Here is a 144,179-nt window from a genome sequence, read left to right on the forward strand (position 1 = left end):
CATTTGCACAACCGACATTGTTTTGGACATACTTGGCAAATAAAGATGATTCTGATTCTGATTAGTCAGGTGGAGCATTGACGCCTGGATGAAGCACAGCTGAGTGCTATGACCCATCTTTACCATTATGCAGGAACGAGGCGATGGAGAATTATTAGGAGCAGTGCTTGCCATTTTCAATGGGGACTCTACACACGGAATCCGACGTCCGCCGTGGAAACTGAAGCAAGGCATATACACCCGGCATCGGAGCGGAACGAGGGAATCGTCAAGCATCTGCCGATGAGAATCACTGACCACATCTATGATTCTACATCTAGCGTGACCTCTTTGTCCACGACCAGCCATCCTGCATTTCCCTGACCCGCTGGGAGTGGGTCAGGGAAACCCTAACTTTCACAGGTTAAATATACTTTTGACTTTATTAAAATGCTATGTTTTGATAGCACACGCTTTGGCGTTGACGAAAAAAAGTCAGCCTCATGAAAATTGGTTGAGAAATGATCAAGTTGCGATTTATTTTCAATGTCCCGTGTATTGCGTTTGATGGGAAGGTTGCCCTCACCAACATGGCCGACAAATAGGCATGTCAGTTAGCCGGGCTACATATCTACTCTTTACGTATCTGTTGTTCGGTGACGGAGGCTGGCGTTTCGAAATGCAGACATAATGTTTGGGGTTTCGGCGTCCCCCCCCCCTCGTTCTTCGACTGAGCCATTCCCCCCAGCCCGGAAGAGAATCGCGGTAGTCGCCGGCTTAACGTCGTCGAACACGGTAAGTGCCCCTGAAACAGTGACATTTGTTCAGTGAGTTCTTCGACATTTCTCGGCGAAACACTTCGCAAGGCAACCCGAGTCGGAATCAGTTGACACAAGCGCGTTTCAGGTGTGTGTGTGTGTGTGTGTCATTTCAAAGATATTCGAGAACAGCGTTATCGCATGCTGACGATGAATGACGATTCCAGTGATTAGAACTACAGCAAGAATCGTAAAACAGAAGAATAAAGTCCGGGTCGAGATTTGAGTCGTGACCTTTTTTGTTGTTGTTGTTGAAGTTGAGTCAGAGTTTCCAACTTGAGGGCCAAGAACCACCACCGCCACAAAACACACAACCAAGCATTTGGTAAACGCACACAAAAAGGGCAAGTGCTCAAACAGAATCCCATTGGAAAAAGACCTTTTGCCACTGTCGCCGAAACGAGGAGTGGCGGTCCGGCGTCTCACAATGTTGCAGCGTGGAGGTAAACCATAAACATGCAATTATCAAAGAACATAACAAGTTATTTCCATACTATGATACGGCAGTAGTGTGGTTATTTACATTGAGCTATTGCAGATTTGATTTTTTTTTTTTTTATTTGAACAATTGAAAATATGTAGATATATATATATATATATATATATATATATATTAGGGTTTACACGATCAGGATTTTGGAGGGCCGACCACAAAGTTAAAAAAAACCCCCCAAAACCGATCACCGATCCGATCACACGATGGAGGAATGTGTCTATTTCAATGACCTGTTCGTTTACTGTATATCAGGGGTGTCCAACTCATTTTTGTCGCGGGCCACACTGGAGTGAGAGGGGCCGTTATGACTGGGAAGCCATTAAAAAATCTTTCACCGCCTCATCAATTATTATTATTATTATTTTTTGTTGTTGTTGTTGTTGTCCTGTTCGGCTACAGCAGCCGAATCGCCTCATCATATTATGACACCCGAAATTTCGAAAGTTAGTTTTGGAGGTACAGATTTGAACAAGAATCACTTGCCTCTGCGGGCCACATAAAATCACGTGGCAGGGCCGGATCTGCCCCCCCGGGCCTTGAGTTTGACACCCGTGCTGTATATACTTGTGCACTTAATTGCCCCCAAAAAAAGGATATTTACAATAAATAATGTGTCATTGTTCCTCGATTTATGCCAGCGAGGCATAGTGACAGACAGAACAAATGAATGCTCTTCTATTAGATGGCAGGAAGTAAATACCGTAAATGAATGTATCCACTTTTTGTGACATTTTTCTTTGTTGGTGTGCCGTGACATTTATCAATGGTCAAATATGTGCCTTGGCTCCATCAAGGTTGGAAATCACTGCTCTCGTCAGTCAGGTCAAACCAACATTACAACGCGGCAGAAATAATGGGTGCTAACTTACTGTCATGAAATGACTTCACCCACACCGAAACGTTCGAGCATACTCGACAGAACGGCGGCACGTTTCCGTCCAACCGCTCATGATGCCGCTAGCTTGCTAGGCTACATCACGTTTTGTTGACCTGCTTGCGAGTCGTATCGTATGAAAAGTCCGGGAACATACATCAAGCAAGCCTTAAACGAACGTCCTCTCCTGAGCACCGGTGACCACCAACACACGTTCCCCCCCCACCACCCCCATTTTGCCCTTACAAACACACGGCGGGATCCATTGTTGTTGCTGTCGCCATGGTAACGAGAGTATCCGGTCGCGTTGGAGTTGACAAGATGAAGCCCAGCGATCGCAAAAAAACGGGATGCGGTTGCGCGGAATACGTGATTTTTATTGCAGTATTCTGACAGTACAATCAGGAAAGATTGTCTTGTAGTCTGATCCGGCCGGGCATTACGTGTTGTCTGACTCAGGCGTGTTGTCTGTTCCACACCGCCGTCATTTTATTCGTTTTTTTGAATAACTTTATTGGCCGTCAGATATTTACAGGACTACGCCAAAAGACGCGCGACAAGGCTAAAAATAAACGAGCTTTTGGCTTCAAATATACTGTGCACGATGGCGACGCAGAGTCAATCTCTTTTGCGGAGGATCGGCGAATTATGACATTAAAGCCGTTCAGCATAAAGTGCTAATTATCGGCCGATAAAATCTGTGTGTATACATGTGTGTGTGTGTGTGTATATATATATATATATATATATATATATATGTCTATATATATATTGTTTTGCATACTCTTGTAGTGGTTGTATTTTTTGCTAGACATTGTTTTCCTGTCGCAGGACATTCATCTGTTCTTTTGTGATCGCCTCCACACATGCCACAGGCCTTCCCTCGGCTTTGCTGCGTGCGAAATGGCTCGCTCGCACTTTTATTGATGTCTCGTCTTCCATCTCGCGTTACAGTGCACGTATTTGACCATCCTTAGTCGTAGTTGTGAACGTGCTAAATGTCTTGCTTTTTCCGGTTAGATCTGTTCCCCCCGGCTAAGCAACTTTTCACGAACTCGAGGTGAGTTGGTGGCCAACACAACGCGTTCTCTAACCATTTTTGTCACTATTTGTACAGCCACAGTCTTTCACGAGCAACTTCAAGTCGGTCAAGAATTGTTTAAATGACTCACCACTTGTATTTCCTTATGGAATTTATTCATTGATTCATTCATTTTCCGTACCACTTATTCTCACAAGGGTCGTGGGCGTGCTGCTTGCCTCCGGGCAATTTAGTCTTCAGTGAACCTACAAAGCCTGTTTTTTGGGATGTGGGAGGAAACTGGAGTACCCGGAGAAAGCCCACGCAGGCACGGGGGCAACATGCAAACTCCACACAGGCGAGGCCGGCATTTGAACCGGGGTCCTCAGAACTGTGAGTCGGATATGCTAACCGGTCGTTCACCGTGCCGCCTTCATTGAATTTATACCTGGCAAATAGGGGGTTTGCTTTCGGGGTGAGGTCTTCTGTGAATCTGTCAACATCTTCATCTGTTCGACAGCTAGCCCCCAGGTGTTGCTAATGTTACGTCCTTTGTGTCCAATCCACCGTAAAAGAAAAGCTGCATTTTTCCCTCTTCTGACTTGACATGAGCTCTGCATGTTGGAGGAATCTCCACCATTCATCTGGGCAATTTGATGAGTCCCATTCCATTTTTGGAGTAGGAACATCAAAAGCCTCCATTTTCCTTTGCGTTTTTTTTTTTTTTTCTGGCTCGAAGCGTACACCCCAACTTCTGGATACTCTGGTTGTCTTACAGGCGGGTTCGTAGTGTAACTATTACTCGGACACCATATTGTGATTTAAAATACACGCTATGTACTGTATTCAATCCAAAGTAACCACATGCTTGACTGACTTTCGCTCACTCAGAGTCGCCTCCTTATTCCTCAAGTTGCCGCATGTAACTCCTTCCACCGCATCTGTTCTTCCGGCGATTTTACAAAATAAGAGCATAAAGTGCTCGTTTTTCCCGACCTACTCACATCACTGGATGTATTTGAAGTAGATATGGATATGTTAAAAGATTTTGGCGCATATCCGCATAGGCCTTTTTTGTAATCCGGCGGCCGATAATTTAATACTGATTTATGTTTGCTCTGATGCAGCTGGAGCGAGGCTCTCTGTCTGTGACTTCTCTCTCCAGCATTGTCCCGCCCGCAGGAGCACCTGATTGGTTACCCTTGCACAGATAAAAAAAAGGAAAATTACTAAACATTATTTACATCGTAACTACCTAAAAGTTAACACTAAGTCATCGAAACATTAAAAGTTAATCAAAATAATATAACAGTATAGTATGTATGAACAAAAATAATTAATCAATAAAACAGATTAAAAAAGTTAATTAACAAAACAACCCGAGAGTCTTCCAGAAATTCACAACTCCGGTTTAAGAAAATCCTTCTTCAGCGCGGGTTCTAAGTTAGTCATACAACCAAGTTAGACTGAGGAGCATGAATCACGGTCATCGTTTAAGTCGTCATTGTCATCCAGCCGGTCGAATTGAGGGAAACGGTCAGGAAAACGTTCCATCAGAGACTGAATTGTGAAATTGTGAATAGTGGCTATGACACCTGTATCACCAGCGTTGTCAGGAACGCATGTGCAACAGGTTTGGTTCAAGAGAGTGCAAACACCGCCCTGAGAAGCTAATTGTCGATCGAATGTCACGCAATCCCGCAAGGCCTGGCGGTGTAGGAGGGAGGCGGCAGCTCTTGTCGTGACACTGCAGCATGCTGAGTGAGAAGAGGGTGGGCACCGCAGAAGTGCTGTGTGTGCAGTGCCCATCCTGTGGGTCGCATGAGGCGGTTGTGTTGTTGGCCTTCTTCCAGATTGCGTTCTTCTTATCTTTGTCATCGGGTGATTGACTTGTGGAGGCCACTGTGGAACCCACCTCACGACCACAGCCTGACATCCTCCCATTGACCAACACAGTTATCAGTAACATGCCCTAAACATAGTTTTGTCCAAAAACTTCTGTCCCTGTTCGCATCGAAACCTAACAGTCAACCACACATCCAGACATTTGACAGTTTTATCTCAAAGTTCCAAATCCTTGACTAATTCTTTGTTTCTCAAGCAACTTTCTTTTTTTTTTTTTTTGTATTTTACTTTTAGTTTTACACTGTTGCTGGGAAACCACATTCATTCATCCATATCTCCACACATTCCACAGACCTCTCCATATTCTTCTCTCATACGAGACATACTAGGTGACGTGTACACTGGTAATTCAGCCGTCCTCTTTTTAAAAAAAAAAATATTTATTTATTATTTTATTTTATTTTTTACTAAGTATTTTGCTCTCCCCACTTTTCCATTTTTCAGTACTCATTAGAAGCACTTTTCTTTTTCACCATATTCGAACGTCTTCAAAATTGTTTGGGACCTAACCCCTGATTATCGGACTCGAACCTGACACTGACCTGAAACCCGAACCGAACTCCGGGAAACTGTAACCTAGACTTTAACCCGAACGTAAGGACTCGGACCCTACCAGTGGAATGTGGGGAGAGCAATTACTAATAACACTTATTACAAAGGTAAGATTGTTTCAAATACAGTACACCATAAGAAATGTTCTGATTTTCAAGGAATGAAAATTTTCTTTACCATATTTTTTTGTTTGGAGGACAACAGGTCCGTTTGGATCCTGAGGTGACAGCCGACATCCAGAGCCCCGGCAGCCCACCCGTCCTTAATTCTTTGGGTGGAGCCAGGACTCGTGCATTGGTCCTGGATGATCAATCACTCCCGGGGTCCCCTGGATCGGCGATCAACCCTAGGATCACACCAACTGTTTTGTCAAATCTTTTTCTGACAGAATAAGTAAGGAAGCAATCTTGTCTTTGTCAGAATCAGAATCATCTTTATCTGCCAAGTATGTCCAAAAACACACACAAGGAATTTGTCTCCGGTAGTTGGAACCGCTCTAGTACGATAACCGACAGTCAATTGACAGAGAACTCTTTGGAGACATAAAGACACTGAGAAAATTATTATAATTTTTGAAATTTTATATATATATATATATATATATATATTTGTTTTTTTTTTATTACAATTTTTTTTTTTAAAGTATTTGCAAAGAGGGGGGAAAAGGTACAAGTCTTACGAGTTGTCACCCCTTACTGAAGTCCAAGCAAAACAATCACCTCAGTTATACTTAGAAGTGAGAGACACAAGAGAAGGAAAGCAAAACAAATATCTTTGTCCAGTTGCACTCAACTTACCTTTATCGGAAAACGGCTAGTAGTCACAACAAGGCTGGGAAGAACCAGGATGCACAAAACGGCTGGAAAACAGCCAGCAGTCACAACATGGAACAATAAAGCATGTGAAGGTTGTATAAAACTAATAGAAGTCATATTTGGTATATATAAAACATACATTTTCCAACTCACGTGTTAGCGTCTTTTTCTCTTCATCCTGGCAGCTTCTTTCTTTATCTGAATTCTCTGGTTGTTTTCTATTCTTTGCTCTGGTGGTTTCTCTGTTCATGTTTAACGTTTTAGTGTTCCCACCTTATTTCGATATGAGTTTTAACAAGAGTTTTTCAAGCTGGCTCGAGGGAGCTCACAATTCATGCATGCATGTCGCCGATTCACCGAACTGGAAGTCCCTATTTGTTGTTAATTATTATTATTAGTCGTAGTAGTAGTTGTCGTATTATGTAAAACATTAACATTTCAATTCTATATTCACATTTTGGAAAACTTTATTTACTGGAGAAAACTTTAGGGAGCTGTTTATTTGATAGTTTTCATTTAACTTTGTAAGACATACTGCTGAGCTCCCTGCACGTTTTGTTACAATTTGAAAACAAAGATGCCTGTTTTCTAAGACAAAAAAAAAAAACAAAACAAAAAGTTCAACATTTGAAAAGCTATTTAATAAATGTGCTCAAACGCATTTAAATGAAGTCAAGTGTTATAGTTTTTATTTCAGATTTTGACACCAATATATTCCTTTTTTACCGCAAAACTAATATCGGCTCCAATTATGTTAACGGCCTCCTTGGACTACTAATAATCGGTATTGGTATCGGCCCTGAAAAACCATATCGGTCTATCAGTTGCAAAAATACCACAGTGTCACGGTATTTAAATTACAGCACTAAAATGTATAATTTCGAAAAATGTAGGTAAATCGAAATTTATATTCCCATTGAACACAATCTATTTGCAAACAAAATATAGAATATTTGGTACATTATTAAACATGTTCCATATTAAGTTTAAATGAATAAATAACACTTTGTAAATCACAATTTCAGTGAGCTATTTTAAAACTGACCCGCGGGCTACTCATGTGGTCCTTGGGGGCTATCTGGTACTTGCGGGCACCAAGTTGGTAATCCCTGCTTTTCCATAGTGCTACAAAAAAATCCATCCATCCATTAATTTTCCGTCCCGCTTATCCTGACTCGGTTCTTGGGTGTGCTGGCCCTTATCGCATCTGACTTCGGACGTAAGACTGAGAACACTCTGAACTGGTCGCCAGCCAATCGCAGGGCACATATCGCTAAGCAATCATTCACACTCACATTCACACTAATTTTAGTCTTCAATTAACCTACCATGCATGTTTTGGGAATGTGGGAGGAAAGCAGAGTACCTGGAGGAAACCCAGGCAGGGAGAACATGCCTATCTCCACACAGGGAGGCCGGATTTGAACCAGAATCCTCAGAACTGTGTGGCAGATTTGCTTACCAGTCTGGCTCCGTGCCGCCCGCTACAAAAAAATAAAATACAAAAACAAATATAAGTATTTACAATTAAACTTTTAACTATTTTAGGCTTCTTTTTTTCTACAAAACAAGTTTAAAGTGAAAAAACAGAATCACTACAAAACACAAAATATTAATACAATTATGTTCAACCAAAAGAAAAAAAAATCGTATCCAGATAACTGGCATTGAGATACACCAAATGCCTCAAGCATTAAGGAGCTGATCTGGTTTCTTCTGTCTGTCTGGAAACTATCTGCCCTGTTTTGGAGAATATTCCCTCAGAAGGGACTGAAGTTGCTGCACTGCACAGTCATTGCATGAGCAACAAGTTAGGACTGGACTGTGATGTCGACATTGAAGACAACAGGGGTGGATGATCACAAGACTGATGACCGCTGTGTAGAACTGCCTCAACAGCTCCTGTCGCAGACCATGCTTCCTCAGAAGCCGCAGGAAGTACATCCTCTGCTGGGCCTTTTTGAGGATGGAGTTGATGTCGGTCTCCTACTTCAGGTCCTGAGAGACTGCAATTCCCAGGAACTTGAAGGTCTCGACGGTTGACACAGGGTAGTTGAACAGCGTGAGGGGCAGCTGTGACGAAGGATGTTTCCTGAAGTTCACGATCATCTCTACACAGTCTTGAGCGTATTCAGCTCCAGGTTGTGTCGGCCGCACTACAGCTCCAGCTGCTCCACTTCCTGTCGATATGCAGACCCGTCAACGTCTTTTCTTCATCTGTGTCACGTATATTGGTTTGGATAAAAGCGTGATTAATTTGGAAAGGGGATCGGAGAGTAAACGCCTGCGTTTCCCTCTGAGGTTATTCAAGCGATTGTTAGAATGCTACAATCAAAGCTATCTTTGTTTCATATAGGGCATCATGTCTCTATAGTTTTTAGGGAACGTGATGAAAAACCTCTTGTCAATCTCTATTCTCTAGAAGGCTCGCTACATTCACTTGGATGATAGTTCTCAATTTCAGTGGTCAAATGTTGTAGTCAGACAGTACACAAGAGGAGGTTTAATTTCAAGAAAATGGAGTGAAAACTGCAGGACAATTCAGGGAACAGATGCAGAGGGACTTGACGACGAAAATCACAAGTAAACACTTAAAAGAACAAGATATCGGCTGAACTCGTGACGTGAAATTAATTTATGCGTGTTGAGCGATGATAACGCTGGGAATCTCTGTGATAGTTTAATCCTGAATTGTTGTGCACTAATTTGTACTTGGTGAACCGTAAGGTGTATTCACGTTGGGCATATCAAGCTCGTCAAGCGGGTCTTCCAATGTCTCGGCAGGATGCCGACAGGTTGATTTGAAGAAAAAGATGAAAAAAAACGAAAAACACCAGGGGACTATAACACAAAAAGAAACTTGCGCACGAAAATCCTTCCTGCCTGGGCAAACTCGCTGGCAGCTCAAACTCTTATGCTAGGAGAAGCGTAGTTGAGGAGTTTTGCAGCGTAATCTCTTTGGCTTGGTGAGTGTTGAATCGGCTGGGAAGTTGTTTTGCCGGGCCGAACCCATGTGGCTCGGGGGGTTGGAGGGGGGGGGTGAGTTTGGCCATAGACAAGGTTTTGGAGCGTAGCAGGAAACGAGTGAGATGAGGAGAAGGGTTGCGGCTTTTGTACCTTGAGGGAGGGGCAAAAGTACAGAGCGGGAGAATAGACCACACCTCTACTATTGAATTTCAGTTTTGTCTGTGGGCTAAAACCCAGTACATCTTAAATACAAATAATTCCCAGCTTTTGCATTGTCTCACACATAATGGTTAACCTATGGAATGATTGTTGCAACCTTTGATTGGTGGAGAAGACCACTTAATATCAATTATGTAACCTTTCGTATCGTCTAGGATAAAACACAATCATATTATTCTCTTCAAACAGACTTGGCAGCAGACCTGTATAAGAATCAGCCATTTATGACATTGATATCACGATATACACTGAGAACATTCACGCAGGGTTTGTGTGTTCGAAAGTAGGAATTTAAACACACTAATTTTGCAGTCACTGGGATTCAGCTTACATGGCCCCTTCAGCACCATCAGGCTTTGCTCATGTTCCACTAATGATACCAGATAGTCCGATGAGTTGCAGATGCCCTACTGGAGGTTAAAATGTCGACACAGGGCCTCTTCTAATTCTCCATCGAGTTTATGGAGAGGCCAGTTTAACTAATAAATCCATTGTTATTAGGTCATGAGGTTCTCAGATTTCCGGTCATTTAGGTTTCCACACTGCAAGGTCTTTGCTACTGAGAAGTCCCAGGATGTCAGTAAAGGGGTCTATATCTAATTTTAAGGAGGGTCCACTTGAATTAAAGCAGATGTCCGGTGGTTTGTAGGCCTGGTTATCAGTTCTTGGTGTGATATTTCTTATACAAGCCCAATTCCAATGAAGTTGGGACGTTGTGTTAAACAAATAAAAACAGAATACAATGATTTGCAAATCATCTTCAACCTATATTTAATTGAATGCACTAAAAAGACAAGATATTTAATGTTCAAACTGATAAACTTTATTGTTTTTTGCAAATAATCATTAACTTAGAATTTTATGGCTGCAACACGTTCCAAATAAGTTGGGAGAGGTGGCAAAAAAGACTGAGAAAGTTGAGGAATGCTCATCCATTTTCTGTACCACAAATCTCACGGCACACCAACAAACAAAAATGTCACAGAAAAAGTAGCGATACAGTAATTACTGTATATACTTCCTGACATCTAATAGAAGAGCATTTATGTATTGTCTGTCACTATGCCCCACTGGCATAAATAGAGGAACAAAGATACGTTATTTATTGTAAATATTTTTTTGAGCAGTGAAGTAAAATTTGATAATTTCCCACAGGACACCTGAAGATTGCGCATGGCAGACTAATGTGCCACGGTACACTGGTTGGGAATCACTGGACGAGAGAAGATACTCAGTATACAGTACACAGCTATATACAGTAAGTGATAAAGTCATTTAAATAGACATTGCTCCATCTTGTGATCGGTTATAAATTTTTGGTGGTCGGTGATCGGCCCCAAAAATCATGATTGTGTTAAGCCTTGTGTGTGTGTGTGTGTATGTATATATGTATGTATGTGTGTATATATATATATATATATATATATATATATGTAATTGATGAGAACATGTATCAATAATATAGTTTGCCATTTCAACCCCATTTATATTTGGTGGTGAAAATCGTCACTTGATTCACTCTCACATTGTTTATTTTTCGGTGTAAAGTCTAAAAAGAATATTATTGAGGGAGTTTCCACCCTACGACACTTGTTGACAGACAATAGCCTGCCTCTGCTAGGCATCCTACCTTTTGCATTCCAAAAGAAAGATGCCATCTGTGGTTTTGGAGTGTGCCGCCAACTTAGAGCATAGTTTTTCCACACCAACTCAGGCTAGTCTGTCCTCATTAATCCTTGTTGCATGAACTCATGAAGCCTGCTTGGGTGAGAGGCAAAATGTCTTCAAAGACAACCAGAACAGTCCAGTTGTGATCGATTCAATGCCCTGAGAACAAGACAGCCAAGGTTTTGTAAAACTTTTTTTTCTACTCACCTGCTTAATGTATTGCTTGATTTATTTCTATGACTTTTACAGGGTGAAAGTATATTATGATGGAGGTTTTAGGCACCAGATGTGACTCTGGGATTTTACCACTCGTGGTGTTGGTCCTCTCCCCAGACACTAAGGAGGAAACTGTTGCATGGCTACTGAGAAGGATAAGAGAGAAACAGCAGAATGGAGGTATGTAAGTTGTCTGAAGTCGACATGCTATACTACCTATATTCAGAATTTGATACGACCAAAAAACTGTAGCGAAAACTTTGCAGCAGCTGAAACCGTCAACGAGCTGTCTTGACTCAATAGCATCTGACTTTTTCAAAGCTATAGCGAAGTCTGTGCTAGCTGATTTGCAGCAAATAATCCATTGCTCACTTCAGTCAGGTGAGTTTCCTGAAGCTCTTAAAGTAGATGCCATTAAGCCTCTGCTAAAGATTGTTGAGAAAGTTATTTTTAATCAATTTAGCAATCTCTTGAATTTAAATGGACTTTTTGACAAATTTCAATCAGGGTTCCGAACTCATCACAGTACAGAATCTGCTCTTATCAAAGGGCTAAATTATATAAGGTTGAATACTGACTCGGGAAAGGTGTTAATTCTTGTCTTGTTGGACCACAGTGCGGCTTTTGATACGGTAGATCATGATATACTGCTGAACAGGTTGGAAACGTGGGTAGGACTAAATGCAACAGTCCTTAAATGGTTCAGGTCCTATCTGTAGGAAAGGAGTTATTTTGTAACCATTGGAAGTGTTCAATCTCATCGAATGGCAATGACCTATGGGGTCCCGCAAGGGTCAGTTCTTGTATATGCTACCCTTGGGTTAAATTCTTCAGAACTTTAATTTTGACTATCATAGCTATGTAAATGACACACAGTTATATCTTATCAGTGTCTCCAAATGACTACAGTTCAATTGAGGTGTTGTGTCACTGTCTAAAACCGAAAAATAACTGGATGAGCCAAAATTTTCTTCAATTAAACCACAACAAAACTGAGATAATTGTTGTTGGCAATAAAGAAAACAGGATTTCTGTTAGTAAATACCTGGAGTCACTCTCTTTCAAAACCAAAGACCAAGTCCGAAACCTTGGTGTTTTGATAGATTCCGACCTGACTTTCAACAGTCATATCAAATCAATTACTAAAACTGCCCTCTACCATCTCAAGAACATATCCAGAGTGAAGGCTTGCATGTGTCAAGCAGACCAGGAGAAGCTCATCCATGCTTTTATGTCAAGTAGACTTGGCTATTGTAATGGTCTTCTGACAGGACTCCCTAAAAAGAGCATTAAACAGCTGCAGCTCATTCAGAATGCTGCAGCTTGGGTTCTGACCAGAACAGAGGTCAGAGCATATTACTCCAATTCGGAAGTCTTTACACTGGCTTCCAGTCAACTTTAGAATATATTTTAAAGTTCTGCTACTGGTCTATATATCACTAAACGGTTTAGGTCCTAAATACATAAATGCTAATGGAATATAAACCCAGTAGGGCTCTGAGATTGACAGATTCAGGTCAAATAGTGGAGCACAGAGTCCAAAGCAAACATGGTGAAGCAGCATTTAGATATTATGCTGCATACAAATGGAATAAGTTGCCAACAGAAGTGACGTCAGCCCCAAGTGTGCATGTTTTTAAGTCCAGGTTAAAAACTCTTTCCAGCATTTCCACAATTAAATGATATTTCTTGTACTGTATGCTGTTTTATTGGATTTTTATTTTTTCTCTCTGTTTTAAATGTTTATAAACTGTTTACTTTTCTTTGTTTTGTTTTTTAAAAGTCTTTTAATCATGTAAAGCACATTGAGTTACCTTGTGTATGAAGTGCGCTATATAAATAAATTTGCTTTGCTTGGCTTCATTAAGCGCAGACAAATTTCCAAAAATCCGGAAGATGGCACAGAGGATGCTTGTGTTGTTTGGCTCTACATGAGTGTGAACAGACCTTTAGTGTGATGAACACCCACAAAACATCCTACAGATGCCAGCTGAGTGATGAACACCTCACATGTGTTCTGAGAATTGCCACAACAAAACTAACACCCCTCCTTGTGCTGTCACCTTGTCGTGGTGGAGTGGTTTGTGTGTCCCAGTGATCCTAGTAGCTAAGTTGTCTGGGGCTTTATGCCCCTGGCAGGGTCACCCATGACAAACAGGTCCGAGGTGAGGGACCAGACAAAGCACAGCTCAAAGACCCCTAATGATGACGACAAACAATGGACTTCGTTTTCGCGGGTCACCGGGGCCCCTCACTGGAGCCAGGGCTGGTGGTGGGGCTCGAAGGCGAGCGCCTGGTGGCCGGGCACAGCCCGAAAGGGTAACGTGGGTCCCCCTTCCCATGGGCTCACCACCTGTGGGAGGGGCCATAGGGGTGTGAGCTGGGCGGTGGCCGAAGGCGGGGACCTTGGCGATCCGATCCCCGGCTACAGAAGCTGGCTCTGGGGACGTGGAATGTCACCTCTCTGGCAGGGAAGGAGCCCGAGCTGGTGTGTGAGGTCGAGAAGTTCCGACAAGATATAGTCGGACTCGCCTCTACACACAGCTGGGGCTCTGGTACCAGTCCTCTCGAGAGGGGTTGGACTCTCTTCCACTCTGGAGTTGCCCACGGTGAGAGGCACAGAGCAGGTGTGGGTATACTTATTGCCCCCCGGCTCGGCCCCTGTACGTTGGGGTTCACCCCGGTGGACGAGAGGGTAGCCTCCCTCCGCCTTCGGGTCGGGGAATGGGTCCTGACTGTTGTTTGTGCCTATGCACCAAACAGCAGTTCAAGTACCCACCCTTTTTGGAGTCCTTGGAGGGGGTGCTGGAGAGTGCTCCCGCTGGGGACTCCATTGTTCTGTTGGGGGACTTCAATGCTCACGTGGGCAATGACAGTGAGACCTGGAAGGGCGTGATTGGGAGGAACGGCCCCCCCGATCAGAACCCGAGCGGTGTTCTGTTATTGGACTTCTGTGCTCGTCACGGATTCTCCATAACGAACACCATGTTCAAGTATAAGGGTGTCCACACGTGCACTTGGCACCAGGACACCCTAGGTCGCAGTTCGATGATCGACTTTGTGGTCGTGTCATCGGACTTGCGGCCGCATGTCTTGGACACTCGGGTAAAGAGAGGGGCGGAGCTGTCAACTGATCACCACCTGGTGGTGAGTTGGCTCCGATGGTGGGGGAAGATGCCGGTCCGACGTGGCAGGCCCAAACGTATTGTGAGGGTCTGCTGGGAACGTCTGGCAGAATCCCCTGTCAGAAGGAGTTTCAAGTCCCACCTCCGACAGAACTTTGCTCATGTTCCGGGGGAGGCGGGGGACATCGAGTCCGAGTGGACCATGTTCCACGCCTCCATTGCTGAGGCGGCCGACCGGAGCTGTGGCCGTAAAGTGGTCGGTGCCTGTCGTGGCGGCAATCCCCGAACCCGTTGGTGAACACCAACGGTGAGGGATGACGTCAAGCTGAAGAAGGAATCCTATTGGGCCTTTTTGGCCTGTGGGACTCCTGAGGCAGCTGATGGGTGGCCAAGCGGAATGCAGCTCTGGTGGTCGCTGAAGCAAAAACTCTGGTATGGGAGTAGTTCAGTGAGGCCATGGAGAAAGACCTCCGGACGGCTTCGAGGAAATTCTGGTCCACCATCCGACGTCTCAGGAGAGGAAAGCAGTGCACCACCAAAACTGTGTATAGTGGGGATGGGGCGCTGCTGACCTCGACTCGGGACGTTGTGAGTCGGTGGGGAGAATACTTCGAAGACCTCCTCAATTCCACCGACACGCCTTCCCATGAGGAAGCAGAGTGTGGGTTCTCTGTGACGGGCTCTCCTATCTCTGGGTTTGAGGTCACCGAGGTCGTTAAAAAGCTCCTCAGTGGCAGGGCCCCGGGGGTGGATGAGATTCGCCCGGAGTTCCTAAAGGCTCTGGATGTTGTGGGGCTGTCCTGGTTGACACGCCTCTGCAACATCGCGTGGACATCGGGGACAGTGCCTCTGGATTGACAGACTGGGGTGGTGGTCCCCCTTTTTAAGAAGGGGGACCGGAGGGTGTGTTCCAACTACAGGGGGATCACACTGCTCAGCCTCCCTGGTAAGGTCAATTCAGGGGTGCTGGAGAGGAGGGTTCGTCGGGAAGTCGAATCTCAGATTCAGGAGGAGCCGTGTGGTTTTCGTCCTGGCCGTGGAACAGTGGACCAGCTCTACACCCTCGGCAGGGTCCTCGATTGTGCATGGGAGTTTGCCCAACCAGTCTACATGTGTTTTGTGGACTTGGAAAAGGCGTTCGACCGTGTCCCTCGGGGAGTCCTGTGCAGGGTGCTTCAGGAGTATGGGGTACCAAACCCCCTGATATGGGCTGTTCAGTCCCTGTACGACCGGAGTCAGAGTTTGGTCCGCATATCCGGCAGTAAGTCGGACTCGTTCCCGGTGAGGGTTGGACTCCGCCAAGGCTGCCCTTTGTCGCCGATTCTGTTCATAACTTTTATGGACAGAATTTCTAGGCGCAGCCAAGGCGTAGAGGGGGTCCGGTTTGGTGGCCTCAGTATTGCATCTCTGCTTTTTGCTGATGATGTGGTTCTGTTGGCTTCATCAAACCGTGAGCTCCAACTCTCACTGGAGCAGTTGCCAGCCGAATGTGAAGCGGCTGGGATGAGTTATTAGGTCATGAGGTTCTCAGCTACTGCCCCCACGACCCGACCCGGATAAGCGGTAGAAAATGGATGGATGGATGGAAAACTAACACCAGACTTTGATGCACTGGCAAACAAAGGTGATCAACAAGACAACACTGTTCCCATTAAAAGTATTAACACTACAATGCCTTTTTTTGTTTGTTTATTTTTTTATATGTAAGCGTCTGGTTCTGGCTTGGCCCGCCTGTCAAATTTTAAAAGTCAATGTGGCAACTGAGCCAAAAAGTTTGCCCACTCCTGGTCTAAACCACCAGGCAACATCAGGTGTTTTAGAGACCACATATATAGTCATAAATGCTGTTACTGACAAAAATGTGCAGTAAAGAAGGGAGAAACAAATCCATGTCATATTTTGTGCTAAATATTAATTAAATAATAAAATCATTTAATGTATTATTTCTTTTCAGTACTGTTTTCTGTACAATTGCCTATATAACAAGCCAACAGACACCGCAAAGACTTTCTGTACGGCGTGTTATAAAGCTACTCAAGCGAGGGGCGCACAATAAATAGGAATACTGCATACTATGTAAAAGCTTGTGCCGTGTCACTGAAACATATATGAATATATAATACGTATAGTCGTGCTAATAAATATTGGCACCCCTGGGGTGCCATCATTTCTAGCCATCACTGTATAATTAGACATGCTTTTGACATACCGTCACATCGACCCAGTGGCCACTCTTTTTCTATTGTACAGCTGCTACTTGGCTGCTTGTTGTCGTCACTGTCAGGTTCCGACCTCCTAAAACGGTTCCGACCTCCTAAAACCGGTCAAACATGAACGGTTTGATGATGCCAAGTTCAGTTGGGTACTCCTGTACATCAAAATCCTCCCTTATATACCAACACGTTGCTCGGCATTGCGTGTAGAGTGTAGCGCGTTGTGTTTGTCATTTGCAATGTCACTTCCGGCCGCCCTTGCGGTGGATGGAGTAACCACACCCCGTCTTAAGCTTCGGGTATGTTCGGGGAGTGATCAATACGTGGAATAAAAACCTAATTTTTAGCTTAACTATAGTTGTCAACTGGCTGGAAGTGACGTGCATTTATTACATAACATAAACAATGCAAATATTAATTTTAACTGACCCCATAACATCTTTGGCCTGACCTTGAAGCAACTTCGCCAGGCTCAAGAGGACGCATATCGAAGTGGGGATAGAGCCCTGTATAATTGCACTGGTAACCAGCTGATTAAAGAATACATCACAAATATAAATTATGCAGTAAAGTTAAAACAATTTTTTACCGCTAATGACTCTAGATTTGTCTGTAATGCATTACAATCACTAACCAATTAAAAGCGACCATCGCCCCAAGCTGAAATCAATAAAGGACTGGCCGACGACCTGAACACCTTCTATTGCAGATTTGAAAAGGACATCTCCCCACACGCCCAGCTGCACTAACAACCACCATCACACCTCTGACTCCCCCTCCTTCGTTCACCATCCACAAACAGGAGGTGAGACGCATCTTCAAACTACAAAAAATCAACAAAGCAGTAAGGCCAGACCTTGTCTCCCCATCCTGCCTCAAAGTCTGCATGGACCAGCTACCTCCAATCTTCACACAGCTCTTCAATAAATCTCTGGAACTGTGTGAAGTACCAGCCTGTTTCGAATGCTTCACCATCATCCCATTCCCCAAGAAACCTGCAATCTCTGGTCTGAATGACAGCAGGCCTGTTGCCCTGACATACGTGGTCATGAAGTCCTTTGAACGCCTTGTGCTGGACCACCTCAAGAGTGTCACAGGTCCCCTGCTGGACCCCCTACAGTTTACCAACCGAGCAAACAGGTGTGCGGATGGCGCAGTCAACATGGGACTGCACTTCATCCTGAACACCTCGATGGGGCGGGGACCTACTCGAGGAGCCTGTTCGTGGACTTCAGCTTGGCATTCAACACCATCATCCCCAAACTCCTCTCCTGTGGTGCGGCCGACACAACCTGGAGCTGAACACGCTCAAGACTGTAGAGATGATCATGGACTTCAGGAGGCATGCTTCGCCACAGGTGCTCCTCACGCTGTCCAACTGCCCTGTTTCAGCCATTGAGACCTTCAAGTTCCTGGGAATTAGTCTTTTCCCCAATTCTTGGTCATTAAATCAGTTTGCAGAAAAAGGTCTTTGTTGGAGAAACCATTCAGAATGGCTGGGGGAGGACTGTTAATTAGTTTATAGCTCAGGTGACAAAAAACAGATTTCCTTTTGATTTTCTTGTGGAAACCGACTGGCTTGTTGAGGGTCAAAAGGCAGGAATGCAAGGTTATCACTTCGTGGGGGTTGCCGTTGACAATGGGTTCCATTGGGGGTATTCGCTCCAATACTTACTCGCCCAATAATTCTGCACACAGTGTATATGGTATGTTATAGTATATTTAGTAATATACTATGTCAAAGCTTGTGCTGTTCTGCAAATAGGATACCAACCATAACTGGGGATACCCATAAACAACTCTGAATGTACAACCCCAATTGCAATGAAGTTGGGACGTTGTATTAAACATAAATAAAAAGAGAATACAATGATTTGCAAATCATCCATCCATCCATCCATTTTCTACCGCTTATCTGAGGTTGGGTCACGGGGGCAGTAGCTTTAGCAGGGACGCCCAGACTTCCCTCTCCCCAGCCACTTCATCCAGCTCTTCCGGGAGGATCCCTAGGCATTTCCAGGCCAGCCCAAGCATATAGTCTCTCCAGCGTGTCCTGGGTCGTCCCCGGGGTCTCCTCCCCGTGGGACGTGCCCGGAACACCTCACCAGGGAGGCGTCCGGGAGGCATCCGAATCAGATGGTTCAACCACCTCATCTGGGTCCTCTCGATGTGGAGGAGCAGCGGCTCTACTCTGAGATCCTCCCGGATGACCGAGTTTCTCTCTAAGGGAGAGGCCGCACACCCAGCGGAGGAAACACATTTCGGCCGCTTGTATCCGGGATCTTGTTCTTTCGGTCACGACCCACAACTCGTGACCATAGGTGAGGGTAGGAACATTGATCGACCGGTAAATTGAGAGCTTTGCCTTTCGGCTTAGCTTCTTCTTTGCCACAACGGATCGATACAAAGTCCGCATCACTGAAGACGCTGAACCGATCCGCCTGTCGATCTCCCGTTCCATTCTCTCTCACTCGTGAACAAGAACCCAAGATACACTTGGGGCAGGATCTCATCCCCAACCTGGAGAGGGCACGCCACCCTTTTCCGACTGAGCACCATGGTCTCAGATTTGGAGGTGCTGATTCTCATTCCAGCCGCTTCACACTCGAACTGCTCCAGTGAGAGTTGGAGGTCAGGGCGTGATGAAGCCAACAGAACCACATCATCTGCAAAAAGCAGAGATGCAATACTCAGGCCACCAAACCGGACCCCCTCTACGCCTTGGTTGTGCCTAGAAATTCTGTCCATAAAAGTTATGAACAGAATTGGTGGCAAAGGGCAGCCTTGGTGGAGTCCAACCCTCACCGGAAACGAGTCCGACTTCAAATCATGCAAATCATGGTCAACCTATAGTTAATTGAATACACGACAAAGATAATATATTTAATGTTCAAACTGATAAACTTGATTGTTTTTCGCAAATAATCATTAATTTATAATTTTATGGCTGCAACACGTTCCAAAAAAGCTGGGACAGGGTCATGTTTACCACTGTGTTACATCACCTTTTCTTTTAACAACATTCAATAAACGTTTGGGAACTCAGGACACGAATTGTTGAAGCTTTGGAGGTGGAATTCTTTCCCATTCTTGCTTGATGTACAGCTTCAGCTGTTTAACAGTCCAGGGTCTCTGTTGTCGTATTTTACGCTTCACAAAGCACCACACATTTTCAATGGAAGACAGTTCTGGACTGCAGGCAGCCCAGTCTAGTACCCGCACTCTTTTACTACGAAGCCACGCTGTTGTAGCACGTCCAGAATGTGGTTTGGCATTGTCTTGCTGAAAGAAACAGGGCCGTCCATGAAAAAGACGTTACTTGGATGGCAGCATATGTTTCTCCAAAACCTGTATGTACCTTTCAGCATTAATGGTGCCTTCACTGATGTGCAAGTTACCCATGCCATTGGCACTAACACAGCCCTATACAATCACAGATGCTGGCTTTTGAACTTTGCGTCCATAACAGTCCGGATGGTTCTTTTCCTCTTTGGCCCGGAGGACACGACGTCCACAATTTCCAAAAACACTTTGAAATGTGGACTCGCCGGACCACAGAACACTTTTCCACTTTGCATCAGTCCATCTTAGATGAGCTCGGGCCCAGAGAAGCCGGCGGCGTTTCTGGGTGTTGTTGATAAATGGCTTTTGCTTTGCATGGTAGAGTTTCAAGTTGCACTTCACGGATGTAGCGCCGAACTGTATTTAGCGACATTGGTTTTCTGAAGTGTTCCTGAGCCCATGTGGTGATATCCTTTACACATTGATGTCGGTTTTTGATGCAGTGACGCCTGAGGGATCGAAGGTCACAGGCATTCAATGTTGGTTTTTGGCCTTGCCGCTTACATTAAGTGATTTCTCCAGATTCTCTGAACCTTTTGATGATTTTATGGACTGTAGATGATGAAATCCCTAAATTCCTTGCAATTGTACGTTGAGGAACGTTGTCCTTTAACTGTTCGATTATTTTCTCCCGCACTTGTTCATGAAGAGGTGAACCTCGCCCCATCTTTGCTTGTGAATGACTGAGCAATTCAGGGAAGCTCCTTTTCTACCCAATCATGGTACCCACCTGTTCCCAATTAGCCTGTTCACCTGTGGGATGTTCCAAACAGGTGTTTAATGAGCATTCCTCAACTTTCTCAGTCTTTTTTGCCACCTGTCCCAGCTTTTTTGGAACATGTTGCAGCCATAAAATTCTAAGTTAATGATTATTTGCTAAAAACAATAAAGTTTATCAGTTTGAACATTAAATATCTGGTCTTTGTAGTGTATTCAATTAAATATAGGTTGAACATGATTTGCAAATCAATGTATTCTGTTTTTATTTAACACAACGTCCCAACTTCATTGGAATTGGGGTTGTATATATATGTATAGTTATATAGTTATATATGTATACATTTATATATTTATATAAAAAAAATATATACAGGAAGTCCTCGAGTTACGACGTACTCGACCTACGACGTTTCGACTTTACGACGCCCGTGCCTCGTCCGCCATTTTGTCCCGAGGACCATCGTGTTTCTGCTTAGCTAGTGCATAGTGCTTGTCTGTGTTTGTGCGCCGGGTGTATCTTTGCCCTTTTCAACCTCCTTTTTTCACACACTCCGCAGTAATGGTAAGTACAGCATCTTATTTTTTTATTTTAATGTATTTTAGTTTCTTTACACGAAGTGTTAACCTTTGCTGCTACGGTCACCTGACCGGGGTCCGGAGACACAGGGGTTAACTCCCTTCTCTCGTTGCACAGCTGAGCTGGGTGGCGGCAACAATAAATGCACGAAGCAACGATTTGCTGCTTTAATGGCTTTAGTAGCTCCTCTGCACATTCAACGTCAACGGGTCCTCCGCTAATCGCTACTCTTCCCCGGTCGGCGACACTACACTTGCCACTGTACACACTCGCACCGGCGCGCACTCCTTCCTCCTTCGCAATCCCTTCTCACTCACACATCGACGCACACGGCCACACACACTGAGCGTGCTGTCACAATCACGTGGGACAATACCCGTAACAGAAGAATTTCGCCGTAACTTACGACTTGAACGGTGAAATCCGACTTACGCGGAGGTTCGTGTTACGTCGCCAGCGTAGGAAGGGAACTGGTTCGTAAATCGATGACTTCCTGTAGTAGAATATTCAAAACTATTCAAACTTTCGACTGATGTTGGTTCAGTGTTTGAACAGGTTGAGTTATCCCTTATATTTATTTCCCCTCAGTGTAATCTATTAATATTCTGGTTTTATTTTTTTGTTTGTTGCTGCATTAGGTGCTGAACTGCTTGTGGATCAGCTGTGCTCTGAAGTTGTGGATGAAGAGAAAGAGAACCCCAACATTTTTCTTGTGGCAGCTTCCTGGCAGAGACTACTGTCTGGTGCTGAAGATTTGGGTCTCTTCAAGGAGTTCAATGACGGATCAATGAGGAGTTTTACGTGTATCAACAGCCACAGCTTTAAAGAATTTCATGGTAACATACAGGATGATTGCGTAAATGGTGATTTATTTATTTTTTCTTGTGATCCATTACCCAAAGGAGGTTTTTAATGTTATTGGTTTTAAGTTGGTTTTTTGTTGTTGTTTTTTTTCAAAAGTAAGCTATTGAAAATAGATTTCAAATAGATTGAAGGTGAATATGACTTCATATTTAGAAAATCCTTTGCCTGCAATAGCATCACAAAATGCATCATCAGTCATAATCATAAATCTGATGATTGACCTGGCTCGTCTAAAACCCACTTCGCCAGATACAAGTACGTCCTTACCTGTACCGTGTCGGAAGATCACAAGTACATAGCATTCATGTACTGTATGTGCCACTGATCAGAAGCCAAATGCTGTTAGCTAGCGCTAATCTGTGCATCCAAAAAAGACTAGGTGCACCTCTTACGTTTTTAGCTGTGACAAGATAGTGTTTCAGGCAGTCTCATCTGGCTGTGGCCTGTCGCCGCTCAGTGCTCATTGTCCCTTGGTAATTGTACGGCTGGTGGCTGCATCGCTCAGTGCTTCATTGTGTGCCTTTCTGGTGTTTTCGCTTTTATATTGTGGTTGCTCCATATGGGTCCAACAAAAGCAACGGACAAGCGTGGCAAGAGAGAGGGAACTGTGGACTTAAAAAAAAGTATTTGGGAGGAACAAACAGGGCTCTACACTAACTTTTATACTAGTAGCACTGGTGTGACCAACTTTTTCAGTAGGTCGCACCATCACATTGTTTGGTTGCACCGTTTTTTTGAGGAGGTAAAGCATTACCATGGCATACCATACAGTGCTGTGAAAAAGTATTGGCCCGCTTCTCAAATTTAGTTTTTTTAAGCCATTCAAAATTTGACTTGCTGTTGTGTTTTGGCTCATTATACTGCTTCAGAACCCAAAGTACGCTTCAGCTTGAGGTCACAAACTTGTAGCAGACATGCCACGCAAAAGATGCCAACCGACACCCCTACCACTGCTCCCCGACGAGGTAGACATTAACTCCAGAGTCACACGCAGACTCTAAACGGATCAATACCATAAACTATCTTCAACAAGACACAGACATTTGCTTTGCCATGCCGATGCTAAGTGAATCACGGCTGCCTGGCCCTTCAAAGTGGAGACTCAAGGATGCCGAGTTCGCCCCCAGAGGCTAAGTTAATTAACTCCCTGCAAATCGAAGGATTGCACCCACAAAGGCGCCTCCAACCTATTGACAACTGGCACTTGGGAGTTGGAACAGGCAACGGCGACACCCACGGGCGACGGAACGACACTACAGACATGGGTTCATAAGACAGTCTGTGACTCGACTGGGAGTTAATATTTTAAGAACTTTTCATGAACGCCACTCGTGACTGTATTGCTGCAAACTTTAATGTCTAACGTCGAATATGTTGTTAACTGAACCAGATGTTATGTTCTCCACACCACACAACATTTGAAACACTCATTACAGGTATAAGAGAGGATGAGCGTGGAACAATGCAGCCTGAGGAAATGGTCTCGTTATCTTAAATCCAATAATTAATATTTTATTCCACTGGTTTTAAACCACAAAATAATCCTAAAATAGAAAATAATGCCAAAAGGCAGTCTAGCCCCTCGGTGTTCGCGAAGGTGGTAGAAAAGGAGGGAGGTAAACCCCCCCCCCTTTTTGACCCGCTCCGGACGTAAAAGTTGCTGGGATCAGGAAAAAAAAGAAGCTTTTGGGAGTTTTGGTGGAGAAGTCTTCCTTTGGTCTCACCCCGACGAACTCGCTGACGACCGGGCCAGGCAGGACGCCCACCTCACCCGAGGTGGAAGGACACATCGGACGATCCCCGGCTGCAGCGCTACCTGCAAGCGCTCCGAGCCACCCTGCTTGGGGCCCCGAACTCAGTCTGAGGGAACGGAGGCGGACGCAATGCACACGCTCCGACCGTCTGGCAAACAGAGACACCCGAGAGACGTCCTGCCTGGGAACTCGTTGGCCTCCTGCTTTTCCTCCTTTTTTCCTTCCTCCCTTCCATCGAATCCACCTGTTCCCGGTGCGGACCGGGCCGGCCGAACACTCGGGAGCCTGACTCGCCTGCCTCTAACGTGTTCCAGACACGTAAGTCCATAATTGCGGTCTACTAAAAGTACAGATTAGTGCATATTTGGGTTTATATTCTATTTGCTATAAAATTCACCACTTGCATTGATTATGTGTGTGTTTGGGTTCGGAACGAAACCTCTAGAAAGTCAAGAACTCCAACTTTCTGAAATGTAGCCACCTTCCGATAAGAGTGATTAAAAAAGGTTTGTCGTCATTTCGCCTCAAGTTAAACTTGTAAAAATATAACGTGGTGCCCCTGATATATATCAAATATCTTGATTTATAACGCTGTAATTTAAAAGTACCATCACCCGGAAGTGACGCAGGTGTCGTTTCATTCTAAATTAAGGACAATTCTTACCAATCCCATAAACGCCACAAACTGATGGCTGAACATTCTCCTTCAGAATTTTCTATGAAAGAGCAGAATTCATGGTTCCATTAATCACAGCAAGTTGTCCAGGTCTTGAAGGAGCAAAGCAGCCCAAGACCACCACACTACCACTGCCATGTTTCACTGTTGACAGGATGTTCTTTTTCTGAAATGCTATGCTCCGTTTACGCCAGATTTAACGAAACACACACCTTCCAAAAAGCCCAACTTTCATCTCGCCATATAATATTCTCCCAAAAGTCTTGGGAATCATTCAGATGTGTTTTTTTTTTTTTTTTTGCAAAAGTTAAACAAGGTTTTATGTTCTTTTTGGTCAGCAGTGGTTTTAGCCTTGGAACTCTGCTATGGATGCCATTTTTGCCAATTTGACTCTTCCTTACTGTTGTGTTATGAACACTGACCTTAACTGAGGCAAGGGAGGCCTGCAGTTCTTTAGAAGGTGTCCTGAGTTCCTTCGTGCCCTCCTGGATGGTCACTGCTGTTACCTCAGGTTAGTCTTTGTAGGCCGGCCACTCCTGGGAAGGTCACCACTGTTCCATATTTTCTCCATGTGAGGATAATGGCTCTCCCTATGGTTCGCTGGAATCCTAAAGCTTTAGTAATGGCTTTGTAACCCTTTCCAGACTGATAGATGTCAATTACTTTCTTTCTTGACTGCTCTTTGAATTTGGATCGTGTCATTTTGTTGCAGCTTTTTTAGATCTTTTGTCCGACTTGATTTTGTCAGAAAATTTCTGTGTAAGTGATTTCTTGATTGAACATGTCTGGAGGTAATCAGGCTTGGGTGTGATCAGTGAAAATTAACCAAAAGTTGTGATTAGCTAAAATTAATTCATGATTTAACAAGGGGGGTGATTACTTTTTCACACAGGGCCAGGTAACTGAATGTTGTTTTTTCCTTAATGAATGAAATTGCAATTTAAGAAGAGCATTTAAGTTAACTTGGTTGTATTGGTCTGACATATGCTGTGCATTTTGAGTCAAGTCTCACTTACCCCAGGCTCCCCTGCTCCTTGGAACTAAGGGAGTCCTGCCCGGTCTCCGTTTAAAGGGTAAGAGCTCCTCATTGTCCCTGCGTATTACACAGTGGACCAAAACCAGCGATGGGAGCTTGCTTAAGCCAATGTCGAGAGAGATTTGCCGAGGTTCTCATAGCCGATTGTGAAGCGTCGGCCCCACTTCAGTTAGGCCTCACCTTAACAGAGTAACCTCAGCACAATTCTTTAATGCTGCTCTGCCCCTTTTGACCTGTTAAACTTGGAATGACCCAGGAAAATTTGACGGTCTTGGACCTGTTTTTGTTTAAATTATAGCCGATATAACCTTTCAAAAATAAAATTAAAATAATCAATGGCTATGTTGATAATATGTTATTAGGTCTGCTAACATGGATACCACTGCACTCATTAATCTTAAATGAAAAGGGACATTTTTCCATGCTCAAAAAAAGGTACTTAAATAAACAGGATTTAGCAAGGGCACAAGCTTCAAATAATAAAAATGAAAATAATAAAATTCACAAAAAGCAACTGTGTGTGAAACATCTCACTCACAAATGAGATGGAATGTTCCAAGCCAACCCTATGAAAAGAAAACCATAACAGTCCAAAAACATCAATTCAAGGATAGCATCTGGTTACATTCAAAGTTTCAATAGATGGTAAATAAAACCAGTCCAAAGTGTGAAAATCCAAAGTATAATAAAAATGAAAATACATTTAAATTCAAATGAAAAAAATAATATTCGATTGATCAGGTCGAACATCCCTCAAACCTTGTAATTTGAGTTGAGAATCGGCGTGGGATCAGAAGAAAAAGATCGGGGGCTCAGTCCCTGTCGTCCTTGATAAATTGTCTCTTCTTAAGCTACCTCGCTAATCATCCTGCATCTTAAAGATATCAGATTAAGCTATTGACCTCAGTAGCTAAGCGACGGGAGAGCAAGAGCACAAAAATTGTCAGTTTTGAACTTAAAGCGGCTGAAATAGGTATTTAATACGTTACCATTTTTCTCACTAAATATATTTCCAAAGGTGCTATTGACATGAAAATCTCACCAGATGTTGGGAACAACCCAAGTAATTTTTGTCAAGAATGTCTCGGTACATTTGCTCATTCATCCTTACTTCGATAATGTGAAGTTTACCAGTACCATTTTTTTGCAAAGCAGCCCCACACCATCATGTTGCCACCTCCGAGTTTCACCGTTGGTATGCTGTTTTTAGGGTGATGTGCCAGTGCCATTTCTCCTCCAAACAGTTCAATCATCTGACCAGACAATATTCTCCCAGTATTTAATTGGCTTGTCCAAATGTTGTTCAGCAAACTTTCAATGAGGAGCTTTGACGTGTTTTTTTCAGCAATGGGGTCTTGGGTGGTGAGCGTGCATACTGGCTATGGCGGCGGAGTACATTACTCACTGTTTACATTTTGACAGCAGTACCTGCTAATTCCAGGTCTTTGAGAAGCTCTCTACAGGTGGTCCTTGGCTCTTGGACAACTCTCCTGATTATTCTTTGCACTCCTCTGTCACAAATCTTGCGAGGGGCACCTGATTGAGGCAAATTTATGGTAGTATGATTAGCTTTCCACTGACCCCCAACTGTGCTAACTGGAATGTTCAGAGCTTACCAATGCCATTGTGATATTTTGGAACAATCAATTTGCGATGTTCTTGTGACAGCTCTCTGCTCTTACCCATCATGAGATGTGTCTTGACTCACACCTTGGCAATGAGACCTTTTTGTAGGCCATCAATTAGGACTGAACCAGCTGATATTCATTTGCACTCACAAGGGTCTGGGTTGCTGTTTGATTACACTGGGGAACAATTTGAAAAAAAGATTCTGTTACGTTAGAGTTTTATGCTGATTAAAAGTAAAATTGGCATGCTGATTGTAGTCGTTTTTTTCCTAGTAGGAATTAAGAGCATTTGTACCTTTTGTAAAACATAATGGTGTTAAATAAACATTGTGGTCATGCCTGTTTCTTTTATATTTTGGTTGGTTGTCAATATTTGAGAAGTTTTATAAAACAAGCACGTATCTGTTCAGTCCAGTATTTTTCAAATATTTTTTTAAGAAAACTGGGATCTATTGTTTAAAAACTTGACGTGATAGAGAAAAACCGAGATCCGTTTTGGATTCCGCACCCAAAAATTTGTTAAAAACAGCTGTCAGACCAAACTCAACAAAAAATGTGTTCCCCAGTGTTATTGATAGATTTTAGGTGTTGTCTTGGGTTTCCATGTGTTTTTTCTTCTTCGTTCATTTGTTCAATACGTTTTCCCAGTGTCATTTCACATTTTTACACACTACTTAATTTCTGAGCTTATTTGTTTGAATTTCTTTTTTATTTATGGATTACTTGGGTTGTTCCCAACATCTGGTGAAATCTTCAGGTCAATAGCACTTTTGGAAGTATATTTAGTGAGAAAAATTGTGACGTGTTAAGTACCTATTTCAGCCGGTGTATATACTAAAGGTGGGCCTTGCGTCACCCTGATCTGGCTTTTAGGCCAATGAGAGCCCAACACTTCATCAACAGTATCTCACATATCACAGCGTGGGCATAGATTGTGGGCTTCTAACACTTAGTTACCAAAAATATATGTAATAAGCTGTTACAGGTTATACTCTTAATTTATAGTGTATTTTTATCCCCCAAAAATTGTCACAAGTCAACAGTGCGCATTGTACATAGGTATAGGGGAAAATGAAAGAAACTTTCACATTTCTATAAATGTATGTCACCATCTAGAGGTTATGAAAAAGCTGTACATTTTCATTCCAATGTGCCACCGTCACCTTGAGGTTATGAAAAAGGTGTAGCCTACACTTTCATTCCAATATGACGTGTACATATAACTGCATATATGTACAGTTGTGCTCATAAAGTTACATACCATGGCAGAATTTGTGAAATATTTTATTTTTATTTTTTTAAATACGACTGTGTCTGATACTACTCATCATTGAACAACATGTTCGAAGAAGATTGAAAGAAGAAATATAGAGGCCATGCCACAAGATGGAAACCATTCATCAGCAAAAAGAATCAAGAGGCCAGATTGGATTTTGCAAAGAGGGCCAGAGATGAAGCACAAAGGTTTTCTGGAGTGATGAGACCGAGATTAACCTCTACCAAAGTGATGGAAAGGCCAAAGTATGGAGAAAGAGAGGATCTGCTTATGATCCAAAACACACAAGCTCATCTGTGAAGCATGGTGGAGGTAATGTCAGGGTTTGGGCTTGCATGGTTGCTTCTGGAATGGGCTCACTAGTCTTTACTCATGATGTAACTCATGATGGTAGCAGCAGAATGAATTCTGAAGTCTACAAAATCATTTTGTCTGGCACTTTACAGAAAGATGCATTCAAGACAATGACCCAAAACACACTGCCAACACAACAAAGGACTTAATCACGGGGGGAAAGTGGAAGGTCTTAGACTGGCCAAGTCAATCAGCGGACCTTAACCAAACAGAGCATACATTTTACCTCCTGAAGAGGAGACTGAAGGGCAGAAGCCCCCAGAAACAAACAAGAACTGCAAGAGGCTGCAGTAAAGGCCTGGAAAAGCATTTCAAATGAATGCAACACTCTGGTGAAGTCAGTGGGTCGCAGGCTTTATGTAGTTATTGCAAGTAAGGGTTATGCCACCAATTTAAGTTATTCAATTTAAGTTAATTTAATAATGTCTGTTCCAATGCTTTTGCTCACTTGAAAAGTGGATGATTTCAAACAAAAGCTGCCGTGTCCTGAGTTTTTAACACATCTAGATGTAAATACCATGAAATGAAAGCTGGAATTCTGAACTTTTGTCACATATTCATCTTTTGATCTGAAACCCAAAAGTCTTCAGTATACAAGAAAAACAAATGAATTGACCTTGCCATTCCAATACTTTTGGACGGGATTACATTATGTCATGAATCTATGGGGCCCGTACAGGTTCTGACAGGGCCACAGGACAACAATTTCCCCGCCTTCGCTCCTTGATCATAATAGGCCCGTTTCAACCATAAAAGATTTTTGGCTACCGTATGTTCACGTCCGCCTTCCTCTTTATAAGCAGCGTGTCGGCAGGAAATGCTCCCAGTCAATCAAGCGAAACGCTCATTAGTCACACAATAACATTTATAGATTTTGGAACTCGGTGCACACATAAGGCGCGCCGCATTATAAGGCGCCCCATCCATTTTGGAGAAAATGTAAGACTTAAGTGTGCCTTATGGTCATGAAAATACGGTACTCTATCAGCTGACAGTTTATTGAACTCAGCTCGAAGGGGCAGCAGATCTTTTTCTTGAGCAGGATCATAATTTGCATTAAGGTTAATTTCTAATTCCTTAATTTGTTTTTCTAACTTGTCCATGACTATTCTCCTCTGCCTTTATTTAGAACTTGTATAGCTGATGATTTCTCCTGATATATGCTTTAAATGCATCCCATCGTATACCGGCAGATGTTTCATTGTTATTCAATTCAAAATAGCTATCGATCTTATCACCTACATAAATGACAAATTCCGAATTTTGCAGCCAAATCACCTGAAGACGCCAGTTAGGTGGATTATGAAAAAAAAATATCTGTGCATAATTAGTGAGATAGCAGCATGATCTGTGAAGACAATACTATCATACCAGCAATCGTTAATGTTGGATAAAAGTCCCCGGGATACAACAAAGTAATCAATGCGAGAGCGAGCGTTAAATGCGCCCGAATGACATGAATATTATTTCTTTCTTGGATTTCGTTCCCTCTATATCTTAACAAAGTTTAAATCGGTTATGTACTGTTTGATTAATTTCCTAGTCTGAGTTTTAATGGTGTCAAGGCCTGTGGAACAATACATTCTCGGGTCCAATGTACAGTTAAAGTCTTCCTCGACAATAAACTTCTGTTCAATGTTGACAAAGTCAAGAAAAATTCAAAGAATTTAGAGTTGTCCTCGTTAGATCCATATGAGCTTGCTAAATTCTATTTAAGTGAAAGTATATTACCTTGCAGCCCTATGGGGGCACAAGCCAGTGCAAACTGTTGGCCGGTCCCAAGCCCGGATAAATGCGTCAAGAAGGGCATCCGGCTTAAAAATTTGCCAAACAAATATGAGCGTTCATCCAGAGAATTCCATACCGTGGCCCAGGTTAACAACGTTCGCCAACGGCGCCGTCAACCTGCAGGGCGCCGGTGGAAATTCAGGTGGAAAGCGGGTTCTTCGGCAGAAAGAGAAGAGGAAAAAAACAGAGCCTAGAACTGAATGTGGGGACTTTGAATGTTGGGCCTATGACAGGAAAATCTCGGGAGTTGGTTGACATGATGATTAGGAGAAAGGTTGATATATTGTGTCCAGGAAAGCAGGTGGAAAGGCAGTAAGGCTAGACGTTTAGGGGCAGGGTTTAAATTATTTTACCATGGTGTAGATGGGAAAAGAAATTGAGTCGGGGTTATTTTAAAAGAAGAGTTGGATAAGAATGTCTTGGAGGTGACAAGAATATCAGATCGAGTCATGAGATTGAAACTTGAACCTGAGGGTGTTATGTATAATGTGATTAGTGGCTATGCCCCACAGGTAGGATGTGACCGAGAGGTGAAAGAGAAATTCTGGAAGGAGCTAGACGAAGTAGTTCTGAGCATCCCAGACAGAGAGAGAATCGTGATTTGTGCAGATTGTAATGGATATGTTGGTGAAGGAAACAGGGGTGATGAAGAAATTATGGTATGGCTGTAGTTTTCCAGAAGAGGCACGAACATCGGGTGACCTACAAGAGCGGAGGTAAAAGCACGCAGGTGGATTACATCTTGTGCAGACGATGTAATCTGAAGGAGGTTACTCACTGTAAGGTAGTGGTAGGGGAGAGTGTGACTAGACAGCATAGGATGGTGGTGTGTAAGATGACTCTGGTGGTTGAGAGGACGATTAGGAAGACAAAGGCAGAACAGAGAACCATGTGGTGGAAGCTGAGACAGGACGAGTGTTGTACAGCTTTTCGTGAAGAGGCTCTCAGTAGACAGGAGGAGCTTCCAGTAGACTGGACCACTACAGCCAAGGTGATCAGAGAGGCAGGCAGGAGAGTACTTGGTGTATCTTCTGCCAGGAAAGGAGAGAAGGAGACTTGGTGGTGGAACCACACAGTACAGGAAATCATACAAGGAAAAAGGGCGAAGAAGCTAAGCTAAGAGCTAAGAAGTGGGACACTGAGAGGACAGAGGAGAGGCGAAAGGAATACATTGAGATGCGACACAGAGCAAAGGTAGAGGTGGCAAAGGCCAAACAAGAGGCATATGATGACGTATGCCAGGTTGGACACTAAAGAAGGAAAAATGTATCTTTCCAGGCTGGCCAGACAGAGGGATAGAGATGGGAAGGATGTGCAGCATGTTAGGGTGATTAAGGATAGAGATGTAAATATTTGGACTGGTGCCAGTAGTGTGCTAGATAGATGGAAAGAATACTTTGAGGAGTTGATGAATGAGGAAAATGAGAGAAAAGGAAGAGTAGAAGAGGCAAGTGTGGTGGACCAGGAAGTAACGATGATTAGTAAAGGGGAATTTAGAAAGGTATTAAAGAGGATGAAAAATGGAAAGGCAGTTGGTCCTGATGACATTCCTGTCGAGGTATGGAAGCATCTAGGAGAGGTGGCTGTGGAGTTGTTGACCAGTTTGTTCAATAGAATTCTAGCGGGTGAGAAGATGCCTAAGGAATGGAGGAAAAGTGTGATGGTGCCCATTTTTAAGAACAAGGGTGATGGGCAGAGCTGTGGGAACTACAGAGGAATAAAGTCGATGAGCCACACAATGAAGTTATGGGAAAGAGTAGTGGAGGCTCGACTCAGGACAGAAGTGAGTATTTGCGAGCAACAGTATGGTTTCATGCCTAGAAAGAGTACCACAGATGCATTATTTGCCTTGAGGGTGTTGATGGAGAAGTCCAGAGAAGGTCAGAAGGAGCTACATTATGTCTTTGTAGATCTAGAGAAAGCACAGTACCCAGAGAGGAACTGCGGTACTGCATGCGGAAGTCTGGAGTGGCAATGAAGTATGTTAGACTAATACAGGACATGTACGAGGGCAGCAGAACAGTGGCTTAGCTCCTCCACTTGGGGAAGGATCTCATCCCCGACCTGGAGAGGCCACTCCACGCTTTTCCAACTGAGGACCATGGTCTCAGATTTAGAGGTGCTGATTCTCATCCCAGCCGCTTCACACACGCTGCGAACCGCTCCAGTGAGAGTTGGAGATCATCTGCAAAAAGCAAAGCAATACTGAGGCCACCAAACTGGACCCCCTCAACGACTCGGCTGTGCCTAGAAATTCTGTCCATTAAAGTTATGAACAGGATCGGTGAAAAAGGGCAGCCTTGGCGGAGTCCAACCCTCACCGGAAACGAGTCAGAATTACTGCCGGCAATGTGGACCAAACTCTTGACACCGGTCGTACAGCCCGTATCAGGGGGTTCGGTACCGCATATTCCCAAAGCACCCTCACAGGACTCCACGAGGGACACGGTCGAACACCTTCTCCAAGTCCACAAAACACATGTAGACTGGTTGGGCGAACTTCCATGCACCCTTGAGGACCTTGATGAGGTTGCAGAGCTGGTCCACTGTTCCACGGCCAGGACGAAAACCACACTGCTCCTCCTGAATCTGAGATTCGACTTCCCGACGGACCATCCTCTCCAGCACCCCTGAATAGACCTTACCAGAGAGGCTGAGAAGTGTGATCCCCTGTAGTTGGAATACACCCTCCGGTCCCCCTTCTTAAAAAGGGGGACCACCACCCAAGTCTGCCAATCCAGAGACACTGTCCCTGATGTCCATGCGATGTTGCAGAGGCGTGTCAACCAGGACAGTCCTACAAAATCCAGAGCCTTTAGGAACTCAGAGTGAAACTCATCCACCCTGGGGCCTTGACAGCAAGGAGCTTTTTAACCACCTCGGTGACCTCAACCCCAGAGATAGGAGGGCCCGCCTCAGAGACCCCAGACTCTGCTTCCTTATGGGAAGGCGTGTCGGTGGAATTGAGGCCAAGTACTCTCCCCACCAACTCACAACATCCCGAGTCAAGGTCAGCACCGCCCCATCCCCACTATACACAGTGTTGATAGTGCACTGCTTCCCCCTCCTGAGACGCTGGATGGTGGACCAGAATTACCTCAAAGCTGTCCGGAACACGTTCTCCATGGCCTCACCGAACATCCTCCCATGCCAGAGTTTGCCTCAGCGACCACCAAAGCTGCATTCGCTTGGCCAGCCGGTACCCATCAGCTGCCTCGGGAGTCCCACAGGCCAAAAAGGCCCAATAGGAGTCCCTTCTTCAGCTTAACGGCATCCCTCACTGCTGGTGTCCACCAACGGGTTTGGGGATTGCCACCACGACAGGCACCGACTACCTTATGGCCACAGCTTTGGTTGGCCACCTCGGCAATAGAGGCCGTGAAACAGCACTTGTAAACTTTTTCAAATTATAATATGTATCATATTTAAACTATGTATCTATCAGAACAAATCCACTTTGCTGCACCTTTTATACTAAACTGTCTCTCACCACGATGTTATAATTAAGCAGAACAAGCGTTCTCATAATGGAAATCCTCTGTTGCTTTCGGCTACGAGAATAGGTACATTTTCCCTTTGTGGAGGGCACTCATCTTGCAGGGGTTGTATGTGAAAACTTTTGGTTTCTGGAGACCGCATTTTCTGGTGAAAATATTGCAATCTTTGACTGGGTTTGTTTTGGATATATTTCGCTGTGGTGGAAATGTGTGGAAATATTTCGCTGTGGTGGAAATGTATATATTGGGTTATAGCATCGTTTTCGTGCAGGGTTGTTCAGAGAGACAAAACTAGACAGCCATCTTGAATCACGGCTCCACAGCACCCCGGACATCCCCTTCTTAAGCAGTAGGGTTTAATAGGATATTGGTCCACATTTTACAGCTATAACAGCTTTCAAGTCTTTCGAAAAGGCTTTCCACAAGCTTCAGGAGTGTGTGTTGGGAATTTCCGACCATTCCTCCAGAAGGGCATTGATGAGGTCACACATGTGATGTTGGACGAGAAGGCCTTGCTCTCAGTCTGCACTCTAATTCATCCCAAAGGTGTTCTGTCAAGTTGGTGTCAGGACTCTTTGCAGGCCAGTCAAGTTCATCTACACCAAACTCTCTCATCCATGTCTTTATGGACCTTGCTTTGTACATTGACGCACACTCATATTGGAACAGGAAGGGGCCATCCATGCTCCCAACTTTGTGGGAACAATTCTTCCATTTCTAACATGGCTGTGCACCAGTGCCCAAAGCAAGGTCCATAAAGACAGGAATGAGAGAGTTTGGTGTGACTTGTGACTTGACTGGCCAGCACAGAGTCCTGACCTAAACTCAATACAACACCTTTGGGATGAATAAGAGCAGAGACTGAGAGCAAGGCTTTCTCGTCCAACATCAGTGTGTGACTTCACAAAAGTGTTTCTGGAAAAGTGGTGAAAAATTCCCATAAACACACTCCTAAACCTTGTGGACAGCCTTCCCAGGAGAGTTGAAGCAAATTTTCACATGATCTCGAAATGTGACTCATCACTGTTACATGCAAGCACTTGAGAGGTCTTTAGAACACAAATGACAGCTTTAAAATTGTGAGACTTGGTAACTTTATGTGCAGTAACATTCTGCTTCTCATCTTGCCAGTTGTTTGCAATTTTTCTGGCATATCCCTTAATTTGAAGTATACCCCTGTAACATCTTTATTAGGCTATCTGGCCCTTCCCCTCACAGCTACGTATTAACATCCAACTGTTTGGACAGCGATACACGTTCAACTGTATGCATGTACAAAAAGGAGGGGAAGAGCTAAGGTTTCGGGCGATTTGGGATTGGGCCGTATGATAATTAATTGCTGATTGATGCAATGATTGTCCTGTTTTAAGTAGAAGTGTTTATATAAAAAAACGTATCCACCAATGCTGGTTACACTGGTGAACAACAAATTAATGTGTAACATTTGTTTTAGCTGATTTTGGATAATTTTTATGTGCTGACTCCAAATATCACATTGGTTTTGCTCAATCAGGTCAACTTTTTGAACTATGGCCATGTTTTTGTTTACATATACAGGTATTTTCACTTTAGAGGTTCAAATAAACGGAGGTTCATGCACTGAAATTTGAACAAGGATGATGTAACATCCAATTTACAGGTACTAACTTTTAATAAGTCTACTATTCAATTTATAGTAAACAATTTTTTTTTAAATATTTTTTTGATAAACTTAACAACTTGGCATAAAAATCTAACCTGAACAAAATAAATGTATATAATTTTTGGATTCAGCGATACAAAATTGCCTGAAATAGTTGAGAAAAAAAAAAGGACAACTTTAAATTATTTTTTAAATCAAGTGTTACATTTACAGCATTTTATTTCTTTTTTTCCCTGCATCTTTGTTGTGAATTTTATGATCTTCCCTCTGACCACTGCTGTATTTCTAGGGGATGGTGATGGCTTCCTCAGCATGGCGGAGTGCCAGCACATAATTAAACATGAGTTGGAAACCTTACGAGCTCAAGACGAGACTCATGTTCCAGGATACACACAAGCTAAGCTGTACCCAGGGAAATCTATCAGTAAGTCTGTTTGCCTGCTTACTTGCCTGTCTGTCTGTCTCCCTATGTACCTACCTACCAATCTACCCTTTGATTAACCTTTGGCACTCATTTTCAGTTCACTTAACCTTTGGTTCTCTTTTTCAATTTTTATGTTGATGAACGACAGGCTATATGAAATTGCTCCCTTCCTAGACAATTTTACAATAGATAAGTCTCCCACATTTGGGACCCCTCGGTTTAATGGAAGTTATTTGGTCTACGGCCCTGACAGGCCCCACTAATCCGGTCCACCTCGGGTTTTTCCTTACAATCTCCACAGCTCTGCATGTCAATCCTGAGTTCCGAGGAAAAGCCGCTCACTCAATAAGCGATGCTCTCAAAGATGCCACTTGGGATATTGAGGATTTCACTGGGTACAACCTGCCTTCCGCCAGTTACGACAGCCACATTGTGATTTCTAACTTTTTCAAACAGCACAATTTTGGATCTGACCACTAAAGACTTGAACAAATTAAATTTGACTGAACTCAGGCAATTGACATGACCAATGCTAAGACGCCAGAGCCCCTTTTTGCACCTTCCTGCTCTGCTACAGACCTTAACTTAGTGGCCCTAACAATCTTCGACCACTACATGATTTTCAGCATAGCCTCCCTGCTTGGCCAGAAGACCCAGGAGCACTGCTCAGAACAGCACTCCAATGCTTGCCTGGGGTCTTCCGGTGGGAAGGAATGGCTGTGCTCGAAAATGACCCAGCTCAAACCGTGCAGGAGACCCCCCCCCCCGACCGAACTGTTTCCCGGACCTCCTCGCATCCTCTTTTCTTTCCTTTGTCCAGACGAGAACCCCTCCCTTTCACCTCTTCTTTTGGGTTGCTACTTGAATAGGTTTCACACCTAATCAGAATCAGAATCATCTTTATTTTCCAAGTATGTCCAAGTTTGCATTGATCGGTAGCGCCAACCTGATAGTAGAATTCCCTATGTTTCGCGAGGAAGGAGCTGGGCTGAATTGTTTTTTTTCCCTTTTTCCTTCTCGCTTTTTTTGTTCTTCTCCTATTTCTAGAGAACGCTACAAAGATTCTTCATTAACGCTCGCATTAGCTTTTTCCCTTTTTCTTTCTACTGTGCAATCGCTTGACCTCACCACATAGATACACCCACATTGACATCTATATTCAAATATAGACACACACTTTGATTAACAAGTGTCATGGGAAATATTCCAAATGTATGCCTTGATGTCTGTGTCAGTGTGTCAACTTTACAAGCGCAATTGCGAGATTTTGAGAATTGTTTGTCTTGATTTGACTCCAAGCAGCATGAAATGTGATTTGAATCATAAGCAGTTGATTTGCCAAGACTAAAGTATAAACAGTCACACATATATAAACACATGCTTGACCTCTGAGTAAAGAGAGTACCAAGTTGAGGTTATTTTATTTTAATATATGATTTTAATCCCATTCTATGGGCCAAAATTGTTGACAAGCTGCGAACTGTGTGTTATGAGTTTAAGTAAGCGTCTGTCATCTAGAACTCAAAATTTCATAAAATGTAGCAACCTTCAGATTACGAGACTGATAAAAAGGTTTCTCGTCACTTTCCCTAAATCTTATGCGTATAAAAAGTGACGCGGTGCCCCTTACGAGACAGATTAGTTTTATTTTAACGATTAAATTTAAAATTACGCTAAACCGGAAGTAATGCAGGTGTCGCTTCCGGCTTATTCTTTTCTCCTAAATTAATTATGTTTCCATTTCAACCCATGTATGCTACACCGCCCTACTCTTCCTCTGATTGGCTAGCACCAAGACAGTGGATAATGATTCGTTTAAGCACTTTAGCAACACACACAAACGCGCGCGCGTAAGCAATGCTGTGTCTGTGGACGCTGATTCACCATGCTTGATTCACTGATAATTTTTGTGCGTCACAGACATGGGACACACATCAAACGAGATCCCTGTGTAGACACTGCATAGTTAGTATGGACAAAGTTAAAAAAAAAGTAAAGTAATGTATAAAGTGGCAGTATTAACTAATATTTTATATATTGTAGCTGTTGGGTAGAATCCCCTCACCTCCAAAAACTAAACTTTTCAGGAAAAAAAAATGTAAAACAAAAGAGAGCTCGGTTGAGTTTCCAAACACGCTTTGGTGAAGTTGGTATTATATTGTATCAGAATCAGAATCATCTTTATTTGCCAAGTATGTCCAAAACACAAGGAATTTGTCTCCGCTAGTTGGAGCCGCTCTAGTACAACAGACGGTCAATTTACAGAACACTTTGGAGACATAAAGACATTGACAAAAAACAATTGTGCAAAAAGATGCAGAGTCCTCTAGCACTTATAGCAGTTCGAACGACTAATATTGCAATAGTCTGGTGCAGTGACAATTGTGCAAAGGGCGTCGAGACTTCAAGGAGTGTATGCGGTTTAAAGTGACGAGTAGTGCGATCATCTGGGACAATGTCGGTTGTGCAAATGTTACAGATACTCCTCAATCAGTGTGCAAATGGAGCAGATGCTACTCTGGCATGAGTGGCCAGAATATGCAAATAGTGCAGCATGGCGAGACAACGACAGTGAGTGCACGAGTAATACGTAATTGGCCCCACAGAAATGTGACAACGAACTCAAGTCAAAAAAATTCCATCTTATTGTAATGGAATTATACCTTATATTGGTGTCATATATCGTTGCACTCTCACATGAACAACAGCTATAACACCCCAAAATTATGTTCATTCATCCATTCATCCATTTTCTGTACCGCTTATCCTCACTATGGTTGCCGGCGTGCTGGAGCCTATCCCAGCTATCTTGGGGCGAGAGGCGGGGTACACCCTGAACTGGTCGTCAGCCAATCGAAGGGTTCAATCACTAATTTAATATGCTGAAAGATTGCTAATTTACACACGTGGACAAAATTGTTGGTACCTCGCCATTAATGAAAGAAACCCCCACATTGGTCACAGAAATAAATAATAAAAGTAATCATTACAAAAAAAACAATGAATATTAACCAATGAAAATCAGACATTGCTTTTCAATTGTGGTTCAACAGAATTATTGTTTTTAAAAAAAGTCATGAAACAGGCCTTGACAACAATGATGGCACCCTTAATATTTTGTTGCACAACCTTTTGAGGTAGTCACTACAATAAAATGATTTCAATCAGACTTCTGGACCTCTCAGCAGGTATTTTGGCCCGCTTTTCAAGAGCAAACTGCTTTTGTTGTCTTAGGTTTGAAGGGTTCTTTCTTCAGACAGCATGTTTCAGCTCCTTTCACAGATGTTCAGTAGGATTTCGACCAGGGCTCATAGAAGGCCACTTCAGAATAGTCCAATGTTTTGCTCTTAGCCATTCCTTTGGGTTATTGTCCTGTTGCAAGACCCATGACCTGCGACTGAGACCGAGCTTTCTGACACTGGGCAGCACCTTTCTCTTTAGAATAATATGCTGTGGTTTTTAAATTTTTCAAGTTTATCTCATGTTGATTTTTTTTTTTTTTTTTTTTTTCTGTATACAAAGCTGCTAAATGTTACAAAACGTCCGTATTTTGTTCTGGAAATAACTGAATGTTGACTCGTTACTGCTATAACACTTGATTGTTCTGGATATTATATAAAAAAAATAAAAATAAATAATAATCCAGCGACTGGCATTACCAGCGTGTCCACATTAAACAGCTGCTTCATACATGCTATTTTATTACACCCTCTGGGTGCCAAGCCGCGCAGGCAAAAGTTCTCTTTCCCCCCGGTGTCAGTGCATTGTAAGTTCATCATTGCCTCCATGGCAGCGAATAAGCTACACTTCTTACCAGGCGTCTTACATGTCTCATTTTCGTCATCACGAGGAGGGCGAGGAGTGGGGAGGAAAAGATGGAAAAGCATGATGCTAATTGCTAAGCTATCATTATGCAGTTGCAAATACCGCCATAGGTGATTTGGAGAAACAACAAACTTGTCACATCGGTCTGGCTGGAGCCCCATTTTCATGGCGAGTAACCAACTTTGAACAACAAAATAACAGGCCAATTAATAATGTTAGGAGATATTAATATACAATAATACACGTACACACAGGACGCCACATCTGAACCCAAAATGAATTAGTATGTCACTGCACACGTCACTTCAGAACGTGGGCAGGTTAAAAGTATATTATTATTATTATTAATAAATATTTGTAATATAAAATAAACTTTATTAGTCCCACAATGGGGAAATTTGAATCATTTCAGCAATTGTGGATAGAGGAAATATAAATATGTAATATAAATAGCATGCAAGACGTAATTACATTTCTTCTTCTTACATGTACTACTTGTACGTGAACAAGAAGTATATTGCACAAAATAGAAACCAAAACTATTGTCCATACATAAATGTCCAATTTAGTCTTATCAGCAGTTATCGGTTTGTTTGCAAAATAGTGTGCTGCGCTTTAATCTTGACATTTGCGATCTGTTTATTGTTACAAGGGTTGTAAACTGAATTGGCAAAGGTGAATTAATCCAGAGACTGATATTTTGGATGATGGAATGTCGAAATCTCATATACTGGTTCTTTGATTCAGGCTGCAACTGCGTCGCTCATTACAAGGTGGATGCAATAAGAACAATAAAATCACAAATATTGAAACCATAATTTATTAAGGATTATGATAATGTCTGTCGCATGAAAATGTTTTTGACAAAATTCCTCAATTCCATTTTCCAATGTTTGTTCCTGTTTTTTCTTATATGAAGAATATGATATGATTCGACCTCTCAAAACAGCTTTCCCGGTTTCCCACAACAGAGATGGAGATAACAAGTTAAAACAGGTGCCATTAATACCGGTCATGAGTGGAGGACAGGGAGCCTCTTAAAAGAAGAAGTTACAGGTCTGTGAGACCCAGAAATCTTGCTTGTTTGTAGGTGACCAAATACTTATTTTACCGAGGTGTTTACCAATGAATTCATTCCAAATCAGACAGTGATTTTCTGGATTTGTTTTTTATTTTTTATTTTTTTTTCCTCATTTTGTCTCATAGGTGAGGTATACCTATGATGAAACTTACAGGCTTCTCTCATCTTTTTAAGTGGGAGAACTTGCGCAATAGGTGGCTGACTCAATACTTTTTTGCCCCACTGTACATACAGTAGGCTGTGGATTAACAAGCAAGTGGGGTATTTTTAAAATTTTATAATATGGTCTTTACCAGTTTTATATGCAGAGTATCATATGGTTTTTAACACTTTTAATATAGGAACAGCTTGCTACTAACACAATCATCCTGTGAGAACTGAAGAGATGTTGCGTGCATAGAATATCGTGGCAATATTTCTATAACATCACAATGTAGCAATTAATTGATCTGAAGAAACTTGACATCAAATGTTACTAAAGTCTAAATATGACGAGAAAAAGTACACACATACTTTTAAAAGTCATCAAGTAATTTTTTTTTTTTTTTATAACACCTGTAACAATAATTCAGAGAATCAGATTGTATGTTGTAAATATGTCTATTGATTTGAGTTGAAAGCGATGGACTATGAACTACCTCTGTTTTTTTTATGTAATATCGTACTGTAATAAGAAGTGGTTTAAATACAGCAGTTGTACTGTATATGCAGTAAATTGTGTAGAAATATGTTTAAACTGTCGAACATGAAAATGTTTAAATATTGTAATATCCTACTATAGTAAAGTGAATGGGTTAAATGCTGCAGCAGTAAAGTAACTCACACTTCAGTCATCTATGTTTACATAATGTACTGTAATATCATACTGTGGTAAACTGGGTGAAATAATTTCATCAGTAATAAAGTATACTGTATAAAGTAAATTTTGTACAAATACATAGTAACAAAAGCATCACCCGTAATGTGTTAATGAACATGAAAATATGATTAAATACTGTGACAGCAGTGCGTTAGGTCAAAGCAAAGCAAATTATGTAGGGCATTTCATACACAAGGTAACTCAATGTGCTTTACATTATTAAAATCATTGAAAAACAAATAAAAGCAGCTTATAAACATTTAAAACAAAGAGGGGAAAAAATAAAAATACAATTAAAACAGCGTACAGTCCAAGAAATATTTAAAAGTGGCTCTAAAAAGCATGGGGGAAAATGAAGGGTTTTTAAACACATGCACACTTGGGGCTGATGTCACTTCAGTTGGCAACTTATTCCATTTGTGTTGAAGGAACCTGTGTTTAAAATCTCCTTTTACTCTCGTGGTTCCCAGCGTGGTCGTTTTCGTGAAAGAACTCCGTTCATAACAATGTATTAAAAACCAACCAATTTATTCCTGACAGAGGAGTCTATACATTTTGCAGAGCTCTGGGTTCGTAACGATCGCTATCATATCCTTAGCAGATAGAGTAGTCGAACAAAACACTATCATATTCTACCCCAGACTTATACAATGTTTCAAAACGAGAGAGTATGGAATCGCTGTCGTCTGATTGGTCCATGGTCTGATCTGACGTCATCGTTGCTCTGCAGAATGATGACCATTTGCCGCTGGCTCCAGGTGTCGCCTCCAGACGCCGTCCCACATTCCTGAATTCATTGCCGATAGTGGCTCCCCGCAGTCCTTTGTTCGGCAGTATATTATGATCTACCCTATCTAAAATCGCAATGAGGTCCAACAAGACCTCCAGAATTGAAACCAGTCAGTATTCAACCTTATATCATTTAGCCCTTTGATAAGAGCAGATTCTGTACTGTGATGAGTTCGGAACCCTGATTGAAATTTGTCAAAAAGTCAATTTAAGTTCAAGAGATTGCTAAATTGATTAAAACTAACTTTCTCAACAATCTTGGCTATTAAAAGGAGATTTGAGATGGGTCTGTAGCTTGCTAACATGGAAGCGTACAGCGTTAAAAAATTTTTAGCAGAGGCTTAATGGCAGCTACTTTTAGAGCTCTCGGAAACTCGCCTGACTGAAGTGAGCAATTGATTATTTGCTGCAAATCAGCCAGCACAGACTTCGCAATAGCTTTGAAAAAGTCAGATGGTATTGAGTCAAGACAGCTCGTTGGTGGTTTCAGCTGCTGTACCGTTTTCTCTACAGTTTTTTTGGTCAACTGTATCATATTCCCACATGGTAATAGAGTTTTTCCTGGGTGGCTTCAGATGGAGTATCATTTTATCATTTTGCTGATTTGTGCTAATATTTAACCTGATGAATTGTATTTTTCACTAAAATAAAAAGCAAATTCATTGCATTTATCCGCTTTTAGGAGTTCTGGAGCTATCTGATTCGGGGGAGCTTGTCAACCACCGCAAAATTGTTGAAGTTCTTACTGATGATTTCAGAAAAGTGTTGCTGTATAGCCCTGACTAACTCTTGGTTAAAATTACAAAGACTTTGTTGAGGTCATAGTCACCTTTGAGTTTAGTTTTTCTCCACTTACGCTCTCCTTTCCTACACTTTAATTAGTCTTTACCATCATTGTGCTCCACCACGGTGTTCTAGGTCGCCTCAAGATTGTCTTAGTTTTAATAGGAGCGACAGCATTCTTGACATTTGAGATTTTACAGGTCAAGGACTGAGTATACGCTGAAACGCCTTAGAGGGCGGTCCTCTAAAAAAATTAAGATGTATTTGCTACGGTTTATAAGACCACAGAGTACAAGAGTAAATGATGACTTCCCGTAAACAAAGAGAGGAATCCCCTGTGGATTGTAACACTCAGTTTTCCATGCTCAAATCGGCCTGGGAAGAAGCCACATACAACCTTATGTATGCTAATTGGAATTGTGACAAACATGCTCCTCGCGGAAGAACTGTAGAGGTGCAGGTGTGTACTCTGTTTGCATGTTGCTAAATGAATAAACGATGACATCACTGTGATGGGAACATGCCAAGACATGGCTTTGGGGAAGTTGATGTGATAATTTATGATTGTTTATAAGAACATATATGTTTGTCTGTTTATTGACAAAGAGAGACCACCCAGGTGGCATGGGAACAAGAGGTTTTCTTACTTTTTTTTTTGTCCTTTTCGACTGTTAGGTCAAGCAGAATGGAGGATCGCTATCCCTTTTATGCCGGAATAGTTTTAATGTGTCACAGTGGAATTGTTAAGCTGCCGCTGTGGTTTCTTCGTATTATAATGTATTTTTATATATTTATTGGGAATCAGTCGAACAGAACAAAGTTTCTAGAGGGGAGTGAGAAAAGAAGACAAAAGACAAAGCACTAATTGTAAACAAGATGAGAAAAGTAAATCATTATATATCTAGAACAATGAAACATTAGATATCAGTGTTGTATGGGGCAGTAATGCTACACGCTGTGAGGGAAAGACAGGACAAGCATGCAGGACAAGGGTCGTGAATCCGGCTGTACAACTCAAGTGTGGTGGGAGTGACAATGTAAATTATAAGTCTATAGGACCAGAGTGTGAGTGAGGGGATACTCAAGCAATTTGAATATTCATGAGTTATTTGTCGCAATAAGTGGGTGGCCCCACACCCAGCTAACAGGTCCCAGGGGCGTGTGCCTGCGGACACATGCAAGTGAATTGACACCGTTTCGCATCATCTATACTTGGCAAATAAAGATGATTCTGATTCTGATTCTGATGCACAATGACTGACAGAAGTGTCCCGTAATTGCCTCGCCTGCACCGCAGTGGTTGAGGACCCCACCCAATCAATCAAGAGGCGGGATCGGGCCCAGGAGACCACCCGCGAGCAGCCCGGCGGATGGGGCCAGGGACCCCCGCCAACAAATATTGAAGCCATAATTTATTAATGATTACAATTATAGAGTAGTGACTATGTTGTGCAATTGAACAGTATGCAGAATTTGCACACTGAAAATTAATCACAGACATTTTAGGAAAAGCCATGGATAATAACGGCAATGTTTCCCACTGGACTGGAATCAATTTTTGGTGGGGGTTAAAGTTAAGCAAACATTTATCGACTATATTATAATAAACCCAAATATTTCAATTAAAAATACAGTGTCTTCCATAAATAATTTTTTTTTTTTCAATCAAACACTTACAGGGCCCGACACTAACCTTTCCATTGGTAGCACTGGACCATGCATGATGTGTGTGTGGTCTAGTGTAATTGGCGTACCGTAGCTTTGTATCTAATAAACATTCACAGTGACTTGAGTTATATCTGCAAAATATTTTACTGTGAATATGAAGTTTGTCTGCAATGAGCAGTGGCTGACAAAACGGGTCATTTCTTTTGTATCATTTTAAAATACATCATGGAATAATGTTCAGATAAAAGCAAAGCGTAACAAAAGTCGTGCATGTGTTTATATGTATTCTATGTATTCTGTTTGTTGTATCCTTTGCATAAATGCTGTACTTAAATTAATTAACATTTATTCACACACACGCAAACCAATTTTTACGGAAACTTTAGAGCATAATTGACAGAACGTTCCCATGTTTACATACAAATGTTAGTTCTGGCACTAGCTAGCTGTCTATCTAGCTACATAATGTTATGCTGCCTGCTTGAATACGTGAACATTACCTGACGCTCTCCTTGAAAGACGGGACAGCCCAAAACGTCCTCATCGTATCACCCGTTGACGACATCACGTTTTTGCCCCCTTCTGTTTGTTATTTTCACCCAACGCAATGCATAGCTACAATCATTGTGATTGTGTCGCCATGGTAACAGTTGTATCCAATAGCTGCTCGGGCATGCCGACGGTGGGCTCAAATTGAAGAGACATTTCTGGGAAGGAAATAGCGGGGGTCGACACTCATAGGTGAACATGAAGGGTGACGTCCCACTGGCAGAGGAGGTCAAGGAGTTATGGGAGTCTTCAACCCAGTGGCGGTGCTGGCTCCAAGATGCAGGAAAACTGTCAGACACACAACGGAGCGCTGACTCTAAATCCTGATTAGCTCTCTCAGATTAGCCGATAGGCTGTGGATGGTAGCAGAGGAGAGGCTGGAAGAGGCCCCGCGGGTCGTACAGAAGGCCTGCCAAACTGGTGTTGAACTGGGGGCTTCGGTCAGAGACAATGTCAACTGGGATACCATGGATCTTGAAGATGTGGTTAACGAGATCAGCCGTCTCCAAAGCTGAAGGAAGCTTGGAAATGGGAAAGAAGTGGGCCATTTTGGAGAAACGGTCCAATACTTTTAGGATAACAATGTTTCCATTGAGAGGCCGCAGGCCCGTATTGAAATCAGTGGCTACTGTGTATATGAGCACGGGTGCCCGGGAACAGGAAGAGGCTGCAATAGACCCATAGGCTGACGAAGCAGATGGAACAGGAGGCAATAAACTCCAATACATCCTGAGTCATCCGAGGACAGCAAAACCAGAGTCAGGTTAACCCCAGGATGACAAGACAACTTGGAAGAGTGCCCTCATTGGACGACCTGGGAGCAAAACGGCTCTGGGACGAAGAGGCTGCCTCTGGGGCATCAACCATGGTCAGTTGTTGGTCTTGTGCCTGCAGAACCACCCGCTCGATGCAGAAGAGATATTTTATGTTGTTTTGTCAGCTAAGAGCTGCTCGGAAGGTAAAGTTATCAATGTCCTTTCAGCAGCGTTCCTGTCCTAATGTTTTGCATGTTTTTGTTTGCACATTAAGGACAATAGACCTATTTTTGTTTTGATTCATCAAAAAAAAAAAAAAAAAAAAGACCAAGCAAGAAGTTTTTCCCTCATGTTTTTGATATTGTAGGGTGAAAACTGCAACTGGCTACTAGTGTGGACTGAATGGGTGGCAACCATGCGGGTAATAACACGTCAGCAACATATTGAGAGGAAAAAAAAAGAAATAACTATGAACTTGTTTATTTTTGGAGCGGTGAGGTTGGTTCAAATTTTTAACTTATAAGTGATGAATGGTCACGAGCTGTGGGTCGTGACCGAAAGAACAAAATCCCGGATACAAGCGGCCGAAATGAGTTTCCTCCGCAGGGTGTCCGGACTCTCCCTTAGAGATAGGGTGAGAAGCTCGGTCATCCGGGAGGATCTCAGAGTAGAGCCGCTGCTCCTCCGCATTGAGAGGAGCCAGATGAGGTGGCTGGGGCATCTGATTCGGATGCCTCCTGGACGCCTCCCTGGTGAGGTGTTCCGGGCACGTCCCACCGGGAGGAGACCCCGGGGACGACCCAGGACACGCTGGAGAGACTACGTCCTTCGGCTGGCCTGGGAACGCCTCGGGATCACCCCAGAAGAGCTGGATGAATTGGCTGGGGAGAGGGAAGTCTGGGCGTCCCTGCTAAAGCTACTGCCCCCGCGACCCGACTCGGATAAGCGGTAGAAAATGGATGGATGGATGGAAGTAATGAAATGAACTAGTTTAATTTTTAGAACTGTGAACTGACAATGACGTTACTTACATATAGGGTGCTAAAATGTTTTGCTCGGTCGAGTCACTGTGTGACATACGGCCAGTATACTACCATCTGATCTGTAAACTGGTACACATTGTCATGTAGGTGAAAAACGTGGCAAATATGGTCAGAGATGAATAACGGGTAGAATGGATTATGTACCCAAACAGAAGAGGGTTTCAGAGCATACTCGAGTACTAAAATATTCCATAGCTGCAGTCCTACACTCAATTCCCCCATTATATTGTCATCTTTTTATTGTTTAATAAAACCCCTGCTTCAGGTCTCTGTGTGATAAACCTTCAAAAAATCGCTGCTCAAAATTAGAAAGTTGCTGCTCCAATGAGAAATAAGAAATTATTTGCGAAACTGCTCCTCAAAGAAAAAAAAGAATATTTCGAGCCTTGCAGTGATTCTGGATATCAAAATGTCATCAAGGTAGACTTAAATGAAGTGGTTAAGCATATCTCTGAGGACATCATTTATCAAGGCCTGAAAGACAGCTAGGACATTGGTGAGGCCAAAAGGCATGACGAGTTACTCAAAATGCCCTACGGCGGTCTTAAAGGCAGTCTTCCATTCGAGGTCCTCACTGATGCCCACCAAATGATAGGCATTACGTAAATGAAGATGTTTTGTGAATATAGTTGCTTGTTTCAGAGTTTCAAAGGAGGGGCTAATCAGCAGCAGCAACTGACTATTTTTAATTGTGTTTCGTCCCTTAAAGTCAATGCACGGCCTAACCATCTTGTCTTTTTTCGTCACGAAAAATAATCCTGCCTAAGAGGGCATTGAGCCACTGATGTATTTTTACATGGCCTCCCTCTCGGGGTGTGAAAGATTATACAATCACAAAATTGTGCTCTTGGTGATTCCCTGAGATAGTGAGAGAAAGTGGGACAGTCTGGTGGGTTATGGTCTCAAGGGGGCTGCCGTTGATAGCGCTTACAGTTCGGGGAGAGTCCAGGCTAGCAGATATGGCGAAATCTCTATCAATAAAGTTACCATCTGCCCCTCAATCTACCAAAACCTGAACTGAAACTGAACAGTCAATAGAAGAGACAGTGGCAGGCATATTAAGGACGGGAGCAGGAAGATGTAGTCTCACTCACCATGGAGCTGGTCGCTGATGCTGAATGAAGGGCGTTGGTGGATGAAGTGTCCAGATTGTCCACAGTCGATGCCGAGGCCCAGAGAGATCCTGATGGTGCGCTACTCCTGAGTGTGGCGAGTCCTGCCGAGCTACATGGGCTGATCCTCCAGAACCTGGGGTGTTTCATTTGTTGTCATCACAGGGTTGACGAGTTGTCTGGTCTTTGTTCCACAAGGGATGGAAGGGCCAGCAGGTCTATGTGATCAAAGTCTTTCTATTAGGTGGTTGTCTATCCTGATAGCTAAGCTAATAAGATGGTCAAGCAAATGAGGTTCGTCTCAAGTGGAGAGTTGATCTTGGAGATCCTCTGATAGCCCGGCCACAAAAACAGTCTTAAGACTAGCCTGATTCCAACCACTCTCAGAAGATAAGATTGTGGCGTAGTAGGAGACGAATTGCTGTGGTTCAGCTGTGAGCGAGGAGAACAATATCAATACCGGGAATGTAATGAGAGGTTCTCGCGAGGTGTGGAAGACAGACCAGAGGTTAAATACTGAAGGTGAGGAGTAATGAGAGACAGCTACACTAGCAGCTCAGCACACCTGACGATGCCCAGCCCCTTAATCAGAATCATCTTTATTTGCCAAGTATGTCCAAAACACACAAGGAATTTGTCTCCGGTAGTTGGAGCCGCTCTAGTACAACAGACAGTCAATTTACAGAACACTTTGGAGACATAAAGACATTGACAAAAAACAATTGTGCAAAAAGATGCAGCACTTAGAGCAGTTCGAATGACTAATATTGCAATAGTCCGGTGCAATGACCATTGTGCAAAGGGCGCTGAGACTTCAAGGAGTGTATGCGGTTTAAAGTAACGAGTAGTACGATAATCTGGGACAATGTTGGTTGTGCAAATGTTACAGATACTCCTCAATCAGTGTGCAAATGGAGCAGATGCTACTTTGGCATGAGTGGCCAGTACATGCAAATAGTGCAGCATGGCGAGACAACTACAGTGAGTGCACGAGTAATACATAATTGGCCCCACAGAAATGTGACAACAAATTCAAGTCAAAACATTGTCAGCTTGTTGTAATGGAATTATAGGTTAGGTGTTCAAGAAGTTGATCGCAAGAGGGAAGAAGCTCTTGGAATGTCTACTAGTTCTAGTTTGCATTGATCGGTAGCGCCTACCTGAGGGAAGGAGCTGGAAGAGCTGGTGACCGGGGCGCGGAAGGTCCGAGAGGATTTTGCACGCCCTTGACTTAGTTCTGGCAGCGTGCAAGTCCTCAAGGGTGGGTAGTGGGGTACCGACAATCCTTTCAGCAGTTTTGATTGTCCGTTGCAGTCGGAGTTTGTCCTTTTTTGTAGCAGCACCAAACCAGACTGTGATGGAAGAACACAGGACTGATTCGATGACCGCTGTGTAGAACTGTCACAGCAGCTCCGGTGGCAGTCCGTGCTTTCTCAGAAGCCGCAGGAAGTACATCCTCTGCTGGGCCTTTTTGAGGACGGAGTTGATGTTGGTCGCCCACTTCAGGTCCTGAGAGATTGTAATTCCCAGGAACTTGAAGGTCTCGACGGTTGACACAAGGCAGCTGGACAACGTGAGGGGCAGCTGTGGCGAAGGATGCCTCCTGAAGTCCACGATCATCTCTACAGTCTTGAGCGTGTTCAGCTCCAGGTTGTGTCGGCCGCACCACAGCTCCAGCCGCTCCGCTTCCTGTCGATATGCAGACTCGTCACCGTCCTTGATGAGGCCGATGACAGTGGTGTCATCTGCAAAGTTCAGGAGTTTGACAGTCGGGTTCGCTGAGGTGCAGTCGTTCATGTAGAGAGAGAAGAGCAGCAGAGAGAGGACACAACCTTGGGGCGCCCCGGTGCTGATGCTGCGTGTGGATGAGGTGGCCTCCCCCAGCCTGACCTGCTGTGTCCTGCCTGTCAGAAAGCTGTAAATCCACTGGCAGATGGCAGGTGAGACGCTGAGCTGGAGAAGCTTGATTGAAAGGAGTTCAGGGATGATGGTGTTGAACGCTGAGCTGAAGTCCACGAACAGGATCCTCACGTAGGTCCCTGCACTGTCGAGGTGTTTTAGGATGAAGTGCAGTCCCATGTTGACTGCATTATCCGCAGACCTGTTGGCTTGGTAGGCAAACTGCAGGGGGTCCAGCAGGGGACCTGTGACACTCTTGAGGTGGTCCAGCACGAGACGTTCAAAGGACTTCATGACCACAGATGTCAAAGCGACAGGCCTGTAGTCATTCAGACCAGAGATTGCAGGTTTCTTGGGGACTGGAATGATGGTGGAGCGTTTGAAACAGGATGGAAATTCACACATTTCCAAAGATCTATTGAAGATCTGAGTGAAAACTGGAGCGAGCTGGTCCGCGCAGACTTTGAGGCAGGATGGGGACACATGGTCCGGGCCTGACGCTTTGTTAATCTTCTGTTGTTTGAAGATGCGTCTCACATCCTGTTCATGGATGGTTAACGCAGAAGTCAGAGGTGTGGTTGTGGTCGCGGGTGCGGCCGGGTGGGTGTGTGGTGTGAAAGTGTCCTTTTCAAATCTGCAGTAGAAGGTATCCAAGTCGTTGGCTAGTGTGCTATTGTTCTCCGCTTGGGGGGATCGTCGCTTGTAATTAGTCAGCGATTGGTATGCTTGCCAGACTGATTTTGAGTCGTTTGCGCTAAACTGTTTTTCCAACTTTGCTGCATAGATCCTCTTTGCAATGTTAATTTCTTTAGTCAGCTGGTTTCTAGCTCGATTATACAGGGCCCTGTCCACGCTCTGATATGCGTCCTCCTTAGCTTGGCGAAGCTGCTTATGTTTAGCAGTGAACCACGGCTTGTTGTTGTTGAATGTGCGAAATGATTTTGTTGGTACACAAACCTCTTCACATAAACTGATATAGGATGTGACAGTGTCCGTATATTCATCCAGGCTGCCAGCTGAATTTTAAAAGACACTCCAGTCTGTGCAGTCTAAACAGCTTTGAAGTTCCATCTTGGCTTCATTAGTCCACTTTTTGACTGTTTTCACTGTAGGCTTAGCACATTTAAGTTCTTGCCTGTACGTCGGTATTGAGTGAATTAAGCAGTGATCAGACGAGCCCAGGGCTGCACGAGGTATAGCACGGTATGCATTTTTTACCGTAGTGTAGCAGTGGTCTAAAGTATTATTTTCCCTGGTAGGACAGTCGATGTGCTGCTTGTATTTAGGGAGTTCGTGGTTGAGTTTAGCTTTGTTAAAGTCCCCGAGAATAATGAGGGGTGAGTCCGGGTGTTTTCTTTTTCTATTTCCTTGACTTGTTCGGCGAGCGTTAGCAATGCGGCGTTCGTGTTAGCTTGAGGCGTAATATAGACTCCAGCGAGTATGAACGATGCGAACTCACGTGGCGAGTGGAATGGTTTACAGTTCAAAAACAGCGACTCCAAATGCGGGCTGCAGTGTGTGCTGAGCACCGTGACGTCCGTACACCATTTTTCATTGATATGGAGGTATATCCCGCCGCCCTTCGTTTTCCCCGATGATTCCATGTCGCGGTCCGCTCGATGAATGTTGAAGCCGGGAAGCGTGACGGCGCCATCGGGTACAGCGTCGCAAAGCCGGGTCTCCGTGAAGCACATGGCCGCGGAACGTCCGAAGTCTTTACTGGTCTTTAACAGAAGATGAAGCTCGTCCATTTTGTTGGGTAGGGAGCGTACATTCGCGAGGTGGATCGACGGGAACGCCAATCTGTGTCCTCTCTTGCGGAGTTTCACCTGAATGCCGGCTCGCTTCCCTCTGCTTCCCTCTCGCTTCCCCTTGTAATAAAACAAATACAGAGGCAACACGTGAAACAGTATGGCAGCGATTTCAAAATAAAACCGAACCTAAAATGACTCACAACACTTGGTCCTCCATACCTGTAAGCTAGATAAGAGTATTCATTAAAAAGGAGGATGGCAACAAAGCTGTTGATGTTTAGAATATGGCAATTGAAAATTTAGATGAATTATTTTTTTTCTCTTCTCATTTCAGTTCGTAGACTGCTATCCAAAAGAATACTGATCCAAATGTTTCCCCTTCATGACAAAGAGGAACTCAAAAGACTTTCTTTTAAGTGGTACAGAAAGGTCAAGACATCCCTTCAGCCTCTTGGTAAGTAAGAGAAGGAAATAAAAACAAACCGTTCCTCCCAATCACAGTTTTCCAGGTCTCATTGTCATTGCCCACGTGACCATTGAAGTCCCCCAAGCAGGACGATGGAGTCCCCAGTGGGAATGCACTCCAGCACCCCCTCCAAGGACTCCAAAATGGGTGGGTACTCTGAACTGCTGGTTAGTGCATCGTGGACCCAAAGGCGGAGGGAGGCTGAACCCCCAATGTACAGGCGCCGAGCCGGGGAGCAATAATTATACCCACAACTGCTCGGCGTCTCTCACTGTGGGCAACTCCAGAGTGGAAGAGACTCCAACCCCTCTCGAGAGGACTGGTACCAGACCCCTAGCTGTGTGTGGAGGCAAGCTCGACTATGTTTAGTCAGAACTTTTCGACCTCAAACACCAGCTTGGGCTCCTTCCCTGCCAGAGAGGTGAGGTTCCACGTCCCTAGAGCCAGCTTCTGTAGCCGTGGATCTGACCGCCAAGGTCCCTGCCTTTAGCCACCGCCCAGTTCACAGTGCAACTGACCCCTATGTCCCCTCACACAGGTGGTGAGCCCATGTGAAGGGGGACCCACGTTTCCCTTTTGGGCTGTGCCCAGCCCCATGGGTGCAGACCCGGCCACCAGGCGCTCGCCTTTGAGCCCCTCCTCCAAGCCTGGCTCTAGTATCTGTTTGCCATGGGTGACCCTGTCAGGGGCATAATGCCCCAGACAACTTAGCTCCTAGGATCACTAGGACCCCTCCACCACGATAAGGTGACCCACGATATGGTGACACCTCAAGGAGTGTTGCTGCAGTGTTATCAAAATTTCGCATTAACGGTGTTACCAGCACTAGCTTGTGTGTGTATATGGGTGTGTGTGTGTGTGGTGTGTCTATTTGACAGCTCAGTGTTAACAGATGCCAAAGTGAAGCATCTAAAGAACAAAAATAAAATATGGCTTCAAACACATTTATACTTATTTTTACATAACACTGTATGCTCCGGGCTACAAATGGAAATGAACTGTTCAAAGTGTTCAAATGTTATTTATTTATTTATTTTGTTAATATATTTATTTATTTATTTGAACTTATCATGGAACATGTTTATTAATGGACCAAGTAGTCTATATTTTGTTTAAAAATAAATTATATTGTGTTCAACAGAAAACAAAAGTTGTTTTTAGTTACCCACATTTTTCAAAATCATAGATTTTAGATACCATGATACTACTGTATTTTTGCTCAAGGTTATCATACCTTCAGAATCTGATACTGTCCCATGCCTATTTCCAACCAATACGGATTTTATGTCGGTATCATGTTGAAATTGAAACTGGCATTTTCTATAACACACAATACAAACTCGTGGCCCGGGGGTCAGAGTCGGCCTGCCACATCATTTTATCTGGCCCGCGAAAGCAAATCAGGTGCATCGACTTTATGTTTCTTGCTAAAACACCCAAATTGCAAATTGTCTTCACTTTTAATAACGTTGAGAGCATTTTTTGTTCCCATTCCCCCTTTCAAAATGAACTGAAAAATAGTTTAACTTTTTGCTGGCTTCTGATTTTAAAAGTACTTACCCATTGCATTTTCGTATATATGTAATTTTATGAGGCAATCATACATTTATATGGGTTCACAGTCATAGCGGCGCTCCGAAGGAAACCATAACTTCGATGTAGCCTGTGACAAAAATGATGATGCTCAATTAGACTAAATGTTACTGTATTTGTACAAAGTACAAGTACTGAGACAGTGAAATGTTGTTTAGCATGTACACAAAAGTGCAAAATGTGTGTATATGAATGGCAGTATAAGATAAAAGAGATGCCTACTGTGTATGCTAGGGAAGTCCAAATCACATTTCTTTGCGTCCGAGTCTTTGATTTTAAGCATCGGCCGTTACAGTCTCATACCTACTGTGTACATACACAGTGGAACCTCAGGTTACAAGCGACCCGGTTCACGAACAATTTGGGTTACTTCCACAATTTTCGTAGAAGCATTAGCTCTAGTTACGTATTATTTTTGCTGTGCGAACGGTCTTGGTATGGGCGAACAAAAGGATCTATGTTGTCCTTCTAGTCGCGCTGCGTGACTATCATTGTTTCCATGCATAACGCATTGATGTAAGCTAAAAGGTAGTTGTCTGTTCCGTGACATAAGGCGGAAGTCTGTTACGCTTGCCTTGTAGGCGGAGGTTCCTGCCTTTGCATCCTCGATCATCCAGTTAGAAATTTAATAGCGTTTGTGATTGACGTGGTAGAAGTCTGGAAATAATTTTATTTTCATTTAAAAAATACTGTTTACAGTATGTTTATTGATTTAATTGTAACATCTCTAATTAAGACGAATGGTTAATGTTGGTGTCATCACGTAAAAATAACTCTCCACGCAGGCGTTCACGAAGCAGAAGTTCCGCCCACGCACATTCAGCCAATTTACTGAAAAAGTAAACAAAAGGCTTAATACTCAGAAATTAGAATATCAAATGTTGACATGGAAAAAGAATAATTCTGGTCTCCTGATTTATGGTCAGATTAAACAAAAAAATATTTGTTTGGCTACAGTCATGTGTCCTTTATTTTGTGTTTAAAAAAAAAAAAAAAAAAAAAAAAAAAAAAAGGCACACCTTCAACCCGAAAAACACCATCCCCACTGTCACAAATAGTGGTGGGAACCTAATGCTTTGGATGTTTTTTTAGCCAATGGACAAGGGAATCTAATCACAGAAAACGGCACCATGAAAAAGGAGCAATACATGAAGATTCTCAACAACATCATCGGCCAGTCTGCAGAGAAACAGTTGACATTTCAGAACAAGAACAACCCAAAACACATTGCAAAATTGGTGAAGAAATGGTTGGCGTAAAAAAAATATAGAGAGAGGTTTTCCAGTGCCGCAGCAAGAGTCCTGATTTGAATCCAATTGAGAATTTGTGGAGGTAGCTAAAGATCAAGGTGATGGCTAGGAGAGACACTCCAATCTGAATGTGTTGGAGCTCATTGCTAAAGATGAATGGGCAAAAATACCAGTGAAGACATGCAAAAAGTCAGCAATTATAGGAAGCGTGTGATTGCTGTAATAACCGATAAAAGTTTTTCTGTTGATTTTTAGAGAAGGGTATGAATAATTTTGGACATGCCTCGTTTTGTTCAAATGTATATAAAAGCTGATAAATACTTTTTTCCACGATGATTCATGTACATTGTCTTACAACCCCAATTCCAATGAAGTTGGGATGTTGTGTTAAACACAAATAAAAACAGTATACAATGATTTGCAACTCATGTTCTTTAATTGAATACACTACAAAGACAATGTATTTAATGTTCAAACTGATAAACTTGATTGTTTTTAGCAAATAATCATTACCTTAGAATTTTATGGCTGCAACATGTTCCAAAAAAGCTGGGACAGTTCGCAGAAAAGAAATTTGAGGAATGCTCATCAAGCACCCGTTTGGAACATCCCACAGGTGAAGAGGCTAATTGGGAACAGGTGGGTGCACTGATTGGATATAAAGGGAGCTTCCCTGAATAGCTCAGTCATTCACAAGCAAAGAATGGGCGAGCTTCACCTCTTTGTGAACAAGTGCGTGAGAAAATAGTCGAACAGTTTAAGGACAATGTTCCTCAACGTACAATTGCAAGGAATTTAGGGATTTCATTATCTACGGTCCATAATATCATCAACAGGTTCAGAGAATCTAGAGAAATCACTGCAATGAAAGCGGCAAGGCCGAAAACCAACATTGACTGCCTGTGACCTTTGATCCCTTAGGCAACACTGCATCAAAAACCGGCATCAATGTGTAAAGGATATCACCACATGGGCTCAGGAACAATTCAGAAAACCGATGTCAGTAAATATGGTTCGGCCCTACATCCATTAGTGCAACTTGAAACTCTACTATGCAAAGCAAAAGCCTTTTATCAACAACACCCAGAAACGTCGCCGGCTTCTCTGGGCCCGAGCTCATCTGAGATGGACTGAAGCAAAGTGAAAAGTGTTCTGTGGTCCGACGAGTCCACATTTCAATTTGTTTTTGGAAATTGTGGACGTTATGTCCTTCGGGCCAAAAAGGAAAAGAACCATCCGGACTGTTATGGACGCAAAGTTCAAATGCCAGCATCTGTGATGGTATGGGGCTGTTAGTGCCAATGGCCTGGGTAACTTACACATCGGTGAAGGCACCATTAATGCTGAAAGGTACATACAGGTTTTGGAGAAACATATTCTGCCATCCAAGCAACGTCTTTTTCATGGACGCGCCTGCTTATTTCAGCAAGACAATGCCAAACCACATTCTGCACATGTGAGCTTCGTGGCTTCGTAGTAAAAGAGTGTGGGTACTAGACTGGCCTGCCTGCAGTCCAGACCTGTCTCCCATTGAAAATGTGTGGCGCATTATGAAGCGTGAAATACGACAACGGAGACCCCGGACTGTTGCGTAAGTAAGTCAAAATTTGCCATGGGCTTAATTGTTGAGGTTCTCTCTTGGCGTGACCAGGTTGGATAAAATTAGAAATGAACTCATCAGATGGAAGGCCAAGGTAAATGTTTTGGAGACAAAGGTAGAGAGAGCAAACTTCGATGGTTTGGACACATCCAGTGGAAAGAGACAGTGAGTATATTGGTAGAAGGATGATGAGGATGGAGCTGCCAGGCAAGAGAGCTAAAGGGAGACGAAAGAGAAGGTTGATAGATGTAGTGAGAGAAGACATGAGGGCAGTTGGTGTTCGAGAGGAGGATGCGGGAGATAGGCTTACATGGAAGAGGATGGCACACTGTGTGTGTAACCCCTAATGGAACAAGCCGAAAGGAAAAGACGAAGACTGTATATGATGTTATAAGTCAAAGGGCGTGTGGAAAGGATGCTGGTGTGCTGTATGTTTGCTGCTTTACCCACAATTTGATTTTATTTGATTTTATCGTTTTATGCCCTTTTATTTATTTGTTTATTTATTTATTTAGTAGTCCAAGTCCTTGTCTCGCTGTTTTATCGCGGTGCTTTGTCTTTCAATTTTTTTTCTGGACCTCATATCCTATAATATCTACTGGCGGGGGACCTTAATCCTTACCTGCTATGGGCAACCCCCAGCAACTACCGGCGCCCTAGAGCCAACTATCAAATCATCTTGAATTGCCAACATTTGTCTGTCTGCTTCTGTTTTTGGGACCCCTGCCAAGACTTGCTGGCAACACTTGCCCACAAATGCTCGTTTGGCTAGCGGGTAGTGAGGCTTGGATACATCCTTCCTCCTTGGTATGCATAACAGTCATCTATTCCATCCAGCATCTCCGCTGTCTAAACTCAGCAATTAATCCTGGACCTAACCTCCCCATCCTCAAGGAGCAGGGACTTCTGCATCGCCCTTGTTAGGTAAACTGAAGTACTCGGAAATAGGTTGTCTATCACCAGCAGCCTGACTAGTGCATCCCATCCATGTGAACTTCCATCACACAACGTACGTGTCATTAGAGTACTGCTGCCCCTGGGCTATTTCACACCAAGCTGAACGGAAGACGTGGAGTGAATCACATCCTCCTCTGGCCTTTAGAAAGAGTCACAACCACCAACTATTCACCAACAGTCAAAATTTGACTTTTAAGGCACACGGTGTGCCAGTGGAGTTAAGGAGGTCTTTGAAATATTTGGCCCACCAATTCACAGCATCCCAAGTTGAGGTCAGCAGTGCCCCAACCCCACTACACACAGTGTTGATGGTGCACTGCTTCCCCGCCTTGAGACACTGGATGGTGGATCAAAATTTCCTCGAAGCCGTCCGGCAATTGTTCTCCATGGCCACACCGAACTCCTACCACAACCCGAGTTTTTGCCTCAGCAACCACCAAAGCTCCTGAGACGTCACATTCCTGACCAGAATTTCCTCGAAGCCATCCAGAAGTTGTTCTCAATGGCCTCACAAGAATCCTCCCCCGCCGGAGTTTTTGCCTCAGCGACCACCAAAGCTGCGTTCACTTTGCCAGCCGGTAACCATCGGCTGCCTCTGGCGTTCCACAGGCCAAAACGGCCTGATAGGGCTCCTTCTTTAGCTTTATGGCATCCCTAACAATGGTGTCCACCAACAGGTTCATGGATTGCCGCCACGAGTCACCGACAATCTTACGGCCACAGCTCCGGTCGGCCGCCTCGGCAAAAGAGGCGCGGAACATGGTCCACTCGGACTCAATGTCCCCCGAGACATGGGTGAAGTTCTGCCGGAGGTGGCAGTTGAAACTCCTTCTGACAGGGGATTCTGCCAGACGTCCCCAGCAGACCCTCACAATAGGTTTGGGCCTGCACAACCTTCAATAATAAAATATTAAATCATTATAAAAAATAGTCATCTTAAGTGCTATTTACCTACACAATACCAGTTAAATCCAACACACACTACATTACATTACATCATTCTGTTGAGAGTCTTGATGGACATAGGGATACAAGAGTGTTTGTTAGCTGTTCAACCTGCTCCAAGGATCTCTAAACCTCCTACCAGAGGGTAGCAGCTGGAACTGCTAGAAAATGTGTTGGGTCAGAGACATATTTTCTTCGCCTGTGTGATAATAGACTGTTCATAGTGGTGGGTTATCTTTAAGACCCATGATTGTAATTACTTGAAAAAACAGATGGCCAGTCTATGCCTTGAGCTGCACCGAGTGATTACCATATCACGCTAAAATTCCATATTGAATTATACTCTCAATCAAGGCATGATAAAACAACAGGATTAACTTCTGCTCAACACCAAAGACCCTCAGTCTGTGCAAAAAAAATATAGTCTCTGTTGCAATCTAGAGCAGAAACTGTCCACATGGGCCCTCCACCTAAGTGCATTAGGGGTGCATCAGGGTGGACTCTTTTACAGTCGTTTGTATATACTGTGAAAAGCACTCTTTATAGGGGTGTGTAGACTTATATCCAGTTTGATCAATCTAATTCCTGTCTTTCTTTCAGATGACATCAGGCACTACTTTGGAGAGGGTCTGGCTCTCTACTTTGGCTTCCTGGAGTACTTCACAATGGCCCTGGTCCCACTGGCCCTTATCGGGATGCTCTACTGTCAGTTTGACTGGGAGAATTATGACAAATATGTTTTCTTTGCCGTTTTCAATCTTATCTGGTGCACTGTTATCCTTGAGGTAGGAAAGCATTTTCAACTTGCCTGTCTATAGTTGAAATATATTACATTTGGATTATATTACAAGTTGAATTAACTACTGTGATTTAGTGTGCATAATTAAAATGACAAATAAGTGTAATGTGAAAGCATATATTATTACATGATCATGTGATGATGATAATGATGAATTACTGAATGATTATTTGAACCTTCCCTCTCCTAGTTATGGAAGCGGTGCAGTGCCTCTCTAGCCTATCACTGGGGCACACTGAGCAGAAAGAAGGTATTTGAAGAACCACGGCCTGGTTTCCATGGCATTCTTGGGTTTAACCCAGTGACAGGGCGAGAAGAGCCTCTGTACCCCAAGGCCAAGCGGCAGCTCCGTATCTACCTTGTGTCCCTCCCCTTTGTCCTGCTCTGTCTCTACCTTTCCCTCTATGTCATGATGATCTACTTTCAGATGGAAGGATGGGCTCTGATGCTCCATGATAGGGACCCTACTTTCTGGACCGAAATACTATTGTTCATTCCTGGGATTATCTATGCTGTGGTCATAGAGGTTATGAATCTCATCTACAGATATGTTGCAGAGTTCCTCACAGAGTGGGGTAAGTTATTATTGGCAAATTATTTATGCATTATAAAGACCATTTGTATTTTCAATTACAGAAAGTTTATAGAGATGCTATTGCATGCCATTTAAACAAGAATACGTTTACACAAAATCTATACTAATTTAACAGTGGAACTAGTAGAATGCAGCCGTTTCTAATTTCCAATTTAAATCATGCCATATTCCTTCCACAGTTGGCATTTGTGTTTTTACATTTTAGAGCGAAACTTAAAATGTTTCTTTAAAAGTTCCTGTGGAGTTTATAAAAGTTTTAATTAGGGATGTCCCGATCCGATCACGAGATCGAAAATCAGGGTCGTTCGTGTGATTTTCAATTGATTATCGGGTGAAAAAGATCGGTTTTGTCCATTTTCTGAAATTTTAAGGGTTACAAAGTGACAAAATTACCCAGAGGTACAAAGATCTTGCCAAATGGAACAGTAATAGCTTTGTTTTATATTACAACCCCAATTCCAATGAAGTTGGTACGTTGTGTTAAACAAGAATAAAAACAGGATACAATGATTTGCAAATCATGTTCAACCTATATTTAATCGAATACACTACAAAGACAAGATATTTAATGTTCAAAATGATAAACGTGATCATTTTTAGCAAATAATCATTAATTTAGAATTTTATGTCTGCAACACGTCCAAAAAAAGATGGGACAGGTGGGAAAAAAGATTTGAGGAATGCTCATCAAACACCTGTTTGGAACATCCCACAGGTGATCAGGCTAATTGGGAACAGGTGGGTGCACTGATTGGGTATAAAGGGAGCTTCCCTGAATTGCTCATCCATTCACAAGCAAAGAATGGGCGAGGTTCACCTCTTTGTGAACAAGTGCGTGAGAAAATAGGCGAACAGTTTAAGGATAATGTTCCTCAACATACAATTGCGAGGAATTTATGGATTTCATCATCTACGGTCCATGATATCATCAAAAGGTTCAGAGAAACTGCAGAAATCACTGCATGTAAGCGGCAAGGCCGAAAACCAACATTGAATGCCCGTGACCTTTGATCCCTCAGGCGGCACTGCATCAAAAACCGACATCAATGTGTAAAGGATATGACCGCACTTCAGAAAACCAATGTCAGTAAATATAGTTCGGCGCAACATCCGTAAGTGCAACTTGAAACTACTATGCAAAGCAAAAGCCATTTATCAACGCCGCCGGCTTCTCTGGGCACGAGTGTGTTCTGTGGTCCGACGAGTCCACATTTCAAATTGTTTTTGGAAATTGTGGACGTCGTGTCCTCCGGGCCAAAGAGGAAAAGAAACATCCGAACTGTTATGGATGCAAAGTTCAAAAGCCAGCATCTGTGATGGTATGGGCCTGTGTTAGTGCCAATGGCATGGGTAACTTACACATCTGTAAAGGCATCATTAAAAGTACATACAGCTTTTGGAGAAACATATGCTGCCATCCAAGCAGCGTCTTTTTCATGGACGCCCCTGTTTATTTCAGCAAGACAATAACACATTCTGCACGTGTTACAACAGTGTGGCTTCGTAGTAAAAGAGTGCGGGTAGTAGACTGGCATCCCATTGAAAATGTGTGGTGCATGATGAAGTATAAAATACGACAACGCAGAACCCGGACTGTTGAACAGCTGAAGCTGTACATCAAGCAAGAATGGGAAAGAATTCCACCTACAAAGCTTCAACAATTAGTGTCCTCAGTTCCCAAACGTTTATTGAATGTTTTTAAAAGAAAAGGTGATGTAACACAGTGGTAAACATGACCCTGTCCCAGCTTTTTGGGAACGTGTTGCGGCCATAAAATTCAAAGTTAATGATTATTTGCTAAAAACAATAAAGTTTATCAGTTTGAAAATTAAATATCTTGTCTTTATAGTGTATTCAACTAAATATAGGTCGAACATGATTTGCAAATCATTGTATTCTGTTCTTATTTGTTTAATGCAACGTCCCAACTTCATTGGAATTGGGGTTGTACACAATGTACATTTTCTGTTTGTTTTGGTACCAGTATTTACTGTAATTACTAACATACTGTAACTACTTCCCATTGGCTCACCACCTGTGGGAGGGGCCATAGGGGTCGGGTGCAGTGCGAGCTGGGCGGTGGGCGAAGGCAGGTACATTGGCAATCTGATCCCCGGCTACAGAAGCTGACTCTAGGGACGTGGAATGTCACCTCTCTGGCAGGGAAGGAGCCCGAGCTGGTGTGTGAGGTCAAGAAGTTCTGAATAGATCCAGTCGAACTCGCCTCCACACACAAGTTTGGGCTCTGGTACCAGTCCGCTCAAGATGGGTTGGACTCTCTTCCACTCTGGAGTTGCCCATGGTGAGAGGCACCAAGTAGGTGTGGGTATACTTATTGCCCCCCGACTCGGCGCCTGTACGTTGGGGTTCACCCCGGTGGACGAGAGGGTAGCCTCCCTCCGCCTTTGGGTGGGGGGGACGGGTCCTGACTGTTGTTTGTGCCTATGCACCAAACAGCTGTTCAGAGTACCCACCTTTTTTGGAGTCCTTGGAAGGGGTGTGAGAGAGCGCTCCCACTGTGGACTCCATCGTTCTGCTGGGGGACTTCAATGGTCACGTGGGCAATGACAGTGAGACCTGGAATGGCGTGATTGGGAGGAACGGCCGTCCCGATCAGAACCCAACCGGTGTTCTGTTATTGGACTTCTGTGCTCATCACCGATTGTCCATAACGAACACCATGTTCAAGCATAAGGGTGTCCACACGTGCACTTGGCACCAGGACACCCTAGGAAGATGCCGGTCCGACCTGGCAGGCCCAAACGTATTGTGAGGGTCTGCTTGGAACGTCTGGCAGAATCCCCTGTCAGAAGGAGTTTCAACTGCCACTTCCGGCAGAACTTCACCCATGTCTTGGGGGACATTGAGTCCGAGTGGACCATGTTGCGCGCCTCTTTTGCCGAGGCGGCTGACCGGAGCTGTGGCCATAAGGTTGTCGTGCCTGTCGTGGCGGCAATCCCACCAACGGTGAGGGATGCCGTCAAGCTGAAGAAGGAAAACTATCGGCCTTTTTGGCCTGTGGGACTCCTGAGGCAGGTGATGGGTACCGGCTGGCCAAGCGGAATACAGCTTTGGTGGTCGCTGAAGCAAAAACCCGGGCATGGGAGGAGTTCGGTGAGGCCATGGAAAAAGACTTTCGGAGGGCTTCGAAAAAATTCTGGTCCAGCATTCAGCGTATCAGGAGGGGAAAGCAGTGCACCACCAACACTGTGTATAGTGGGGATGGGGCGCTGTTGACCTCGACTCGGGACGTTGTGAGTCGGTGGGGAGAATACTTCGAAGACCTCCTCAACTCCACCGACACGTCTCCCCATGACGAAGCAGAGTCTGGGATCTCTGAGGCAGGCTCTCCTCTCTTTGGGGTTGAGGTCACCGAGGTGGTTAAAAACCTCCTCGGTGACAAGGCCCCGGGGGTGGATGAGATTCGCCTGGAATTCTTAAAGGCCCTGGATGTTGTGTGGCTGTCCTGGTTGACACGCCTCTGCAACATCGCGTGGACTGTAGAGAGGTTCAAAAAGACCCAAAATTACTGTTGAATTACTGTTGGCACAAGGAAAACAGTGAGTTATGTACTCTGCCGTCATGGCCTGTATGCATGACCCCATTGCTGGAAAAAAAAAAAGCATGTCAGACCTGTTTAAAGTTTGAAGAACAACATTTGGACAAGCCAGTTAAATACTGGGAGAATATAGTTTGGTTGGATGATTGAACTTTTTGGATGCCATAATGCACACCACGTTTGGAGGAGAAATGGCACTGCACATCACCCTAAAAACACCATACCAATAGTGAAGTTCGGAGGTGGAAACATCATGGTGTGTGGGGCTGCTTTTTAGCAAACGGCACTGGTAAACCTCACATTATTGAAGGATGAATGGGCAAATGTACCGAGACATTCTTGACAAAAATCTGCTGCCATCTATGAGGATGATGAAAATGAAACAAGGGTGGACATTTCAGCAGGATAATGATCCAAAACATACTGCCAAGAAAACTCTCAATTGGTTTCAAAGAAAAACAATAAAGCAGCTAGAACGGCCCAGCTCATCACTTGACTTGAATCCAATTGAAAATCTGGAAAGAACTGAAACTCAAGGTCCATAAAAGAAGCCCACGGAACCTTCAAGATTTGAAGACTGATTGTGTGGAGGAATGGGCCAAAATAACCCCAGAGCAATGCATGCGACTATTTTCTCCATGCAGGAGGTGTCTTGAAGCTGTCATTGCAAACAATTAAATACCAGTTGGCGTGTTCAATATCCATCCATTTTCTGAGCCGCTTCTCCTCACTCGGGTCGTGAACGAACAGATGAGGTCGACCTGAACAGATTTAGTTTGACCTTCAAGGTTTCACTGTATCCTGTATGTTTTGTGCACTGTGGGTTGGGATACCCAGAGAAGCATAGGGAGATCATGCAATTGGCACACAGATCAGCCAGAGCTGATGTTCTTGTCATGATCCTGTGTTCTGTTGCTGACACTCTGTTTTCTTCCAGGCTATGGGCCTGCTGACACTCAGTATCTTTCCATTCCCTGGCCATGGTGAATGGGCAGAGCCTCTGCCGCAGACCTGCCTGGCATCATGATTAGTTAGGTTGTTAAGTGCCAGAGAGATGGGAGCTAGTTGTCGGAATATTGTTGCTCCTAGTCATTATCTGTTCGATCGTGTGTTTTATGTCCGGGTTTCGTCTCGCACTTGTTTCCCCTCGTAACTATTTTGGGTTTTTCTTAGTCCTAGTATTACAGTATCGTTTCTTGTCTAGATTAGACTTTGCTATCTCGTTTCTGCCCAGTTCTCTGGACTTGTGTAAGCCAGGAACTGCACCCTTAATTGTTTTGTTACTCCTTTGTTTTATCGGCAACTATCTTCATCTTGCTCCTCCGATCCAGCTCTGGTGTGTTTTTGTTTATTGTAATTCACATCAGCCATTTGCTGCTTAGTTTTCATTATTGTATTGTCCTTGCTCACGTTGTTCGTGCACCCTTGGTTGAATAACTAAATTGTTTATTTCCTCTTATTTTTGTGTTTGCTCTACTTTGGCGTTCAAAATTCTGTACAGGCGATAGTGAGAGAATATTCCGGCCATCAGCATGGACCCCGCAGAAGCTAAGCAATTACGCAAGGAAATGAAATTACCAATTAAGGGAAGTTGGTAGGAGAGAATGAGCAACCAATAAAGGAGTTTGTAGTGGCGATAAGTTCTCTTACTAGCTCCTTAGGATCTTTCGATCGAGCAGATTTGTGCTCAATTGACCATGACAAGGGTTACTTTCGACATGTCTGCCACGCCATCCACCACCTCCGTGACACCGGTACTCAACACGTCTACCACTCGGGAACCCAACATCTGGCATCTGAACCGCTACAGGGGGGAACCTGGCGGTTGTCGGCAGTTCCTTCCTCCTTAGAAAAATAAAGTGGTGGATATTATGAGCTTGTCCATCGACAAGGCTGCTGATTGGGCCGTGAGTATTGGTAACTAATAAACTGGAGTTGCGTTAATTTTTTTTTTTTGTCCTTCCTCGCCGATATGGAGAGTTTTTGACTACGGGTTGTTACGGGTAAAGAGGCAGGAAGTAGAATTTTGGACTGCACACAAGGGGTTCAAACCTTTGCTGATTTTTCTATATCATTCTGTATTTTTGCCTTTGGAGAGTGGCTGTGATGAAAGAGATCTCTGCAGCATTTTTCGACAGGGTTTCAGCCCTTTGAGTGAAGGATGAGTTGGCAGCGTGTAATGAGACCTCTGGGTTGAAGGAACTCATCAACCTTGCTGTCTGGCTGGACAGCCGGCTATGAGAGCGTGAGAGGGAGTGTGTGGTTGAAGGAGGTGACCAACCTGCTGTTGACCCCTTGTCACAGAGTTCAACAGACCAAGAGTCAGTACTGTCGGTCATCAGGTTCCGGGTTCCTCACTGCATTTGTGACCACATTTGCCGCTGAGGAAGGCTAGGAGGCACGTCGTCTCTCAGCCACAAAACGTAGCCGACGGATGTGGCTACGCATGTGCCGCGACTGTGGCCTCCTGGGACATCAAGCTGCTGGCTGTCTATAGAGGCCTTGTCCGAACTCGAGCAGTTCTAGAAAACATCAGGCTAATGCCCAACATTGCTGTACAGTGACTCGTCAGCCCTGCGATCCCTCCCGTCCTTCTGCTGGATCCTGTGAGTATCCCTTGAAGGATGACACACTAAAGAGAACTCTCGTCACACAAAAAAATAGACTAAAACTTAATGGGGTCGTTTCCTTTGGTGGGCTTAGTGTCAAGGCCACCGCTTTGGTTGACTCTTGAGCCGATGACTATTTTCTGGACATTTCGGTGGTACAGTTTCTTAATTGTTCGGTTAACAAACTTGAGGTTCGTAAGAGTGTAAATTATGTTGATGGGTGTCTCCTGGTGATTGTGACTCATAAGACCAAGACTCTTTCATTGCCAAGTACTCTGTAATCATCGTGAGTCTATTAGTTTTTTCGTCATGCCGTCTCAGTCAGCGCCAGCAGTTTTAGGCATGACTTGGCTCAAATTACACAATCCGCAATACACCGCAGATTACAAATTGGAGTCCATTTTGCCATTCGCATTGACTTTTGTCCGCTAAGTCTTCCGCCCTATCCTCAGTTGAGGAGGTAGAAGAAATCAATTTGACCAATGTTCCTTCTCACTCACTCATCAGTTTGGCTACTGGAATATCGCCATTTAAGACTGTGTACAGATACCAAGCCCCTGTGTTTCCCTAGCACGTGAGTGAGGCATCCATTCCCTCGGTCCACTTTCATCTTCGGCGAGCTCGTCGTCTCTGACGGGATGCACGTGCTGCCCTGTCCCGTACTCGCCATCGTTGGCTTGCGGACCGGCATCAGATCCCTTCCCCTGATTACTGTCCTGGGCAGGAGGTGTGTATTTCGACACAAGACATGTACCTGGCTGGGATTTCGCGTAAGATGGGTCCCGCGTTCATTGACCCGTTCAAGGTTGTGTTCGTCGTCAGTCCTACGGCTGTCAAGCGCTTACTGCTGCCATCTCTCAAGAGCCACCCGGTGTTCCACATGCCGCTGCTCAAATCTGGCAGCTCCATTCCACTGTGCCCTCCGTCGGTGCCTCCTCCTCCATGCGTGGTCGATGGTGAGATCTATTTTGGACTCCAGAAGGAGGAGCAGGGGGGTGCAGAACTTGGTCAACTGGGAGTGTTATAGTCCTGAGGAGCGGTCCTGGATCCCTCGCTCCTGGATCTGTCCCTCGTTCTGGACTTCCACTCTCTCCATCCTTCAAAACCGAGGAAGCCGCCAGAGGGCGTCCGTTGACGTGGGGGTACTATCATGAGCCTGTGTTATGTTGCTGACACTGTATTTTTCCACGCTATGGGCCTGCTGACACTCAATATTTTTCCATTCCCTGTCCATGGTGGATGAGCGGAGCCTCCAGTACACACCTGCCTGGCATCATAATGAGTTAGGTTCAGTGTCAAGTCTCTCTTAGCCCAGGCTCCCATGTACCTTTAGGCACTGTGAGAGTCCTGACCAGCTCTCCGTTTAAAGGGTTAAAGCGCCCCGTTGTCCCTGCGTATTACACATTGGACCGTAAACGGCGACGGGAGCTTGCTTAAGCCGGTGTCTGGAATGTTTCGCCTCGGTTCTCACCGCAATCAATGAAGCGTCGGTCCCGCTTATGTTTGGCGTCACCGTCACAGAGTAACCTTAGTAGACGTTGGGTGAAACGCTAACCACGCTCCTTTGAAGCTGCTCCCTTCCTATTGACTTCTTGCACTTTGAATGACCTAGGATATTTAGACGGTCTTGGTTCGACAGTCAGGACCCCTTGTTGTTTAAATTATAGCCGAAACAACCTTTCAAGAATAGGGGTAAAATATTTATGAGCTGTGGATAAAGTGTTGTTATTTCTGCTAACATTAATTACAATGTGCTCATTACTCTTAAAATAAAATAGATTCTCTGAGATAAAAACCAAAGCAGCAGTTTAAGGCAACAGTAACATTCAGTCTCTTTTGTTGGTAAATGAAAACAGTCCAAAATATTAAAATTTAAAACATGAAAATAATAATGAAAAAGTAAATGAGTATTTGACTTGGCCAGAAACATCAAATAATAAAAAAAACAATGAATTTCACAGGACCTATAAATGAAACCTATAAATGAAAATATTCCAGGCCGATTCTTTGAGATGAAAACCAAATCAGTCCAAAATGTGAAAATTCAAAACATGAAAATAATGATGAAAATAAAAATACTCAATGAGTACTTGACTCGGCCAGAAACATCAACTAATCAAAATTAATGAAAATCACAGAAATTAACTGTAAATTAAACATCTACTCACTCATAAATGAGATACAATGTTCCAGGCCAATTCTCTGAGATGAAAACCAGAACAATCCAAAAACATCAGGGCAAAAGTTGGTAACATTTAGAGTCTCTTATGTTGGTAAATGAAAACAGGCCAAAACGAGAAAATTCAATATCCTTAAATATACAACATGACACAAAATACTTAATTTGCAACATTTTCTTGTCAATTCCCACTTGTACACTGAAAGGTCCTACAACTTCATCATCTTTTCTCACAAATACCTGTGTGGGCACAGATAATTGTGGGTCCCTAACTTTTAGTTACCAGAAATATTTGTAATAAGCTGTTACAGGTTAAATATGTTTGCTAATATGCATTAAGCAAGCAAATGAGTATAAGACTGTATCGGCATGTCTGTTTAAAACACGTCATGACCTGTTAGATCTTCACTTTGGCAGCATCCGGTGGACATTTTCGGTACATCTGGTTTATCATAAAAATGTTTTCATGGACTTGTACCCAATCTTTAATTTTAGACATTCGTACGATCAATTATACTAATTAAGGCATAATTTATACTATCATTTATACTAATATTTTCCCTTAGTTTATGCCACCACTCAACAGTTCTTAACAGCCAGAGAGATGTCAGGCTGTTGCCGGAATATTGTTGGTCGTAGTAGTCATTGCCTGTTCGAACGTTGGTTTTACGTCCACGTTTCGTCTCAAACTTTTTTCCCCTCCTATTTCCGGTTTTCCTTAGTCCTAGTATTGGGTCTTTTTCTTGTGTAGATGAGACTTTGCTATCTTGTTTCTGACCAGTTCTCTGGGCTTGTGTAATCCAGGAACTGCACCCTTAATTATTTGATTATTCCTTTGTTTTATCGGTGAATAGCTTCCATCGCGCTCTTTGGTGTGTTTTTGTATATTATAGTTCCCGTCAGCCTTTTGCTACTTTGTTCGTGTACCCTTGGTTGAATAAAGAAATTGCTCTCATTTCTGTGTTGGCTCTGCTTTGGGGTTCAAAATTCTGTACACGCGATCGTGACAGTTCTAACCCAAATGCTTCTTTCTGTGAAACAACCATGCTGACCACTCAAGCGCTGTGCTTCCAGTTGTTGTTGGGGTTTTTTCACACTGAGGTCCAAAAGTGTTTGGACAAGGGTTTTCTTGATGACTTTGCCTTTATACACCACAATTCTTCTACATATCCCAGCTTAAGCAGGGAAGGCCAGACTACCCTCTCCCCAGCCACTTCGTCCAGCTCTTCCGGAGGGATCCTGAGGCTCTCCCAGGGCAGTCGAGAGAAGTAGTCTCTCCAGTGTGTCCTGTTTTGTCCCTGGGGCCTCCTACTGGCAGGACATGTTCTGAACACATCACCAGGGGATGGATCCATGGGGTAACCAAACAAGATGTCCGGGCCTCTTCATCTGGTTCCTCTCAATGCGGAGGAGCAGCAGCTCTACTCTGAGCCCCTCCCAGATGACCATGCTTCTCACCCTGTTTCTATGAGAGAGCCCGGACACCCTGCGGAGGAAAGTCATTTCGGCCGCTTGTATAGCGTGATCTTGTTCTTTCGGTCACGACCCACAGCTCATCACCATAGGAGAGGGAAGGAACGCAGATGGATCGGTAAATTTAGAGCTTCTCCCTTTAGCTCAGCTACTTCACCACGACATACCGCTACTGAGTCTGCATTACTACAAATGCTGCACCAATCTGCCTGTCCATCTCCCGGTCCATTCTCCCCTCACTCGTGAACAAGACCCCGAGATACTTGACTCCTCCACAATGGATTTTAAATGAATCAGGATGTGTCATTAACCAGTGTACTTATATTTGGCCTACCAGTATATAGCGCGTGAACTGCTGACACTACAAATCCCAGAATGCTTTGCTAGTGTGTCGGCACTTCCGTCGAGACGAGCAAGCACCCCCACCTTTTTTGTTGTAGTCATTAGAAGCCACCCTTCCAGTCTCCTCGGACAAATTTACACCTCCCATTCCCAAAAGTGGCCAAACGAAAGATGGAAGCAAGACAAATGGGAGGCGAATACTGTTCACGAAAGTAAAGGACAGATCTGTTTGAGTGCGGAGCCAATGTGGCTGTAATGAAATAAAATATAAAATAAGAAGACGGAGAAATGAAACACCATGACAAGTACAAGGGCCTGGACATGAAGCAGAAGCGCCAGAAGGTAGAGCAGATATTTGGTTTCACCGGCAGACTATGTTAACAAAGACAATATCAACAAGTGAGGCTGCCGCAAAGGCTAGTTTTATTGCGGTAGCAGTGATTGCACAACCACCCCGTCACTTTGAGGAAGCGTTTGTCAAAAAGTGCATGGTCAAAGTTTGTGACCTCGTGTGCCAAAGCATTTCTAAATGTGAGCCTGAGTAGAAACATCTTTCTCATGTGTCTGTAGTATTCATGTTGGCTTGTTCCAGACTGTGTGTTTTTGCAAAATAGTTTTGTTTTCATGTGAAAAGGTTCAATCTTACATGTCTGGAGAGAAGGGAAAACTTGCACAATTGATATCAATTTTTCAATAAATATTGAGTTTAACCCGTGGCTGTCCCGGTTTTAATTTTGGCCCACTGTGAATTTGAGTTTGACAGCCCTGAGCTAAAGTGTTTTTAATATCACATTTATCTTGCTGATAACATCTCAAATATGACATGTCTAAACACTGAAGTGTACTCTTGATGTGATATTAGGGAATGTGATTGGAACAGGATGAAGTGATACAGTTTGTCAGTTTGAGTTATTGAAGTCTCTTTGTGTTTTTAGAAAACCACAGGCTTGAGTCTTCATATCAGAATCACTTGGTCCTCAAAGTATTAGTTGTAGGTATAAAATAACTTCATGACATTGTCACGTACATTTAAAATTCTAAATGAACTCTTCTGTTTTCTTAGTTCAACTTCCTAAACTGTTTTGCCTCGCTGTTTTACATTGCCTTCGTTCTGCAAGACCTGGTGCTGCTCAGACAGGTTGGTCCATTTTTATTCAACACAGAGACCTCCACACACAAATGTACAGTACATCTGGATAGTATGCATTGTTTCACTTTTTCCACATTTTGTTGTGCAACAGCCATATTCCAAAATGGAAGAGAAAACAATTTCCCTCAAAATTCGACGCACAAGACTGTCACATTGATAGTTTGGCTCCATTGTTTTAACTGTGCTCCCAGTGATTTTCCATTCACCCCTCCACTCTTCCATAGTGATGGGCTCGGCAGTTCTTTTGAGTGTACTGAATCACTAGAATCAGTTCGCTGAAAAAGATTTGTTCACTGAATCGTTCATTTTTCTTTTTTTTTTTTTGCAGACTCATGTGAGTGCTTCCTCATTCAGTTCATGATTCAGCCCTGAGGTTTCCATTCACTCAACACATTTACCAAAGGGCTCTGTGTTGTTTTTGTCATGCATTTTAAACAAGGAAATGCGGGTAGATTTAAAAAAAAAAAAAAAGTTAGTATAGTGTGCTCTATTTCTGATATAGTATATAGTAACCACAACAAGACGTCTTCAGGGTTCTGGTCGCACTTAAGAGACCATGCAGGTTGCAGTGAGATAGGCTCGGTTTCTAAATGGTTTATTTTTCATATACCAACCGAAACAGGGCGGCACGGTGGAAAACTGGTCTGCCTCACAGTTCTGGGGACCGGGGTTCAAATCCCAGCCACGCCTGTGTGGAGTTTGCATGTTCTCCCCGTGCCTGCGTGGGTTTTACTCCATTTTCCTCCTACATCCCAAAAACATGCGTAGTACGTTGATTGGGGACTCTAAATTGCCCGTAGGTGTGAATGTGAGTCCGAATGGTTGTTTGTTTACAGTGGGTACGGAAAGTATTAAGTCCCTTAAATTCTTCTCTCTTTATGTTGCAGTCCATTGGTAAAATCATTTTTTTTCCTCACTAATGTACACACAGCACCCCATATTTACAGAAAAAAACGGAATTGTTGAATTGTTTTGCAGATTTATTAAAAAAGAAAAACTGAAATATCACAAAGCCGTAAGTATTCAGACCCTTGGCTGTGACACTCCATTTCTTTTGATCATCTTCGAGATGATTCTACACCTTCATTGGACACAGCTGCAAACACAGCTGGCCTCCAATGAAGTTTCCATCCATGGATTCTATTAGTTTCTTGATTTGTAGTCAATCAGGTTTTTGTGCAGCAGAAACGAAAGCCTCCCAGACATTGTTCCGAGAGGTGTACTCTTTTCCTGAACTATTTATCTCCCGTTTAAGAACTGCCCACAAGTTGTCAGCTGGGTTCAGGTCAGGTGAGGTAGGGGGCCATGTCATCAGTTTTTTGTCTTTAAAGCCTTAACTGGTCAGCCATGCAGAGCAGCACTTGAATGCATGTGATGGACCTTTGTCCTGCACAAAAATCATTTTAATTTTGAAAGATGCCGATTTCTTCCAGTACCAATACCTGAAGAAAGTGTCTTCTAAAAACAGACTAAATGTTTTGGAGTTCATTTTGAGCTGATGTTCAACCTCAAAAGGTCCAACCAGCTCATCTTCAATAATACCAAGCCCATGCCAGTATCCCTCCTCCACTTTGCTGGCGTCCGAGGTGAAGTGGAGTTCTGTACCATGCACCATGTTTCACTGTATTTGTATGTAAAAATCGCTGAACGACTTTTTTACATTGCCATTATGTGGTGGTGTGTGTAAACATTTGGAGATAAAAATTAATCCATTTGGAAATAAGTCACAATAACAGAAGATAGAAAAAGTGAATTACGGTTAATACTTTCCAGAGACATTAAGGTACTTTTCCCACATCACAAACTAAAAGAAATCTTTTCATATCCTGTGTTTGTGTCACAAAACCTTTTATACAAAATATTTTTACTATGCACGTGCACAAAATGGTTGCTACCTCTCTGTTAATGAAGGAAAAGCACAGAAATAACTTGAATCTGAAAAAAATCACAATAAATAAAAGTTTATGAAAACCTACCAATGAAAATCAAACATTGCTTTTGAAATGTGGTTCAACAGAATTATTTTTAAAATACAACCTCATGAAACAACCCCGGACAAAAATTATGGTATCCCTAGAAAAGTGAAAATAATTTGACCATAGGGACATGTTCAAACAAGCTGTGTCCTCTAATTAGCATTACAAGTGTCTTCAAACTTGTAATCGGTCAATTGCCCTATTTAAAAGGTGGCAAGTAATCACTGTACTGTTTGGTGACATGGTGTGTACCACCCTAAATATGGACCAGAGGAAGTGAAGGAGAGAGTTGTCTCAGGAGATGAAAAAATATTATAGACATGTTAAAGGTAAAGGCTATACAACCATCTCCAAGAAGCTAGATGTTCCTGTGACTACAGTTGCACATATTGTTCAGAAATTTAATATCGATGGGACAGTAGCCAAACTACCCGGACGTGGCTGCAGGAGAACATTGATGACAAAACTGAAGAGACTGATAATACGAATGGTAACAAAAGAGCCCAGAACAACCTCCCAAGAAATGAAAGATAAACGCCAAGGTCAAGGTACATCAGTGTCAGATTGCACCATTCTTCGTTGTTTGAGCCAAAGTGGACTTCATGGAAGACGACCAAGGAGGGCACCACTGTTGAAAATAAATCACAAAAAAGGTTACACTGGAATTTGCCAAACTGGATGTTGACGAGCCACACAGCTTGTGGGAGAATGACAAAATTGGAACTTTTTGGCAAGACACATCAGCTCATGTTCACAGATGATGCAAAAATGAAGAACACCAAGACAAGAACATTGTCCCTACTGAGAAACATGAAGGAGGCTCTGTTATATTTTGGGCTGCTTTGTTACATCAGGAACAGGGTGTCTTGAGTCTGTGCAGGGTACAATGAAATCTCAAGACTATCAAAGTATTCTAGAGAGAAAACACCCAGGAATGGCTCAGAGCAAAACATTGGACTATTATGAAGTAGAATTCTATGAGCCCTAATCCAAATCCTATTGAACACCTGTGGAAGGGGCTGAAACATGCTTTCTGGAGAAAGCACCCGTCAAACCTGAGACAACTGGAGCAGTTTGCTCATGAAGAGTCAGCCAAAATACCTGCTGAGATGCAGAAGTCTCATTGAAAGTTACAAAAATAATTAGTTTCCAGTGATTGCCTCAAAAGTTTGGGAAACAAAATATTAAGGGTAGCATCTTTTCTGTTCAGTCCTGTTTCATGAGGTTTTTTTCTTTGAAATAATTCTGTTGAACCACATTTCAAAAGCAATGCCTGATTTGCATTGGTTCGTTTTCATTACATTTTGATTTATTCTTACGTTTGTCAGATTGAAGTTATTTCTGTGAGCACTGTGGGTTTTTGTTTCATTAATAGAGGGGTACCAGTTTTTTCTCGTCTTCCATGATCTTTGTGCTCTTGTCTCTTTTAAGAATTTGGCAACCTTGTTGATCACGAGTCAAATCATAAATCAGTTCATGGAAGCTTTCCTGCCCTACTGGCTTCAGAGGGGACGCAATAAGAGGATGATGATGGAGCTCCCTTTGAATGAGCAGGTGCGACTGGAAACTGACATGAACACTTACTTGGTAAGTATTTATTTTTCAGCTTCCACTCATTTTAGATCAAAGAGAATATACAGATGTAACTATCAATATCTCCCAACTTTCTCACAGGGTACATTTGATGACTACCTGGAGTTGTTCCTTCTGTTTGGTTATGTCAGCTTGTTCTCATCGGTTTATCCTCTGGCTGCTGTCTTTGTCGTTTTGAACAACATCACGGAGATTTACTCTGATGCTTTCAAAATGTGCAATGTGTTTAAACGACCCTTTTCTGACCCGGCTGCAAACATAGGGATCTGGCAGGTGAATTTCTTTTTCCATATTGGTTATCCCATCAAATAAAATCTTGTACATTGGTTAATTAGTTCAGGTTTTTTTTTCCAAATGCATTTCTCAATTTTCAGAACGTTGTTGATTAGACTTGAATTTTGATTTTTAGAATGATTGATGAATTATTGCTGATTAGACTCTTGAATTTTTAATTTTTTTTAATTTTAATATTTAGCTTTACTAGGCTTTCATTTGTGTGTAATCATTTTTACAAAATTAAATGTTTGTGAGTAAAATAACACTTCTATTTTTTCAAGTTTTACATTGAAGCGCTTTTAACAATCATGAATGAAAAAGTTCTGAGATGTAGAATTGTATTTTTTTTCTTTTTGTAGCTTGTAATGACTGGTAACAAATTCACAATATCATCAAAGCTAGGGCTGGGCCGATAATTCAGTCAATATAGATTGCGATAGACATGATCAATAATCCAAAAAATCCATCCATCCAATTCTCGATAGAAAAAAAAACACGCCAGCGACGCCACAAGGCATTTTGCGGGTGGCTTCAGCCTACCGGCCAATCACCACCCTAGCTGAACAAATTTTGTTTTGTCCATGTTTTGACAGACAATACGAATATAATAATAATAATAATAATGCGAGTTGCTTCGTGCCAAACCTATTATGTGACCTGCTGTTGAAAACAAGGGATTCAAGTGGATGATTCGAGTAATGGACCCTTTATTAACAATTCCCTGGTATTTGGAATTGGAAAACATGCATGGTCAGATTATACATGCTTATAAATTTACAGCTTTTACTTGTCTGACACACCTGTATGGCCCATGTGTCATGTTTAACTTTTGAGAGAAAATGTGAATTTAAGAGTAACAGTTTAGATGGGGGCGGGGGGAGAATTATCGCCCAGCCCTAAACCTAGCATGTACTGATATTTTATATGCATTAAATGAGCATAATCCGTAGACTAATAGATGATTAAATCACCTGGTTTAACGTAAATGTATTAATCCCGAGTGTGTTTAACAAAATTAAACTTATTGTTCTTTTTTTTAACATGAATTGGATTGGAATTTAAAATGTTCTTGATTACTTCTGTTGTATATCAAATTAGTTAAAATATGTTAATGCTGTCAAATAATTTACCATACTACAAATGACTGAGAAAGCGCTGATCGCTAAAAGGGGAAAGTGTTAATGAGGTGTCAAAAAAAAAACCAACAAAAAAAAACTGTGGCTAAGATGGAAAAATGTCATAAGGTGTAAAAGAAAATAAATAAAATACTATGGCTAAGATGGTAAAATGTCTTAGGTTGTTGTCACAAGGCAAATATTTGCAAGTACTGAAGCGTATTACATTATGTCAACAATTAAACACGAAACACAAATCTTTCCAAATGTAATAACCAAATTGTGATTGTTGCTCTTTCCCTTTCTTTAGCTTGCCTTTGAAGCTATGAGTGTCATTGCTATTGTGACCAACTGCACACTTATTAGCATGTCTCCCCACGTCCGAGCTTACTTCCCCGACTCAGAGATGCATCTCATGCTGTGGACAGTGGCTATTGAGGTAATACATCATATAGGAAAGAACCTGAGTGGCTTTAATAGTGTGTGTGTGCAAAAAATGCATGTGTTTTTCATGACGGAAATGAGTATGATTCATGCTATTTTCACAATATAAAAAGAAAATCTCAGCAATAATTGACTTGACAAAAAAATATAAAGGCATCAATGCTATGGTCTTTTTAGCATTGGGTGGTGGTAAGGGCCAACAAAGACATGAAATAATTTTATTTTCCCAAATGTATTCCCTTCATTTCAAAGTGTATCCCTTGGTTGCACTATGTCCAGTAAATATATGTGGCTGTTGGAGTTTTTGTCCAAAATATTTATTTGTTGTTTTTGTCAAGTTATTAGATAAAGATTCTGAACTGCACCCAATGATGCTGTTCAAATACCAGGTTTTGTGATCTTAGAAAATGACACCAAGATACAGTAAATCCTTTCAAAACATTTTCCACCATTCGTTTGTGACCTATGACCTGTACAACTTAGTTTAAAGGAAAATTTTTGAGGTAAGTAAAAATAAACAGGGATCATGTGGTTGCACAAGTATGCACACCCAATTGTAACAGGCTGTGTTCACAATTAACCACTCACATTGAAATTCATGTTAAATGTGAATCAGCAAGCACCTCCCACCATAAAGATTAAAGCCAACTAAAGTTCAGATGTTCTAGTAGGCTTTTTCTGATGTTTTTGTCGTTAGATCTTAGAGCACAAGCCATGGTGTGCGGTCAGCTTCTAGACTCTAGAGCATCTAGAATCGAGAGCATAACAGGGATCTCATTGTTCAAATGTATCACAACAGTGACATCCCTCCAAAATTGATGAAAAGATGAGAAGAAAACTGGTCAGCGAGGCTGCCAATAGATTAACAACAACATTGAAGTAGCTGTGCAAGAATTTCTGGAAAATAGTGGCTGTCCAGTACGTGGGACAACAATCGCCTGTTGTCTTCATAGGTCTGGGTTTTTGGGAAGGGCGGCATGACAGAAACCTCATCTTACGACGAAAAGGAAGATTTTATCTTCCGAATACACTTGGGAAAATGTTATGGTCCAGTGAATACAAGGTTGAACGTTTTGTCTACAATTCCAAAAGGAATGTTTGGTGCAAACACACCACTGCTCCAAAACAAAAAGAATGACATACCTACAGTCATGCTCACCATTATTGGCACCCCTGAAGTTTTTACGTACTTAATGTGGAATATTTTATGGACATGAAACAAAAATATATTTTTTGCAATGCACACAAACAGTGTGTTTACAATGAAGCCCTTAAGGTAAAGAACACCCTTCCAACATTAAAACATGGTGGATGATCCGGAATGCTGTGGGGTTTGCTTTTCTAGATCTGGTACTGGAGGCCTTGACTGTATCACAGGTATCATGAAACAACAAAATTATCACAAGACCTTTCGGCTTAGCTCCTTCTTTACCACAACGGACCGATACAAACACTGCATCGATCCGTCTGTCGATCTCCCGTTCCATTCTTCCCTCACTCGTGAACAAGACCCCAAGATACTTGAACTCCTCCACTTGGGGCAGGATCTCATCCCCGACCTGGAGAGGGCACGCCAGCCTTTTCCGACTGAGGACCGTGGTCTCAGATTTGGAGGTGCTGATTCTCATCCCAGCCGGTTCAAACTCGGCTGCGAACTGATCCAGTCAGAGTGTCAGATCACAGCTTTATGAAGCCAACAGAACCACATCATCTGCATAAAGCAGAGATGCAATACTGAGGCCACCAAACCGGACCCCCTCTACGCATCGGCTGCGCCTTGAAATTCTGTCCATAAAAGTTCTGAACAGAATCGGTGACAAAGGGCAGCCATGGCGGAGTCCAACCCTCACCGGGAACGAGTACGACTTACTGCCCGATATGCGGACCAAACTCTGACACTGGTCGTACAGCGACCGAACAGGGGGTTCGGTACTCCATACTCCCGAAGCACCCCCCACAGGACGCCCCAAGGGACACGGTCGAACGCCTTCTCCAAGTCCACAAATCACATGTAGACTGATTCGTCGAACTCCCGTGCACCCTCGAGAACCCTGCCGAGGGTGTAGAGCTGGTCCTCTGTTCCACGGCCAGGACGAAAACCACACTGCTCCTCCTGAATCTGAGATTCGACTTCCCGACGGACCCTCATCTCCAGCACCTTACCAGGCAGGCTGAGGTGTGTGAGCCCCCTGTAGTTGGAACACACCCTCCGGTCCCCCTTCCTAAAAAGGGGGATCACCACCCCAGTCTGCCAATTAAGAGGCACTGTCCCCAATGTCCACGTGATGTTGCAGAGGCGTGTCAACCAAGACTGCCCCACAACATCCAGAGCGTTTAGGAACTCCGGGCGAATCTCATCCACCCCCGGGGCCTTGCCACCGAGGAGCTTTTTAAACACCTCGGTGACCTCAAACCCAGAGATAGGAGAGCCCGCCTCAGAGAACCCAGACTCAGCTTCCTCATTGGAAAGCGTGTCGGTGGATTGAGGAGGTCTTCGAAATATTCTCCCCACCGACTCACAAAGTCCCAAGTCGAGGACAGCAGCGCCCCATCCCCACTCTACAGTGTTGGTGGTGCACTGCTTTCCTCTCCTGACACGCCGGATGGTGGACCCCAAGAGCCAGCTTCTGTAGCCAGGGATCGGACCGCCAAGGTCCCTGCCTTCGGCCAGCTAGCACTGCACCCGACCCCTATGGCCCCTCCCACAGGTGGTGAGCCCATGGGAAGGGGGACCAGACTATATTCTCCTAGTATTTAACTGGCTTCTCCAAATGTTGTTCCGCAAACTTTAAACGAGCTTTGACGTACTTTTTTTTTTTCTTTCTTTCTCAGCAATGGGGTCTTGCGTGGTGAGCGTGCATACAGGCCATGGCGGCAGAGTACATTACTCACTGTTTTCCTCGTGACAACAGTACCTGCTAAGTCCAGGTCTTTTTGAAGCTCTCCACAGGTGGTCCTTGGCTCTTGGACAACTCTTCTGATTTATTCTTTGCACTCCTCTGTCAGAAATCTTGCGAGGAGTTCCTGATCGAGGCAAATTTATGGTGGTATGATTGGCTTTCCACTTACATATTTAAAAAAAAATCACAGGTTTTCTATTTTAAGTAAATACTTACCTGAAACAAGTTAAATTAATCGTGTAAACAGGTTTATAAAGCAAAGCAAATTTATTTCTATAGCGCATTTCATACACAAGGTAACTCAATGTGCTTTACATGATTAGAAGCATTTTAAAACAAAACCAAAAAAAACAGCTTATAAACATTTAAAACAAAGAGGGGGGAAAAGTACAATTAAAACAGCGTACAGAAATATTTCAAAGTGGAAAATGCTCTAAAAAGCATGAGAAAAAAGAGGAGTAATATGCTCTGACGTCTTTGTTCTGGTCAGAACCGAACTGCAGCATTCTGAATGAGCTGCAGCTGTTTAATGCTCTTTTTGGTGAGTCCAGTCAGAACACCATTACAATAGTCACGTCTACTTGAGATAAAAACATGGATGAGCTTCTCCTGGTCTGCTAGACACATGCAGGCCTTCACTGTGGATATGTTCTTCAGATGGTAGAAGGCAGTTTTAGTAATTGATTTGATATGACTGTTGAAAGTCAGGTCAGAATCTTATCAGAACACCAAGGTTTCGGACTTGGTCTTTGGTTTTTAGAGAGAGTGACTCCAGGTATTTACTCACAGAAATCCTCTTTTCTTTATTGCCAAAAACAATTATCTCAGTTTTGTTTGGCTCATCCAGTTTTTGTTTTAGGCAGTGACACAACACCTCAATTGAACTGTAGTCATCTGGAGACAATGCTACATATAACTGTGTCATTTGTGTAGCTATGATAGCAAAATTAAAGTTCTGAAGATTTTCTTAGTTTTAATAGGAGCGACAACATTCATGACATTTGATATTTCCAGGTGAAATTATCCAAAAGTTCATCAATTGTCTCAGCATTCACAGTTTGTGACACAGCAATGGTCTCCATAAACTTGGTGGCGGTACTCTCATTTATGTACCTTTTCTTAATAGACATAGAGGTTGTCTGAACTTTTGGAAGAATCTGTAATTCAAACAATACACAAAAATGGTCAGAAATAGCCATATCCTTAATGTCAATTGATAGAATTTCAACATCCTTCGAGATGACCAGGTCTAACATGTGACCTTGAGTGTGGGTGGACTCTTAATATGTTGAGGGAGGTCAAATGTGTCTACTACAGCAGAGAGTTCATTAGATTTGTTTTCCATGTTATTGTCAACATCAATGTTAAAGTCTCCTGTTATGACAAAATAGTTGTAGTCAGTACAAATGTCTCCAAAGTGTTCTCTGCCAATTGACTGTCTGTTGTCGTACTAGAGCGGCTCCAACTACCGGAAATCATGTGACATTTTCATCTTTGTATTATTACATTCAACGAAACATTTCGAAAACGTGATTTTGGTGGACCTACGCTGTATTCACGTACTCATTTCTGCGTAAAAGAGACTGGGGGGGGGAAATAGCGGCCATTTTGGGAATTTAGTAGCGTTGCTAGAAAATTAACTGTAAATCATGCCGATAACGTTTTAGTATTGTGTCAAGGAAAGCACTTACTTTTAATACCTGCCGCTTCCCAATGCTCTATGTCGCCAAAAGTCAAGTGCTGCACCTCCTGCCTGCCTTTACCTGTTGAATGAAAATGAACCAACTCGTACTTGTGTTGAGTAACTTCATGCGATGAACAAAGGGCTGATGCCAACGCTGTCGCACTGTTAGAATTCAAATTGACTGATTCCAAACTGGACAGACACACCGTTTGAATCATATGTGAACAACGAGCTTGTCATTATTAGCAAGGACGTAATGTCATGATTCAATTTTACTTAAACGTTAGCTTTTAGATAACTTAGCCCAAACGCTACTCCGAATGAAAGGTAACCTTGAAACATGTCGCTAACTTTTTATAGCACAATTATTATGCTAAATAAAGCACTTTTAATGTTTGCCACTTCCCAATGCTCTATGTCACCAAAAGTCTCGGGCTGCGCCTCCTGCCTGTATTTACTTGTTGAGTGAAAATGAACCAACTCGTACTTGTTTTCAGTAACTTCATGCGATGAACAAAAGGGCTAATGCCAACGTTAACGCACTGATAAAATTGCACGAGCATCGTGTTTAATAAAGCACTTACTTTCAGTATTCGCCGCTTCTTGATGCTATATGGCACCTGTTGTTACTGCCTCCTACCTGCTTGTGGTTACCTGTTGAATGAGCTGGATTCCTGCGTGTGCCCGACTTTCGATTGTTCGCTGGTGTGATGTCACTTTTTGACCGTTACGAATTTCAAATTTTCCGCCGGTTCGGTCGACGGAACCGCTCCGGATCAGCCCCTAACCAATCACGTCAACTGTCAGTTTGATGGTCTGTCCCACAACTGGCAAACATCCGTCCAACGGCCCTGATTGCAATGAGGATCTGGCGACTCGAGAGCAGATCCAGCACAGACTCAGCTGCTGTCTGGGTCAGATGTTATAAATATTAAGTTCAGGGAACCATCATTTTTGCCCATTTTTTTTTAAATCTGTCGCACCATAATTCAAAAGCAATGTCTGATTTTCATTGGTTAATTTTCATTACGTTTATTGATTAGAACTTTTGTCAGATTCAAGTTAATGTATTTCTCTGACCACTGTGGGTTTTTCCTTCATTAACAGAGGGGTACCAACAATTTTGTACCTACCTTTGCCCCCATCTCCATGTATTCTTGTCTCTTCTCACTCCTCTGTGTCCCACTTTTTCATAGATAACTTCTGCTTTCCTGCACTTTAAGGTTCCACCACCAATTCTCCTTTCCCCGTCTCCTACCAGAAGACACACCAAATACTCTCCTGCCTGTCTCTCTGATCATCTTGGCTGTAGTGGACGAGTCTTCTGGAAGCCCCTCTTGTCCACCGAGAGAGTGTCTTACCTCTTTTTGAAAAGCCACACAACACTCTTCCTTTCTCAGTTTCCACCACACGGTTCTCTCCTCTGCCGTTGTCTTCTTAATCTTCCTCCACCACTAGTCATCTTACACACCACCATCATATGCTGTCTAGCTCCACTCTCCCCTCCCACTACAAAAATCAGTGAAGTCAATAACCTCGTTCAGATTCCATCATCTGGACAAGTTAAAGTGGGGAAACGTTGCAAAAAAAAAAAAAAAAGAGAATTTGAGAAGGTGGGAAATACTTTTTCACGGCACCGTACATGAATAGAAACAGAGGTTTAAAAAGTGTCACGTTGGGTGCTTGTATTAATGTTTAAACTGAAGTTCAGAGATTTTAATACTGGCTAAAAATAGACCTGTGAGAAATTAATGGAAAAGTACATAAAAAGTAAAAAGCTTGTGGAATAATTGAGAAGTTCAGATAACTGATCCTTCATTTATACCAGGTTTCTCAGAACTCTTTCTTCCAAGGCCCACATACAGACAAATCTGAGGAGGCAAGGACCACTTTGATATATTTCATTTATTTAACACACTAAACCACTTCATCAACATATGTTAAGCTATGTGCATCTATAGTATAAATATTTTTTTTGAACACTGTAGACAGTATTTATTTATATATATATATAAAGCAACAACTTGATCATACAGCAAAATGTCAAATATTTTTTTTTAGGATTTTGGGCTGGCCAGTGGTAGTGTATATCAGTAGAATAGCTCCACCCCTGCACTGAGCAACGGCAACATATCCAGATTTAGAACCATAACAGGAGCATTGTGTACCAAACTGACCTTTGGTTCACAACTTTCGGAATGATGTGCGATTGGTTGAAAACAAGGAAGTGAGAGATGAATCATCCATCCATCCATCCATCCATCCATCCATTTTCTGAGCCGCTTCTCCTCACTAGGGTCGCGGGCGTGCTGGAGCCTATCCCAGCTGTCATCGGGCAGGAGGCGGGGTACACCTTGAACTGGTTGCCAGCCAATCGCAGCTGATGATGATGAATCAAAACGAGAAAATGGAATCTGAACCACTCATTCAAATAAAAAATAAAAAAGCCCAACCCTACTCTCCACTCAATGTGGATTCTGAAATATTGCAGACCATTTCCAAAAAATTAGAATATCGTGGAAAAGTTTATTTATTTCCATAATTCCATTCTAAAAGTTAAACTTTCATAGGTTATAGATTTAATTGGAGACTCTAAATTGCCCGTAGGTGTGACTGTGAGTGCGACTGGTTGTTTGTTTGTATGTGCCCTGCGATTGGTTGGCAACCAGTTCAGGGTGGACCCCGATTCAGGGCCCACAATTTAAACAATTTCAACTCTTTATTTGTTTATTTTTACATAATTTGGGCTTCCAGCTCATAAAACCCTCAAAATCAGGAATTAAGAAAATTTGAATACTGTTGACAAGATCAGCCCAAATTTTGCAGGCCATAAATGTTTTAAACTGAGTGTCACACAATAATCATCTACTAATCTCAAAGCACCTGCACAGGTTTCCCCAGGTGTCATTAAATTGCTTAGGTTTGGTTTAATTGTCTCAGTTGGGTTCAATATGGGGAAGACTGCATACTTGACAACTGGCCAGAAGACCATGATTGATACCCTCCATAGGATAGGTAAGCCACAAAAGTTCATAGCTCAGGAGGCTGGCTGTTCACAGACTGCTGTGTCCAAGCATATCAATGGAAGGTCTAGTGGAAGGACAAAAAGAAGATGCACCAGCAAAAGACATGACTGTGGGCTTCAGCAGATTATCAAACAGAAGATCCAGAATCTAGCACAGATGCAGAAAGAGTGGAATGAAGCGGGAGTCACAGCTTCAAAAACACATTCAGACGCATCCGGGAGATGGGCTACAACTGCCGGGTTTCTCGGGTCTAGCCACTTCTGAGCCTGAGCCAAAGTAGGAAGCGTCTCAACTGGGCCAAGGAGAAGAAGGACTGGACTGTTGGCCAGTGGTCCAAGGTCCTCTTTTCCGATGAAACTAAAGTGTGCCTTACATTCATGAATCAAGGTTCAAGGGTTTGCAGGAAGACGGGTGAAGAACACAATCCAAGCTGCTTGAGATCCAGTGTAAAATATCCACAGTCAGTCATGATTTGGGGTGCAATGTCCAGTGCAGGTGTTGGTAAACTCTGCTTTCTTAAATCCAAGGTCACCGTAACAGTCTACCAGAATGTTTTAGAGGACTTCATGATTCCTTCTGCTGAGGATCTGTAAGGAGATGCAGATTTCATCTTCCAGCAGGACCTGGCCCCTGTCCATACCGCCAGAAGCACCAAAACCTGGTTTGATGCCCATGCCATCACAGTGCTTGACTGGCCAGCCAACTCGCCAAATCTAAACCCCATTGAGAATCTATGGGGTATTATCCAGAGGAAAACGAGGGGCACCAGACCCAAAAACAAAGAAGAACTGACAGCAAGCCTCAGGGAAATCTAGGCTTCCATAACTCCCAGGCAATGCCACAGGCTGATTGCCTCAATGCCTCGGCGCATCAAGGCAGTGATTAAAGCAAAGGGATTCCCCACCAAGTATTGAAGATTAATATATTGTTTTGAAAGTACCATATTTTGATTGATTTAATGTGACCTAATTTATTTCTTTTTTTTTACAAAACAGAAGTAAATGGTGATTTCTTCACAGTATTCAAATTTTTTGAATTCCTAACCTATGAAAACTGTAACCTTTTTAAATGAAATTATGGAAATAAATATTCAAATTCTTTGGAAAGGGTCTATATTTTTTAACGTAAAAAAAGCTTCATTTAGTAAGGTAATTCATTTAAAAAAGTTAAACTCATAGTGATGCAGTAGGTACGGAAAGTATTCAGACCCCCTGAAATGTTTCCCTCTTTGCTATATTGCAGCCATTTGCTAAAATCATTTAAGTAAATTTTTTTCTCATTAATGTACAACCCCAATTCCAATGAATTTGGGACGTTGTGGTAAACATAAATAAAAACAGAATACAATAATTTGCAAATCATGTTCAACCTATATTTAGTTGAATTCACGACAAAGATATTTAATGTTCAAACTGATAAACTTTATTTTTTTTAGCAAATAATTATGAACTTAGAATTTTATGGCTGCAACACGTTCCAAAAAAGCTGGGACAGGGTCATGTTCATCACTGTGTTACATCACCTTTTCTTTTAACAACATTCAATAAACGTTTGGGAACCGAGGACACTAATTGTTGAAGCTTTGTAGGTGGAATTCTTTCCCATTCTTGCTTGCTGTACAGCTTCAGCTGTTCAACAGTCCGGGGTCTCCGTTGTCATATTTTATGCTTCACAATGCGCCACACATTTTCAATGGGAAACAGGTCTGGACTGCAGGCAGGCCAGTCTAGTACCCGCACTCTTTTACTACGAAGCCACGCTGTTGTAACACGTGCAGAATGTGGTTTGGCATTGTCTTGCTGAAATAAGCAGTGGCGTCCATGAAAAAGACGTTGCTTGGATGGGAGCATATATTTCTCCAAAACCTGTATGCACCTTTCAGCATTAATGGTGACTTCACAGATGTGTAAGTTACCCATGCCATTGGCACTAACACAGCCCGACCATCACAGATGCTGGCTTTTGAACTTTGCGTCCATAACAGTCCGGATGGTTCTTTTCCTCTTTGGTCCGGAGGACACGACATCCACAATTTCCAAAAACTATTTGAAATGTGGACTCGTCAGACCACTGAACAGTTTTCCACTTTGCATCAGTCCCTCTTAGATGAGCTTGGGCCCGGAGAAGCCGGCGGCGTTTCTGGGTGATGTTGATAAATGGCTTTTGCTTTGCATAGTAGAGTTTTAAGTTGCACTTACGGATGTAGCGCCGAACTGTATTGACTGACATTGGTTTTCTGAAGTGTTCCTGAGCCCATGTGGTGTTATCCTTTACACATTGACGTCTGTTTTTGATGCAGTGCCGCCTGAGGGATCGAAGGTCACGGGCATTCGATGTTGGTTTTTGGCCTTGCCGCTTACATGCAGTGATTTCTCCAGATTCTCTAAACCTTTTGACGATATTATGGACCGTAGATGATGAAGTCCCTAAATTTCTTACAATTGTACGTTGAGGAACATTGCCCTTAAGCTGTTCGACCATTTTCTCACGCACTTGTTCACAAAGAGCTGAACCTCGCCCCATCTTTGCTTGTGAATGACTGAGAAATTCAGGGAAGCTCCTTTTATAGCTCTGGCTGGGGCATTCAAGAACAGTCACAGAGTTGTTCTGAAGCCACTCCTTCGTTATTTTAGCTGTGTGCTTAGGGACATTGTCTTGTTGGAAGGTGACCTTCGGCCCAGTCTGAGGTCCTGAGTACTCTGGAGAAGGTTTTCGTCGAGGATATCCCTGTCGTTGGCCGCATTCATCTTTCCTTCGATTGCAACCCGTCATCCTGTCCCTGCAGCTGAAAAACACCCCCACAGCATGATGCTGCCACCACCATGCTCCACTGTTGGGACTGTATTGGACAGGTGATGAGCAGTGCCTGGTTTTCTCCACACATATCGCTTAGAATTAAGGCCAAAAAGTTCTATCTTGGTCTCATCAGACCTGTGAGTCTTATTTCTCACCATCTTGGAGTCCTTCAGGTGTTTTTTTTTTAGCAAACTCCATGTGGGCTTTCATGTGTCTTGCACTGAGGAGAGGCTTCCGTCGGGGCACTCTGCCATTAAGCCCCGACTGGTTGCAGGGCTGCAGTGATGGTTGACTTTCTCGAACTTTCTCCCATCTCCCGACTGCATCTCTGGAGCTCAGCCACAGTGATCTTTGGGTTCTTCATTACCTCTCTAACCAAGGCTCTTCTCCCCTGATTGCTCATTTTGCCCGGACAGCCAGCTGTCGGAAGTGTTCTGGTCGTCCCAAACGCCTTGCATTTAAGGATTATGGAGGCCACTGTGCTCTTAGGAACCTTAAGTGTAGCAGAATTGTTTTTTTTGTAACCTTGGCCAGATCTGTGCCTTGCCCACAATTCTGTCTCTGAGCTCTTCAGGCAGTTCCTTTGACCTCATGATTCTCATTTGCTCTGACATGCACTGTGAGCTGTCAGGTCTTATATAGACAGGTGTGTGGCTTTCCTATTCAAGTCCAATCAGTATAATACTGATACACAGCTGGACTCCAATGAAGGTGTAGAACCATCTCAAGGATGTTCAGAAGAAATGGACAGCACCTGAGTTAAATATGAGTGTCACAGCAAAGGGTCCGAATACGCTATAGTTTGTTTTTCTTTTTTAATTTGCAAACATTTCAACAATTCTTTTTTCTTTTTTCCGTCAATATGGGGTGCTGTGTGTACATTAATGAGGAAAAAATGAACTTAAATGATTTTAGCAAATGGCTGCAATATAACAAAGAGGGAAACATTTTAGGGGGACTGAATACTTTCCGTACCCACTGTATGTATAATATTGATGATTACATCTTACAGCAAACGAAAATTGCAAAATTCACTGTCCAGAAACCCTACAATATTGTGTAACAAACAATCAAGAAATGACAATGTTTCAAATTTAAAGGTTTAACATTTTTAATGTAGAAATTAGGCAGGAATTTGCCCTCTGAAGAGTATTTTTCCAAGTGTTTAATGAATCTATATAATGTATGAGAGTTGAAATAAATTGAATTTTCTACCATATTCTAATTTCTTGAGATGAGATTAGATGACCTGTATATCAAGCATCTCTTAAAACAGATCTTTCAGAAATGGGAACCGTGTTATGACAACTGCCTTTTCTGTTTTTACAGCCTGCCCCCAGAAGTCCACTCTGTCATGAAATTTTGTTCTTCAGTATTTTGATAATTATTTTGTTATAGTGATCTCTTCTTCCAAGTATTTGTTTTGTTCAAGAGGAAAAATTTGTACATAAAATGAAATCGCCATGTAAAATATATATCCTATGTTAACTGCAATTTCAGCACGGACTGCTGGCCTTCAAGTTTATCCTGGCTTTCCTGGTTCCAGATGTTCCCAAGCATATTGAGATCAAACTGGCTCGTCAGGATTTTGAATCAATGGAGGCACTCAAAAAAAAGGTAAAACTACTACTCTTTTAAAACTCGGGTTTCTATGGTTGCTAAATTCAGGCCATAAGTTTTGTTTGAATTGTTTTTTATTATTATTTTATTTTTAGGTCATTTCAAGGTATTTTACTCTTCTTTGTTTGCTTTCATGGATCATTTTGATTCATAAGATGTTTTTTTGTTTTTTTTTTGTTTCAGATTTTCAGTTAAATTATTTTTTTTTCTCTTTGGCTCCATTTTTCAAACTCATGTTTCCTGTTCGTTGAGTATAACTGTTAGCTTGTCAAACTTCTCTCTGCCTGCCTGAATTGCATTAGGTGGCTTTGGCACATCAGTGTCATTTGAATGGAGCAAGTTGCCGAGAAGCTTCAGCGAAGCTCATCGCCCACAGACTTTCTCAGGAAACGGAGAGGCAGAAAAAGGGTGTGGCACTCTTTGTTGGAGTTGCATGCAGTAGTCAAGGAAAGCAAAATTGTGGGAAAAAAGCGAGCATCCATCGGCTTTCATCTGTTCTCATTCTCCGTCCCATCAGTGGCAGTCAAACCATCTCGTTTGGCAGGAATCTCTCTTTCCTTCCGCTTTACGATCATAAATTCGCTATTTTATTCCTAAATTTCAATTGCTTATTTTCTCCAAAATTGTCTCCTCTGGACGTGTCCAAACGATCGAAGTCTGCTTCTCTCTAACTTTGTCACCGAAACATCCGACCTTGGCTGTCCCTCTGATGAGCTCATTTCTAATCCTATCCAACCTGGTCACTACGAAAGAGAACCTCTATATCTTCATTTCCGCCACCTCGAGGTCTGCTTCCTGTTGTCTCTTCAGTGCCACCCAAGGCTCAAAATGTTTTATTTTTTTCTTTGAGGAGCAGTTCTGCTAATCAATGACTTAATTTGAGTAACAACTTTCTAATTTTGAGGAGCAATTTTTTTTGTAGGTTAATCCCACAGGGACCTGAAGCAGCGGTTTTATTAAACAATAAAAATATGCCACTATAACAGCGGAGTTGAATGTAGGGCTACAGCTATCGAATATTTAGTTCTCCAGTATCATCCAGAAAATTGCGTCGAATTATCAAGTATTCACATAAACTACATTTTTGCTTGGTTAAGGAGCAATTATGAATATAAAAAAATTAAATAAAACATTTCACTTCATAATGACCGACCAAACTGTTTCCTTTTTTATATAATCAACAGTTTTTGTGCACAAATTCGCATTGTGCATTTTATTGTCTCGAAACAGTTTCAGTGGGACAATTTCAAACACAAACATAAATCAATTTCAGTTTAAACCTAGCATTTCTTGGATCAAAAAGATAAGGCATTAATTTAAAAAGAGGCATTAACAACCATTGTGCAACTTGACATCAGCAGCTAGCATTTTAGCATGAGACATACAGTAATACAGTAGGTTCGTGGCTGTGTGTTTATGAGCTTAGATCAGATGACTAGGAATCAGACAAATAACACTGGGGAACAATTTTTTTTAAAATTCTGTTGTTAGATTTTTATGCTGATTAAAACTAAAATTGCCATCCTGATTCCAAAATTGCAGTCAGTTTTTTTCTAGCACGTCAAGTTTTTTTTCTCCACAGCCTTACCCTCCAGATAAGCTAAATTCCACTGGTTAGCTGTCGTAAGACTTGCCAGCTTATTACAGTTGGAGTAATCTCCAGCAACGTGGCAACTTGTTTGTGCAGGTGAGAGGTGTGTGCAGCTCCAAATAGGTCAGTACTATCAATATCTGCAAACAGAAAGCTAACATAGTAGGAATTAAAACGATTGGTGCCATATCCTTTGTAAACCATAATAGTGTTAAATAAACATTGCAGTCCTGCCTGTTTCTTTCATATTTCATTGTGTCTCAATATTTGAAAAGTTATATAAAACAAGCACATATCTGTTAGGTACAGTATTTTTCCACATTTTTTTAAGAAAACAGGGATCTATATTTCAAAAACTTGACGTGATAGGGAAACACTGACATCTGTTTTGGATTCCGCACCCACAAATTAGTTAAAAACAGACCTAACTCAACAAAAGTGTGATGTATACAACTAGAAGTTTTGAAATTGTTCAATTTGTTCCAAGTAAACACCTCGAGAGGAAACACATAACTGCATTTCCTTCATTTGACTTCAGCAAAGCACTCCTCTGTTTGGGTTTGTGACCCATTTTACTCTTATTCCTCTCTGACCATCTTTGCCACGTTTTTCACATACATAACTCAAAATGTAGCCCGTTACAAATCATATGGTTATATGTCACACAAAATACAAGCAACCATTTATGAAGTACTCTGTTATGGTTGCGTTACACTGTACTTTGTCTGCTTTTTAATAACCCATACATCCATTTTCCGAACCGCATATCCTCACTCGGGTCGTGGGGTGCTGGAGCCTATCCCAGCTGACTATGAGCGAGAGGCAGGGTACACCCTGAACTGGTCGCCAACCAATCGCAGGGTACATATAAACAAAAAAACAACAACCATTCGCACTCACATTCACACCTACGGGCAATTTAAAGTATTTTTAATTTACCTATCATGCATGTTTTTGGAAGGTGGGAGGAAACCGGAGAACCCGGAGAAAACCCACGGAGGCATGGAGAGAACATGCAAACTCTACAGAGGCGAGGTTGGATTTGAACCTGGTTCCTCAGAACTGTGAGGCAGATGTGCTTACCAGTTTTTCATTGTGCCGCCCCTTCGTGATAACCAAGCCACAAATTTGACGGTTGTCCTAATTAACAGATACCTAGCTAATGTTATGTTAGGAAGGTAGACTAAGGTTAATCTTACTGATTCACGCTACATTAATAATTTTACCTTTTACCATCTTGGGTCCAACGTGGTTTCATACTGGCCGTTGTCAACAGAAAGCAAGGTCCAACAGGTTACAACAATTTCACATTGCTCAACTTGCATTTCAGTCTTAAATGCTCCAAAACCTTTGCCATATTGCCCCCGGGGCCTCCTCCTGGTGGGACGTGCCCGGAACACCTCACCAGGGAGGCGTCCGGGAGGCATCCTAACCAGATGCCCAAGCCACCTCTTCTGGCTCCTCTCGAGGTAGAGGAGCAGTGGCTCGACTCTGGACCCCTCCCGGATGACCAAGCTTCTCACCCTATCGCTAAGGGAGAGCCCGGACACCCTGAGGAGGAAACTCATTTCGGCCGCTTGTATCCCCAATCTTGTTCTTTCGGTCATGACCCACAGCTTGTGACCATAGGTGAGGGTAGGAACGTAGATCGACCGGTAAATTGAGCTTCACCTTTCTGCTTAGCTCCTTCTTCGCCACAACGGAGCGATACAATGTCCACATCACTGCAGATACTGCACTGATCCGCCTGTTGAGCTCCCGTTTTATTCTTCTCTCATCGGTGAACAAGACCCCAAGATAATTGAACCCCTTAACTTGGGGAAGGATCTTATTCCCGACCTAGAGAGGGGAGGACACCTTTTTCCGACTGAGGACCATGGTCTCAGATTTGGAGGTGCTGATTTTCATCCCAGTCGCTTCACACACAGCTGCTAACCATTCCAGCGAGAGTTTGGGATCATGGCTTGATGAAGCCATCAGAACGACATCATCTGCAAAAAGCAGTGACGTGCTACTGATGTCACCAAACATTCATTTTCATTAAATCTAGATTCCGAATCAGAATCAGCTTTATTGGCCAAGTACTGTATGTTGCAAGACACAAGGAATTTGTATCCGGGAGTTGAAGCCACTCGAGTATAACAACAAACAGCCACTATGACAAAATATACATTGAGGACATAAATAATAAAAGTGTGGAGAGTCATTGAGCAATGTATGTGGACCATTAGGGTGGTGATAATGATATAATTGCAATTGTGCAAATGATGCAGTCCTCAAGCAATTTGGAGCAGTTTAAAGTGACTAATAGTGCAAAGATCTGGTACAGTGACGATTGTGCAAATGTTGTAGAGAGTTCTCAAACACATGACTGGCTCTTAGTAATCAACTACAGTATGCAAATAGCGCATCATGATAAAACAGTGAGCGTATGAATATTGCAGAAGTGTCCCGACAGAGATGTGCGAAATTGGCAGCATGTTGCAATGAAATTGTATGTTTAAGAAATGAATGGCAAGAGGGAAGAAGCCGTTGGAATGTCTGCTGGTTTTAGTTTGCATTGTTCGATAGTGCCTACCTGAGGAAAGAAGCTGGAATAGGTGGTGAACAGGATGTTGGAGGGTCCAAAAAGATTTTGCATGCCCTTGTTTTAGTCCTGGCAGCGTGCAAGTCCTCGAGAGTATCTTATTATTATCTCTATTATCTCTATTATCTTGGGGTCTTGTTCACCGATGAGAGAAGAATAAAACGGGAGCTCAACAGGCGAGAGTAGGTAGTGCGATACACCCTTGACTGTCCGTTGCAGTCTGCTTTTGTCCTTGTTTGTGGCAGCACCAAACCAGACTGTGATGGAGGAACACAGAACCAATTCAATGACTGCTGTGTAGAACTACCTCAACAGCCCCTGTGGCAGGCCGTGCTTCCTCAGAAGCCATAGGAAGTACCGTCATTTCTCGTGCATAATGCGCACCCCCAAAGTTGACCTCAAAATTCTGGAAAACCCTTCAACTTATGTACAACGTACAATGCATTTTTACAATGCATTATTTTGCTTCTACCCATATGATGAAAACATGAGGTATTAACTGTATTTTGTTTTCAAAATAATTACTCTGAAGTTAAGCACTATATTTGAATACATAATACTTTCTTTTACTTACTTCCTCTTATTTTGAAATTCAGAGCTCCAATTATTTTTAGCAAATGAGAAAACACATAATTATGCTCATATGTTTGATTACCCAGGCAGAATTTGTAAGATGTGTCCAATTTTTTAAAGAAAACATGAAGGACCAGGCGAAACAAATGAATTTTTATTTTTATTTTTATTTTTAACCACCCCCTGGTGACCTCAACCCCAGAGATAGGAGAATCTAAAAATCATGCTCTTCAATAATTTACAACAATTGTATCTTTCAACAATATAAACTTGCATTAACATCCAATATCCAGTGATCCCTTGTTTTTCGCAGTGAATGGGGATCAGAATCCCCCCGCGAAAAGTGAAAAAACGCAAAGTAGGATTTACTCCCCCCTAGGAATCTTCGTGTATGTGGGTACCAGAATGTTTAAAATATGTAAACAGTATTTATACTTTACATATTTGGGACAAAGATTACAACAGTACACGTATTTACTTAAATCTTTAATTATAAAACCTTATAAAGTAATTAACATTCATCAACATTGCGGCGAAGAGGCTCGAGTTGGTGGCGGAGGAGAGGCTTTAGGTTCACTCGGAGACTCTTCTGGTGGAGGCGCTGATGGTGTAGCTGGGGTTCTACCTTGGAGAAAAACATGGTGATGGGTAGTTGTTGTCTTAGTTTTTTCTTTTGCTTCAGAATTCCCTGTACAAGGACATAACCCCGTCTCTTATTACGCGGCGTTACCACACGTTTCGCTTCCTTCTTGAAGCAGTTTTGCGGATGTTTGCTTCTTCTCTTGATGTACCGCACGGTAGATTCATTCACGCCATAATGGCGTGCCACAGATGCATAACTTCTGCCCTCTTTGATCATATCTAAAAGTTTCAGTTTTTCGCTGATGGTCACCATCTTCTTCTTCCTCTTGAGCGCCCTGGAGGAAGCTTTCGCAGGGGCACAGCGCTTAAGCGGCATTGTAAGGGCTTAACTAATCAACAAAAGTTATCGCTTAAACACACAACACTAAGTTACAGTATGCGAGACAATCAACAGCGTGGACGAGACTGGCGAGAAACAACAAGGGAAGATGCTGGGTGAGGCTGCGACGATGCGCAGCCAATCAGCTCACGGGATAAATCCACTCGTGCTCACATTGGTCGATGTCGCGCCGGGAACCAATCACACGCCTTGTATGAGTGCCCGTGGCATGTACAGCCATGTACAAAGCTTCTGAGTCAACTCATCTCTTTGTTTGGCATGCAGGGAAACCTTCTCTCTCGTGCATCAACATGAAACAACGCGTCTTTGCGCAATATGGCTGCTGATATGGCTGTATTTTATTTTATTTTTTTATGAATATTTTGGAAAAACCCACGAAGCACTGAAGCCGCAAAACGTGAAGCGCAAAGTGCCGAGGGAACACTGTGTAACTAAAGCCAAAGTATAGTGCCAGTTGATTCAGGGCAGGTTAAAATGCAGAGGAAATTTGTTTGCTCCTATTTGGCGAACTCTCCTATAACCAGGCACAGCAGTCGGGGAAAAAAAGCCCATTCCTCCATCCATCCATCCTTCCTTCCTCCCTCCCATACTCCCTCCCTCCGTCCGGCTTATTTGGGGAAGCCCAGACTTTCCTCTCCCCAGACACTTCTTCCAGGTGGATCCCGAGACATTCCCAGGCCAGCCGAGAGACATATTCTCGCCAGTATGTCCTGGGTCGTCCCCGGGGGCTGCGCCGTAACCGGATGCCTGAGTCACCCCATCTCACTCTTTTCGATGCAGAGGAGCAGCGACACAACTCTGAGCCCCTCCTGGATGACCAGGCTTCTCACATTATCCCTCAGGAAGAGCCTGGAAAACCTGCTGAGGAAACTCATTTCGGCCGCTAGTATCCGCGATATTGTTCGAAGAACAACAACAACAAGAAGAAGCACAAAAAGTACGTGGCTCCAAAAAATCCATTTCAAACCTGGAATATGATGCAGTTGGGGCACCCCAGAGCGTGACTTTCATGGTAGCTCCTCAGGGATGAACAAATTTACATTATTTGAATACCTTCAAAGCTTCTTACAGTATATTGCAGTTTTTTTAGTGTTAACATCGACTTTTACTCTACGACTTTCATTATGTTGACGTCCCGAACCAAGGTGGATTCAGCAAAACCAACCCGTCAAAAGCCCCATCAATCATCAGAACTGGAATCTTCGTAGAAGCTACATGCTAATGTAGCAATGCTATGTAGCATTAAAGCAACGATAAAGGAAATGCGGTCTCACATAGTCACGAAGTGACGAAGTGTTGCATAAATCTGCTCTGAAGCCTCCTGAGGAGCAAATTAAGGTACAAAACAGCCCAATCGGAGAACTTGAGAAGGCCGTTATCTAGCAGGCTCGCCCGCTAACCAAGCTACAAGCTAATGTGGCTTCGCTCGCGGCAACAGCAGGATCTCTGAGGAAAATGTTTGAGGACCTGTAGTCTCGTTCAAGATGGAATAACATTAGACTTTCTTCAGGACCTGTTTGGACTGGAAGCCAAGCCATAGTTTGACCGGGTCCATGGCACGCTGGATGCGAAACCCAAAGAAGAAGAACATCCTCGCCTGCTTTTTATCAGGATCGGCCTTTACCAAGAGAGAAACTTCATTCTACAATGCATAAGTAAAGCTTCACCTCTGATGTACAAATGGAGGATGCATATCCCGGACTTTACGGCGGCGATGGCCAAACAAGGAGCAGCCTTCTCTGCTGAAAAGAGGGAGCTACGTGTACAGTTTGGTCTTCGGTATCAAGCGAATCTACATATCACCTTACTAGGCGGCCAAGTGAGGAGGTTTGCCAACCCAGATTCTGCCATCAAATTCATCCGTAATAATCTTGGCTGGGCCGTGGGGCTAAAACTCAAGAGTCCAAGCTGTGCTGCTGTTAGTGGTTGCTACTCTTTATGCTACCGTGAGATGGGACATCCTTTGTTCACACTCTAAAGTGTTTGATACATAGGTTTAAAGGTCAGATGACAAAGATGTTATGGGGTCAGTTAAAATTAATATTTGCATTGTTTGTTATTTAATACATGCACATAACTTCCAGCGTTTTCAACCATAGTTTCGCTAAGAATTTGGTTTTTATGACGCATATTAAGTCCTCCCCGAACAACCTCAAGACACCAGGGTGTGGTTACTCTATCCACCGCAAGGGCTACCAGAAGTGATGTTGCAATTGACAAACACAGCGCACTCCACACTACGCAATGGCGAGCAACGTGTTTGAATATGTGGGGGAGGAGGATTTCAACGTACAGGAGCACCCAACTGAACTTGGCATCGTCAAAGCGTACATGTTTGAGCCGATCAGACAGTGACGTCGACGAGCACCCAAGTAGCAGCTGTACAACAGAAAAGGAGAGTCGCCCACTGGCTCGATGTGACGGTATGTCAAATGCGTGTCTTTTTAGACACTCATGGCTTGAAAGAATGCCACCCCAAGGGTGCCAATATTTTTGAGCATGACTATACGTATTTTATATTCATATATGTTTCAGTGACACGGCACAAGCTTTTACATAGGATGCAGTATTCCTATATATTGTGTGCCCCTCGCTCCAGTTGCGTTATAACACGGTGCACACACAGTCTTTGCCGTGTGTCTCTTGGCTTATCATATAGGCGAAAGTACAGACGACAGTACTGAAAAGTACTGTGTGGGTCTTTTTTTCCGACTCCCTCGTGCATAGTAACCATAATAGAGTCGTAGGTATATACAAGGAAATGCTCACCTCTTATCGGCGCCGCAGCTGCATCGTGGCGGCTACGAGATTTAGTTCTCTTGCTGGCGGTGGAGGTCCCGATGGCCGGAGAAAAAATAGTTGGCACCTCAGCTGGTTTCAGCCTCTGTAGCCAATACTTTCTGCTAAGTCTTACTCAAAACACGCCGATTCGAAGTGATTGGCACAGTTTGGAATGCTTGCTAGGCACCCATAGCTGACCACGTTTCTTCCCCTCTCGATTTACTTTCCCTATCCACTGGTCACGTATTCCTTTTTCACTTGGAAAGCCAAAAAAAACACTCTTGCCGCTGCCTGAACCATTAGTACAACCAAATGCCACACAATAAACCATCGTGACATCGTTAAATCATACGACAAATATACAAGAATGGGAACAACAGCATGGAACAATAGCACACAACGCCAAATGAACAGGATGTTTGGCTTGTGTGACATCACAGCGCCGGAAAGAGACGAAGACCGGAAGGTGCTGGATGCAAAAAGCAGAAGGCGCATTCTGCAACATTTTTATCGATTTAACTGCTGTATATCTGCCATATAATCACTTCGAAATAGCAGATGTGGTTTGTAAAGGGGTTCTAGAGTTATCAAGAAACATTTTTAAATCTTTGTTCTCTGACCTTTGTGTACTGTTAAATATAGGTCTGTTCATAGCTTTTATAGTTACATTTATATACCTAATTCGCGCACTGGTTTACACGGTTTATTGGTTGCATGGGCATGCATCCTCTTTCAGGATGGTTCTGCACCCAAGATCTCCTGATAGATCATGTAATTCATGGTACCTAGGACATGCTGGAGATTCCCGGGACATGAAGAAGTAAAACAGCCCCAGAACATGACAGACCAGACATGCTTCACAGTTGGCAAGGTGTTTTTTTCTTTATTGGCATCATTCTTTCTTCTCCAGACATATCGTTGATCCATCGCCCCAAAGAGTTCCAATTTTGTCTTGTCACTCCAGAGAACAGTATCCCAAAGACTTTTTGGTTTGTCCATGTGTTTTTTTTTATACTGGAGTCGTCTCTTCTATTGCTTCGGAGTCAGCAGGGGGGTGCATCTTGGAGTTCTGGCACGGAGGCCTTCATCTCGCAGTGTGCGCCTTATTGTATGGGCCAAAACCTGAGGACCGCCCTCTGACAAGTCCTGTCACAGTTCTTCAGCAGTCACCCGGGGATTTTTCTCCACCTTTCGCTTCAGGTACCGGACAGCAGTGGTTGCTGAATTCATAACCTAATCAGTCAGGAAGTGTGTCTCAGTGCCCAGCTCGCCACATTTGTAACCATGATTGATTCAAAGGGTGAAAAAACTGTTGGTTGAAGCATGATTAAATAGTGCTCAATCTATGTGTTAAACAATGTTAAAGATATATCGAACAATATCAATAATTATGATTACATACTTCCTTCTTTGTCCGCTCCGGTGTCTTGGAAGCAAGATCTTCATCAGTCAGTGGTTTAAGTGAGGTCCCAGACCTCACTTGGTTTGAAGGGCTATGTAGCTCTTCGACTTAGCCATACTTCTAAGCCTTATGGAGAATTGGGACACCCCTTTGTTCTCATGAATCAGAATCATCTTTATTTGCCAAGTATGTCCAAAAAAAACACACAAGGAATTTGTCTCCGATAGTTGGAGCCGCTCTAGTACAACAGACAGTCAATTTACAGAACACTTTGGAGACATAAAGACATTGACAAAAAACAATTGTGCAAAAAGATGCAGAGTCCTCTAGCACTGAGAGCAGTTCGAATGACTAATATTGCAATAGTCCGGTGCAATGACCATCGTGCAAAGGGCGCTGAGACTTCAAGGAGTGTATGTCGTTTAAAGTGACGAGTAGTGCGATAATCTGGGACAATGTTGGTTGTGCAAATGTTACAGATACTCCTCAATCAGTGTGCAAATGGAGCAGATGCTACTCTGGCATGAGTGGCCAGTATATGCAAATAGTGCAGCATGGCGAGACAACTACAGTGAGTGCACGAGTAATACATGATTGGCCCCAACAGAAATGTGACAACAAACTCAAGTCACAAAATTACCAGCTTGCTGTAATGGAATTATAGGTTAGGTGTTTAAGAAGTTGATCGCAAGAGGGAAGAAGCTGTTGGAATGTCTACTAGTTCTAGTTTGCGTTGATCGGTAGCGCCTACCTGAGGGAAGGAGCTGGAAGAGCTGGTGACCGGGGTGCGGAGGATCCGAGAGGATTTTGCACGCCCTTGTCTTAGTTCTGGCAGCGTGCAAGTCCTCAATGGTGGGTAGGGGGGTACCGACAATCCTTTCAGCAGTTTTGATTGTCCGTTGCAGTCGGAATTTGTCCTTTTTTGTAGCAGCACCAAACCAGACTGTGATGGAAGAACACAAGACTGATTCAATGACCGCTGTGTAGAACTGTCTCAGCAGCTCCGGTGGCAGGCCATGCTTTCTCAGAAGCAGCAGGAAGTACATCCTCTGCTGGGCCTTTTTGAAGACGGAGTTGATGTTGGTCGCCCACTTCAGGTCCTGAGAGATTGTAATTCCCAGGAACTTGAAGGTCTCGACGGTTGACACAAGGCAGCTGGACAACGTGAGGGGCAGCTGTGGCGAAGGATGCCTCCTGAAGTCCACGATCATCTCTACAGTCTTGAGCGTGCTCAGCTCCAGGTTGTGTCGGCCGCACCACAGCTCCACCCGCTCCGCTTCCTGTCGATATGCAGACTCGTCACCATCCTTGATGAGGCCGATGACAGTGGTGTCATCTGCAAACTTCAGGAGTTTGACAGTCGGGTTCGCTGAGGTGCAGTCGTTCGTGTAGAGAGAGAAGAGCAGCGCAGAGAGGACACAACCTTGGGGCGCCCCAGTGCTGATGCTGCGTGTGGATGAGGTGGCCTCCCCCAGCCTGACCTGCTGTGTCCTGCCCGTCAGAAAGCTGTAAATCCACAGGCAGATGGCAGGTGAGACGCTGAGCTGGAGAAGCTTGGTTGAAAGGAGTTCAGGGATGATGGTGTTGAACGCTGAGCTGAAGTCCACGAACAGGATCCTCGCGTAGGTCCCTGCACTGTCGAGGTGTTCTAGGATGAAGTGCAGTCCCATGTTGACTGCATCATCCGCAGACCTGTTTGCTTGGTAGGCAAACTGCAGGGGGTCCAACAGGGGACCTGTGACACTCTTGAGGTGGTCCAGCACGAGACGTTCAAAGGACTTCATGACCACAGATGTCAAAGCGACAGGCCTGTAGTCATTTGGACCCGAGATTGCAGGTTTCTAGGGGACTGGAATGATGGTGGAGCGTTTGAAACAGGATGGAACTTCGCACATTTCCAAAGATCTATTGAAGATCTGAGTGAAGACTGGAGCGAGCTGGTCCGTGAAGACTTTGAGGCAGGATGGGGACACATGGTCATGGCCTGCCGCTTTGTTAATCTTCTGTTGTTTGAAGATGCGTCTCACATCCTGTTCATGGATGGTTAACGCAGAAGTCAGAGGTGTGATTGTGGTTGCGGGTGCAGGCCGGGTGGTTGTGTGGTGTGAAACTGTCCTTTTCAAATCTGCAGTAGAAGGTATTCAAGTCGTTGGCTAGTGTGCTATTGTTCTCAGCTATGAACATGCAAAAACCGAGGGCAAAGGGGCAGAATTTGGATTGGCACTGAATTATCCTTCGTTATGGTCTTGATAGAGATGTTAGTTTAAACTTTGATGTGGTGAATCCTGCATCCTGAATTCCAAGATAGCGCCTAACCATGTGGTAGCCTCTGTTACGTGCTCTCTAGTATTGCCTTTTCTGTTTTTGTGTTTTTCGTTCATCTTTGGAGACATTACGCGACTCGCGTACACAAGCGAAAACTTGCTAAAGATGAGGGAGTCTCCCCCGGACTTTCTTTCACCAACATTCGCAAATCCGCTAATTTTTTTTCCCGAGTTACTCACCGGTGGGGCGTCCACTGCGTATGCCGCATGGAGGCGAAGCCGACGAAGGGGGAAGCTCGCCAGCATCCAAGTGAAGCTCCGTGAGAGGATTTCGAATACCGCTCCCATCGATCCACCTCGCGAGTCTACGCTCCCTACCCAACAAAATGGACGAGCTTCATCTTCTGACAAAGACCAGTGAAGACTTTGGACACACGCTGTGGCGACTCCTAATGGGACAAGCCGAAAGGAAAAGAAGAAGTTGCTTATAATAGATTTGTTACACTTTGCGGTTCCCTTGGTTGTTCCGTTGTTACAATCTAGGATTACAATGGTTAGTTTGGTTGGTTTCACTATTTGTGGATGGTTTCGTTAGATACAAGATGGCACTTATCCATGTGGACGCCTCGGTTACGTGCTCTCTACTATTGTCTATATTTTTGTGTTTTTTGTTTGTCTTTGGAGAGTCTTTCACAGGCTGCGGTCTATGGCGCATGGAGACGTAGGCAACGAAGGGGGAAGTGCGCCGGCATCCAAGTTAAGCTCCGCAAGAGAGGATACAGAGGATACATTGAGGTCATCATTGTGTTTGTTCTTCACTCCTCTTCACTTGCCAGTCTTCTTAGCAATGGGACTTCAAGCATTTTCTGAAATACAATCTACGCTCCAGACCCAACAAAATGGATGAGCTGTATCTTCTGACAAAGACCAGTAAAGACTTCATGCGTTCTGACTATAATGTGCTATACGGACACTTGGCTTTGTGAACTTGTCCCCGATGGCACCATAAGGCTTCCCGACTTCCCGGCTTCCATCTTCACCGGGCAGACCACATCATGGAGTTATCGGGAAAAACAAAAGGCGGCGGGATATGCTTTCTATATGGCGTAAAAACGAAAAATGGTGTACTGATGTCAAGGAGCTCAGCACACACTGCAGCCCAGATTTAGAGTCGCTGTTTTTGAACTGTAAGCCATTCTACTCGCCGTGTGAATTTGCATCTTTCATTCTCGCCGGTGTTTACATTCCTCCTCCAGCTAACACATACGCTGCACTGCTAACGCTCGCTGAACTAAATGAAATTGAAAAAAAGCACCCAGACTCAACCGTCATTATTCTTGGGGACTTAAAGTTAAACTCAACCACGAACTCCCTAAATACAAGCAGCACATCGACTGTCCTACCAGGGAAAATACAATTTTAGACCACTGCTATACTAGGCTCAATAACGCATACTGTGCTATACCTCGTACATGCATATACATAGAGGCACAAACTTAAATGCGAGAAGCCTACGGTTAAAACAGTGAAGAAGTGGACCAATGAGTTAAAGATAGAACTTCAAATCTATTTAAACTGCACAGACTCGAGTGTCTTCGAAAATTCAACTGGAAGCCTGGATGAATATACGTACATTGTTACATCCTATATCAGTTTCTGTGAAGAGGTGCGTGCACCAACAAAGTCATTTCGCACGTTCAATAAGCCGTGGTTCACTTCCAAACTTAAGGAACTTCACCAGGCCAAAGCGAGCCCATATTGAAGTGGGGATAGAGCCGTGTATAATTACGCTCGAAACCAGTTGACTAATAAACTAAATCCATGGACGACTGGTTAGCACATCTGCCTCACAGTTCTGAGGACTGGGGTTCAAATCCCGTCCTCGCCTGTGTGGAGTTTTCTACCCGTGCCTGCGTGGGTTTTCTCCAGTTAGTCCGGTTTCCTTCCACATCCCAAAAACATGCCCTGCGATTGGCTGGCGACTGGTTCAGGGTGTACCCCGCCTCTCGCCCGAAGATATTTGGGATAGTCTCCAGCACGCTTGCGACCCTAGTGAGGAAAAGCGGTACAGAAGATGGATGGATGGATGGATGGACTAAATCAGTGTGGCATGCATTACAATCGCTAACCAATTACAAACGACCATCCCCCCAAGCTGAGAACAATAAAGGACAAGCAGACGACTTCTATTTGCAGACTTTAAAAGGACACTTTCACACCCCAAACCCACGCAGCCACACCACTGACCATCATCACACCTCTGACTCCCCCTCCTGCGTTGACCATTCAGAAACAGGAGGTGAGATGCATCTTCAAACTACAAAAGATTCAACAAAGCGGCAGGCCAAGACCTTGTGTCTCCATCCTGCCTCAAAGTCTGCGCGGACCAGCTCGGTCCAGTCTTATGTCTTCGATACATCTCTGGAACTGTGTGACGTACCATCCCATTTCAAACGCTCCACCATCATCCCAGTCCCCAAGAAACTTGCAATCTTGGGTCTGAATGACTACAGGCCTGTCGCCCTGATATCTGTGGTTATGAAGTCCTTTGAACGCCTCGTGCTGGACCACCTCAAACACATCACAAGGTCCCCTGCTGGACCCCCTGCAGTTTGCCTTCCGAGCAAACAGGTCTGCGGATGACGCAGTCCACATGGGACTGCACTTCATCCTAGAACACCTCGACAGTGCAGGGACCTACGTGGAGATCCTGTTCGTGGACTTCAGCTCAGCGTTCAATACCATCATCCCTGAACTCCTTTCCTCCATGCTTCTCCAGCTTGGACACAAGCAGGTGAGGCTGGGGGATACCACCTCATCTACACGCACCACCAGCACTGGAGCGCCCCAAGGTTGTGTCCTCTCTCCGGTGCTCTTATCTCTCTACACGAACGATTGCACCTCAACGCACCCAGCTGTCAAACTCCTGAAGTTTGCAGACGACGCCACAGTCATTGGCCTCATCAAAGACGGTGACAACTCTGTGTATCAACAGGAAGTGGAGCGGCTGGAGCTGTGGTGCGGCCGACACAACTTGGAGCTGAACACGCTCAAGACTGTAGAGATGATCGTGGACTTCAGGAGGCATCCTTCGCCACAGCCGCCCCTCATGCTGTCCAACTGCCCTGCGTCAACAGTCGAGACCTTCAAGTTCCTGGGAAATTCAGTCTCTTAGGACCTGAAGTGGGAGATCAACATCAATTCCATCCTCAAAAAGGCCCAGCAGAGGATGTACTTCCTGTGGCTGCAGCAGTGGTCGAATCAGTCCTCTATTCATCCATCACAGTCTGCTTTGGTGCTGCTACAAAAAAGGACAAACTCCGACTGCAACGGAAAATCAAAACTGCTGAAAAGATTGTTGGTACGCCCCGATCCACCCTCGAGGACTTGCACGCTGCCAGAACTAAGACAAGAGCATCCAAAATCCTCTTGGACCCTCTCATCCTGGTCACCACATCTTCCAGCTCCTTCCCTCGGGAAAACTAAAACAAGCAGACATTCCATGAGCTTCTTCCCTTTTGCCATTAACTTCTTAAACAGTTAACTTACAATTCCATTTAACATGCTGCCAATTTTGTCTTGAGATTGTAGTTACATCTCTGTCGGGACAATTATATATTCCTCGTCCACTTACTGTAGTAGTCTGGCCACCCTGCACCACTTGCATATCTGTTGTTGACCAATACTGGCTACTCGTGCTTGAGAAGTATATGCACCATTTTCACAATTGACATTGTCCCAGATTATTCCACTAATAGTCACTTTAAACTGCACAAATTTCTTGAAGCCTCTGTGCCAATTTCACAATGGTCACTGCACCAGACTGTTGCTATTACTCATTTCAAAGTGCTCTAATTGCTTGAGTACTCGGCATCATTTTGCACAATTGACCCAAAAAAATAATAATAATAAATTGTAAAAAAAAAAAAAAAAATATATTACTACATTACTGGTAATCCTTTATTGCTCAGTGACTGTGTTTTTATGTCTGAAAAGTATTCTTTGTCAATTGACGTACTAGAGCAGCTCCAACTACCGAAATCAAATTCCTTGTGTTTTTGACATACTTGGCAAATAAAGGTGATTCTGATTCTGAACCTAGGTTTTGTCTTTGTCTTGGAGATGCTAAGATATCCACAGTCATCTCGACCAGGCAGCTTTTCATGCTGTAAATAATGTAGACCAACTTTCAAACCTATTAAGAACTATTAAGAAAACGAGGATGTAGGATCGCTATCACTTTTCTGCTGATTATTTTAAGTTTTTAAAACAGTATTTAAAACAGCATACAAACTACTCAATGCACAAACATGGCAAAAAATATATATTTTTAGTTTAACTGCTGTTTGTCCTGTGTTTCAGAAAATGCTTCAAGTCCCATTGCTAAGACCTGCAAGTGAAGAGGAGTGAAGAACAAACACACAATGATGACCTCAAAAGACAGCATTTATGTCTTGAATTCAGATGACATGAAATCTCTATTAATGAAATATGTATAAATGATAACATGCTGCTGTATAAAGGAAATTGCTGTAATAAAGGCTGAATATATATATATATACATATAAATATATGTATTGAATATTGAATATATGTTGGGAAAATCAATACAAATATTTTAAACATGAAACTCAAAACAAATTGCATTTTTATCTCATGAGCTTACTTTTGATGAATCTTTGAAAAAAGAAAAAAAAACTAGTGCATGGACATTTTATTGTCACCATTGCTCAAAACAGCCTTTCAGTATTCATGTTAGTGGAAATATAAAAAATGATTTGGTTGAATCAAATGCTTTGAAGTCACTGTATTTTAAGCTACATCGCTGTATGTTGTGTTTGTTTTAGGGACATCTAATTGGCAAATGTGCTACAGTTAGCTCGTAGGAGTTGTAGATAGTTAAGAGCAAAAGCAACTTTTGAAACCCAATCAGCCAGAAAATATGTTTAAGATGATATTCTCAGGGTACTGAATTGAGCGCAACTGGACTGTACTGTTTGTCTCAGAAGGTGTTGAATTGTCTTCTAAGACCTCTCCTACCTGGGTCCGTCGGGAAGTCGAATCTCAGATTCACGAGGAGCAGTGTTGTTCTCGTCCTGGCCATGGAACAGTTGACCAGCTCTACACCATCGGCAGGGTCCTCAAGGGTGCATGGGAGTTCGCCCAACCAGTCTACATGTGTTTTGTGGACTTGGAGAAGGTGTTTGAGAAGGTGTTTGACCGTGTCCCTCAGGGAGTCCTGTGGGGGGTGCTTTGGGAGTATGGTGTACCGAACCCCCTGATACGGGCTGTGTTTCCGTGTTTTCGTGTGTTTGTAAAAACGTTACTAATATCAATGTGTAAAAGTATGAATGTATAAGACTGGATTGTAAGTGACAACTGGGTTTGGAAGCAGAGGCAAGAATCCTCCGCCCCGTGTGGGTAGAAGCTTGAGGGTTACCAAAACTCAGACATTCATTGTCACCCTGTCATTTTTGAAGAAAGTCAGTATTTAGGTCACTCTAGGTGCAAATAAACTGACTTCCAAATTCACAAAATGGGAAAAAATAACAGTAAAACGTATCCAAAAGAACGCCTAACGTGTAAAGATTGGAAATATGTTCAACTCCAAAACCCTTCCAAAATAAAACATTTAAACACGTGGATAACCAAATACGGTTTCGCTGGTCAGCTAAATTCGCAAAAATTAGTTCAACTTCGAAACGAAATAAAGTGTCGACACAAAAATGATATATCACAAATAGAAAAAGATGGATTTGACGACTTACTCTTCTGGCTAAACATGCCGTCTAAAAGAGAAAAGGGAAGGAAGAAAAAGAAGGACTTAACAAATGAACAAAAAAGAGCAGGCAGGTAGGGATAAAAATATGTTGTTTCAAAGACAGGAAGATGACGAGACAGGACCAATGGTAAGAATTAGCGAGAAAAAGATGGTTGAAAAAAGGTGTGAAAAGAATGAGGGAACAACAGCATCAGCACCCCCGTGCTGATGCTTTTGCCACCTCATGAACTTCCTCCAACTCATGAGTCAGAACCTCAACGAGTTTTACGATCAGGAGGGGTACAAATGAATTGGTCTCAAACTATGGGAGGAACATTTTCTCCCATTCCCAAAATAACAAATATAACCTCAGACGAGGGAGACATGGATTTATATCCAATGATTGAGGTGGCAAATCCAAATGTACAAGAGGACCACAAAGAAACTATTTTGGTCTATAGGACCTGGACTAATGAGGATGTGAAAAAGGCCGCAGCCGGCATCACACCCTACAAAGTAGACATTGTCCAGTTTGTTGAGGAAATGGAAAATCTTAGACAATCCTATCATTTAAATGGAGCAGAAACTCAACAAATTTGGATGACTGCAATGGGGCCTGATTGGCATCTTTGCCGAAGAGATTGGGACCCAAAACACTATTGTGTTGTAATGCCACATAATGACAGAGAATTACAACATCAAGTTACGGCTTTGATAGAAAGAACCATAGCCAGGTTCCGCAAAAGGGCAAATTACATGGAAATTAGTAGGGTGGAACAAAAAGATGATGAACTTTTTGAAGAATATAGGGTTAGAATGACTGCTTGTTTTAAAGCAAACTGCGGCTAGAATGAGGATGCAAATCTTCAGGGCCCTTATCGGCAACAGTTAAAAAATGCTTTAAATGCGAATTCGGAAAGAACACATTAACAGATGGGTAGATAAACATTGGATAAACCTAGCAACTGGCCCTCTGGAGGAATATGTTAATCATGCCCTCCACGCAGAAAGAGTGTTAGGACAAAAAAGAAGATAGATGTCTTCCTCAACGAAGGAGCAGAAATATACTATCAAGGCAGAGAGAGAAAAAATTTTAGAGGACGCGGCAGAGGCCGTGGGAGAGGAAGATATGGTGGAGGTCGAAGTTATGATAATACAGTCTGTTGGTGCTGTGGAGACAGAGGCCACATTGCACGTGACTGCCCTAAAAAAAATAAAAGAGAATTCGGACAAACTACCGCATGACTAAGCCAGCCTGCTTCCCAACTCAACAAATCTTTTTGTGTAATCATTAAATGAATGAGGAAGTGGATTTCAATTTACAGGACATTCTGAGTTTGGACACTGAAAAACCTGAAATAACCTTGTCAGTAAATGGGAAAGAAATGAAATTTCTTTGCGATACAGGAGCATGTAGGACTGCATGTCGGGAAAAGATTCCAGGTTCCAAACTATCGGGACATAAGGCAATAGTTAGATCTGCAAATGGGCAAATTACTTTTGCCATGGAACTTGAGCCTGTGTGGATTAGAGACCCACAGGGGAGAATTTTTAGAATGCCCATTTTCGAAGTCCCGGAGTGCCCTGTGAATTTGTTGGGAAGAGATGGCTTATTCCAACTAGGACTTGTACTCATCCCATCATCAAATGGAAATATTGTGGTGAAACGAAAACATGAATTAAAAAGAGAGGACCTCTGTGTGACACTGGAAAGCAGAGAAATTATATTCTATTACACAATCGATGTCCCAGACAAACCACCGTTAAACATGGGAAAAGCCCTGTTGTCTGCAGCCTTGCAGTTTATCACGGAAGTAGAAGATAATAAAAAAGGTGATGAGCTGCATATAACTCTGTGGTACAAAAACACACCAGGGCCAGACCCAGGATATGAAAAAAAGTTACGACATGCGACACCTGATAAAATTACTGTAGATTATCTGTACTCAGACAATGAAGCAAAAGTGGCGGCAGAAATTATTTTACCAGACAAATTAAAGGAACTGTATAAAAATACAAGTGTCCCACATATTTCATTGTGCAAAGATTATGAGTCACAGTGGAAACATATGGGAACATTAGTAAAACAAGGACAGGAGTCAGATGATTGGCAGCAAATAGAAAACAAACTGGAATAATGTGCGTCAACTGGTCTGGACAATACAGGGTGATGAAGGGAAACACATGCATCCTGTTTGATTAGACCAAATGATCCTAACTGAAATTGATGAAGAAATATTACAGAAAAGTTCCAAAACAATTATGGTCCACAGGACCATTTGATGTAGGCCTTATTAAAGGGGCTTTACCAGTACAAATTAGACCCAAAACAGAATATAGACCATGCATTCGTCAATATCCATTAAAACCAGATGCACATGAAGGAATCAAACCGGTAATTGAAGCACTAATTAAGGCAGGAGTTATAGTGACGTGTCCAGAATCACCATGTAACACACCCATTTTCCCCATGAAAAAGGCCCCACCTTCAGTGGGTTGGAGAATGGTGTAAGACTTACAGGTAATAAATTCTGCAGTAATACAGAGAGTAGCATGCGTACCAGATCCACACACATTGTTAAATTCATTGAAACCAGACGCTACTGTGTTTACAGTGGTGGGCATAAGTAATGATTTCTTTTCTGTACCAGTAGAAAGGAACAGTCTATTTTGGTTTGCATTCACATTTGAGGGCAAAAAAATATACATTTACTAAATTACCACAAGGTTACTGTGAAAGTCCAACCATTTATTCACAAGTAATGAGAACAAGCATGTCGAAATTCACTCCCCCAGGAGGGAGCCAAATTTTACTCTATGGAGATGATTTGCTCCTGGCATCTCCAGATGGAGAGACATGCATCAAAGATTCATTGGCCTTACTGCATCATCTAGCAGAAGAGGGACATAAAGTTAACAAAAATAAATTGCAATAGTGTAAAAGGCAAGTAAAATATCTAGGCCATCATTTAAGTGTAGGAGGAAAGACTATATTAGAAAACAGGAAAGCTATAGTGTTAAAAGCCCCTAAACCACAGACGAAGAAACATATGATGTCAGTTTTTAGGTCTGACGAATTATTGTAGAGCATGGATTCCAAACTATGCAGAAATTGTTGTACCATTGTCAAAATTAATGTATGAAGCCAACCGAATAGACCGCAACCACCATCCCCCTCCACCCTCGGTGAGTAACTCGGGGGGGGGGGGGGGAAATGAGCGGATTTGCCAAAGTTCGTGAAAGACTCCCCAAAGACAAACGAAAAACATCAACAATACTAGAGGGCATGTAATCGAGGCGTCGACACAGATAAGCGCCATCTTATGTCCAATGAAACCATCCACCAACCAAACCAAACATTGCAATCCTAGATTGTAACAATGGAACAACCAAGGCAATCGCAAAGTGTAACAATTCAATTATAAGCAACTTCTTCTTTTCCTTTCGACTTGTCCCTTTAGGGGTCGCCACAGCGTGTCATCCTTTTCCATGTAAGCCTATCTCCTGCATCCTCCTCTCTCACACCAACTGCCTCATGCCTTCCCTCACTACATCTATCAACCTACTCTTTGGTCTTCCTCTAGCTCTCTTTCCTGGCAGCTCCATCCTCATCACCCTCCTACCAATATACTCACTCTCTCTCCTCTTGGCGTGTCCAAACCATCGAAGTCTGCTCTTTCTAACTTTGTCTCCAAAACATCTAACCTTGGCTGTCCCTCTGATGAGCTCATTTCTAATTTTCTGCAACCTTGTCACTCCTAGAGAGAACCTCAACATCTTCATTTCCGCCACCTCCAGCTCTGCTTCCTGTTGTTTCTTCAGTGCCTCTGTCTCTAATCTCTACTCCAGGGGTGCCCAAACTTTGTTGCCCCAATATCTACTTTTCAAGCAGCCAACCTCCCGCGATCTACCTTTTTTTTGGGGAGTGGGGACCGTGACCATGTCTCCGGTTCGAGAGCTCAGAGCGCTACCAGTGAGCTAAAATTCTGGGCCGCCGACACAGCTCAGCACCAATGTATGTTGATGTACCTTGCATCACCGCATGAGCCAATCTTGCACAACACAACATGATAAACAATGTAATTTTTTTTGTCATTACTTGAGTTTACTCCGATGACTTGCACTAAAGTGAATCAGCCAGAGATGCGTAGTCAGTGTCGTATTTTCCATGCACAGTCCTAAAATGCCGCTCCACATTTCCGTTCTTTGGTAATGCGATGGAAGACTGGCAGATGAGGCATACGCATTTCGAAAATGTCATCGTGAAAAAATACTCCTCGTCCCATTCCGTATGAAAGTGGTAAGTTTTAGTCTTCTTACTTGGTCCAGCTCCCCCACTCATTTTTGTACCCTATCTTAAGTTTAAGAGAAAACACTAAGAGATAAAAATTGGAGGTAACTCACTGACTCACTTGTTAGTTTTGACACACTTGGCGCCGTTGTTTGCGCATCTGCAGTTACCTTTTAGCAGCGTTGTTTGCGCATGTGCGTGACCTAAGTGTCAGAAAAATTCAGATATTATCGATTATATATGTATATCAAGCAACGGGATGGATGATAGGCTGATGTCTTTTTTTTTATGTCACGCCATGTCATGTGATCTACCAATACTACCACATTGAGCACCCCTGCTCTACTCTCTCTACATCATGGCTGACCTCACCACTGTTTGATAAACGTTGCCCTTCATCCTAGCAGAGACTCTTCTGTCACATAACACACCTGACACCTTCCTCCACCCGTTCCAACCTGCTTGGACCCATTTCTTCACTTCCTGACCACACTCACCATTGCTCTGGACTGTTGACCCCAAGTATTTAAAGTCCTCCACCCTCGCTATCGCTTCTCCTTGTAGCCTCACTCTTCCCCCTCCACCCCTCTCATTCATGCACATATATTCTGTCTTACTTCAGCTAATCTTCATTCCTCAACTTTCCAGTGCACGCCTCCACCTTTCTAACTTTTCTTCCACCTGCTCCCTACTTTCACTGCAGATCACAATGTCATCTGCAGATATCATGGTCCACGGGGATTCCAGTCTAACTTCATCTGTCAGCCTATCAATTACCACTGCAAACAGGAAGGGGCTCATAACTGATCTCTGATGCAGTCCCACCTCCACCTTAAACTTCTCTGCCACTCCAGACTTCCGCATATAGTACCACAGTTCCTCTCTGGGTACTCTTTCATAGAAAGAAAGAAAGAAACAAGGTGTAGCTCCTTCTGACATTTTCTGTACTTTTCCATCAACATCCTCAAGGCAAATAATACATCTGTAATACTCTTTCTAGGCATGAAACCATACTGCTGCTCGCAAATACTCACTTCTGTCCTGAGTTTACCCTCCACTACTCTTTTCCATAACTTCATTGTGTGGCTCATGAACTTTATTCCTCAATAGGTCCCACAGATCTGCACATCACCCTTGTTCTTAAAAATGGGCACCAGCACACTTTCCCTCCATTCCGCAGTCATCTTCTCACCTGCTAGAATTCTGTTAAACAAGCTGGTCAAAAACTCCACAGCCACCTCTCCTAGATGCTTCCAGACCTCCACAGGAATGCCATCAGGACCAACTCCCTTTCCATTTTTCATCATCTTTTAATGCATTTCTAACTTCCCCCTTACTAATCATTGCCACTTCCTGGTCCACTACACTTACCTCTTCTACTCTTCCTTCTCTCTCATTTTCCTCATTCATCAACTCCTCAAAGTACTCTTTCCATCTATCCAGTACACTACTGGCACCATTCAACACATTTCCATTCACCCTAACCTGCTGCACATCCTTCCCATCTCGATCCCTCTGTCTGGCCAACCAGTATAGATCTTGTCCGTCTTTCGTGTCCAAGCTGGCATACATGTCATCATGTGCCTCTTTTTTGGCCTTTGCCACCTCCCCTTTGCCCTATGTCGCATCGCAATGTATGCCTTTCTCCTCTCCCCTGTCCTCTCAGTGTCCCACTTCTTAGCTAACTTGTATGATTTCCTGTAGTTTGAGGTTCAACCACCAAGTTTCCTTCTGTCATTTCGTGCTAGAAGATACACCAAGTACTCTCCTGCCTGTCTCTCTGATCACCTTGGCTGTAGTGGTCCAGCACTACTACTGTCCAACGAGAGTCTGTTTCAAGTCTTCCCGAAAAGCCGCACAACACTCTTCCTTTCTCAGCTTTCACCACATGGCCCTCTGCTCTGCCTTTGTGTTCTTAATCTTCCTCACCACCACCAGAGTCATTTTACACACCACTAAGAACCCACCTTCCATCTCTCCTTCGTCTTCGACCCACAGTAGCTGAATTTCCACCGGCGCCCTGTAGGTTAACGGCGCCGGTGGCGGACGTTGTCCACGCCCGATCCGGTATGGAATTCTTGGATGAACACTCATAATTGTTTGGCAAAGTTTTAAGCCGGATGCCCTTCCTGACGCAACCCTCTGCATTTATCCGGGTTTGGGACAGGCCAACTGATTGCACTGGCTTGTGCCCCCCATAGGGCTGCATTAAAATGCTCACCTTATTGCCGGCTTGAAATCTGAAGCAGCCCTACAAAGCCGTCACAGTGAAGCGCAGCAAAGAATAGGAACTTAACGCTCATTGTGGTGAGTTTTCTGCATGCAGGTCCAAGCCAGTGGAATCCCGGGCGAACGGCAGCTTCCGCTGAGCAGGAACAAATTAAAACTGAGACATAGTGGCTTTGCGCTAGTTAAAGATTTTTATTAAAATGCCTTTGTGTCAAAACAGCTGCTTTTAAAGTCAGAATATATTTTTTTAAACTCACACTGTACATATTTCACACATTGGGCGCGTTCATATCTAATTCAGGGTACCCTGAGGGGCTGGAGCAAGACATGATAAGGTGGATGCCGGGCCAGGTCCTGGCAAATCTGTGCTGGTCTCTGGTCCGGTGGCTCCGATTCTCTGGCCGGCCAGTCCTCCAATTTTAATGCACGACACCCCAACAAACATTATCAGCGGTCAAGGGACAATGGTTGACCTGGTAACCATACTAATAGGGTGGGTATTCACAGTTCACTTGGCTTGACTCCTTGGGCCTGTTTTGTTTTGGTTCTTGTCGTCAAATATCAAGACTAACTATCGTGTTATTGCAGTTCACAGCCTTATTCCTCTTGTCCGTTCTGTCCCTCTGTCTGTCCCCTAAAAACATTTTCTGCCCGGCTACATTTTAAATAATAATCAGAATAATTAAAAAGTAAAAAAAGAAGCAGAGGGAGTATTTCAAACTCCCGTTACACAGCAAATCTGTACCAGCATAAAAGTCCCACAGCTCCACCATTCTGCATGGCCATGCAGCTAAACAGAACAAGTTTAAAACAAATAAAAAAGTTGCAACTCCCACCTCCGGCAGAACTTCAAACACGTCCCAGGGCAGGTGGGACAATTGGTGTGTTGGCTCCGATGGTTGGGGAAGAGTCCCGTCCAACCTGGCAGGCATAAACATATTTTGAGGGTCTGCTGGGAACATCTGTCAGAATCCCCTGTCAGAAGGAGTTTCAACTCCCACCTCTGACAGAACTTCACCCACATCCTGGGGTAGGCGGGGCACATTGACTCGCAGTGGACCATGTTTTGCACCTCAATTGTTGAGGCGGCCAACAGGCGCTGTGACCGTAAACTGGTCGGTGCCCGTCATTGCGGCAATCCCCAAACCCAGTGGTGGACACCAGCGCTCAGGGTTGCCGTCAGGCTGAAGAAGGAGTCCTGTCGAGCGTTTTTGGCATGTGGGACTCCAGAGACAGCTGATAGTTACCGGCTGGTCAAGTGGAATGCAGCTTAGGTGGTCACTGAGGCAAAAACCCGGGCGTGGAAAGTTCGGTGAGGCCATGGAGACTTCCGGACGGCTTCGAGGAAATTATGGTCCACCGTCCAACGTCTCAGGAGGGGGAAGCAGTCCACGTCACTACTGTGTATAGTGGGGCTGCTGACCTCAACTTTGGACGTTGTGAGTCGTGGGCTGAATACTTCAAACACCTTCTCCATCTACCGACACGTCTTCCTATGAGAAAGCAGAGTAGGGGGACTCTGAGGTGGGTTCTCCCATCTCCGGGTTTGACGTCACCGAGCTCGTTAAAAACTTATGGAACATTAATGCCATCAGTTATCTGGGTTTTTTGTATGATAATATTCACATGACCTATGTATCGTGTAAGGACATCTGTTAGCTTTATTTGTTGCTTTGCTGGCTGGTTTGATTTTACAGAGAAAGTGCTTAATTTAATTTGCATTAACTTTTGAACACTCTTGAGTGTGGAAGTTTTTCGATATTGTTAAGTCAATGAAAAATGTTACAGTAAATGTACTGTGCAGCTGTTCCAACAGTAAAAAAAAGTAAGTCAAGTTCAATTATGTCTTTGTGTAGGAATGATTTTAACACTATGAGGTCATAAAATATAAAAACGGTTAACAGTTGAGACTAGGGCATTTGTTCTAAATTAAGAAAAGTCATCGAAAAATAATCAAATGTAATTACATTACTTTGAGAGTAATTTAAATAGTAACACTGCTATTACATTTTCAACAGGGTAACCTGTAATTGTAATCAATTACATTTCCAAAGTAATCTACCCAACACTGGTAGCTGTGTAGCTTCACCGAGATCTGCATAAAGTCTGTTTTAAAAATAAAATGAAATAAAGGTCTCCGCTGAAGGAGGTTTGCATTCAGCCTACCTCGCCAATGATCTGCACAGATAACATGGAAGGCACAGAAGCGGATAAGGATGAAGAGGGGGACCGCAGCACGGCGGCAGAATTAATGGGAGAAAGTTGATCTAACACAGTGTGAAGCTAGAGCGGCTCGGTCGCCAACAAGTAGCAGCAGGCTAGCTGGAAAGCCGGATGTTTGGTCCGTTCCATGCGGATTTATGGCAACGACGATGAATGCAAAACGGGATTCTCCGTGTGCCCAATGTACGACGAGGGATCCTCCTTAAAGTTAGCCATTTTAAACTAAAAAGCAAAACTTTTTTCTATGGAGACGCAGCAGTCAAATCATGCCAGCGTACTCTCATCGGTTCAATGTAGTTTTCCAAAAAATAATATCATTATAAAAATAATTGTTTCATGAAAATTCAGCGTGAGGGTGTGTGTGATGAGGAACAGCTAACGTTAGCCTCTTCTACTGTTTGTCACTTCTTGTCGCACATTCCCTTGCTGTCAGACAGTCTGTTCAATGCGAGAATATGCTGTTTTCTCTGCTATGCGCTGTTTTCAAGTGCTATAATGTAGGTCACACAGGCAGTGAACTAGGGGACAGCTACCGCAGCAGCCTTGACATTTAAATCCAAGCTTTTTTCCGAGTCAAAAGAAGGAAAGTGTAGAAAATAATCACTAGAAATGAGATGTAGACTGTAATTGAAACAAGAAAGAGAAACATGGAAATAATGGGGATTTCCCCATATTCTGAGACTCGCTATTGTTGACCAATAAACAGCTGATGGATTTTTCGTTTGCTCATGATGAAGCATCAAAAGACACTTGTTTCCTGAGAAATACATGGCAGCCATTATCCCTTTCATGTGTATAATTTTACTCTAATGCTTTGGCAATGGTCTATTTATTCCACTTGGTGCCAGTGTCGAGCCACGGAGCAGACATGTTTTCCAAGAGGCAATGGGAAAGCGCAAGACATCTGAAGTAATCTAATAAACTGTCTGACTCTTCCCTCTCTTTCTCTCTTTTAGAGGTCAGGGAGGTTCCATATGAATTCTGTTTTTAACTGTCTCACTATATCGTTATGTCCTACATAATGTTCCAGACTCTACCTAACATTTGGTCAAGGGTAAATGCGAAAAAAGTAGGCAAGTAGCTTCTTTTTGGTTAAAACACAGACTGTAACTACAGGAGACATTTTACTTGCTACATATTGTACAATGCAAAGCGCCAAATTATTATCTTGTACAATCATCCCAATCGATACATACATGTTTATAATGTTGCCTGTTTTGTTATGACTTCATTATGAATTAAACAGAATCTTAATAATAAATAAATTGTTTTAAATGCCTAGTGGTAATGAACATGACTGGTCTTTCAACACAAAAGCTTGATTATTCAGGCAATTATATACATTATTTATGGATCATAATTTGTCCAAGAAGTCTCTTTTTTAATAACCATGAAGATTAATTTCATAGAGTACATGGAAAATTTGGTCAGCGCATTCCCATTTTCATGGTGTAGCTCAGATTTAAGTGTGTACCTACTGCTAACTCTCCTCTAATGGAAGCTCGGTCGTCTTCTGTCACATTGACATTGGGAGCGTTGTCGCTACTGTAAAAACTGGACAGTTACCTTCATCCTACCGCACATCGGCTTCTTGTTCTGATTTATATTCATAAGAGACACCTGTTATGGAAAAGTAGCTTATGAGGATGCACTTCCATCAAATATAATTGGAGTGACCTTCACTGAGACAGCTGTACTTTTTGTAGCTTCTAACCTACAGTTGTTGATTAGCGTATGAAAATCCATAGTGGGTGATGTATGTTCTACCTTCCTTTGCAGTGTAGTAGATTATATGCTGCTCATCTTATTAAATACTTAACTTGGTCTTCTAGAGGCACTATGTCTGAGACAGACAAGCAAGCCTCTATTCTCCCTTTAATTCTGATCTTACTGAAACAGGGAGAGCAAAGTGATTGCACAGATACATACAATGCGCTAATATATTGCAGTACCATGCAACACGGGTGTGGACAGACATTTTCAGGGGCAGGTGCTCAAGCCCCCCCACAAAAAAGGGCACCCATTAGCAATAACTAAAATCAGTGTCAGCGCTTATGGGGGGCACAAGCCAGTGCCAACTGTTGGCCGGTCCCAAGCCCGGATAAATGCAGACGGTTGCGTCAGGAAGGGCGTCCGGCTTAAACCTTTGCCAAACAAATATGAGCGTTAATCCAAAGAATTCCATACCGGATCGGACAGGGACTGGGTTAATGACGTCCGTCACCGGCGCTGTTAACCTGCAGGGCGCCGGTGGAAATTCAGTCACTGTGGGTCGAAGACGAAGGAGAGGTGGAAAGTGGGTTTTTAGGCAGAAAGAGATGAGGAAAGCACAGAGCTTAGAACTGAATGTGGAGACTTTGAATGTTGGGACTATGACGGGAAAATCTCAGGAGTTGGTTGACATGATGTTTATGAGAAATGTTGATATATTGTGTGTCCAGTAGATCAGGTGGAAAGGCAGTAAGGCGAGAGGTTTAGGGACAGGGTTTAAGTTATTTTACCATGGTGCAGATGGGAAGAGAAATGGAGTCGGCGTTATTTTAAAAGAAGAGTTGGCTAAGAATGTCTTGGAGGTGAAAAGAGTATCAGATCGAGTGATGAGGCTGAAACTTGTAATTGAGGGTGTTATGAATAATGTCATTAGTGGCTAGGCCCCACAGGTAGGATATTACCTAGAGGCGAACACTTTTTTCCAGAGGGCTCCTGAGGGCGCCCTCCTTGGCAGGGGTTCCCCTCGTATTTTCTCAGAAGCCGCATGAAGTACATCCTCTGCTGGGCCTTTTTGAGGACTGAGTTGATGTTGGTTGCCCACTTCAGGTGCTGAGAGACTAATTCCCAGGAACTTGAAGGTCTCGACGGTTGACACAAGGCAGCTGGACAACGTGAGGGGCAGCTGTGGTGAAGGATTTCTCCTGAAGTGCACGATCATCTCTACAGTTTTGAGCGTGTACAGCTCCAGGTTGTGTTAGCCGCATCACAGCTCCAGCCGCTCCACTTCCTGTCGATATGCAGACTCGTCACCGTCCTTGATGAGGCCGATGACAGTGGTGTCATCTGCAAACTTGAGGAGTTTGACAGCAGGGTGCGCTGAGGTGCAGTCGTTCGTGTAGAGAGAGAAGAGCAGCGGAGAGAGGACACAACCTTGGGGCGCCCCAGTGCTGATGCTGCGTGTGGATGAGGTGGTTTCTCCCAGCCTCACCTGCTGTGTCCTGCCCGTCAGGAAGCTGTAAATCCACTGGCAGATGGCGGGTGAGACACTGAGCTGGAGAAGCTTCGATGAAAGGAGTTCAGGGATGATGGTGTTGAACGCTGAGCTGAAGTCCACGAACAGGATGCTCGCGTAGGTCCCTGCACTGTCGAGGTGTTCACGGATGAAGTGCAGTCCCATGTTGACTGCATCATCCGCAGACCTGTTCGCTCAGTAGACAAACTGCAGGGGGTCCAGCAGGGGACCTGTGACGCTCTTGAGGTGGTCCAGCACGAGACGTTCAAAGGACTTCATGACCACAGATGCCAAGGCGACAGGCCTGTAGTCATTTAGACCCGAGGTTGCAGGTTTCTTGGGGACTGGAATGACGGTGGAGCTGTCAACCACTACCAAAATATACCTGTACCCCCTGATTTGCTTCATGTCAACGTGGTCCATCATTAGATCCCTGAAAGGGCCGTCCAGCATTGGAATGTGACGTATGGGCGCTGAAAGTGCTCTGCGTACATTGTTTTTGGAGAAAAAAAAAGAAAGAAATTAGGGTCACATTAAATCAATCCGTGGCATTGCCTGGGAGTTATGGATGCCCAGATTTCCTTGATGCTTGCTGTCAGTTCTTCTATGTTTGTGGGTCTGGTGCCCCTCATTTTCCTCGGGATAATATCCCATAGATTCTCAATGGGGTTTAGATCCGGTGAGTTGGCTGGCCAGTCAAGCACTGTGCATCAAACCAGGTTTTGGTGCTTCTGGCGGTATGGGCAGGGGCCAGGTCCTGCTGGAAGATGAAACCTGCATCTCCATACAGATCCTCTGCAGAAGGAATCATGAAGTCCTCGAAAAATTCTGGTAGACTGTTGTGGTGACCTTGGATTTAAGAAAGCAGAGTTTAGACATTGCACCCCAAATCATGACTGACTGTGGATATTTCACACTGGACCTCAAGCAGCTTGGGTTCTGTTCTTCACCAGTCTTCCTCTAAACCCTTGGACCTTGATTCCTGAATGAAAGGCACACTTTACTTTCATCGGAAGAGAGGACCTTGGACCACTGGCCAACAGTCCAGTCCTTCTTCTCCTTGGCCCAGTTGAGACGCTTCCTACGTTGGCTCAGGCTCCGAAGTGGCTTGACCCGAGGAACCTGACAGTTGTAGCCCATCCCTCGGATCCGTCGGAATGTTGTGGTTTTTGAAGCTGTGACTCCCACCTCATTCCACTCTTTCTGGATCTCTGCTAGATTCTTGAATCTTCTCTGTTTGATAATCTGCTGAAGCACACGGTCATCTCTTTTGCTGGTGCATCATCTCCTGCCACATCTTGTCCTTCCACTAGATTCTGCGTTGATGTGCTTGGACACAGCACTCTGTGAACAGCCAGCCTGCTTAGCTATGAACTTTTGGAGCTTACCCATCCGATGGAGGGTATCAATGATGGTCTTCTGGTCAGTTGTCAAGTCTGCAGTCTTCCCCATATTGAACCCGAGACAATTGAACCAAATTGAAGCAATTTAATGACACCTGGGGAAACGTGCAGGTGCTTTGAATTTAATCGATGATTAGTGTGTGACACTCAGTTTAAAATATTTATGGCCTGCAAAATCTGGGCTGATTTCTTCACAGTACTAAATGTTTTTGAATTCCTGATTTCGTAGGTTTTATAAGCTGGAAGCCCAAATTATGTAAAAATAAACAAATACTAGAATTTTTTTTTAATTGTGGGCTTTGAATCTATAACCTATGAAAGTTTAACTTTTTGAATGGAATTATGGAAATAAACTTTTCCATGATATTCAATTTTTTGGGGGTCTGTATTGTTGTTGCCCTTGAGCATTTGTTACTATGGGACAATAGAACCAGTCTTCATCACTCGGTTCATCTTCTTCCTCCCTTGATCCTTTTGATTGCTGGCATTCACTTTCACTTTGTTGGTATCCATTCTCATTGCGGAGCAAGCTGCATCTCCCACGGAGCTGGGCATCTTCTACTGCTCTCTTCTGGCGTCTTGCCTTTCCTTGTTTTAGCAAGTTTTCGGTCAGTGCGAATATTTCTGTGAGGGTGTCTTCAAGGTTGTTTATTTTCTCCCTCATTTCGGGCTCAGGGGTGGTTCTCTGTTCTGCAGAAGGTTTGGCAAATTTTACTTGCTTTCTTGTCTCCTCCGGGGCAGCTGTCTTTTTCCTTGGATGGGGTTACAGGGGTCGAGGGCTGGGATGAGTTGTTTGGACAGCTTCTCCTTCTCAGCAAGTACCACATCACCTAGCAGGTTGTGCGTGTCTTTCCAGCTTGCCTCCTCGGCCTGTAGCACAGCCTTGTATTGTCTCACATTAGCTTCTGCTTCGCTGGTTCTGCTTTCTTTGAAGTCGATCAGATCAGTGGACTTCCACCTTGTCATGTAGCCTTGTGGTTCCTGGGTCATGCTGTCTCTAGATAATTTGAATAGATTATCATGTGGGTACAACGTATTGTTAACACCTCTAGCGTGTGCCTGACTATTCTCATTCCTTGGTTGTGTTTTCCATGCAACAGTGAATGTGCCTGCTATCTTTCCCTGGGACCCTTCCCCTTCTTTTTCTTCAGTTAACATATTTTGACCAAAATGAATAATGTCAAAGGAAACGTACAGGGGCAGTTTGCCATGCAATTCTGGTGCAGAGGGTAATTTTAAATTTAAATTCAAAGGTATTTGTTTACATTCTACTACAGGCAGCTGTGAGATCCCATTAGTACATTTCCCTTCTTCCTTAACCCACCGTAGCACTTCTCTTTCTCTCGCCCGCTTTCCTAACCTGGTTGTACTAACATCCCGTGCTTTGCGATGCTTAATGTTTGCTTCAATCTCGCTACAACATGCTATCTTGAAGGTCCCTTCCCTCAGCCATCTTAGCTGACCGGTAGTTGGCTTGTGCCATTTTTCACAACAGTTTTTGATTTGTCGTGCGTGAGCAGGGTGATGCTTTATTACTAATCCCAGTGGGGTCGGTACCGCAACCCCCTTAGAAGCTCGAATACCCATCTATCCTTGTTTAGTTTCATTTGTGAGAGATTTAGGAAACATGGGTTCTCTATCCGCCCTAGTTTTTATGTACACAAGTATTTTTCCGGCCGTAACACCTGGTTTTAATCTTTTATTTATCCTATAATTCAATTTTAGCTCCTGTGCATTGCCTTCTCTTTCCAGATGCCCAAAGTTGCCTGTTTTCCACTGCACTCTTCTGGGGACCACCAATATACAAAGTCGTGCATTGTTTGAGCTTCTATCAGCTCCGTTTGTTGCCTAGCACTCAGGGCTGCCCAAAGCCGGTTTTATTTGTATGGTTGCTAAGTCGTGCGGATTGTGGCAGAGATACTCCAAGGGTGGAGCTAAATATTCCACTGTCCACAGCCAGTAAAGTAGTTGGCCCCTATTTGTTTCAGGAAAAGCCCACTCTGCTACTGGGAGGTTTAAAAAAATGTTACAATTTCATATAATACTACAACCCCAATTCCAATGAAGTTGGGACGTTGTGTTAAACATAAATAAAAACAGAATACAATAATTTGCAAATCATGTTTTCACACTTACATACAGCAGATACAAACATGCAGTTGTGATCAGCTCTGCTCAGTCCCTTATGTTTTCTAAAAATATAAAAATTCTTGTCAATTTTCCTAAATCTCGGTTGTTTTAATGGTTAGGCCTATTTTGGCAGAAAACTCCAATCTGGGCGAGATCTCACGAGCACTCAGACAACATAAAACTATGCAGAAGGAAAAGGTCTGCTTACCTTGAGAATTTCGTGGCATTAGTTTGGGGTCTGAGTACACGCTGATCACCTCTCGGTTGGGACCTCCGCCAGTCCTGATCACTCTCCGAAGCTTGGCTCGCCAATAAAAGTGTCTGGGCTTTTCACCTCTGTATCGGGAGGTGCCCCTTGGTGGGCCGTAGTCCAGGCCTCTGCTCGCTTCAGCACCCTGGACAGTTCTCTCAAACAGATGGCAGGCAGATGTGGGCTAAATTTGGATTTCAACTCTGAAAGTTTTCAGGAAGCAACAATTAGTGTAAGACTTGAATGGCCAAATGAAAAAGCAAATGGCAAAAGCTGGAGCTGATCACTGAGTGTTTATTCAAACCTTTGAACAAACTGAGCAATTTGCCAAGATGACAAAGACCTGAGTGAGTACAATGGAAAGATCTCCTTAAATACACTCTTCTGGGACTCGCCCACCTTTTTCTGAGTCCCCCTCTTTGTCCTGATTGGCTAGACTCAAGCTTTCCCAAGATGGAATGGTTCTTACTTGGGTGACGGCAAGGCTAGGTATCGTGTGTTACCTGAACTGTTGGTTTATACAGTAATTGTGTCTCAGCATCCCTTATTAGCTCATTATATCTTAAAATAACTCGGTCATGCAATGTGTATTTGTCTGAAATATATATATTTTAGTTTTTAATGGTCTATGAAATTTTCTTATATAACTAGGTACTAAATTTTAATGGTGTCTGAAGTCATGAGGTAGTTATGGCATTAATTTCCCTCTGGGGGGCGCCATTGGTTCATCCTGACTAAGGCCCTGCTGGTGGATGTTAGTGGACAACTTCCAGTTGGCAGTCGTAAAATCATTTTCGGCGGCTACTTGCAGCTTTTGCAGTTGTTCCTTGACCTTCTAGAATGTCACCTAAGCCAGCAGGACTGTCACCAAATAACGAGGTGCTTTTGACTTCCCAATAATAGCCTGTGAGAGGCCAGCATGTTTCACTATTCAGTTAGAAGATGATTACTCACGAAGCATAAAGCATAATATGAATTATTTACAATGCCGATTTTCCACATCATCTGGCGTCTCAGGAGGGGGGAGCGGTGCACCATCAACACTGTGTACAGTGGAGACGGGCTGCTGCTGACCTCAACTCGGGACTTCGGGAGTCGTGGGCCGAATACTTATCCTTATCCTACTCTCCTATCTCTGGGGTTGAGGTCACAGCGGTGATTAAAAAGCTCCTCGGTCGCAGGGCCCCGGGGTATATGAGATATGCCCCGAGTTCGATGTTGTGGCGCTGTCCAGCCTGACACGCCTTTGCAACACCGCATGGACATTAGGGGCTTGGAGAAGACGTTTGAAGAAGAATACAACAAATTGATTGATAACTCATTTTGAAAGCAGAAGTCAATTATAATATTTTGTTCAGCTGTTTTTCAAGTGAATGTAAAAATGGGTTTGGTGACAAAGAATTGCTTGAGTGACAGCTCAACATTTTCTTACATATGATAACTTGGATGTTTTGATATAAATTTTTAGCAAGAATGATGGAAATTGACACAATTTGCTGTCACCCGTGATTTACAGTTACTAAAATCGTGTTTGTGTGTGCGTGCATGTGTACGAATCGTGTCATTACACAGTGCATAGCCTCCTTCCTCGTCTGCTACCCAGAGATGTACTCGGCCAGGGTCAGCAATAGCCATGCTCTCCTCTTGGGAACTCTGAACAACAAAGGATCGAAATGGACCCGGCAGTGCCTCTTCTAAAATGGGAAATAGGACCCTATTGATATTTATCAATATAGATATTTTATAGATATTTATTTATACCCCCTCCTGCTTGACAGTCTGCGCGGACCAGCGCAATCCGGTTTTCACACAAAATCTTCAATAGATCTTTGGCACTGTATAAAGTCCCATCCTGCCTCAAATGCTCCACCATCATCCCAGTCCCCAAGAAACCTGCAATTTCAGGACTGAATGACAATAGACCTGTCACCCTGACATCTGTGGTCATGAAGTCCTTTGAATGCCTAGTGCTGGACCACCTCAAGAGCATCGCAGGACTTCTCTTGGGCCCCCTGCAGTTTTCCTATCAATTAAACAGGTCTGTGGATGACACAGTCAACATGGGACTCCACTACTTCATCCTGGAACACCTCGGCAGCAAGGATGCTGTTCATGGACTTCAGCTCTGAGTTCAACACCCTCTTCCCTGAACTCCTCTCGTCCAAGCTTCTCCAGCTCAATGTCTCGCTTGCCATCTGCCAGTGGATTTACAGTTTCCTGACAGGCAGGACACAGCAGGTGAGGCTGGGGGACACCACCTCATCCACATACACCATCAGCATCGGGGCCCAGCAAAGATGTGTCCTCTCTCCGTTGCTCTTCTCTCTCAACACGAACTACTGCACCTCAACGCACCCGGTTGTCAAACTCCTTAAGTTTGCAGGCAATACCACAGTCATCGACCTCAGAGGAAAAGGTGACAAGTCTGTGTTTGGACAGGAAGCATCCTTCACCACAGCTGCCCCTCATGCTGTCCAACTGCCCTGTGACAACCGTTGAGACCCTGAAGTTCCTGGGAATTCCAGTCTCTCATGACCTGAAATGGGTGACCAACATCGACTCCATGCTAAAAAAAAACAACAACAACAGAGAATGTACTTCCTACAGCTTCTGAGGAAGCACAGCCTGCCAAAGGAGTTGTTGAGACAGGTTAGGGTTTGCTGCTGCCACTTCATCATTTACACAATTGCCATTATATTAGTATCACCAAAGTAGTGGTGCATTTTAATTGCTCAATGACTCTCCACAATGTATATTACATCATAGTGACCATTTGTTGTGATACTGCAGTGGCTCAAACTACTGGAGAAAAACTCCTTGGGTGTCTTGTAACATACCTGGCCAATAGATTGATTCATTTACACTGTTACGTGGATGACACACAGGTCTACCTGTCCACCCAACCTACCTCCACCCTACCACCCAGTTTTGTTCACAGAATGTTGAGGAACAAAATCTGATCCTGGCTTGCCATTAACTTTCTCAAACTTAACAGTAAAAAAAAAAACATTGGCACCAAATCGACACTCTCAAAAACCAGCACTTCCCCCTCGAGATCCACAACTCCTCAGGTTAAGACTGGTCTGGACTGCAGGCAGGCCAGTCTAGTATCCGCACTCTTTTACTATGAAGCCACGCTGTTGTAACACGTGCAGAATATGGTTTGGCATTGTCTTACTGAAATAAGCAGGGGCGTCCGTGAAAAAGATGTTGCTTGGATGGCAGCATATATTTCTCCAAAAACTGTATGTACCTGTCAGCATTCATGGTGCCTTCAGATGTGTAAGTTACCCATGCCATTGGCACTAACTGTCATGGTCTGTGTTTTGGTTTGGGTTGTGTTTAGTTTTGTTCCATGTTTTCCTGTGTTCCATGTTTGTCGTGTGCTCATTAAGTTGTTGTGTCCACCTGTTCTCGTCTGCTTTGTGTCAACCAATCAGCTCTCTCCAGCCACTCATGTCTTGTCCAGGTGTTCCTCGTTGTCTCGTCTATCTGTTTGTATTTAGTTCCCTGGTTTCTTTCAGTTCTTGTCGGTTCATTGTCGTTGTCACATGTCTCTGCCATGTCATAGTCGTCAGTTGTCTTTATCATTGTGGTATGTTATTGTCAGGTGTCATTCTCCCTTTCTATTCCACGTCTTACTAACAGGTCATAGTTTGTTTCCAGTTTTAGATATTCGAGTGTTTCTTTGTTACTTTGATTTGATTGGTATCTGTTGTGGGACTTTGTTTAGTTTTCCCTTTTTGAAGATTAAATATTATTTTGAGACTCCCGCACTCCTGCCTTGCCTCCCTGCTTCCCTGCAATTGGGTCCATCATGTTCTTACCTTGTGTTACTCGCCCTCGCCCTAACCACGTTCGTGACAGAATGAACCGACCAGAACAGGACCCAGCGGGAAGAAGATGGCGTCACCCTGGACACCACCAAACTGCCTCCCACCGTCCTCAGCCTGCCATCCATACCTACCCTCCTCCAGTAAGCCCTATCGTTCAGTCTTTTCTGTCCTTTTCATCGGGTCCCCCCACTTGTCCTAGTTATTCACCATGCCCTACTATTTTACATCCACATGTTTCTTTAGATTCTGATTTTTCTGATTGTGAAGATGGCCCCGATTTAGTTAACATTCTGTCTGATTCTGACTCTGACACAGACTTAGATTTTTCTGGTTCCTTCCCTAGTTTATCCCGTCCTCGTCAGTTTTTGTCACATCTCCCCATTTCCAACCCCAGTGAGTCCAAAACCTTTCCCTCGGACCTTTTCTTGGGCACCCGTTTGGCCATCTACCCGGGACCGCCGCGTGGTGGCCAACGGAGGCGCCCAAGTAAAGGTCAAATTTTGCCTCCTCGTTTTTTCCCTGTTCACAAGTCACTTAATTTTTCACCTGTTCCCACACGTTGTTCCACGGCTCCAATTAAGTCACGTCCAGTCAAACCTGCCCCCAAGCCACCATGTTCAGTACCAGCCATTTTTCCTAGTTCACCTTCCCGAGACCTTGTGCACTCTTCCACTCCCGTACCCTCTACTCCCAAACCTCAATGGCGGCAGGCTGAGGAAGCGACTGCAGGCCCCGTTCCTGCTCCTCGGCAGCTGCGGCAGGCTCCCGTTCCTGCTCCTCGGCAGCTGCGGCAGGCTCCCGTTCCTGCTCCTCGGCAGCTGCGCCAGGCTCCCGTTCCTGCTCCTCGGCAGCTGCGCCAGGCACCCGTCCTTGCTCCGGCGGCGCTCGTCCAGCGGCCGCCACCCGTCCTTGCTCCGGCGGCGCTCGTCCAGCGGCCGCCACCCGTCCTTGCTCCGGCGGCGCTCGTCCAGTGGGCGCCACCCATCCTTGCTCCGGCGGCGCTCGTCCAGCGGCCGCCACCCGACCTTGCTCCGGCGGCGCTCGTCCAGCGGCCGCCACCCGTCCTTGCTCCGGCGGCGCTCGTCCAGCGGCCGCCACCCGTCCTTGCTCCGGCGGCGCTCGTCCAGCGGCCGCCACCCGTCCTTGCTCCGGCGGCGCTCGTCCAGCGGCCGCCACCCGTCCTTGCTCCGGCCTTGCTCCGGCGGCGCTCGTCCAGCGGCCGCCACCCGACCCCGCTCCGTCGGCGCTCGTCCAGCGGCCGCCACCCGACCCCGCTCCGTCGGCGCTCGTCCAGCGGCCACCACCCGACCCCGCTTCGTCGGCGCTCGTCCAGCGGCCGCTACCCGACCCCGCTCCGGCGGCGCTCGTCCAGCGGCCGCCACCCGACCCCGCTCCGGCGGCGCTCGTCCAGCGGCCGCCACCCGTCCTCGCTCCGGCGGCGCTCGCCCAGCGGCCGTCACCCGTCCTCGCTCTGGCGGCGTTCGTCCAGCGGCCGCCACCCAACCCTATTGCCTGGCCCCTGCATTACCATTGGCTTCGGCACCGTGGCCGTCCGCCTGAATGGCCCTGTAAAGACCCTGGTGCTTGGCGTCCTGGACGACCTCCTGAACCGCTCAGCCAAGCACCTCACCCTGGGTGGCCTGGATGGCCACCAGACTGACCTGAGGGGTGGACTCTGTACCCTCCTCCAGGCCCCCTTCCGCCCACCCTGGGTTGGTGACTTTTTGGTTGTTGTTTGGGGAACGTCTGGGATCCGTTCCTTTAGAGGGGGGGTACTGTCATGGTCTGTGTTTTGGTTTGGGTTGTGTTTAGTTTTGTTCCATGTTTTCCTGTGTTCCATGTTTGTCGTGTGCTCATTAAGTTGTTGTGTCCACCTGTTCTCGTCTGCTTTGTGTCAACCAATCAGCTCTCTCCAGCCACTCATGTCTTGTCCAGGTGTTCCTCGTTGTCTCGTCTATCTGTTTGTATTTAGTTCCCTGGTTTCTTTCAGTTCTTGTCGGTTCATTGTCGTTGTCACATGTCTCTGCCATGTCATAGTCGTCAGTTGTCTTTATCATTGTGGTATGTTATTGTCAGGTGTCATTCTCCCTTTCTATTCCACGTCTTACTCACAGGTCATAGTTTGTTTCCAGTTTTAGATATTCGAGTGTTTCTTTGTTACTTTGATTTGATTGGTATCTGTTGTGGGACTTTGTTTAGTTTTCCTTTTTTGAAGATTAAATATTATTTTGAGACTCCCGCACTCCTGCCTTGCCTCCCTGCTTCCCTGCAATTGGGTCCATCATGTTCTTACCTTGTGTTACTCGCCCTCGCCCTAACCACGTTCGTGACACTAACACAGCCTCATACCATCAGAGATGCTGGCTTTTGAACTTTGCGTCCATAACAGTCCGGATGGTTCTTTTCCTCTTTGTCCTGGAGGACACGACGTCTACAATTTCCAAAAACAATTTGACATGTGGACTCGTCGGACCACAGAACACTTCCACTTTGCATCAGTCCATCTTAGATGAGCTCGGGCCCAGAGAAGCCGGCGGCGTTTCTGTGTGTTGTTGATAAATGGCTTTTGCTTTTCATTGTAGAGTTTCAAGTTGCACTTCCGGGTGTAGCGCCGAACTGTATTTACTGACTTTGGTTTTCTGAAGTGTTCCTGACCCCATGTGGTGATATACTTGACACATTGATGCCGGTTTTTGATGCAGTGTTGCCTGAGGGATCAAAGGTGACGGGCATTCAATGTTGGTTTTCGGCCTTGCCGCTTACATGCAGTGATTTCTCCAGATTCTCTGAACCTTCTGATGATATTATGAACCGTCGATGATAAAATCGCTAAATTCCTTGCAATTGTACATTGAGGAACATTGTCCTTAAACTGTGCGACTATTTTCTCACCCACTTGTTCACAAAGAGGTGACTCTCGCCCCATTTTTGCTTGTGAATGACTGAACAATTTATACCCCATCATGGGACCCACCTGTTCCCAGTTAGCCTGTTCACCTGTGGGATGTTCCAAACAGGTGTTTGATGAGCATTCCTCAACTTTCTCAGTCTTTTTTGCCACCGGTCCCAGCTTTTTTGGAACGTGTTAAAGCCATACAATTATTCTAAGTTAATGATTATTTGCAAAAACAATCAAGTTTATCAGTTTGAACATTAAATATCTTGTCTTTGTCATGTATTCAATTAAATATAGGTTGAAGATGATTTGCAAATCATTGTATTCTGATTTTATGTATGTTTAACATAACTTCATTGGAATTGGGGTTGTACAACCATACAGTAATAAATAATTTTTTAAAACTTTTTTTCTTTTTTTTTTTTTTTTTTTTTGTGTGCCTAAAACACACAATACAGCACTAAATTGCTGTAAATAAATTTCAAAAAGCTTGAAAATTTTTATCCAAGCTCACCTCCCCCAGCCAGGATTTGAACCCAGGCCTGACATTATCAGGAGTGCAACAAACCAGCAGGCAAGCACATGGCTAATTCACATGTGAGCTGGCGCATGTAAATTAGTCAAGTGGCTCACGGTGCCAGTCTCGTTATTGCGATATCTTAAATCGGTGTCCGTTAAACTGTCTAGGATATTTCTCCTGTTGCTTAATATGCCTTTTCCTTTTCAAACTAACATGTTGTTTCGGGTTATTTTACAAACGATCCTCATTACAATATGGTGTTGCAATACACCAGAGGGATTTGTGAGCTGAAGTGCCAGGATGAGGCAGCCATTTTGCATTCGCACAAAGCGCAGAAAGCAAAATAAATGGCATTTTCTTTGCGATATGAATGAATATGTATGAATTTGTGAAAGTCAGAGCTATTGCATGTCTTTACCGTTATTATGATTGTAGAAAGAGTGTAATGGGTTTGATGAGTAGCTAGGATCATTTATGCACAGAGTTGGAAGTGCAACACATAAATTGTGCAATTTACATGATTTTTATGAAGCTGTTTATGCCTTTTGTCTTTAGCGTTATAAAAAAACAAAAAGGACTGCCTTTACTATGAATGCCAAATATTTGAAACCATCAATAACGTTCTGAAAGTAGGACTTTAAAGCGTGGCCTTTTCAGCATGGGGAGACATTTACCCTTATAAAACCAAGGGAGCATCAAAAAAAAAAAAAAAAAAAAGATAAATTTGATTTTTTTGTGTGTGTGTGTGTGTGTGTGCTCTCACCCTTCTTGATCAAATGACTGCATATGAAAATGACCCATGTGTCATGTTCTGTCAGTTTGTGTCTGGGCTGCTCCTGATTGTGCTTTCCCACACCTGTGTCTTCCCACTCCCCATGACCTTGTTTGTTTAATCCCTGTCTAATTCTGTCTCGTTGCACAATGTCATCATTCTCCAGCACTCTTTCGCATAGCCCTCTATTCGCATAAGAGTTGACCCTGTTTGTTTTGATTTGATTTTCATGTTCTCTGGATACCTCTGCCTTGTCTGATTGCCGACCTTTGCGCTGAATCCTGCCTGTTATGAAACGGCGGCTTTTGCCTCAAGTCTTGCATTTGGATCCTATCTTGTCTTGCAAAGTCCATGACAAAATAAAACTACCTGACAAAGAGCGGAGCGTCTCAAAGTCTCAGAGATTCCTCACTCATTTTTGGGATAGATGGGTACTTTGAGCACTTTTTGCTTTAATGACAAAAGCTTAAACACAGTAAATCCTCTTCATAATTCTCCCCTTGGGTAAACCACGTGACTGCTCATAGCCAGACAACAAATTCTGGTTACGAACACGTGTTATGTGCTGCCTGCTCTACCTTTGGGCTAAATGTTTGATTTGACAGTTTATTCAATGGCCACGGACAAGAATGACATACTGTCATTTATTAGCTTTTATGTGCTGTCGCTAGTCTACAATGTTTTTTTATTCCGTGTATTTGGCAAGTGTGAGATTATAAAACAACCACCCACAAATCAAATACATGTATTGTGTAACAGGCCACAGAATTGGAAATGCAATAAGTGCACTGTATAATACTGCTTCTGAGGTTAGATTAGATGCATCATAATGTACAGTAAAACCATTCATGAGACACATGCTGTAGTATGGCCTTTTTAAAAATGTGTTTAACTTACACAAAACAAATTTCCACTGATGCTAAATTCAAACTTCTGAAGTGGATTTTCAGATTTGTGACTCTTAGATCGACAGATAGAAAGTAAACTTTCTTTTACCTGCTGTGTCTCCAGCGAAAGTGCATCCAGTCTGTTTTGGTTGTTGTTGAGTCCATGATTGTTGCGACAAAGCTTTTCAAGTTTTCCTGCTGTTGGTGAAGTCGTGCTGTGAAAATGTCCCGTTGTTACAGTAGTTAAATCACCTGCTGTGTCAGCGAGACAAACTCCTTGTCTACTTTCACATCTGCCTTTCGCAGCAAGAAACAGTGGCATTTGGAGCCTCTCGGCGGTGGCCCGTTTCTCCCAGGTTGCCCCAGAAGACGAATAAATCGACGTGTAGGTTCTGTGAAGGCGCTGAGGAAATCCTTCCTCTCACAAGCCATGGTGGCTTTTGAAGTGAATGAAGGAATTATCTATCTATCTAGCTAGCTAGCTATATAGACAATTAAACTAGGATTAGAAAAAAAAAAAAAAAAGTTTGAACTGCAGTGCAGGATTCGGGAATGAATTGCTGCGCTTACTACACTAACTTGACTGGGAAACTGAAGCATTGCTGCCAAATAACATCATAATGGATTCTTGTTCAACAGTTGTGATTTAAAAATTACAACGTAAACTGCTGAAATTGTTCTTTCGGTGTTTGCGTAATTATAACATTGGTTACACATACATGCTCGCATACGATGAGTCCTGTCGCCATGACAGTTGGTATAAAATGTGAAACTTTCAAACATTTTCTTGCTTTTTTTAAAATATATTAATTTATGGTAACTTTGTACTGTACTGGGTGTTTTAGGCCACGGGGAAAAAAAACAAAAAAACCTACAAAACAATAATCTTGTACTGTACAGTAACATGGGTGCACATGGCATTTAAAAAAAAAAAAAAAAAAAGTGCCTCCACTTTATCACAAGACCCCCGGCCCCTGCAAATCCATTCTATCGAGGTTCCACTGTACATAAATGTGCTCATAAAATTGTGAATTTTGGCACATGCTTGGCTTGATAAAACATATCCAACACTTTGCATATTATCACAGTGCTCATATGCATTCTATTTTACATCTTTATTGCCAAGGGAGTGTCTGGGGGCGGGTCATGTGTGTGTGTGTGTGTGTGTGTGTGTGTCTGTGGGGTGGGGGTTTAGTGCTAAGCGGATGATTAAGCAAATTTATTTATATAGCGCATTTCATACACGAGGTAACTCAATGGGCTTTACATGATCAAAAGCATTTAAAAACAAAGAAAAAAAATCAGCTTATCAAATTTAAAACAAAGAGGGGAAAAAAATGAAACAAAAATACAATTAAAACAGAATACAGTGCAAGAAATATCATTAGGAACTCAAGCCAACAAGAGCCGATTGGGCGAGATGTGAGATACATATGGGGAACATAACATATGAAAAGAAAATACGTTTCATTCCCAAAGTGTCGCAGAACAAGGCAAATTTGCTCTAGACTGCACAATTCTCAGAAATATTGTGCCATAAAGGATGAGCACAATTATTCTTGTCGTCGTAGTTTGACGATAGATATATTGAGAGCCACGTTTAACACATCAGTTGGAATAGCCCACAAAGTAGGAATTGAAACTGTCTCTGAGTGTTGGATTCCAATACCCAGCACCAATAATTATATCGTTACCAGCAGTTATCTTCAGTGAATTCATTTCTTCACTATTAATTAAATATCCAAAATCCAGAATAATAAAGTCCTTTTGTTTTTCATTAACTTTATGTCGAAAAAAATGAATGAAGCTGTAGATTATCGATCAAAGATGAATTTATTATTGTGGAAAGTGTCCATTGTGATAGAGGCCAATTTATGGTTCTGACCCTAATCCCTCGCAGGAGAACACAATCCTGAGCGGCAACGATAAACCCAGCGCAGCAACAAAGCGGGTGGTACCTTCTTGTTTTCCCAAGTATGGCTGTGTGTGTTCCAACTATAATGAGCTACACAAATGCATAATGTACTGTGTATGTCATATTTAAGATGAGATATAATCAAATTTATTAGACCCACAATGGGGAAATTTACAGTATTTTCCTCGTCATATGGAAGATTATGTGCGCGTGTGTGTGTGTGTGTTGTGTTGGGGGGGCTTTGGCAATTTGAGAACAGTATGTCCCACTTCGTTATGTATTTATATCAAATATGAATTCCAATTAAATACAAAATGACTATATAAAATATTAAGCAAGAGTGTAAATATTTAATGTGAGCCCTTTACCATATGCCTGATAGCCATTACCATGCAACGCTGTAATTTCCCCCAGACACGGTTTGTGGATTTTCCCTGTCCCCAAAAACTGCAGCTGGGGTCGCTGTTGTTCTACATCTCTTTCAGTATAAATATGAATAATGAAAATAGATTTAGAATAAGGCGAGAAAGTAAAATATACATTTGGAAATAGACATTAAAAGGGTGAATATATATATGTTATTAAATTACAGGTACTATACCATGAAAATCAATGTGAAATTTTGCCCCAGTTTGTAAATAATACTAACAAGAATTTACCACTTCATCAAATATATCAGGATTTTGATCAGGAGAAAGCAGTCTGAATTGTTTGCAACTGCTGAAGTTGTCCAGTCATTATTTCAGTATAAAGGCTTGTACGCTCACTTTCAGTCCTTCAATACGCCTTGCCATCCGTATTCTTGCCACGTCCCAGTGTAGGGAAAGTTCCATTTAAACCCTTTCAGTACACAGTAAAAATATGTATCTGTAATGTCCTTCATGTCCACTCCATCCATTACTGAAGCTCCCAAATTTTAAGGCTGCTAGGTGAACGTGAACAAATTCAACCTTCAAAGAAATAGTTTATCCCAGAAGAAGAGACACATTTCTAAAAATACAGAAAAAGCTACAAGTTGAAGAAATTAAGCTTTATAGCGTGCTGGTGTAGGGTTCGAGATGCATGGGCAATGCGACACCTCTGAGGCAAGGCTGGGAGGAACATTAATCATTGGGAGACATTTGTTCATTCTGCCGCTTTACAATTCCCAACCTCCCCTATTCACCAACCTCCTCAAACCATCCACTTATAAACCACAGTAAAAAAAAATATATATATATTTGTTAAGCCTGGACAAGCAATGTGAAAAATCAGAGCCAACCTCCAAAGAGACCCTTCAATTAGATTATTCTTTTTTTTTTCTTATCTTCGTTTGAGGCCGTCAAATATGGACACTGAGAGGGAAAAGGTGCAGGATGCAAAACAGTGTGATTCTCTGCCATTCTCTGCCTTTAAGGCCATGCATTCATGCGGTAAACAACAATCCATGTTATTAGCTGACACTAGTAAACAATGTTTCGGCAAAGTAAATCATATATGAAAAACTAAATGCCGAGCTTTTCTGCCCGAGTATTGATCTAGTACATGTCACACAACACTGGTAGAGCAAATGCACTAAAGAAACAAACAGTATTAAGTTTCAGCCTTTTCAACAATTTTTATGGTTATGCGAAGTGGCTGTAATTTAATAAGTCAACAGATGACAAATATTTGAATATCATCTGTTGAAACTGGTCATTCCAAATTATATTCTTGAACCAAATAGGAAATTGAAAATATTCTACATCTATAGAAATATGGCAGCGGTGGTTTATTGTTTTTTGTTTTTATTTAACCTTTATTTATCCAGGTAAGGCCATTGAGAACATATTCTCATCTGCATGTTTGGGGCTCATGTTGACAACCTCCACAAGGTGAGCTCTGGAAATCTACTTTATGTAGAGCAAATGTCAACATTTAGAGACAGTAGCCCCCTCTGGGGTGGTAAAAGGACCCAGGAGTACTGTGAGAACAATTGACCCCGAGCATGCGCCCTTTCCAGGGGGCCTTCTCATCTGTCGTACGGGCATGCGTGGTACTGCTGAAGCTAAATGTGGAAGGCCATAGTAAAGCTAAATGTGCCATGCAGGAGCACCAGGCAACTAGCCGTCCTCTTGCAGGAAATCCATTCCCTGGACACTTCCAAGTTTAAGGGGGACATCGGGGGACATCGATTCCGAGTGGACCATGTTCCGCGCCTCCATTGCCGAGGCGGTCCGACCGGTGCTGTGGCCGTAAGGTGGTCTGTGCCTGTCGTGGCGGCAATCCCAGAACCCGTTGGTGAGCACCAACGGTGAGGGATGCCGTCAAGCTGAAGAAAGAGTCTTATTCGGGCCTTTTTGCCCTGTGGGACTCCTGAGGCAGCTGATGGGTACCGGCTGGCCAAGCGGAATGCGGCTTTGGTGGTCGCTGAGGCAAAAACTCGGGCATGGAGTAGTTCAGTGAGGCCATGGAGAAAGACCTCCGGACGGCTTCGAGGAAATTCTGGTCCACCATCCGGCGTCTCAGGAGGGAGAAGCAGTGTACCACCAACACTGTGTATAGTGGGGATGGGGCGCTGCTGACCTCGACTCGGGACGTTGTGAGCCGGTGGGGAGAATACTTTGAAGACCTCCTCAATTCCACCGACACGCCTTCACAGGAGGGAGCAGAGTCTGGGTTCTCTGAGGCGGGCTCTCCTATCTCTGGGTTTGAGTATACCGAGGGGGTTTAAAAAGCTCCTCGGCGGCAATGCCCCGGGGGTGGATGAGATCAGACCCGGAGTTCCTCAAGGGTCTGGATGTTGTAGGGCTGTCCTGGTTAACACTGCCTCTGCAACATCGCGTGGACATCAGGGACAGTGCCTCTGGATTGGCAGACTGGGGTGGTGGTCCCCCTTTTTAAGAAGGGGGACAGGAGGGTGTTTTCCAACTACAGGGGGATCACACTCCTCAGCCTCCCTGGTAAGGTCTATTCAGGGGTGCTGTAGAGGAGGGTCCGTTGGGAAATGGAATCTCAGATTCAGGAGGAGCAGTGTAGTTTTTGTCCTGGCCGTGGAACAGTGGACCAGCTCTACACCCTTGGCAGAGTCCTCGAGGGTGCATGGGAGTTCGCCCAACCAGTCTACATGTGTTTTGTGGACTTGGAGAAGGCGTTCGACCGTGTCCCTCAGGGGGTCCTGTGGGGGGTGCTTCGGGAGTATGGGGTACCGAACCCCCTGATACGGGCTGTTCGGTCCCTGTATGACCGGAGTCAGAGTTAGGTCCGCATATCCGGCAGTAAGTCGGACTCATTTCCGGTGAGGGTTGGACTCCGCCAAGGCTGCCCTTTGTCACCGATTCTGTTCATAACATTTATGGACAGAATTCCTAGACGGAGCCGAGGCGTAGAGGGGGTCCGGTTTGGTGGCCTCAGTATTGCATCTCTGCTTTTTGAAGATTATGTGGTTCTGTTGGCTTCATCAAGCCGTGACCTCAAACTCTCATCATCTCAACATCAATCTCACTGATTTACGATACGTTAATTTCACTTTATTCTCTCGGGTCCCACGATGTGGCATCTTTGGCAGAGAGAAAGGTAAGCATTACAATGAACCTTGTGTTTTACGATGAAATGCTCCCACATTTTCTGTCTTTTTTTCTCTTCTCAAGTTCACGTTGTGTCGTATCTTCCTGCTGTGTTCCTGCTCCTTCAACCGAATAATTTCATTTCCGCATTCTACTTCCCATGCATCGATGATGTAAGCTTATTGTGTCACATACGCCCCTGTGTCCTTCCGTCTTCGCAACCGTCTGCTCTGTGCAACTGTGATTCTTAGTTTTGCTTTTAAATTGGGGTTTTTTTAGGGGCAAAATTTTAACTTGCAAACTGCAATCTGAGACCACTTAATTCGAGCATTACCACTCAGTGATGGTGTGAATGTGTGTGAATGGTTGTCTGTCTCTATATGTGCCCTGCATCTGACTAGAATCAGTCCAGGGTGTAGTCCACCTTTTGCTCAGAGTCAGCCAGGTTAGGCCCCTGCTCTCTGCTCCCCGTAATCCTGAACAAGATAAGCAATATAGAAAATAAACAGATGGATGACTAAAAAAACAAAAGCAGCCACTGAAGCATCATTTCGTGTGATTCATTGTTAAGCAAAATAAGTTCTGACCATGCAGAGCAGTGAGCTGATTCACTGTTCTAAGACTTTAAAAACTAAAACAATTAAAACAACAAAACAATATCCTCAACTAACAGCCCTCCCGTTATCAAGAACTACTTCTGGAACATACTCACGGAGGAGAAGTACCCCAACATGAGGAACCTCCTTGACTGCATTGTCCAGCTCAAAGGGGTCTTGCACAGGGTGCCACTCAAGCTTGGACCACCACTTTACACTGGCCACAAAATTATGGGGTTATGCCCATGTGATCAATGAAGTCCCTCAGCGGAATGAGGGAGTCCCCCTTCTCTAAAAAGTATGATGTTTGGGGTTGCATAGGCCCAACAGTCAGGACCCATCCCCGCAGCAAAGGCTACCCTTTCATCCACTGAAGTGAACTCCAACGTACAGGTACCAAGCCAGGGCTAATAAGTATCCCCACACCTTTCCGACGCCACTCACCAGGGGCATCCGCAGAGTTGAGGAGAGACTAACCCCTCTTAATAGTTCCAGCGCTGCAGCTGTGTTTCAGGGTGAGCCCAACTATCTAGCTGTATAATAGAACTAAATATTGGAACCTCTCAACCTTGCACCCCAGCTCAGGCTCCTTCCCTGCCAGAGAGATTACAATTCACATCCCTCGAGCCAGCTCCTGCAGTTGAGGATTGGATGAATCTCTAGCTATTCATCCATCCAACGCTTATCCTCACTAGGCTCACCGGCATGCTGGAGCATATTCCAGCTGACACTGGGCGAGAGGCAGGGTACGCCCTGAACTGATCGCCAGCCAATCGCAGGAGTCTCTAACTAAATGTGGTAAATGGGTTGGGAAACACAAGGACAATTTTAAGGATAAAGAGTCTACACAGACAGGAAAATGGCAGAGTTTGAGGTCTTAGTATTGACGATGGCATACAAACACAGTGAGAAGTGAAATGTTATTATTTTAGGTATACTGAGTGCAAATGAGTCAGCTATAAAGGGGCTGGGAAAGAAGAGCAGGTGTGTCAGAAGAGCTAGACCTACACACGCACTGGTGTGGTTGTAGTGTATTTTTAATAAGCACTTGAAGAGAGACATTTTCACAGTACAGCAGAATGCCTGCAGAAGTGTTGACTGCTTCAGCTATTTCTCTTTCAACTTTCAGCTTCAAAGAGGGCAATTCCATTACTGAGACCAAATGCTGTCTGTAAATCCCCACCTGCAGTTTACAGGGCAATACGTCCTCTGGGTAAACTATGAATCGACCCATAAACGGGGCCTGCTGGTGTAACATCAAAGATTACGATCTCCATTTGGTGGGTCAAATCCAGACTCATTCATTCCATTGGGGATCGGTTGATTCAAGGATAAGAGGGCCACCTGGTGTACACAAAGTGACACCACGTATAGGTAAGAGGAATTAGCTGTACAACAAACCTTTGGGAACCAATCAGGCCTAGGGGCGGTACTTAAGAGTACGGCCACAGATGCGAGACTTTATAAGGTTGTGACAAACATTTTCAGGGGGGCTCATAGCGAATCTGATCATGAAAACAGCTGTTAAGACACAGAGGCTTGTTCAATAAAACTGGTTTAGCCCAACTGCCTTTGTCTCGGAGTATTATTTGCTTCCATTCGACGTGAACGCTTTCTCAGACCCCGAAATTCACCTCAGTGGTCCATCCATCCATTTTCTACCGTCTATCTTCAAGAGAACAACGCGCAGCGCCCAGCGCGCCCCAAGCCCCAGCCCACATCGGACGGAGCCCCAGCGAAGCCAACTCCCAGCTAACCAGGTGAGCGAAATCACAGAACATGTCCATGCCAACACCGAGACGGCCTACAGGGCAAACGGCCGGCCGCACCTCTGCACCGACGGTCCCCAGCCACCACTCCAGTCCCCAAACCAACGCAAGCGCCGACGACAGAAAGAGGAAAAACTCAACACAGAGCCAAAACCCCACCACAGCAACCCCACACCACAATGAATCGGAACAAAGCCCACACAAACGACGTCCCGCAGCACCCCAAATTCCGACCCCATGCTCCAAAGTTTAAAATCGGGAAAGGAGGCAGCGGCCCACAGCACCCGGCTCCATCCAAAGAAAAATAAAATTAAATAATATAAAATAAATTAATACATTCAATATAAATATATAAATAAATAAAAGAAAGAAAGAAAGAGAAAAGAAAAAGAATCACCGGCACCTGTGAGAAGCAACCCCCGTGCCAAAATGCCGAGCCCCGGCACACACACCCAAAACAAAAGGCCACATGCCCAAAAAAGGAAGCCAAGCCAAAACCCTGCACCCAAATAACCACCTCAACAACACAACAACCCCCAGCCGAAACACCAACCAATCAGTACCAAGTCAACCGGGCCACCACCACACATAGTGCTCCCCAGCCCACAGGTCCGACACCGATACTGGCCATAAAGAACCCTGAGCTAAATGCCCACCCCAGTCAAGAAAATGGGCGCTCATAACCCAGACACCACCCCATCCAAAACATGCAATCCTCCCTGACCCAGCCCCCCGAAAGAAATGGAACCGAGAACCCACTCTTCCGCGGCCCGACAACCGGGGGTGGGGGAGGGCGCAGGCCCCAGGAGTCCAGCCAACAGAAAAGTGACAACCCACCTCCCACCCTATTATTATGGTTACCAGGTCTCAGACTGCCAACCATTATCCCTGTACCATGAATGTATGTGGTGGGGTGTAGTGCATTAAAATTGGAGAAACTGATGGGGGTGAGGCGAAACGGTCACAGGGCAATATTGACCCGCCCTCGTCACCCCCACCCAGGCTGACCAGCTCCCCAAGGATATGTGAATATACGTAGTGCATTAAAAAATCTGCAGGAGAGAAGCATGGCGGGACAGAGAACAGGCCAGTGTGCTGGTAAACCCGGCCATGTGTCCACCTCAGCCCTGCCCTGACCCTCCCCCACAGACGTGTGTATGATGCATTAAAACCGGAGGACCGGCAGAGCAATGAAGGGGAATGAAACCGGAATCAGCACAGAACTGCCAACACCCGACCCAGCGCCCGCTCCACCATACCTGGTGCCAGTCCCAGCAGGGGACCCTGAATGAGTGTGCCTATGTGCGGAGTATGCACATTGTGAGTTAAAAAAAAAAGTGCGAATTGTGTGAAATAAGAGGCTAGACACCTACGGGTTGGGCCCGGCCCGACCGATCGGTCCCCGATCCCGACCCTCCAAACGACCCAGGATGAAACCCAGACGACAGACTGGCGGTAGCACCTATTAAACTGCAAAACTCCTTCCAAAATCGTGAAACGAATTGAGGGCCCCTATCCGATACCACATTCTTGGGAAAACCATGAAACTTGAATACCTGGTTTATCATCAACTCGGCAGTTTCTTTAGCTGAGGGGAGTTTCGGGAGTGCAATGTAGTGTGCCATCTTAGAGAACCTGTCAACAACTGTGAGAACGGTGGTATTTCCTTTAGAGGCCGATAATCCTGTCTCAAAGTCTATGGAAATGTCTGACCAAGGACCCAATTCCCTAGAAGGACGTTGACGATAGGGCTTGTTAGCAGTGCATACCTGGCAAGCATTGACGTAATTGATAACAACTCTTCTAACATTAGGCCACCAAAAGTGCTGTTCGACCACAGATTGTGTTCTGGCAATGCCTGGGTGACATACAGTCCAGTTAGTGTGAGCCCAGTGGATAACCCTTCCCCTTAAGGTCGGGACCACATAAAGTTTGTTTTCAGAGCAATCTTCATGGCTAAGAGTGTTATTCAGAGCCTCTGTTACCACAGTTTCAATGTCCCAAACAAAAGCAGAAATAAAACATGACTTGGGCAAAATGGTTTTAGGGTCGGACAAAGAATTCTCTTCGCAGAAAATACGCGATAAAGTATCTGGCTTACCATTTTTAGAACCAGGTCGGTAGGATAATTAAATCTTGTGAAGAATAGAGCCCATCTAGCCTGCCTAGCATTTAATATTTTAACAGACTTAAGATACTCAAGGTTCTTGTGATCCATACTAAAAACGGGGTCTGAGCCCCATGTAGCCAGTGCCTCCACTCCACCAAAGCCACCTTGACAGCCAGCAGTTCACGGTCACCTATGTCACAATTTCTCTCAACTGGAGTCAGTTTTTTAGAGAGCTAAGCCACCAGGATGTAACTTTTCATCCTTGAGACATTTATGGGAGAGCACTGCTCCTATTCCGGCATCAGACGCATTTTTTTCTACAACAAACTGCTGTTTGAGATCTGGCAAAGTGAGGACGGAGGTAAAGCTTGATTTTAGTTTCTGAAACGCTGACTGACAAAGCAGGTTCCACACAAAGGGTCTGTGTGGCGAGGTAAGATCATGCAAAGGCGAGGTTATTGTACTGACATTTTTAATGAACTTTCTGTAGAAATTTGCGAACCCTAAGAACCTTTGTACGTCCTTGCGTGAGGTGTTATTTTTTAGTTATTAGTTAGTTAACTAGTCACGGCATCAACTTTGCAAGGGTCCATTTTGATTTCACCTTGAGCCAGCACGAAACCCAGAAAAGAAACAGACGCCTTGTGGAACCCACATTTCTCTGCCTTGACATATTGTTCATTCTGCAGTAACCGCTGCAACACAGAGTGGACATGAATAATGTGAGTCTCCTCATCCGGGGAGAATATCAAAATACCGTCCAAATATACAAAAACTTACATATTCAACATGTCACGCAATGACATCATTGACAAAGTTTTGGAAAACAGCTGGAGCGTTAGTCCAAAAGGCATAACCAAATACTCATAATGTCCCGTTGGTGTGTTGAACACTTTTTTCCATTCATCCCCCTCCCTTATCCTGACTAGATGATATGCATTTCTTAAGTCTAGTTTGGTGAAAACCTTGGCTCCCTTCAGGAACTCAAAGGCGGTGGAGATGTGAAGAAGAGGGTACCTGTTTTTCACAGTTATTTCGTTGAGACCACGGTATTCTTGTCCTTGTCTTATTCTTTTTTGTCCACAAAGAAAAATCCTGCTCCCGGATTTTTTTTTTTTTAAGATGGGCGAATGATCCCGGCTGCCAGTGATTCTTCCACATACTCCTTCATAGCCTTGTGTTCCGGCCCTGAAAGAGAGAACAACCTCCCCCGTGGAAGTGTGGTTCCAGGCAGCAAGTCAACTGCACAGTTATAAGGTCTGTGAGGTGGAAGGGATTTGGCTTTGGATTGGTAAAAAAAACTATTTAATGTCATGGTAACAGGTGGGCACTTGAGACAAGTCAGGATCCCCAAATGGGACCTGTGGAATAACATTTGAAACATATCCCTGAACATTACACGGAGGCTTGAAACAGTTCTGGGCGCAATTGCTGCCTCATGACATAACAGGCCCAGAGAACCAGTCAATGTGGGGGTTAGATAATTTCAACCAAGGGTTCCCTAAAATAAGGTCATAATTCATCGAGTCAAAAACATGAAAACTAATGCGTTCCGAGTGAGAATCAGGAAATGTTAATGTGAGTGTTTGGGTGCGGTGAGTTATGCCGTCTGCAGCATAAGTGTTGCGGTGACGTCTTACTTGAAAAGTTCTAAGATGCATTCGTCTAACGAGGAGGGATTTGAGTAAATTTGCGTCAGAACCAGAGTCAATAAATACAGATGTATGAATCTCTTGCTCTGGAAAGCATAGTGTCACTTTTGGAAGAACATGGGTAGGGTCTTCTTTAATGAGATTTAGACTTGTGGGTCCCGTGCCCTTGTTACCACTGGCAACTTTGACATGACAGTTGCTCATGGAATGACCCAACTGCCCGCAGTAGAAGTACGGCCCTTGCCTTCCCATTGACGTTCCTCAGGGGAGAGATGGAAACTGCCCAGTTGCATGGGTTCATTCATGGTGACGCTTGCTAGTGGCTCGAGACTGGAAACAGGGGATCTGCCTCAGTTTGGCTTTTCACCGTGGCTCGTCCTCCAAGTGCGCGGTGATGCATCCACCAATCTCTGTCCAGCTCTCGATCCAAAAGCCTTTTGTCGATCTTTATGGTGAGAGCGATGAAAGTGTCCAAGTCAGGTCTAGTGGGACCAAATGATCT

At 43.6% G+C, this 144,179-nt stretch overlaps 1 protein-coding gene across 7 annotated transcripts; it reads left to right on the forward strand.

The window, feature by feature from the left end:
* The first annotated feature begins 653 nt into the window (after nucleotides 1–653).
* Nucleotides 654–106,259, forward strand: ano10a (anoctamin 10a). 7 transcript variants are annotated; one of them, XM_061673600.1, is made up of 17 exons: nucleotides 655–774; nucleotides 3,188–3,227; nucleotides 5,850–6,038; nucleotides 10,802–10,904; nucleotides 11,564–11,710; nucleotides 22,146–22,343; nucleotides 36,312–36,446; nucleotides 52,898–53,017; nucleotides 59,975–60,159; nucleotides 60,364–60,748; nucleotides 71,866–71,921; nucleotides 71,994–72,068; nucleotides 75,488–75,643; nucleotides 75,731–75,922; nucleotides 77,351–77,479; nucleotides 89,391–89,507; nucleotides 106,053–106,259. In XM_061673600.1, the coding sequence occupies exons 5-17, from the start codon at nucleotides 11,578–11,580 to the stop codon at nucleotides 106,098–106,100; spliced, it is 1,929 nt and encodes a 642-aa protein (XP_061529584.1). In that variant the 5' UTR covers nucleotides 655–774; nucleotides 3,188–3,227; nucleotides 5,850–6,038; nucleotides 10,802–10,904; nucleotides 11,564–11,577; the 3' UTR covers nucleotides 106,101–106,259. The 7 variants fall into 7 exon arrangements, with proteins under 7 accessions (XP_061529587.1, XP_061529584.1, XP_061529583.1 ...); XM_061673599.1 differs by lacking the exon at nucleotides 3,188–3,227; XM_061673598.1 differs by lacking the exons at nucleotides 3,188–3,227; nucleotides 5,850–6,038.
* The last annotated feature ends 37,920 nt before the right edge of the window (nucleotides 106,260–144,179 follow it).

Source organism: Phycodurus eques, chromosome 4 (assembly GCF_024500275.1).
Source record: "Phycodurus eques isolate BA_2022a chromosome 4, UOR_Pequ_1.1, whole genome shotgun sequence".
NCBI lineage: Eukaryota > Metazoa > Chordata > Actinopteri > Syngnathiformes > Syngnathidae > Phycodurus > Phycodurus eques.

Excerpts from the sequence above, each read along its gene's own strand:
- ano10a (XM_061673603.1), top strand. The coding sequence starts at position 11,578 with ATGATGGAGGTTTTAGGCACCAGATGTGACTCTGGGATTTTACCACTC. Across the intron at positions 11,711-22,145 it reads AGAGAAACAGCAGAATGGAG|GTGCTGAACTGCTTGTGGAT; the intron begins GTATGTAAGTTG and ends TTGCTGCATTAG. Across the intron at positions 72,069-75,487 it reads ACCTGGTGCTGCTCAGACAG|AATTTGGCAACCTTGTTGAT; the intron begins GTTGGTCCATTT and ends GTCTCTTTTAAG.